This window comes from Pinus tabuliformis, chromosome 7 (assembly GCF_031772625.1).
Source record: "Pinus tabuliformis cultivar Carrire ecotype Pingquan chromosome 7, CPIR1, whole genome shotgun sequence".
Taxonomy (NCBI): domain Eukaryota; kingdom Viridiplantae; phylum Streptophyta; class Pinopsida; order Pinales; family Pinaceae; genus Pinus; species Pinus tabuliformis.
Genome location: NC_142293.1, coordinates 1,767,246,371 through 1,767,390,549, shown reverse-complemented (window position 1 = coordinate 1,767,390,549; position 144,179 = coordinate 1,767,246,371).

Genomic DNA, 144,179 nt, shown 5'->3' with positions numbered 1-144,179 from the left:
CATGCATGACAATTTCACCTAAGAATACATAAAAATCCAAAAAGATGTTTTTTCTCATTTCCTTGTAGAAATAGCTTGAGTAGATTATGTTTACTTCCTAAGTAGTTAATCGCATTCATTTCATGGTTTTGGATCTCTCTTTCTGCAAAAGTAGGATTAGTTGGTTAATTAGGGTTTGTTAGGTTTACTTCACATTTCAGTCTTCTTTCTCTTTCTATAAGTAGAGTAGCCTCTGTAGAGTAAGCTTTCCTTTCTTTCATCACATATAAAGCTTCTTCTGGAATTCATATAAGTTGGCTTGAGCTCCTAGTGATCTTGCGCCAGCTGACCAAGTGACAGCCTTCAGTAAGAACTAATACTTGTGCATATAGCACCGTCACTTCCAAGTTTGTTACGAACTACCGGGTTGATAAAAGTAAAGTAGGAAGCCCAAGAGTTGTAGCATTATTGCTGCAATACTGGTGCTCACCACCTGTAGTGTGCATGTGACTGAAAAAAATAGAAACACTAATTCGTGCAAGCCTCAGACCATAAACTTCGGACCCTGAGCGAGCTTCCTCTCACGAACTTGTGCGAGCCAAACAATAGATGAATAGAGAAGAATATGCTTGATGATGATGATGATCAAATGAGATTAAGGACTCCCATATTTATAGGCTTCCATGAGGGTGCATTTGATGTTGAGGCTGACCTATCCAATTGTATATGTGTATAGGGTCGACCTAATCCAATGTACATGAGTGGGTTCATAAATTCAAAAATCAACTTTTGCTTGTCCAAATGAGGTGATATTTAGGTCGATTTTGGTCCTCTCGAAAGGAGGAATTCAATGTAATCATCATATTTGTAATATGACTTGTCCAAGGTGTAATTTAACCCTAGTTTAATAAATTAACACTCCCTCTCAACTAGGAATAATTTCACCTGCCAATATATCTACGTTGATCATTACATCATCCTTTCATGTTTTCATCATGTCATGACCATCTCTGCTCAACTCTATCTACTGAAACATTCTTGAATCTAAAATAAGAAGAATCAAGGAGCATTAGCTTCCACCCTCTATCTCATGGGGGAGTCACATATCTCAACCCCATATCGAGCAATAGGATATCCAAACACACATGGGAGCACATCTCAACCCTGGAATCACATCAGGAAGCTCATTCACAACCCAGAACCACAAAGGGGAGAAAATCTCAACTCAATCCTATTTCCTATTGATCTTCCTACCAATGACCCTCAAGAGTCATGAGGTAGAACATTTGTATCATAATCCAGCTTGGATGAGATACCCGACTTACCTAGAGGTAAGGATCACACGCTTCCAAGCTGCCTCAACCCATTGGCCAGATGGGGAGGGATAATCCCAACAAGCCCTGCTTGTAGGTATGGTGCCAACTGGGGTATACTCTGCAACGACCAAATGTGGGGGAGATACCAGACTTGTCAAAACGAACAAGTATCACACACATCCCACGGGTGACAGATAGGGGCGATCCCCTATTATCCATAGATCCCTCAACCCCATGAGCCCTCTATCTCAATTCCTCACCCTAGGAGCTCAACAAAGGGGGAAGAGTTGGCTCAGTGTCCTCGATTAGCGCTACCCCTTATCAATAGGGGTCACATCCATCATTCCAAGATTCTCTCTTAAGACTAAGAACTTCCCTTTCAGTAAATATTTGGTGAGAATATCTATAATCTATTCATTTTTCGATATGTGATGGAGTCTAACAGCTCCTCTCTACACCATGTCTCGAATGAAGTGATATCGAATCTCTATGTGCTTGGACTTGTCATGAAATACGAGGTTCTCTGCTAGACAAATCCCACTCTTGTTGTCGCAATATATCATTGTAGTCTCTAGGACCTACTCAAATATGTCTCCAAAGAGCTTCCTCAACCAAACTACTTCATAGCTAGCCATGCTAGCAGCAATATACTCTGCTTCGACAATACTCAATGCTACAGGCTTTTGTTTCATGCTCATCCATGATATCATGGCAGATCCAAAAATAAAAAAACATCTATATGTACTCTTCCTGTCAATAACATTTCTTGTCCAGTCAGCATCGGTGTATGCATGAATTCGAACATCTCTGACAAAATATTTTAAACCAAATGTCATTTTCCCTTGCAAACATATCAATATATGTTTTCCAGCGATTCAATATGTGTGGAGGGGCTCGGTCATGTATTGATTCAACGTGTTCATTGCATAGCATATGTTTGGACAGGTGTTTACTATGGACGTCAGAGCCCCAATCAATTGTCTATACTGGAATGAATTCGCTAAATCAGGTCTCGCAGCTTCTCCACATAACTTATTTAAGTTCATTTCCATCGGTGTAGCCATGGATTTGCATTATGTCATTCCAAATCTTTCCAGCATCTTCACAACATATTTTCCTTGTGAAAGGGAAATATCACCAGGCCTTTTCCATACCTCAAGGCCTAGGAAATAGTGCATGAGTCCAAGGTCCTTCATCTCGAATTCAAATTCTAGATCCCTCTTACACTCAATCATCAAAGGCTCACTATCTGTCAAGAATATATCGTTGACATACAAAACAAAAATTAATGGCATACCTTGGACTACCTTAAAGTAGATATTGGGATCGGCATTGCTTCTTGTGAATCCCAGTTTCATCAAATAACTATCTATGTGGGCGTACCAAGCTCTGGGGGCTTGTTTCAAACCATACAATGCCTTCTTCAACCTATAAACATGAGTACTTCGATCCTACACTTCAAATCCCTTTGGTTTCTCAACATACACTTTTTCTTGTAATATGCCATGAAGGAATGTGGTCTTTACATCCATCTGATGAAGATTTCGTCCTTGACTTGCAGAAAGGGCTAGCATTGAACGAATGGTTGTGTATCGATCCATAGGTGCAAATATATCATTGTAGTCTTCTCCCTCTCTCTGTGAGAATCCTAGAGCCTCAAACCTTACTTTGTATTTCTCAATGCTACCATAAATTCCATGCTTAATCTTGAATACCCACTTTGAAGTCACCACAGATTTCCCCTTTGGTCTCAGTACAACATCCCATACATCATTTTTCATAATTGATTCATATTCCTCGGCCATAGCATCTTTCCAAACCTTTAATTTTACGCCTTCTTTGAATGTGGAAGGTTCAGCTTGAATCATAGTGCTCATGGCTGCAATATATCCCTAGTACCTACATGGTTGCTTCCTTCCTCTATATGATCTTTGAACAGGAACATATTTTTCAGCATCCTGCATGGTTGCTTCCTTCCTCTAAATGATCTTCGAACGGGAACATATCTTTCTACATCCTGTAAAGTGTCGAGGATCCAAAGTGGTCTCTTCTTTATTAGGGGCATCACTTCAAGGAGGATCTAAGGGATCCATAGGCTCCATGGGATCATCAAAAATATCAGTCTCAGACTTGGGTATGGAAGGACCATCTAGAATATCCATGTCATCATTCTTCTTCTCGAGTGGAGGAAGGTCTCTTACTTTTCCAAGAGAAGCATCTTCATCGAATGTTACATCCCTGCTAATTTCAACCTTCCTTTGACCAATAATATATATTTTGTATGCTTTATAATTTTCACAATAACCAACAAACATACCTTTTCTTCCTGTAACTTCCAAATTGTTCCTTTGTCCTTTGGCACATGAAAATATATGGGGAATCCAAAGATATGAAGATGGCTAATGTTGGGCTTGACAATTGTGAACACTTCTTCAGGGGGTCTTGTTTTCTAATGCTTAGTGAGGCACACTATTTTGAACGTTAACAACAACATCAGTTGCTTCTACCCAAAGGAACTTTGGCACCTTTTGATCATGGACCATGGCACGGACAACTTCTAATATAGACATGTTCTTCCTTTCTGCTAATCCATTTTTTTTGGGTGTATATGGTACAATTGTTTCCTTCTTGATTACTTCTTTGTTGAAAAATGTTATGAACTCATTTGACATGTATACCCCACCATTGTCGGACCTGAATACTTTGATTCTCTTTCCTGTTTAATTTTCGAGCAAAGATTTGAATTCCCTAAACATTTCAAAGGCTTCATCCTTGTGCTTCAAATAGTATATCCATGTCTTTCTTAAAAATTCATCAATGAAGGTGATGTAGTAGAGATGACCAACAATAGAATGCACAAGCATCAGACCACATATATCAGAATGATTGATATGGAGGATGTCATTTGTCTTGTTCTCACTAGAGGGAAATGGTCCCCTTGTTTTCTTTCAACTCGCACAACCTAGACATACTCCATCATGATGAGATTGAACATCGGGACTACCTGAGACCAAATTCTTGATCCTAATGTGAATGAATCTCTCATAGATGAACCAACTTAACAAGTCATAACTTTTCCCTTGATGAAGGAAACCCTCGTCCCTTTATCCTCCAATGTGGAAATAGATGAAAATCTTCATTAATCCCGACACATACATAACATCATGCAGCAAAATTGATTCCCCATAATTCAAATGAAATTTGATGGACCCAAAAGATTTCACGAGATGAGTAGAGTTGTCTCCAAGAATAATCTTCAACTTAGTTTCCCTCTCTACTAGATAAGAGAGAACTTCCTTATATCCAGAGAAATCATGAGTGGCCCCACTATAAACTAGCCAACTATCCCAAGAAACTAGAGGAGAAGAACTAGTGAGGAGAAGAATGTATGCATTACTTTCATACCTGGGAAATATTGACTTCTTTTGAGGAGGATGATGTTATTCACGGTCACTTGAGGTATCTCTTCTTCTTCTTTCATATCTTCTATTGCAGTCATTTATTCGATTATCTTTTCTTCTTTTATTATTATATTTGATGTTGTTGCTTCTAGTGTTGTAATGTGGTCCTTTGCTCTTGTCGGGACAATCTATTGCATAATGAACTTTCTTGTGACAATTATAGCATTAAACGTGCATCTATTCCTTCCTTCTATTTGAATGGCAAGGAGGAGGCTTTATTGAACTTGATGGACCTCCTTTTCCTTTCTTCTTCTCTTTTTCATGAGTGATATATGCAGCGGGTTCTCCCTCTTCATGTTTTTGAATTCTACCCCTTGATACCATCCTTGATTCTTCTTGAGTAAGATTTCCAATAATCTCATCAAATGAAGGAAGGACATTGTTGTTGCTTATCGTAGTAATGAATGTTTCCCAAACAGGAGGGAGGCCTCTAAGAATCACAATCACTAATTCCCTGTCAGGCACAGATTCCCCAAATATTTTCAATTGATCTCTAAGACGAGATATCCTCATGATATAGGATTATACAAATTATCCTTTGTTCATCTTGGTGTCTTCGAGTTGATCTTTGAAAGTGATGATGTCATTCAAAATGTTGATTTCATACATTTTGGCTATCTTATCATACATGTCTTTTGACTTCCTCAAATTCCCAACATATGCAAGTGAATGATCTTGTAAACAACCAGCTATAATTTTCTTTGCTTTGGACTCACCTTTCTTGTACCTATTGTTGAGGGAAGTGGAAGCATTTTCTGGAGGTTGGGGCATTCTTCCTTTAATGTATTCCAACACATCATTGTTTTCAGATGTGATATCCAACCTGATTTTCCATGCATCAAAGTTTGATGAGTCGCCCAACTTTTCATGCTCCTTGAAGGTAGAGGAAGACATCTTGACTTTGACTAGATAAGTTCCTTCAACTTTATAAGGAATATGGCTTCAAAAACTTCAATGCTTGTCTCCTTTAGGGCTTGTCCTCACCTTAACTATGATACCATGTTAATTTTTCAAATTGTTCTATGTTGTTTCAATTACATCAACCCAATTCAATTATTCTTTAAGAAATGCATCCAATTATTAACAATGTTTCAAATCATAAATTGTAACTGAAGATAGAGCAATATATGCAATGACAAAGGAGACAATAGCACAACCACAAGAGACACCATATCGGTCAAAGACCAGGGAAAAATCCCACATGGGGGAAAACCCTTTGAAATCTTCTTCTTACTATATTTCCATAAAATGTTTCAGTAGATAGTACAATGAGCCCAATACAGAATCTTTTAGTAGAGATTTACCCAATACAAATCAGAAATAGACTCCCAAAATAATTGTACAGCAAAGAAAAACCTTCTAACCTTCAAACATCCATGGTCAATTGCAATTGATCAAGTGCTCAAAATTAGGCTCAAAAATAAAAGTGTCAGAATCTTGATAAACTTGGCTTCAGATCAAATATCTCGTCATTCTAATTCCAACGGTGCGAATGACACTCAAATCCGAGCTCATATGCAAAAGTTAGAGCAATTCAAAGTTTAGGTTTGACTTGGACACATTGCAAGATAGGATGATGTGGCAAGGTCCTTCAGCGAATGAGGAGGTGCCAAGTGGCAAACTTACATTGGCCCCCACATGTTTCAAATCACAATCGCAGGCAGGTTGGCGTTAAAAATCAGCCCCCAAGCAAGGAAGGGTTGTGATGTGATAAGACAGGTGGGAAGGCATTCAAGAATTGGTTAGAGGCGTGATGCGATGGATCGCAATCGCACATCGGCGAAGGGAGGTGCTATAGAATCAGCCCCCGATAGGTACCAAGTTTCAATGCGATATCGCAATCGCAAATTGCAACACGTTGCAAAGTCCCGCATATACAAGACCCCAGTACTCCGCCGATTACGAAAGGATTTCAAACACGATACATTTATAAGCTCCAGTTAAGAGTTCTGTTGGGTCTGTTGAATCACAATCGCATATCGCTTGCCTGGTTCACTATCCATAAGACCGTAAGACTCCACTGATTGGGACTTGCAATGGACAATCAGTGCCGATGGATTATGGCCCGCTACGCAGCAAAATTCTAACTCGATTAGCGGATTTTTGGAGCGAAATTGTGGGTTCCTATCGAATGTGGAGCAATTTGTGGAGCGAATAATGGGAAAACAAGGGGAAGTCATAAATTCTTCAGTTTTTCACAAAATTGGATGCAAAAAAAGGCTAGATGGCCTTTTTATTACATTTTGGAATCATTGAAGTAGGTTTCAGAAGCATTTGAGCATTGTAAACACATATTTTTACACTTTTGAGAATAATAGAGAGGCCCAAACCATTGGAAGCTGGACCAAGGAGACGTAGCCCAAGAGGGTTGGACTCCTTTATCATGTGCTTTTTGTAATGTGTTTTTTATGATGTTCTGTACATGTTTATGTTGTTGTTCATTTTCTTATTTATGTTAAATTTCTCATAAAATTAACATAAAAACTCTTCATTTCACTTGCAAAATTCATGAATCCTTAAGCACAATGAAAGCATTTTGTTTATAATCTAAGGAAGATCTTAGCACTGCAAACTAATATTTTAAATCAGATCAATTTTGTATCAAAGGCACTAGGTTTGCTTTGTGAAAGAATGATTTAATTGTTTGCAAGTTTATGTCATGCTTACAAGGTTAAAACTCAAAAGATGTGAAGGAAAGGTGGTTGGAAGCCCTAAAGTTGGGTCAAAGGGAAGGAGAGTAAGGTTGCCACAATATCCAACACCAGTTCAACCTCAAGTTGCAATTGAGACTTCGGAGATCATGTCTCATGAAGAAGAACCTACAAACATGACAGAAGATGAGAAGACCTTCAGAAAGGCTTTCTTTGATATGGCAAAGATGGTGAAAGTCCTCTATGAAGAGAGGAATACCAAGTTGCAAGGGAAAAGTTCCAAAACTCCAAAAGGAGAAGCCTCTTCAGGAGGAGGTAATGGGAATGGAGACAAACCTCCACCCTCTCCACCATATTCTACATCTTCTTCTTCACAAGAATCTTCACCCTCTTCCACAAACACTACCCTTACTCATACTCATCATCATTCTTCAAAAGGAACCGGTAAATCACTTTTTTTTTAAACTTGATGTTAAATTCAAGCTACCTATGTATAATGGTGAAGTGAATGTGGAGAAGCTTAATAATTGGATTCGTCAATTGGAGGTCTATTGCGGGATTCAAAACCTTCAAGAGAATGACATAAAGATTCAGTTAGCTTCCTTGAGAATGGAGGGTGCAGCACTAGTATGGTGGGAATCAAAGACCCAAGAGGAGATAAAAAAACACGGTAAGATCTCAATTTCTTGGAATGATTTCAATACTGCAATTAAAATACAATCCTACCCTCTAGCTTATATGCAGAAATCCATCATGAATTGGCAAAACTTTAGACATCTAAAAGGTCAAAATGTGCAAGATTAAACCCAAGAATTCAGAAAAAATTCTTTGATGTTAGGTGTAGATTTGTATTCATAGGACACTTTGCTGAAGTACACAGGGGGTTTACATAGTTATCTTAGGCATACTATATTAATGTTTAATCCCAATAATCTAGATGATGTGTGTGTGTAAGCCACTCATCTTGCAGCAAGGGGGGAAAACACCCCAGAAGAAGGTAGTAAAAATCCATTTAAGAGTAAGGGAAAAGAAAAGGATTTCAAATGGAAGGCAAAGAAAAATGTTTCTATCAAAAAAGAAGGAGAGAAAGTTACATGAAAACGTTGTTCCAGAGAGGGTCCCGATGAATCTCACTATTGGAAGCTTCATCCCGAAATGAGACCAAAAAGAAATAACAACAAGGGAAAACAAAAGACAACTACAACCACTCAACGGGATTTGGGATATGATTCAGGTGATAAAACTAAAATCATAGCCATGGGGTTAAAAGGAAAAGAATCCATTTCTAGCACTAGTTCTTCAGACTTGCAAAATGAAACTCCAAATGAAAAGAGGAGAATAGAATTGTTTCACATAAGGGTGATCTCAAAACATAACAAGATTGATACGATGTTCGATAGCGGCTCTCAAGCCAATATTATCTTTGAAAGCATTGTCAAGAATTTAAATCTGGAAATTGTTCCACATCATAAACCATATCCACTTGGATGGGTATGTGACGATGCACAATTGTAGGTTACCAAAAAGTGTAAACTAAAATTTTCTATCATTGAAAAATTCATAGATGAAGTGGAGCTTGGCATTGTGTCGTTAGATATATGTGGCATCGTTTTTGGCAGCCCGTACCTTTATGACAGAAAAGTTATCTTCCATCGACATGAAAATAAATATCATTTATTCAAAAATGGAGTAGAATATATTGTGAGAGCTCACAGCAAGAAAAAAAATCTTTCGCTTGTTAATGCAGGGAAGATGAAATACTGTTGAATTTGAGCAAGAATTTTATGCTTATCATGATCAAACCCAAAAATGATGTTGATAATCAAGCTTTTAAAGGTTATGGTTCGAAATTGAAAACTGAATTGGTTGACGTAGTTAACCAATATGACAAAATGTTTCAGGAACTAAAGGGATTACCTCCCAAGAGAGTAATCCAACATGAGATACAATTGCAGAAAGATTTACTCTTCCTAACATTGGCATGTACAGGATGTCATTGATGGAAAGTACAGAAATTAAGACACAAATCCAAGAGTGGTTGACTAAAGGGATCATCGGACCATCTTCATCACTTTGTGGTTCGCCTATTGTCTTGATGACAAAGAAGGATGGAACATGGTGCATGTGTGTGGACTTTCGTGCATTAAACAAAATTACGGTAAAGAACCATTACCCACTGCCTCGAATAGATGATTTACTAGATCAATTGAAATATGCAAATTATTTTACTAAGTTGGACTTGACAAGTGGCTACCATCAAATTAGAATAGCTAAAGGAGACATTTGGAAGACAACATTTAAAAAAAAACAGGGTTTGTTTGAATGGTTAGTTATGTCGTTTGGTTTATGTAATGCTCCTACTACATTCATGCATCTAATGAATGATGTGTTGGGGCCATTTCTTGATAAATTTGTCATAGTCTAGTTAGATGACATCTTAATTTTCAGTAAATCTCATGATGAACATGTAATAAAAGTACTTGATCTCTTGAAAAAAAAATAGTTGTATCTTAAGATGTTAAAGTGAGAGTTTGGAAAGACTTATATAGTTTACTTGGGTCATATTGTTGGAGGAGGTGAGTTGAAAATAGATCCCTCCAAGGATGACGTCATTGTAAATTGGAAAAGGCCCAAGATAGTTACAGAGGTAAGAAGTTCCTGGGAGCAGCCCAATATTGGAGGAAATTCATTATTATTTTTTCTCTTATAGTCGCTCCTTTGCATGCATTGACAAGCGTGAAAAATGTTTTACAGTGGGGAGGCAAACATCAAAAGGCCTTTGATGTGTTGAAGGAAAATATCAGTACAGCTCCCGTACCCACACCTCCATACTTGAGACATTCATTTGAGATTCAGACATATGCTAGTGACTACATTATGGGTGCAGTCCTCATGCAGCATGGTAAGCCTATCTATTTTCATTCAGAAACTTTTAATGGTGCAGTGATTAACTATCCTACATTTGACAAGGAATTGTATGCATTGGTGCAAAGTGTGAAAAAATGGAAACACTACCTAATGGGTAAGGAAATAGTCATTCACATTGATTAGCTACCATTGCAATACTTGCAATCTCAATCATATTTGCAACAATCAAGGCACTTCCAATGGATGGGTTTCCTTCAACAATTGCACTTGGTAATCAGGTATAATAAGGGTATCTACAATAACATTTTTTATATGCTTTCTAGGTGATTGTTAGTGCAGCTACTTTACTCAAGCATAATTATGTTTTACATGAAAGTTATATTGAGAACTATGCATTAGATAATGACTTTCAAGATGTTTATGAAAGCTTGATTCAAGGTAACCAAGTAGAGGAATTGGATTATCATTTGCATGATAACTTGTTGTACAATCTTGGCAAGCTTTGTCTTCCACAGGTAGAAAGAGTTAACATCATAAGAGAGGCACATAATTCTCTTATTGTTGGTCATTTTGTGTAAGTAAGACGGTGGCAAATCTACATAGGTATTGTTATTGGCCTTGTATGCTTGAAAGTGTGTCTCGTTTTATTAAGGGATGTTCATTATGTGCAATCAGTAAGCCTAGTAATAGGAAGTTAGGATTGTACACACCACTTCTGGTTCCTTCACAACCATGGGAGAGTGTTCCTATGGATTTTGTAGGAGGTCTTCCATGATCAAAAAGAGGTCATGATTATTTGTATGTAGTTGTGGATAGGTTCATCAAAATGTGTATTTTGATGCCATGTAAAAAGCAAGTTACAGCTGAACAAACTGCTCAATTATTCTTTCATAATGTTTGGGTGCATTTTAGATTGCCCGCATCCATTGTTAATGATCGATATTCTCGCTTTGTGGGGAATTTTTGGTCAAACTTGTGGGGATTCATGGACACAAAATTGAAAAAGAGTACATCCTTTCATCCACAAACAGATGGTCAAACATAGGTAGTCAACAGAACAATGATACATATTCTGCGTGGGTATTGCAGCAAGCATCCTAAGTTGTGGGATGAACAGTTGCACTATATTCAACATGCTTACAACCAAGCCAAGCACTCTTCCACATAAACTTCGCCATTTGAGACACGTTTGGGATACTTGCCTAAATCTCCTTTGGATTTTATTTTTGTCAAATATGTTTCTATTGAAGGTCATAGCGGCATAGACAAAGCAAGAAAGTTCATTGAATAAATACAATTAGTACCCCAAAAGGGTCAAGAACAACTTGAGAAAAGCCAAGGCAAGTACAAAGCAAGGCATGACAAGCATCGTCAAGATCACAAATTCCAAGTTGGTGATGAAGTTTGGCTTCACATTAACAAATAGAGGCTCCAAGGAAAAGGTAAAAAACTAAAACCAATTAGATATGGTTCATTCAGAATTTTGGAAAATATTGGTAACAATGCCTTCAGGTTGGATTTGCCTTCATATAAGCAAACTCATGTTGTTGTTAATGTTGAGAATTTATGGTTTTATGAGCCTCCTTTGATTGAATATCAAGGAGAGAATATTCAAATTCCATCTATTGAATACTTTTCTCCAGAATTCCTTGATATGCTTCAGCAAGACACAATACTTGACAGAAGAACATAGACATCAAAAAGGGGAAGTATCGATTATCTTCAAGTGGGGCTCAAGGGTACAATTCCTTCAAAAGACAAATGGATAGAGGTTTAAAAGGTGAGGGAATTGTACCCTCACCTACTGAACAATTGAAAGTGATCCTTTTGGGGTCCAAAAGGCTTCCAGTGGGGAGGAGTGATCAGGTGCTCAGAATCTTGATAAACTTAGCTTCAGATCAAAGAGCTCATCATTCTAATTCCAAAGGTGTGAACGACACTCAAATTCGAGCTCATATGAAGAAGTTAGAGCAATTCAAAGTTCATGTTTGACTTGGACACATGGCAGGATTAGATGATGTGGCAAGGTCCTTCAACGAATGAGGAGGCACCAATTGGCAAGCCTCCATTGGCCCCCGCATGTCACAAATCACAATGGCAGGGAGATCAGCATTAAAAATTGGCCCCCGAGCAGGGAAGGGTTGCGATGCGATAAGGTAGGCGAGAAGGCATTCAAGAATCAGGCGGAGGTGTGATGCGATAGATTGCAATTGCACATCGGTGACGGGAGGTGTTACAGAATCGGCCCCCGACAAGTACCAAGATTCGATGCAATATCGCAATTGCAAATCGCAAAATGGTGCAAATCCCGCATATACAACACCCTGGTACTTCGTTGATTGCGAAAGGATCCCGCACACGATACATTTATAAGCTTCAGTTAAGAGTTCCGATGGGTCCGTCAAATTGCAATCGTATATCGCCCACTTGGTTCACAGTCCATAAGACCGTAGGACTCTGTCGGTTGTGATTTGTGATGGACAATTGATGCCAATGAATTATCGCTCGCTGCGCGGAAAAATTCTCGCTCTGTTAGCGGATTTTTGGAGCGAAATTGTGGGTTCCTGTCAGATGTGGAGCAATTTGTGGAGGGAATAATGGGAAAACAAGGGGAAGTCATAAAATTTCAGTTTTTCACCAAATTGGATGCAAAAATAGGCTATATGATCATTTTTTAACATTTTGGACTCATTGGAGCAAGTTTCAAAAGAATTTGAGCACTGTAAACACAAATTTTTACACTTTTGAGCACAATAGAGAGGCCCAAGCCATTGGAATCTGGACCAAGGAGACATAGCCTAGGAGGGGTGAACTCCTTTATCATGTGCTCGTTGTAATGTGTTTATGATCATGTTTTTTACATGTTTATGATGTTGTTCAGTTTCTGATTTATGTTAAATTGCTCATAAAATTAACATAAAAACTCTTCATTTCACTTGCAAAAAATCATGAACCCTTAAAAACAATGAAACCATTTTTTTTCTAATCTGAGGAAGATCTTAGCACTGCAAACTAATATTCTAAATCATGTCAGCAGTCAACTGTAAAATCCTAATTTAGAACCCTAGTCGCACTCATCAAGAAATTTTGCAAGCGAATGTGACTTATTGGTCGCTCTCTGAGGCACTATGTGCGAGTGACTTTAACTCCTAATCGCTCCCTAAGGAACTGCATCTGTGCACTTGTAATGCAAAATTGACTAAAAATCCTTGGTCCCTCCCATCAAGATTTTATGCAAGACACTATGAAGCCCTAGTCGCTCCTTGAGCCACTCTGCGCATGTGACTATGGTAGGATCAGCCCAGATCTGATCTCACGGCCTCAGTCGCTCCTTTCAAGTTGTCTTCCAAGTGAATATAATTCCCTAGTCGCTCCCTTCAAGTTGTCTTCCAACTGACTATGATTCCCTAGTCGCTCCCTGAGGCAATTCGTGCATGCGACTATAGTCGGATCAGCCCATATCTGCATCAGAACCTCAGTTGCCCTTTATATCTGATATGCGAGCACCTATGGCTTCCCAGTCACACTAAAAGACATTATGTGCATATGACTACAATTAGATCTGACCTATGGTGATCATGAGACCGAAAAAGAATAGAAAAATTGATTCGTATGAGCCTCAAACTAGAAACTTTGGACCCTGAGTGGGCTTCCTCTGACAAACATGTTCAAGCCAAACAATAAGCGAATAGAGAAGAAGATGCTTGATGATGATGATCAAATGAGCTTGAGGTATCGCATATTTATAGGCTTCAATGAGGGTCTATTTTATGTTGAGGCTGACTTGTCCAATTGTAAATGTGTATATGTTATGAAACCAGCTCACATAAGATAGAAAAGATAGATCAACACCTTAGAATTCAGCCTCTTCGAGGGGGAAACCTCCTTTACATTACACGAATGAACAATTCTTGGATGATACAAATGAAAAAACCTCCTTTCTATATATAGGAGTCTAAGGGGTCACAATATAACCAATCCGACCTAACAATAATAATATAAAGGCACAAAAATAACAATAGTGGGATTCTATGGGGCACAATAATAATAAGGGATACACTGACAATAATAATGGGGGAATCACTAGTATTATAGGGACCTAACACGCCCATCTCCTTTAAAAAAAAATTGTCCTCAATGCTTGAGTAGTACTAAATGCTTCTGTATAAAATTCTCGTCCTCCCATGTGGAATCTTCAACGGGTAAGTTCTTCCACTTGATGAAATACTCTGAAATTGATCAATTTCGTAGCTGTCGAGTTCTTGTTTCTTTGACTGCTTCAGGTTCCAATATGATTTTTCCTTCCTCATCAAGTTCTAGCAATATTGTTTGAACTGGAACCTTGTCACCTATAACCTTCTTTAAGCATGAAACATGGAAAACTGGGTGTACTGGGAAGCTGCAGGAAGCTCCAATTTGTATGCCATAGTACCTATCTTTTGCAACACCTTGTACTGACCATAATACTTTGGTGATAATTTATTGTCCTTCTTAGCTTGCTTGAGGGACATTTGTTTGTATGGTTGTAGCTGTAGGAATACCCAATCACCTACATCAAAACTTATTTCGCTACGATGTTGATCTGCCTGTTGTTTCATTCTATTCTACGCCAAGGTGAGGTTATCCTTTGAGAGTTGGAGAACTTGTTGTTGATGCTCGATGTGATCTTCCACTACTTGAACCTTAGAATTTTCTCTTAAATATGATGTGATGGATGGTTGATGATATCCATAAAGTGCCATAAATGGGGTCATTTTTGTTGCAATATGGAAGGAAGTGTTATACCGCCATTCAGCCAGAGGCAACCATTTGACCCATTGTGTCTGTTTATCATATACAAAGCAACGAAGATATCCTTCCAAACATTTGTTTACTATCTCATTTTTCCCATCAGATTAGGATGATAAGGTGATCTATGAGCTAACTGATGACCTTCTGTCCAAACATTTCCAGTGAAAATGGGATCTCTGTCGCTTACAATAATCTTTGGGTTTCCATGTAGCTTTTGAATTGTTTCCATAAATGCAGTAGAAACTGTACTCGCTTTAAATGGATGACATAATGCACAAAAGTGTGCATACTTGGTACGTTTTTCAACTACCACCATGATAACACTCTTTCCTTTGGACTTGGGTAAACCTATGATAAAATCCATTGAAACCTCCTCCCAACGTTGGCTTGGAATTGATAAAGGTTGTAATAGTCCTGGGGTCTTAATTGTTTCAACTTTATTTTGTTGGAAAACCAAACATTCCGCCACAAACTTTTGAATATCCGATTTAAGGCCATCCCAAAAAAAATCCTTCTTAACCCTGTGGTAGGTTCTTAGAAATCCTTAGTGCCCTCCTAAGGGAGAGGTGTGCAATTCCCTAAGAATATTTTGTTTGAGTTTCGAATTTGTACATAGGTATAAACGATCCTTGTACCATAACGAATCATTTTTCCAGCTAAATTTATTAAATGTACTGGGATCTTGTTGTATCTTTTGAATGAGTGCCCACACTTCTTCTTCATTCTTCCATTCATCCCTTGCTTCGTTTATCCAATATGGTTGGATAATAGAAATGGTGCAAAGAAATGCTTCCACATACTCATCCTTTCTTAAGAGTGCATCTGCCACAACATTTTGCTTCTCTTTTTTGTAGATGATTTCAAAGTCATAGCCCAACATCTTTATGACCCATTTTTGCTGCTCTTCTGAAGATAATCTTTGTTCTAAAAATTATTTAAGACTATCATGATTTGTTTTTACCTTGAAGTGTCTTCCCATTAGGTAGGGTTGCCATTTCTTAAGTGCATGTAGTATTGCCAACATTTCCTTCTCATAAATAGCTTTGTGTAAATACTTTCATTTGATTATACGACTTTAAAAAGAAATGGGTCTTTCTTCTTGCATTAAAATAGCACCAATTCCATTTCCTGAGGCATCACATTCCACAATAAAGCTTTTTGTGAAGTCCAGTGTAGCTAAGACTGGTGCTTGGCACATTGCCTCTTTAAGATGTTCAAAGGCCTGGGTTGCTTTTGGAGTCCATGAGAATGCATCTTTCTTCAATAATGTTGTTAGAGGTGTTGCTATTCTCCCATAATTCTTAAAAAACTTGCAATAATACCCTGTCAACCCGAGAAATCCTCGTAGATGCTTTATGGATGTGGGGATTTTCCATTCCTTAATGGTTTTAATTTTTCTAGGGTCTACCCTAACACCTTCATGAGATACAATATGACCCAGATATTCCACCTCTTGTACTCCAAAGAAACATTTGGAGATTTTTGCATATAATTGTTTCTCCTCCAATAGTTTGAGTACCATGTCAACATGTTGGACAGGATCCTTCCAAGACTTGTTGTAGATTAGTATATCATCAAAAAATACTAACACAAATTTTCTAAGGGTGGGTTTGAAAATGGAATTCATCAAACCTTGAAATGTAGAAGGTGCATTAGTAATGCCAAAAGGCATGACCAAAAATTCATAATGACCCTCATGAGTTCTAAATGCTATTTTTGGAATGTCTTCAGTGTTCATTCTTATTTCATGATATCCTGAACGAAGATCCAACTTGGTGAAGTAAATTGATCCATGCAATTCATCCAATAATTCATAAATGACAAGAATGGGAACTTTATCTTTAATAGTGAGCTTGTTGAGCTCCCTATAATTTGGACACATGCACCATGATCCATCCTTCTTGTGAACCAATACTACTGGAGCAGAGAAATAACTTTGACTAGGTTGAATTATACCAGCCTCTAGCATTTCTGCAACCATACGTTCAATTTCACTCTTTTGGACATAGGGATATATGTAAGGCCTAATGTTTGGAGGAACACTTCCTGGAATCAAATTGATATCATGATCATGATCGCGAATAGGTGGGAGGCCTTTGGGAGTCTTAAATACCTTAGAATGATTGTCAAAGACTTTTTGGCGATCTAGAGAAATGGATGATTTTGATGTGGGAACCTCTAGTGAACATAATTGTGCAATTATGCCTCGTTGTTCTTTCTTTAGAATCTTTTTCATTCTGTTAGAGCTGATTATCTTCCTGATTTCCCTATGATACCCCTTAATTCAACTTCCTTTCCTTCTGCAGAGAATTTCATGAAATTCTCTTGAAAATTAAAAGCTATTGTACCTAAGGATTGTAGCCATTGGACTCCTAGTACAACATCAGCACCACCCATTGGAATGGAAAGAATTGGGTTATTTAATACATATTCTCCCATGGATAGCTTGATATTATGGCACTTTCTTCAGCAATTTATGGTTCCTCCACTTGCAACCATCACTTGACACTTTGGTACTGGATATAGCAAGCAATTCAATTCTTTGTCTATCTTACAATGAATAAAATTATGGGTACTTCCCGAATCAATCAACACTATTACATTTTTCTTCTTGATATGCCCTTCTATCTTGATAGTTTGAGGATTGGTAATTCCAGCCAATGCATTACAAGATATGGTCGGATTCATTTATTCTTTTTCTAGGGTTTTTTCCTAGTGTATATCCTCTTCTTTTGACGTTTCTTGTTCCTTTTCTTCCTCCTCTTCACAATCTATGTAAAATAATTTCTTCTCGGCACACTTATGACCTTTAGTGTATTTTCTATCACAACTATAACAAAGCCCTTTTGCTCTTTCTTCTTCCAATATTTGTGGTGTCAACCTTGTAGGTTGTGGATGGCTAGGGGCAGCAACACTGCCATCTTTATGATTGTGAGTGGTAGGCTTCCTTGTTGCCATAATTTTGCTTTCCATTTTTCTTTTCAACCTGAATGCCTTCTCCAATGAATCTGGTTCCCAAAGGCGAACCTCATGTTGGATGTTATCTTTTAAAGTCCCTATGAACACGTCAATCCTATGCTCCTCTGGAATATCTTTTACCCTTATATTCAATTTTTGGAAGTCCTCATTGTGCTCCATCATTGAACCCTTTTGTTTGAGATTTATCAATTGGCTAAAAAAAGTGTTTCTTTTTGTATCCTCATAATGTGCTATCATTTCATCCCTAAAAATAGCCCAAGTGACAATTTGTTTATGAGAGCAAAGCCATCGATACCATACAAACTGATTTGGTTCGAAATATAAAGTTGCAATGCATACCTTTTGTGTGTTTTGCACATAATGGAGATCGAAAAATTGCTCCATCTATAGTATCCATGTTCCAGAATCCTTGCCATCAAACTTCCTCATATCTGTCTTTGGAATATGGTGGTTCTTCGATCCAACATTAGAGTTTATGAAATCATTATTAACATTTATTTTGTTCTCATCATGAGTTTCCTTTACTACCCTTTCGCCATTAGTAATCATTTCTTGTAGAAACTTTGTCAAATCTGTCTTCAAATCTTCCATGCTTGTTTTCAAATCTGTCTTCAAATCATCCATCTTAGCTTCCACGTCATCCATCTTAGCTTCCACGTCATTCATCTTAGCTTCTACGCCTTTCTTTAAACCATCCATCTTAGCTTCCATGCCTTTCTTTAAACCATCCATCTTAGCTTCTACGTCTTTCTTTAAACCATCCATCTTATTTTCTATTACTTTTTGTGCAAGTGAAATTTGTTGCACTTGGTCTCGTAATTTTAATATATCATGTTACATTTCTTCCTCTTCTTCATGAGTCATGCTAGAGCTTTCAGGTTGCTTACTAGGTGTTTCCATTTTCTTTCTTCGAGGCATCCATTACCTATAATAATGCTTCACTATGCCCTTTGAATTCCTTCAACTAATTTTTCAAACCAAGCTTATGCAAAAATTTAAAAAAAACTACACACATTTTTTCACTTTGTAGGAGCTTGATATTGAATCTGATGTATCTCTGTAATTTTGGATCTCCCAGGTCTAAAATTGCTTTCTGCGGTAACCCTCTGAGTAATATTTCTAACCCTGCAAGTCTGATCAAGATTGGATTCTCCAATGAAGAGTTATGCCAAATCTCCCACGATGACCGGAGTATAGACTTGTTCAGTAGAGCGAACTTGTACGACATGCCACGGATCACTATCTCAACCTTAGGTTCTGAAAATGGTACCCAAAAAACTAAATTCCGTCCTCTTTCTGCAACTTCTTATTAAAATTCAATCTAATGCTCAAAGAGAAAGTTATGATGAATTTCCCAAGGTGACCTGTTTGGAATGTAATTTAGGGGTCTGCAAAAACCCTAACTTCCTCAGATTATATCTCCGAAAATATAGCGAGACAGGATCTTAAATTCAGATTCGAGGTTCAGAACGATTTCTTCTCAAATGGGTATTTTTGTTAGCTTCTGAAACTTCATAGAGAAAGCGTTATAGCGAACATTCCACAATGACCTGTTTTAGATGAAATTATAGAGCTTGCAAAAACCCTAACTTCCTCATATCATATCTCCAAAAATATAGAGAGACAAGATATGAAATTTTGACATGAGGTTTAGCATGATTTCCTCTCAAATGGGTTTTTTTTTTGCTTCTGAAACATCCCAAAAAAAAAGTTATAGTGAAAATTCCACGATGACCTATTTGGAGCAGCGAAATCCTATAATCCAAAGCTCTGATACCAAATGTTATGAAACTAGCTCACAAAAGATAGAAAATATAGATCAACACCTTAGAACTTAGCCTCTTCGAGGGGTAACCTCCTTCACATTACACAAATGAACAATTTTTGGATGATACAAATGACAAAACCTCATTTCTTTATATAGGAGTCTAAGGGGTCACAATATAACTAAGCCGATCGAACAATAATAATATAAAGGCACAAAAATAACAATAGTGGGATTATATGGAGCACAACAATAAAAATAAAGGATACAATGAAAATAATAATGGGGGAATCACTAGTATTATAGGGACCTAACAGTATAGGACCGACCTAATCCAATGTACATGGGTGGGTTCATAAATTCAAAAACCAACTTCTGCTTGTCCAAATGAGGTGATATTCAGGTCGGTTTTGGTCCTCTCAAAAAGAGGAATTCAAAGCAATCATCATATTTTTCATATGATCTATCCAAGGTGGAATTTTACCTTATTTTCATATATTAATAGATACCACTTTTTAGACATAAAGAAAATATGAGAGAAATAATGATAAAATTAATACTTAGTAGCAAAACACATAAACCATGGACATTGTGATTTACCCTAGAAAACCTGAATTAGGGAAAAATTAGTTAACAGATCTATTATTATCATGTGGATTAAATGTGACCATGCCTTGACTTAAAAGAAACTAAGTTGGCCAACATCCTAGCCTATCTAAGTGAGCCCTCCACTCAATTCAGACACATTACAACGGAGAATCCCCAAGTATTTTAAATGTTTCATCACATATAATCCATGGGCTCTAATACCATGGGCCACCAAAACCTTGTGCCTAAAAATACCACTGTGAACCTAATAACTTTGACTCTTTCACTGATTGAAGTTTACCCTTACATTCAATAGAAATAAAATACACCATTAACATTCTTAATCTACCATTCTATATGAATATACAACAATAACAAAGCCACACAGTAGTACACAAATATTTTCCCTAAAAACCCATACATGAAAACTAACTATTAATGCAGGAATATGCTTTCCATATTCTCATATTATGGAAATTTACAAAGTTGTCAAATCATATGACGAAGTCATGAGACATTATGATCTTAGACAATATGCTTAAGTTTCTTTTCTCTAGTAGTATCTCCACCACTTCCCTACTCACATAATAGAATAACATATAACCAAGGAACAAGTGATCTCTTTACCTTCTACTCAATTATTTATAGCTTGAATTAGGGTTAGATTAGAATTTTGAAGCCTTCTTGGAAACTACATGATGCTTCTAGAAGGTTTTAGTGTTAATATATTTAGACAGTTAGGAGTTATTTAAGATCAACTTGTTTTAATGTGTCTTTAGGTAAAGTGTGTTTCTTTATTATTTTTCATAATACACATTGTACTTTTTTCCCATGAGAAGTATATTTATATTTTGTATGAGAAATATACATATTTCAATCCTCGAGGGACTACTCAAACTACAAGGCTTGAAGACATTAAAAGAAGAAGTTATAATGAGTTCAACATGTAACAGATAGGAATTGAACCCAGATGGAGAGGATAACAACATTTCCCCCAATCATCTGAGCTAAACCCAATTGAAAGTACACATTGTAATTATCTAATCTAATGGTCACAATTATGTTCTAGAGATAAAGTGATCCAATGATTCATCTTCTCCTATATACTAATGCATATATTGATATATGGTTTAACACCCAATTGGTCCATGATCTATATTTAAAGAGTATGGAGGGTCATTTATTAATGATTAATTTTGTGAAAATCTTATGTAAATTATTTTTCATTTTCATTAATATATTTCCTCAAGTTGTCATGTTCGTTGGGGTTGTGAATTATTTCCGTCTCTAAGGGTCTCGACCATGTAATACATTGGTGCACTATTATTTGATTTGTTTGCATGGGAGGTTTCCTTAAGGTGTTTGACATGTGAAAATATACCCTGTTTATCAAACATGGTATCAAATCCCCAACGAAGACTTGATCCCATTAATGATTCAGATCTTAAACATTTGTCATTGCATACATCAAAGTACTTCTAGTTTCTATTGTTTATGAATATTTTTGGATTGAAATAACCATTCCAGTGCATTTCAAGTGTTGGTTTCAATTGGAAACCTTTTTCGTGTCATTCAAAAAAGGGTTTTTATTTTTTTGAAGAAAAAAATCGTGATTTTATTCAACCTAAAAATAAGGAACAAAATTACATTTTGTAGATGTTATTAAGCATTTGATCATGTCAACCTTTCGGATGATGAGCAATAAAAAGAAAAGAAAAAATAGTAAAAAAAATACATAAATTTTATTGGGGTTAGGTGTGATAAAAATCACTTAAATTCCCCTTCCACCCTTTCTTTTTTGAACCTTTCTACTATTGAAGATACTGTAACTAGGTTCGGCCTTCATAAATGTAATTTTGATCTTTGTACTTGTAAAAGAAAAGAATTATTATTTTTTTAATTATCAAGAATTGGTTTCTTTCCCATTTGATAGGTCAAGCACATGTTTAAGTGCTTCTAGGAAAGTCAAAGAGTCAATGCAATTATTGAAGACCCATGTGGGCATGTTACACTATGTAAATTTATAGAGTCAAATAAATATGCAAAGGTGATCCTCCAAAGAAAAGACAAGTCTCCTCTTCATGTTGGTTCAAAGAATGAATTTTTGGTGCACTTAAAGTCAAGTCGACCTCACTAGCTCAAGTCATCCCAACTAGGAGGGACAGAATCCTATATATAGGGCAGTTCGACCTCACAGAATGAAGCATCAAGTGATCTCTAAAATCAGCGAAGAAGAAGTGTGAAGAAACAAGAAGAAGGTGTCTCTAATCCAGCGAGAAAGGAAGGAAAGAAGGTCGAGTTTGGAAGGCCTATTTCAGACCTAATTACAATCACACGTGCGAAGGTGAAAGGGCTCATTCTGCTGCCATATCAGATCAGCTATTACAGTCATAAGAAGAAGCTTAGTTGGGCTAGAAAATATCACTAATTAATCCTCCTCATCAAACGAAGAAAGAGACACCTAAAGCGAAGGAAGGGAGCAAGCAAAAGGGTCAATTTCAAGCCTAGATCATCCACACATGCTAGAAATCATATTTCCAATAGGGTTAGGAGGATCAGCCTCTCAACTCAAAAATATACCTCAAAAAAAAGTCCCATCTTCTAGCCTAAGCATCAAGAAAAAGGAATGCTTCCAAGCGAGGAAGAGAAAAGAATAAATACTCTATAGTAGAGGTCTCTAAGGAGACCTAGGGTTTCTACAGTTGTGATATCAGTTGTCGAAAGAAGAACAAAAGATCAAGGTGTAATGGAGAAGGAGGCATCAATTGAAGGAAAAAAGGAAGAGGGATTGTGTCTTGTGTTTATAGGATTTACTCTTCAAGGATCTAGGGTTTGGCATTTGTCAATTGAAGCTTCAATAAGAGAAATTTGCAAAAGGGTTTTCCTCTCTAGGAGGGAGAGGTTTTTCCCTGGCTAAGATCCAATATCTTGTGTTCTTGTCTCTTTTGTTTTGGTAATTGTTTGATGAAGTAAGAGAACGCACATTAATAATAATAAGAGAAGATTGTGGTAATAAGAAAAAGTAAAAAGTACCATACAAATAGTTATCACTGTCAAAGTTATTTCATCTTAACCTAAATGTCCTAGATTCTTCAACATGGTATCAAAGCTATGGTAACACATCAAGGAAGGGCATCTCAAGAACACTTAAAAGATTTAAGCATCAAGATCAAGAAGCAAGGGTTCAATATCCATCAAGAAGGACTACCATCTTGGGAAAAAAAGTTCTTGCTGAAAGAAGAAATCCTTCCATCTAAAAGGCATCTACAAGAAGGCACATCCAAGAAGAGTCCACATCAAAGGCTCATCATCTTCTGAGGAAGGCACTCAGATCAAAGCTCATAATTTAAGATATCCAGGACTACACATTGAGAAGTCTTCATAACCAAGCAAATCTCTCACAAGGCACCTTAAAGGAAGTATCTTGAAGAACTCAGAAATCCAAGGCTTTCCCTAAAGTCAAAGCATCAATCTTCAAGGAAGCAGCAAAACCTCTTCATCATTAACTCTCTCAAGTAAGTATTTTTATGTCCTCTTCTAAACATATCAAAATGTCTTTTTGTAAGGAAAGCAACAAATTGGTTGGGACGGCTAATTTCCTTGCATGGAAAAAGAGGACTAATCTCCTTCTCAAAGAAAATGAATTTATGGACTACATCAAAGGGAATGTCACTGTTCCTACAAAGGATCAAAATCAAGCCTTAGAAAATTATAATAAGCATGAAATAAGGTCTCAAAGGATTCTGATAGAATCCATAAAGGACCCTCTCATTCCTTGTGTTTCCAAACTCGAAACATGTAAATAAATCTATGATAAATTGGTGGAGTTATTCTCAGTCAATATAACTGGAGAAGTGACATCATTGCATAATGAATTATATAATATGAAGATATCCAAGGAAGAAGGAATATCTCCCTACTTCATGAAGGTCTCATATATTAGATACCAACTACAAGAACTAGGAGAAGTTATGTCAAATAGAGAGATGACTAATGCAGTGCTCTATGCATTACCAAAGGAATGGGGAAACTTCACATCCAGTACATATGCCAAGAAGGAAGCTACCCCGTTGAATGAAATTTGGTCTCTATGAAAAATTGAAGAGACTAGACTCAAAGCCAAGGATGATGTGGGATCAACAGAGCAAGAATTTGTTGATATGGCCAAGATAAAAGGGAAATTTGGCAAGTTTGGTCCACAGAGAAAGGGTAAAAGAGAGATGTCAAAAGTCCAATGCTTTGGCTGCCAAGAATCTGGAGACTATAAAATGGATTTTCCTAAGTTCAAGAAGGACAACAATAAAACAAAACGATAAGAAGCCCACATTACCCAAGAAGTAATAGAAGAAGAGAAGAAGTAGAAGAAGGAAACCCCTCGGGATCTCTACTATGACTGAGATCAACTTCTTCACATAAGTCTTCTTTAAAGTTTTGGGTATCATAGGAACATGTAGTGGTAGGATAGAATGCATGATTTATGAGAATTGCATCTTCTAAAATATAGGAGCATTGTGCAGAAATAGCTCAGATAAATATATTCTAGGTAGAAAGGAAGTAGCCATTGAATGACCTCATCTATGCATAAAGGAATGATCTTGATAAGGAAGAATCATCTTAGAAGGCCTCTATCATCAACAAAAAGGAGCATTTGCAGGATGAGGACTATAAGGATCCTCCGATGGAATATTCAATAGAAGGTTCATGATCTTCAGAAAAATTAGATGTCTTGATGAGAATTCCACTTATGGGGATTCAATAAAGGATTATATATAGACAGGAAAGATGTAGCAAAGCAAATGATATTGAGGTAATCTCGATCAAGGAAGTTGTTAAAGGAATTTGAGATGATCAAGGAAAGAACTAAGATGAGGTATGTATGCATCTATGTTTTCAGTTAAGTCATGTCATCACTTGTGTTAATGAGCATGGGAAAGTACTTTGGTAGCATGGTCAAGGATAAGGATAAATCTCTTTCATTAAAAATATGCGTGAAAAACATGGTTCACACTCTAATAGAGGTCAACATGAGAAATTTCCTCATATGAAGTATGAGGTGACTGACAAGAAAACTTGTAAAGAAACACATGAGATAAAGAGACCATGGACACTAGGAATCAACATCTAACAGATTTGTTAAGACATCTCCTGGAAGAAGGCATGAGAATTTTGACAAAGGAAGAAAAAGATCAAAGGACCCTTAACACGTGTAAAGGCCTTGAAGATGTGAACATGCAGGATGTGGATGATTCAAGCGAACAATATGTCATGATGAAGAGCCGTGTCGAAAGGCACTGTTTGACTTAATGTTCTATTTTGATTTTTATTGAGTAATATATGGATAGGGTCATGCAGGGCTACTGGAATAAGAGTTGTAAGTGCAAGTACAACTAGCATTCATGTGGAGGATGGAAGTTCTTGAAAGAAGCATGATGAGAAATAAGTAGCCATATGAAGGAGGTTCCATATATGTATCAAGTAAGCCACTTTCCATGAAGAGAAGAATGACATGACGAACCAAGAAGGAAAGTGATGGATGGCTAATTCCCTACAAGGAAGAAGCTCAATTGAATCTCATGACATCAAGGAAATAAATTGATCAAGCAACTGAAGGACCCACAAAAAGAAGTTGGTGATGAAAAGAAGAGTACCTAGTTGAAAGGGAGCTCTAACAAGTCCCTAATTAAGAGGGAGCTTGGGCAAGTCCCTGGTCAGAGGGAGCTTGGTTACGTTCCTTTATAGGAATGGGAATATCTTCCCTAGTTGACAGGGAGAAATAAACACAACATTCGTATCTTCACTTGGGAAGAAAGAATGGAGGATCGGGTAATCATCTAGTATTTGATGCTCTCTGAGGATGTGTAGGGCATCCATGATAAGAGTAGGCAAGAGGATCGATATTCTCTGAGGGTTGGGAAGCCAAGACAAGAATAGTCCTAGAAGGTCATACTCAGTGAATACCCGAGTGGGTATGTACATTGAGAGACAATGTTGAAGGTGTCTATAGTCATTGGCCTCACCAACATTATGCTCTAATCTAATGAGAGATATAGATGTCAGTCAAGGCCTTGTTGTGGAAACAATGTTGATTACTATGATGCTATAAAAGATGGATTGCTAATCTGATTTCTCTTATGTGAATTCTTCAGATTGAAAATTTCCAAACACATTGTAAAGTGATTTATGAATACCTCCCTTGTTAAGAAGGAGTATGGAAGAAAGTGTAACTAGGTTCAATCTTCATAAATTTAATTTTGATCTTTGTACTTGTAAAAGAAAAGAATTATTATTTTTGTAATTATCAAGAATGGGTTTCTTTCCCATTTGATAAGTCAAGCACATGTTTAAGTGGTTCTAGGAAAGCCAAAGAGTCAATGTAATTGTTGAAGACCCATGTGTCCATGTTACACTATGTAAATCTATGTACTAGAGTCAAAGAAATATGTCAAAGGTGATCCTCCAAAACAAAGACAAGTCTCCTCTTCATGTTAGCTCAAGGAATGAATTTCCGATGCACATAAATTCAAGTCGGCCTCACTAGCTCAAGTCATCCAAATAGGAGGGATAGACTCCTATATATAGGGAAGTTCGGCCTCACAAAATGAAGCATCAAGTGATATCTGAAATCAACAAAGAAGAAGGTTAGAAGAAGTGTAGAGAAGAAAGAAGAAGGTGTGTCTAATCCAGCGAGAAAGGAAGAAAAGAAGGCCAAGTTTGAAAGGCCTATTTCGGACCTAATTACAGTCACATGTGTGAAGGAAAAAGGGCTCATTTTGCTGCCATATTGGATCTGCTATTACAGCCATAAGAAGAATTTGGTTTGGGCTATAAAATATCACTAATCAAGCCTCCTCATCAAGTGAATAAAGGCACACCTAAAGCGAAGGAAGGGAGCAAGCAAAAGGGTCAATTTCACGCCTAGATCAGTGGCACATGCGAGAAATCAGAGTTACATTAGGGTTAGGAGGATTAGCCTCTCAAATCATAAATATATCTTAAATAAAAGTACCATATTCTAGCATAAGCATCAAGCAAAAGGAATGTTGCAAATCTAGGAAGAGAAAAGAAGAAATACTCTATAGTAGAGATCTCTAAGGAGACATGGGGTTTCTGCAGTCATGCTATCAGTTGCCGGAAGAGAAACAAAAGATCAAGGTGCAACGCAAAAAGGAAGCATTAGTTGAAGGACAAAAGGAAGAGGGACTGTGTCTTGTTCTTGGAGGATATACTTGTCAATGATCTAGGGTTTGACATTTGTTAATTGAAGCTTGAATAAGAGAAATTTGCAGAAGGGTTTTCCTCTCTAAGAGAGAGAGGTTTTGCCCTGGCTGAGAGCCAATATCTTGTGTTCTTGTCTCTTTTTTTGGTAACTGTTTGATGAAGTAAGAGAACACAAACTAATAATACTAAGAGAAGATTGTGGTAATAAGAAAAAGTAAAAATTACCTCACAAATAGTTATCATTGTTAGAAGAATATCATCCTAACCTAAATGCCCTAAATTCTTCAACATCGACAAACCCTATTTTTGGGTTAAATTGTTACTATTGCCATGTCATTTATGGCTACATGAGAAATGACTTCTTTATCTAAGTCAAAGTTATCATATAAATGAATTCTCCTTGTACCCAATATGCATATTGAATTGAGTGTTTCCTCTTTCTACTGCTCTATTTCTTTAATCTTTACCAATTCAATACCCTTTTGAATGTGGATCATAGTTCCTGACTGGTCCACACCACCTCCCTTTGCATGATTATCCTATTTTTCTTGTGCTTCCTTATTTGGATAGTACTCCATATTCTCTTCTTCTTCTTCTTCTTCAGAGAGTATAAGGTCAGATACATGTCATCCTTTCGGCTTATGTGCTTGCTCTTTTTATTCTTTGGGTTCTTTTTTGCCTATGGGCAAGTGTTTTACAATTGTCCTGTTTGAAAACACATTTGACATCTAAATGCCATTTTCTAATAATCTAAGACTTGGTTCCACTAAAAAAATTTATGTTTCAAATGGATGTGATCAGTTATACCTTTACTGAGGTCTATATCTACACAAAGTTTGGCGAAAATGAAGATACCTTTTTATATTCTCTCAAGACCCATCTTTTTTAATTTACCCAGAGTATTTCCAATATCTGAAAGGACCCAATGGTGTCAAAGGAAGAGGGATATTTGGTAATCTCACACAAATTGGCATTGTTGTGACCACCATGTTTGTGGCATCCAAATTTGGGAACCATGGGGTAATGAAGAGCCCTACACTGCTCCAAAACAATGGCCCCTCATTTAGGACATTCTCCAATTCTTTTTGTGTATCAAATTGAACAATGAAGCAGCCTTTGGAACATAAGTATATTTCAAATTTGGGTGTCCAGGAATAAAAATCCCGCTGGTGTAAATCTTCAAGTCTCAACCAAAATCCACTAAATTTTTAGATTATGGCCTTGGATTGTAGATCAGAGAAAAGAGAGTTTACCTATGTGTTTTTAAGTTCCATGGTTGGGGTTTTTTCCATTTGTTTAACAATGTAAGGTCCTACCAAGTTTTGAGTCTGGTATGTAGGAGTGGAAGCCTTCCCTTTCACTACACCCTTGAATGAGATTGATCCATTAAAGTTTCTAAAGCATGAAGCTCCACCCGCAAGGGTTTTTGGATCCATTAGCTTCCTTATAAGATCATAAGGCCTCTGGTTTCCTAGTGCTTATAGTTCCACCACAGATCCTTGCAACCATAATGATGGTGGAGTTCCTTGATATACCATAGTTGTGGATCGAGTAAGAATCCATTAGCTGCTTCCCTTCATGTAAGAGGTGTTGTAACAACACAAAGACACCAATTCAGTGCTCTATCTGTTTTTTACATCCACAACACGATCAGTTCCTGAAACCAAAAAGAAACGATAGTGTTCCCAGTTAGGGTTTTGACGAAGATCTAAAAACCCTCCTTCATATATGGTTTTTTGTTTTGAGATCCTTTAATATGAGCGAATACAATTCATGAGAGACTCCATCGATTACATGAAGAAACATATTAGAAAGAAAAAATGGATCTGATAAAAAACCTTCGCTCCAAGGGAGTCGCTTTCTATAACAATTGGCATATCCCATATAACTACGTAAGTAATGGATCCCCATTTTGGTGGATGTATGGATATGAAATACGCCTCTGAAAATATGACCTAGTCGCACAATACCTTGTGGTCAATGCTATCATCCACAGTGTTGATTAGAAAAATCCATTCATTCCCTTTTGAATTATGGATACAACAATGGAGTATCTGATCTCCATAGCAAATTTACCACTTTCCCTTAAAAAGAGCTTGAGATTTGAATTGAACCTAAATCATGTTCCCCCGTCACTCGTCTTCTGCATGGATATGAAAGACTACATCAACACATTGTTTATTGTCTACAAAAATCCAATGATCCTCACCTTCACTCTGACACGGGCCCTTGAGACATTTTGTAGACTCTAAATTGATGATGATGCCCAGGATGGATGTAGTAATAGACAAAACCCTAGCACTACTCACATACTCCATTACTCTCCTGGCCATTTCCCCTGCTCAACTTTTGGATTGTATATCAAGGAACAATCTTCTAAGAGGTTTTCATTTTCATAAGATATGACCTTTTCTTCATATCTAGAAGTATATTGTTTCATTATTGGATTTAAAATATCTTCCATTTTGTTTTAATGTTTTGATCCTATTTTTATTTTTTTTTATTTTTGGTTTGTTCCATTTTTTATATACATGTTAAAAAAAAAAACAAAACAAAAAAAACCAATGTGTTCTCTCTGTCCCACACTTTTTTGATCTTGGCAAATTGAAAACATAGAGAAAATTGGGGAGACTAATAAAGATCTAACATTAAGCTTGTAAAAAAAAATTAAATATTTTAGGGTGGAATTTATTTGTTTTGTATCCAACTATATATGTCATTTTTTTTTACAAGTAAAAGAAAGTGTTTTGGGTTAAGCACTCACTTCAAGGCGGAGAATTTAAAATAAGAAGAAGAGGCAGAAGAAAAATGCCTCTCTTCTCCTTCCTAACATTGGCTAAACATTTTGCATTAACTCACTTTGTTAAAAGCTTATTTTTTAGAGGTCTTGAGCTGAGGACTTTATTCTTATATGTTACTTTTTGAAAAAAATCATGCAACTTTAAGCCATAACATAAATTTATTGTAAAGCACATTTCATTTAAATTATAAATGTGAGTCACTCATAAATTGAAATTCATTTAAATTATAAAAGTGAATTGCTCATAAATTATGTTTGATGTGTTAATTTACTTTTCGTATTCTCCTTTAATTTATAAAGTAATTGCATTGTAAAAGTTGTTCTCACCTATTTTATAAAAGTGGGTCACTTACATTATAAAAATAACTTATTTGTAAAGTGAGTTTAGGGAATGCTAGAGAAACAAGAGAACATTTTTTTCTCATCAACCTCATTATTCATCCATCACCGCGTTGATCAACCTCCACTTTCCATGTAGTACCTTGGTTCCTTTTTACGTCTTTCTTCAAAAGGGCATAACTTTGACAGCCAAACTCTATTTTAAATTATTTTTATTTTAACTAATTATTTTTTCAAGAGATTTTTATCTGAATAGCCAATATTTGCTTTTTGAATTATCTACACATTGTAATATGGTTTATGAAGTAGGGAACTTTACCATGTTATATTGGGAACATAAATTCTCTCACTTAATGCATTAAAGAAAGCCAAATGGGATAATAAAAATGAAAAATCATGTGGATCAATAAGAAAGTCCATCTTTGATGATCTTCAGTTTCACCTTTAAGGAAATGAGACCCTAAATGCAGTGTGGAAAAAGTCAAAAATTGTGTTTGGTAAACATAATGAGATTCAAGCCTACTAGCTTGAAAGTCAATTAATTTCTTTAAATCCCAATGGTTGCTCTTACATTAAATATTTTCCATTTAAGTCCAAAACACTTAGCATTTTGCTTGCATAATGTAAAATAATCAGCGACTAATGCTCAATTTATATAAGTTGTTATTGCTAAGCTTGACACTTTATATTCTATTTTTTTAATCTACCTTTCACTCCACTAGAAAAACTCTTATTAGTCAAAGTGCTTCTTACAAAATGCCCACTTTGGAAGCTTCTTCTAATTCTTTAGTTAAAGAGATAAATAAGCTCTTACATCTTGGATTGGTTAGTATTGCATATATATCTAACAAAACCTTAGTGAGACTTTAGAAGGATAAAGGCAAGAATCCAAAAAAGCAATGTGTTCACAATAACAAACAAAACAAGGGTCTCAAGCCCTTTCAGCGAGCTCCTACTCCCATGGGTAATAAAGGAGATAAATCAAAAGGCAAGAATACTAAGAGACATTGTAATTTTTGTGGGAAATATGGCCATATGGAGTTGATGATAAAGGAGCTAAATCAAAAGGAAAGAAGACTAAAATACAATGTAATTTTTGTGGGAAATATGGCCATATGGAGTTTAAATGTTTCAAAAATGTTGAAGACTTAGAAGTAGCAATGAAGAAATATAACATCAATCTTTATTCTTCTTCTTCTAACTCTTCTTATCGTGGACCTGCACTTTGTGCTTTTGGTTTCCTTTAATGTAACATCTACTTCTTTTTCTAATGAGTGGCTTATTGATTCTAGAGATTCTTATCATATGGCTAAGGATAAAGCCATATTTTTTGCTCTCAATGAATGTAACAACAAACAAATATTAGTTGGTGATGATATATCTCTTAGTGTTGTAGGGTTAGGAATAGTTTAACTAGATAATGGTCATTTTAATGATGCATAATGTGTTCAAAGTCACTCCTGCAACCTTGTATCAATATATCAAATCACTCATTTAGGTGAAAGAAAAACATTAGAAATTTCAATACTTCAAGTTTTAACCAAGGATTTTAAAGATCCTAAGCATGTTCTAGCAACTTAGATTGTTGATGATGTTACTAGCCTATGCAAATTTGACAACTTTGGTCAACATCACTTCCATTAGTTTTTATCACTCACAATGATGACTTGAACAAACTTCCTTATCATTGTCTTGGAAGAGATTCATATAAATCAGTACAAGATTCCAACCTCTAGATTACATACAACCAAAAATCAGCAACACCAATTTATAAGAAAGGGTTATGAAAATAGTGGAAACATTGCCAAACTTCTTTTACATGTTCCATCAAAATCACAATAAGAAAAATTTCATATAGATTTTCATTGCTTAGAATGGGAGAGTCAACTACTATTATGTTGTTTCAACCCTCAATGGAAAATCAGTTATTTTGATCGTTGTTTAAAACATGTCAAAGAATAATTTAATGCTTATATGTATGTGTGTTTGTGCACATGTATTATGAAGGTCGTAATAAAATTGAAGTACTAGTATTACTATATACACATAAATGCGAAATTTATATATAATATAAATAGTATTATAAAGAATTAGTAAAGATCTATATTAACTCCGGATCTATCAAGTATGGAGAGGGATCGAACGTCTCAAGGTGAAAATCTTTTTCCAAGTTTCTAGTTTAAAGAGAAATTTTCATATTGAGAGATTTAATACCTCTCAAAACTTTGTCAATTAGAAATTAAGATGGATATATTTGGTCTTTAGTATATGTCTAGTTACCTTGATTGTCTTTTTTGAATAGAGCTTCTAGAATTTTACTATAAGTGTCTATATAATTTAATTATAAAAAATTAATGGATGGATGGTATGATTTTACCTCTACAAAATATTGAAGAATTGTTTTTAGTAGTAATCAAGGAATATTCAATGAAAAAGTTTAGTAGCATTTATCCCAAAGTTGGTTATGCCCTTTTTGCTTTTAAATTTAATTTTCAAAAATTTATATGTATGTGTATGTGAGAAATGAGTTGTGGTTTTTTAGACATGTAGTATTAATAAGCCGAAATATTGGTACATGGTATAGTAACAAATCCTATTTACAAGTTAAGAATCTCCATATGTAATCTTGTTACATTACTTTTTTTAAATGCATTATCTTTAACTTATATGTTAACTTTTTTATAAGCAATAATAATAATTTAAAATAAATTTATAATTTAGTTAATGTTATGAAACCAGCTCACAAAAAGATATAAAAGAGAGATCCACGCCTTAGAATTCAGCCTCTTCGAGGGGGCAACCTCCTTTACATTACATAAATGAGCAATTCTTGGATGATACAAATGAAAAGACCTTCTTTCTATATACAGGAGCCTAAGGGGTCATAACATAATCAGAGCCGACATAACAATAATAATGTAAGGGCACAATAATAACAATAGTGGGCTTCTATGGGGCACAATAGTAACAATATGAGCACTACATGGGTACATCAATATAATAAGTGGGTTGTACTAATAACAATAAGGGTTTACACTAGTAGTATATGGGCCTAACATGCCCCTCTCCTTCAAAAAGCGTTGTCCTCAACGCTTGAGTAGTTCTTGATGCTTCTGTATAAAATTCTTGTCCTCCCATATGGAATATTCAACGGGTAAGTTCTTCCACTTGATGAGATACTCTGAAATTGATCGATTTCATAGCTGTCGGGTTCTTGTTTCTGTGACTGCTCCAAGTTCCAATATGATTTTTCCTTCCTCTTCAATTTCTGGCAATATTGTTTGAATTGGGATCTTTTGCAACTTTTGAATAAGTGGCCATACTTCTTCGTCCTTCTTCCATTCATCCCTTGCTTCATTTATCCAATCTGGTTGGATAATAGAAATAGCACAAAACAATGCTTCCACATCCTCATCCTTGAAGAGTCTTCCCATTCGGTAAGGTCGCCATTTTTTAAGTGCATGTAGTATTGCCAACATTTCCTTCTCATAAATAGCTTGCTTGAGATGTAGCAATAAAAATACCCAATCACCTACATCAAGACATCCATCACTACGATGTTGATCTACCTGTTGTTTCATTTGATTTTGCACCGAAGTGGCGTTATCCTTTAAAATTTGGAGAACTTGTTGTTAATGCTCGATGTGATCTTTCACTGCTTGAACCTTTTTCTTCTTGATATGTCCATCTATCTCTAGAGTTTGGGGAGTGGTAATTTCTTCCAATCCTTTACAAGATATGGTCGGATTCATTTCTTGATGCTCGATGTGATATTTCACTTCTTGAACATTTTTCTTCTTGATATGTCCTTCTATCTTGATAGTTTGAGGAGTGGTAATTTCGACCAATGAATTACAAGATATGGTTGGATTCATTTCTTCTTTCTCGATGTGATCTTTCACTTCTTGCACCTTTTTCTTCTTGATATGTCCTTCTATCTTGAGAGTTTGAGGAGTGGTAATTCTTGCTAATGCTTTATAAGATATGGTCTGATTCATTTCTTCTTTCTCTGGGGTGGGGCCTGACGTATATCTTCTTCTTTTGATGTTTCTTGATCCTTTTCTTCCTCCTCTTCATATTCTATGTAAAATAATTTCTTCTCAGCACACTTATGACCTTTAGTGCATTTGCTATCACAATTGTAACAAAGCCCTTTTTCTCTTTTTTCTTCCAATTGTTGTGTTGTAACCCTTGTAGGTTGTGGAAGGCTAGGAGAAACAACACTTCCATCTGTATAGTTGTCAGGGGTATGCTTCATGGTTTCCATAATTTTTCTTTCCACTATGTCACAAAGCCCTTTTACTCTTTCCAATTGTTGTGGTGTTGCTCTAAAGAAGGTGTTGCTCTTTGTATTCTCATAATGTGCTATCATTTCCTCCATGAAAATTGACCATGTAACAAGTTGTTTACGAGAACAAAGCCCTTCATACCATAAAAATTGATCTGGTTCTAAATATGAATATGCAATACATACCTTTTGTAACAGTGGTACACCATGTAGATCAAAATATTGCTCCATCTGAAGTATCCAATTTACCAGATCCTTGCCATCAAATTTCCTCATCTTGCTTTTTCTTGATTTTAGGAGCTCGATCTTGAAACGATTGTAACTTTGTACTTTCGGATCTTTAAGTTTTGAAATTGCAACTTGTGGTAGCCCTTTGTGTTCTCTTTCTAATTCCACCAGTCTTATCCAAATTGGATTCTCCAAGGAAGAGTTATGCACAATGTCCCAAGATGACCTGATTATATACTAGTTCAGTAGAGCGAACTTGTACGATGTGCCACGAGTCACTGTTTCGACCTTTGGATCTGAAAAAGATATCCAAGAAGCTATAGTCCGTCCTCTTTCTATACCTTCTTACTAAATTTCAATCTGATTCTCAAAGAGAAATTTATGATGATTTTCCCCAGGTCACCTGTTTGGAATGTAATTCAGTAATCTACAAAAATACCAACTTCCTTAGATCATATCTCCGCAAATATAGCGCGAAAAGCTCTGAAATTCGGACCCAAGGTTCAGCGCAATTGCTTGTCAAATGGGTTTTTTTTTCAACTTCTGAAACGTCGCCGAAAAAAAAGTTAGAGCGAAAATTCCACGATGACTTGTTTGGAGCAGCGAAACACTAGAATCCAAAGCTCTGATACCAAATGTTATGAAACCAGCTCACAAAAAGATATAAAAGAGAGATCCACGCCTTATAATTTAGCCTCTTCGAGGGGGCAACCTCCTTTACATTACATAAATGAGCAATTCTTGGATGATACAAATGAAAAGACCTCCTTTCTATATACAGGAGTCTAAGGGGTCATAACATAATCAGAGCTGACATAACAATAATAATGTAAGGGCACAATAATAACAATAGTGGGCTTCTATGGGGCACAATAGTAAAAATATGGGCACTACATGGGAACATCAATATAATAAGTGGGTTGTACTAATAACAATAAGGGTTTACACTAGTAGTATAGGAGCCTAACAGTTAATTTTTATGATTTTTTTAATTTGGCAATGTGAGATGTATCATGAGATAAGTGTCTCAACGTTGATCACTAATTGATATCTATGGACATTTAGTAATCATTTAATTTATATAGCTAATATATCTATATCTGACATTTTATTTTTCATTTATACATTTTTTATTTAGTATAACTTTATTTTTACTTATTTAATATATGATGATTTGAAAACCTTTTATCATAAATTACATTTTCACCAGCATGGCAATATAAATTAAATGGCTAGCAAACACCTATAATCATTAAACCATAATAAGCATTGAAAATAGGAATGAGTAGAGCCCTGGAAAAATGGGGGTTAAGAACCAAGCTAAGCATTGAGAGTTGGAAGTAATAAAAGGTAGAGAGAATAAGAAAGATGCTTGGATGAAGCTTCAATACAAAGACCTCAAACCATTCTACTTGACTAAAAATTATATCAACAACTAAATAGCTAGCCACAAAAAAACCTCCACATAGCCTGTGAAGAATAAAGGTGGGTAAACCAAGGTGCAGAGAGAAAGTCACTCGTAATGTTGCTTTACCAGGCCCAACAATCAAATTGAGGTAGGTAATTGAGTACACCACAACAACAAAAGTTGAGAACGGAGAAATTTCATCCACATCATCAGTTGGTTGAGACCTTCCAACATTTTTGAACTCTAGACGCCATCCACTCCAAGAAGAAACTATCCTAAAGAGGTCAAAGTCAAATCCATAGAATTAGGTATTATTGTTCACTATAATCGTAACACCATTGATAAGTTCATCCTTAACCGAGAAAAGTACTAAAAGGGTGACTTGAGCATACGTTGTGGGGTAAAAATCTCTCCTTAGAGTCGTGGCCTCAAATCCTCTGGCCACAGATCCATCTGTGCTAGAGGTGTTAATTTTTCTAAGGGCTATATTGTGCTTTTCTTAGATAATTTCATTTCTTCACTAACACATTAAGTTCACCCCATATCATCATTACATTATTAAGATTTACATCATTATTCGTCAGCATATGCAACTATGTAGAAAGAACAACATCATTATCATCAATGCAATAAAACATAAAGGAAACATTAGAAGAAAAGCATGCACACATAGAGATATTAGGATTGGTCTGAGACCAGGGCAAAACCCACTATGGGGAAAACCCTTGCAAATTCTTATTCTTCCCAAATCATCATAAAATGTTTTAGAAATCTAGGGCATTCAAAGTTAACAATTTCTTTGTTTGATAATTTCTTGTGATGCATTTTAACTTCTTTATCTTATAGTCTTTTCTTCGTTAGCTTATTAATGTGTTCTTTCATCAAGACAATTACCATGATGCATAAAAAACAAGTGACACATTATGTAGGCTTCTTCAGCTAGGGCCAAAACCTCTCACCTCTTGAGAGGAAAACACGATCAAAATTATTCTTCCAAACTTTAATTGATAAGTACCAAGACCATGACACAGACCCTTGACTATAGTATCCTCTCAAGAACCTTGTCACCAACCTTGATGCTCTGCCTTTCCCTTCCTTTTCCTTTCCTTTTGATCTTGAACTGCTTCTCCTCGACTCCTTCTAGAGAAACTTGGTCTCTATCTTTTCCACTGCTTCTTCTCAACTTCCCTAGAGAATCTCAGTCTCTATGTCTTATCTAGAGAAACTCGATCTCTAGGTCTTTTCTGGAGAAACATGGTCTCTATTTCGATCACCCAGAAGATGTTAGGTCCCTATAATACTAGTGATTCCCCCATTACTATTGTCAGTGTATCCCTTATTTTTATTGTTGTGCCCCTATTGTCCCGATATTGTTATTATTGTGCCCCACAAAAGCCCACTATTGTTATTTTTGTGTCCTTATATTATTATTGTTAGGTTGGCTTTGGTTATATTGTGACCCCTTAGACTCCTATATATAGAAAGGAGGTTTTGTCATTTGTATCATCCAAGAATTGTTCATTTGTGTAATTTAAAGGAGGTTTCCCCCTCGAAGAGGCTAATTTTTAAGTCGTTGATCTATATTTCTATCTTTTTGTGAGCTGGTTTCATAACGTTTGGTATCAGAGCTTGGATTCTAGGGTTTTGTTGTTCCAAATAGGTCATTGTGGAATTTTCGCTATAACTTTGTTTCTGCAACGTTTCAGAAGCGAAAAAAACACCCATTTGAGACGAAATCTCTTTGAACTACGAGTCTAAATTTCAGATCTTGTCTCGCTATATTTTAGGATATATGATCCAAGGAAGTTAGGGTTTTTCCAGGATCCTGAATTATATCTCAAACAGGTGGTCTGGGGAAAATCATCGTAAATGTTTTTTTGAGCATCAAATTGAAATTTCGTAAGAAATTATAGAAATAGGATGGACTGTAGTTTTATGTGTATCAGTTTTAGATCCTAAGGTCAGAATAGTGACACGTGGCTTTTCGTACACTATAATCAAGTCCTCGTGGGAGATTTGGCATAACTCTTCATTGGAGAATCCAATCTTGATCATACTTGTGGGGTTATAAAGAGTACTCAGAGGGTTACCACAGAAAGCAATTTCAGACCTTGGAGATCCAAAATTGCAGAGATACATAAGATTCAATATCGAGCTCCTACAAAGTGAAAAAAAAAAAGGTGTGTAGTTTTTTAAAATTTTTGCATAAGTTTGGTTTGAAAAATTAGTTTGAAGGAATTCAAAGGGCATAGTGAAGCATTATTATCAGTAATTTATGCCCCGAAGAAAGAAAATGGAAACACCTATTAAGCAACCTAAAAGCTCTAGCATGACTCGTGAAGAAGAGGAAGAAATGCAACATCATATATCAAAATTACGAGACCAAGTGCAACAAATTTCACTCGCACAAAAAATAACAGAAGCTAAGATGGATGGTTTAAAGAAAGACGTAGAAGCTAAGATGTGTGGCATGGAAGCTAATATGGATGGTTTAAAGAAAGGCGTAGAATCTAAGATGAATGACGTGGAAGATAAGATGGATGGCGTGGAAGCTAAGATGGATGCGTGGAAGCTAAGATGGATGATTTAAAGAAAGGCGTGGAAGCTAAGATGGATGGCGTGGAATCTAAGATGTATGATTTAAAGAAAGGCATGGAAGCTAAGATGGATGATTTAAATAAAGGCGTGGAAGCTAATATGGAAGATTTGAAAACAGATTTGACAAAGTTTCTACAAGAAATGCTTACTAATGGTGAAAGGGTAGTAAAGGAAACTAACGATGAGAACAAAATAGATGTTAATCATGATTTCATAGACTCTAACGTTGGATCGAAGAACCACCATGTTCCAAAGTTCGATATGAGGAAGCTTGATGGCAAGGATCCCGTTACATGGATACTATAGATGGAGCAATTTTTCGATCTCCATAATGTCCAAAACACACAAAAGGTACGCATTACAACTTTATATTTGGAACCAAATCATTTTGTATGGTAACAATGGCTTTTCTCTCGTAAATAAATTTTCACTTGGGCTATTTTTATGAATGAAATGATAGCACATTATGAGGATACAAAAAGAAACACTTTTTTTAGCCAATTGATAAATCTTAAACAAAAGGGTTCAATTATGGAGCACATTGAGGACTTCCAAAAATTGAATATAAGGGTAAAAGATATTCCAGAGGAGCATAGGATTGATGTGTTCATAGGGACTTTAAAGGATAACATCCAACATGAGGTTCTCTTTTGGGAACCTAATTCATTGGAGAAGGCGTTTAGGTTGGCAAGAAAAATGGAAAGAAAAATTATGGAAACAAGGAAGCCTACCATGCACAATCATAAAGATGGAAGTGTTGTTGCCCCTAGAAATCCACAACCTACAAGGTTGACACCACAACAATTGGAAGGAAAAAGAGCAAAAGGGCTTTGTTACATTTGTGATAGCAAATACACTAAAGGTCATAAGTGTGTTGAGAAGAAATTATTTTACATAGGTTGTGAAGAGGAGGAAGAAAAGGAACAAGAAACGTCAAAAGAAGAGGATATACACCAAGAACAAACCCTAGAGAAAGAAGAAATGAATCTGACCATATCTTGTAATGCATTGGCTTGAATTACCACTCCTCAAACTATCAAGATAGAAGGGCATATCAAGAAGAAAAAGGTAATAGTGTTGATTGATTCGGGTAGTACCCATAATTTTATTCATTGTAATATAGCCAAGGAATTGAATTATTTCCTATATCCAACACCAGAGTGTCAAGTGATGGTTACAAGTGGAGGAACCATAAATTACTTAGGAAAGTTCCATAATATCAATCTATCCATGGGAGAATATGTATTGAATAGCCCAATTCTTTACATTCCAATGGGTGGTGTTGATGTTGTACTAGGAGTCCAATGGCTACAATCCTTGGGTACAATAGCTTTTAATTTTTAAGAACTTTTCATGAAATTTTCTTCAGAAGGAAATGAAGTTGAATTCAGGGGTATCGCAGGGAAACTAGGAAAGATAACCATCTCTAAAAGAATGACAAAGCTTCTAAACAAAGAACAATGAGGCATAATTGCACAATTATGTTCACTAGAGGTTCCCACATCGAAATCATCTATTTCTCCAGATCTCCAAAAAGCCTTGGACAATCATTCCAAGGTATTTGAGACTCCCAAAGGCCTCCCACCTATTCGTGACCATGATCATGCTATTCATTTGATTCCAGAAATTTTTCCTCCAAACATCAGGCCTTACAGATATCCCTATGCCAAAAAGAGTGAAATTGAACGTATGGTTGCAGAAATGCTAGAGGCTGGTATAATTCAACCTAGTCAAAGTTCTTTCTCTGGCACATGTGTCCAGATTATACGGAGCTCAACAAGCTCACTATTAAAGATAAATTTCCCATTCCTGACATTGATGAATTATTGGATGAATTGCATGGATCAATTTACTTCACCAAGTTGGATCTTCATTCACGATATCATCAAATCAGAATGAAGACTGAAGACATTCCAAAAACAGCATTTAGAACTCATGAGGGTCATTATAAATTTTTGGTCATGCCTTTTGGCCTTACCAATGCACCTTCTACATTTCAAGGTTTGATGAATTCCATTTTCAAACCCTTCCTTAGAAAATTTGTGTTAGTATTTTTTGATGATATACTAATATACAACAAGTCTTGGAAGGATCATGTTCAACATGTTGACAGGGTGCTCAAACTATTGGAGGAGAAATAATTATATGCAAAAATCTCCAAATGTTTCTTTGGAGTACAAGAGGTGGAATATCTGGGTCATATTGTATCTCATGAAGGTGTTAAGGTAGACCCTAGAAAAATTAAAACCATTAAGGAATGGAAAATCCCCGCATCCATAAAGCATCTACGAGGATTTCTCGGGTTGACAAGGTATTATCAAGAGTTTGTTAAGAATTATGCAAGAATAGCAACACCTCTAACAACATTATTGAAGAAAGATGCATTTTCATGGACTCCAGAAGCAACGAAGGCCTTTGAACATCTTAAAGAGGCAATGTGCCAAGCACTAATATTAGCTACACCGGACTTCACAAAAACCTTTATTGTGGAATGTGATACCTCATGAAATGGAATTGGTGTTGTTTTAATGCAAGAAGAAAGACCCATTTCTTTTGAAAGTCGTCCAATCAATGGAAAGTATTTACACAAAGCTATTTATGAGAAGGAAATGTTGGCAATACTACACACACTTAAGAAACGGAGACCATACCTAATGGGAAGACACTTCAGGGTAAAAGCAGATCATGATGTTCTTAAATACTTTTTAGAACAAATATTATCTTTAGAAGAGCGGCAAAAATGGGTCACAAATATGTTGGGTTATGACTTTGAAATCATCTACAAAAAAGGGAAGCAAATGTTGTGGCAAATGCACTCTCAAGAAAGCATGAGGATGTGGAAGAATTTCTTTGCGCCATTTCTATTATCCAACTAGATTGGATAAACAAAGCAAGGGATGAATAGGAGAATGATGAAGAAGTGTGGGCACTCATTCAAAAGATACAACAAGATCCCAGTACATCTGATACCTTTAGCTGGAAAAATGATTCATTATGGTACAAAGATCAGTTATACCTATGTAAGAATTCAAAACTCAAACAAAATATTCTTAAGGAATTGCACACCTCTCCCTTAGGAGGGCACTCGGGATTTCTAAAAACTTACCACGGGGTTAAGAAGGAATTTTTTTGGGATGGCCTTAAATCAGATATTCAAAAGTTTGTGGCGGAATGTTTGGTTTGCAAACAAAATAAAGTTGAAACAATTAAGACCCCAGATCTATTACAACCTTTATCCATTCCAAACCAACGTTGGGATCATGGTGGTAGTTGACAAACTTACCAAGTATGCACACTTTTGTGCATTATCTCATACATTTAAATCAAGTACAGTTTCTACTGCATTTATGGAAACAATTCAAAAGCTACATGGAAACCCAAAGATTATCGTAAGCAACAAAGATTCCATTTTCACAGGGAATTTTTGGATAGAATTATTTTCTTGTCTTGGTACTCAGTTAGCTCATAACTCATCTTATCATCCTCAATCTGATGAAAAAACTAAGATAATAAACAAATGGTTGGAAGGATATCTCTATTGCTTTGTATCTGATAAATAGACATAATGGGTCAAATGGTTGCCTGTGGCTGAATGGTGGTATAACACTTCCTTCCATACTGCAACAAAAATGACCCCATTTATGGCACTTTATGGATATCATCCACCATCCATCACATCATATTCAAGAGAAAATTCTAAGGTTCAAGCAGTGGAAGATCACATCAATCATCAACAACAAGTTCTCCAACTCTTAAAGGATACCCTCACCTTGGCGTAGAATAGAATGAAACAGCAAGCAGATCAACATCGCAGTGAAAATAGTTTTGATGTAGGTGATTGGGCCTTCCTACGACTACAACCATATAAAAATATGTCCCTCAAGAAAGATAAGAAGGATAATAAATTGTCGCTAAAGTATTATGGTTTTTACAAGGTGTTGCAAAAGATAGGTACTATGGCATACAAATTGGAGCTTCCTGCAGCTTCCTGAGTACACCCAGTTTTCCATGTGTCATTCTTAAAGAAGGTTATAGGTGACAAGCCCAGTTCAAACAATATTGCTAGAACTTGATGAGGAAGGAAAAACCATATTAGAACCTGAAGTAGTCAAAGAAACAAGAACTTGATAGCTACGAAATCGATCAATTTCAAAGTATCTCGTGAAGTGGAAGAACTTACCCGTTGAAGATGCCACATGGGAGGATGAGAATTTTATATAGAATCATCTAGATCTACTCAATCATTTAGGACAACACTTTTTTGAAGGAGAGGGGCATGTTAGGTCCCTATAATACTAGTGATTCCCCCATTAATATTGTCATTGTATCCCTTATTGTTATTGTTGTGCCCCTATTGTCTCGATATTGTTATTATTATGCCCCATAGAAGCCCACTATTGTTATTTTTGTTCCCTTATATCATTATTGTTAGGTCGTCTTTGGTTATATTGTGACCCCTTAGACTCCTATATATAGAAAGGAGGTCTTTCCATTTGTATCATCCAGGAATTGTTCATTTGTGTAATGTAAAGGAGGTTGTCCCCTCGAAGAGGCTAATATCTAAGTCGTTGATCTATATTTTCTATCTTTTTGTGCGTTGGTTTCATAATGTAAGAGTCCTTCTCTTGCTTCCCCAAAAGAAGCTTCGTTGCCCTAACTTCACACTGCCCCAAGAGAAACTTCACTGTACTAACTTTGCACTACCCAAAAGAAACTTCACTATACCCAGAAGATAGTCTCCCAGAAAAAACTCTGCACTTCTTTTTTTTGTTCCTTCTTCGCACTCCTTTTAACCCTCTCTTCAGACTTATGTCTAGACCGAATTCATATCAAACTTCTTGTCTGAATTTTTTGTCTCCAAATGAGTCCAAGTAGGGCTATTTATACACTTCTTCACTTGACCTTTAGGTTGACTCGACGACTGGAGTTAGGCTGACTTTATCTAGCACCTTCTTCATTGCTCGTAGACCAACTTGAAGAGGTTAGGTGGCAAGTTCTTTGAGGATATTTTACATAAATAATATTGACCTTTTACCAAGTGTAACATGACTTCATTTACATGACATTGATTCTAATATTTTATGACTATATGACAAATAAATCCTAAAGACTCTCAATGGGAGCCTTGACTCAAAAACAAAATCCCTTGCTCATGAAACCCATGAAGCAAATCATTATAATAATTTTATTTTTCATATTTACATCTCATTACATAAAATCATAATTACATGTCATTATGAAGACCAAACCTAGTTACACTTTTTCAACACTCCCTCTTAACTAGGGAGGTATTCAGACTGGTACTTGGACTTTCTCAATCTGAAGAATCTCTCATAAGAAGAATTCAGATTTGTAACTCATTTGTATAGTATTATATCAACCAGCATTGTTAAATAGAAAGGCCTTGGCTAACATCTCTATCTCTCCACAAGATCATAGCACAATGCTGGCGATACCAATGATTTATAGACACATTCATCATTGTCTCTCTCTGAACATACACCACCTAGGTTCTCTTAGGATATGCTCCATAAGGACTATTCTTTTCTTGGAATCCCCAGTCCCACAAAGAATATCAGTCCTTCACGACTACTTTTTCATAGGATGTGTTAGGTCCCTATAGTTGGTTGCATAATAGGATACCCTATATCATCCCCTAAGAGTATCAAATACCAAATGATTACACAATCCTCCATTCTTTCTTCCCAGGTGAAGATCAGAACAACATGTCTATCTCTCCTTTTCAAATCAGGAGATTTTATTCCATTAAAGGAATGTACTCATTCCTATCACAGAGGAATGCACCTAAGCTTCCTGCTGAGGAATTTATCGGTTTCTTCCAAGTAAGAAACTTTATACCAGGCTCCCTCTTAACTAGGGACCTATCACATCTCTTTATGTGGAGATCCTAAAACAACTAGCTACATGAAAAGCTCCTTTATTTGATGTCATGAATTTCTACTTTGTCAAGGATTCTTCATCTTTGGGAACTTCTATATAGGGCACAGATCATCCATCACTTTTGTTCATGAGTTAGTAATGTCCTTAGCTCATCAGAAAGTGATCCATCATATTTTCCATCTAGCTTTGCTTCATGTTATTCTGCTTTCATGCCATAATTTTCAAAAGGTCATTACATCCTTTTATATGATCTACTTGGAATTCATTCATAGATCTTCCCTTTAACATTCCTACATAATCAAAACAGATGTTAGTTCAAAAATAATCAATGAATAATTCAAATCAAAATTACCTTTGTGATGATCTTTCACCATGACATCTTCCTGTAAGCATCAACATACCGCATGCATATTGACACATCTCCCACTAATATCCATTGTCAATGGTCTCTATGTTTTTCCGACTTCCATCAGAGTCTTTACATCTTTTCGGGAGATTTTCTAGTCAAATCTTCTTGGACTTCGGATGTTGAATGCCTTCTTCCTTCGTTGCATATTATTTTGATCTCTTCCTTTATTTTATCACACATTTTTATTCCCATGAGCATCCAATCAGAGTTCCTTGATTGTAGTCAGCTTCCTCATGATTCATGTGTGAACATATTATGTTGATTTCATCTAGTGTGACTTGAGCTTTGTTGCAATTATTCAGAGAAGGAGATCCTTTTTTCTCCTGATCATATTTCCCTGGATGGAATTAGTGATCCATATTATCTACAACCATATGACATGACTTCCATAATAATCTATGTATGCATACATACCTCATCTTCCTTTTGGTCATCCAGACTTCCTGTAGTAGTTTCATTCAAAAGGACTTTATCCTACAGTACCAATTTCTTGTTGTCATCAAAACATCATCCCTTGAATCCCATGACTTGGAATTCCTGATAAAAACCTTTGCTTCTTTTCTAGATCGGTGAATCCTTTGATGAGAATTCTATCAGATAAACTCGAGGATGTTTCATATCCTCACCCGACAGATGTTTTCTTCATGATGATACCAGTCAATGATGACCTCTGATTCAGTTTATAAGTATCAATTAGGTTTCCTAAGAGCTTCTTATTCTTTGTAATCAGTAGGATTTGTATCGGACATGTTTTTTTCTTCCCATGTCATGAGCTCTTACTTCTAATGCTTCTATCAGGATGCTTCTTTCTAATTTGATGCATCATATCTTACTATTATACCTATTACAAGTGAAGGGTACTTTTTGAAGAAGAATATAATTTACCATCTTTTTGTTTGTACCTTATTATGCTTCTTTGTCTTTGGTTCATTCACTTCATCAGTAGAATAGTCTTCTTCCCTGTTCCTCTTACATTTATGACAGTCTTTCCTGTAGTGCCCAAGATTATGACAACAATATCATCTTTCCTTAACCATGTTCTTATTTTTATTCTTTAGAGTACTAAGCTTCCAAATTTTCCCTTTTGTCTTGACATTAGTTGTTCCCTTTTACCTGATCTTTCGTCACTTTCATTCTTCATCTTGTCTTCCTATGCCTTGCAAAGAGACCATAATCTGATGAATGGGATAGCTTCATCTTCGCTAGTAGCAATGAGGTTACCTTGTTCATCAATTAATTCATTTAGAATAATGGATACTATTTCGTTATCAGATACCATCTCTCCTAGAACCTGAAATTGACCTTTTATTTGAGATGCCTTAGAGAGACATGAAGATATCCCTTCAGCCTTTGACACCTTCAATTTATGAAGACCAGATCTAAGTGATAAGATATTTTCTATCGTGCTTCAAGAGAAAATTTATCCCAGCTTATCATATATTTCTTTAGATGTCTCCATCTTGGCTACATAGGAAATGAGTGGATCTTTGATGGACTTCTTAAGAATATTTTGAGCTTTGAGATCCCTTTCCATGTATTCATACAATGCTTGTTCTTCAGATGGCTCGGAAACCTTTCTATTGACATGATCAATGAATTCATTTACTTCAAGGACAATGTTTATCCTTATTTTCCATGCAAGGAAGTTTGATATCCCAACCAGCTTTTGGTCTTCCTTGAAACATGGAGTCATTTTTACTAGATTGTATTATAATAAGAGGTACTTACTTGTGAAGATCAAATCTTCAACTCGGTGATGAACTTGTTTCTTCTTACTTAAAATACTTTGGTGATGAAGGTCTGCTTTCTATGAGATCTCTGCTTCAATAGAGAGAGCATTGACCTTTTGATTTAATCTTCCTTAGATTTAAAGAGATTCCACTTCCTTTGATGATGTGATGATATTGGAAGTGATTCTAGGGTTTCGGTCTTTCTTCCTGCTTCCTTCTTTTGACCTAGGGTTTCTATGATGTAGATCTCGACCTTCTTACTTTGATGCCTTTCTTTGAAGATTAACTCTCTTGTGTCTAATTGATTTTTGACTACCCCTTCTTGTTTTTAGCACCAAAAATCTGATACCATGTTGAGAAATATAGGGCATTCAAAGTTAACAATTTTTCTATTTGATAATTGCTTGTGATGCACTTTTACTTCTTTATCTAGCTTATTAATGTGTTCTTTCATCAAGACAATTACCACGATGCATAAAATACAAGTGGCACAATATGTAGGCTTCTTTAGCCAGGGCCAAAACCCCTCACCTCTTGAGAGGAAAACCCGATCAAAATTCTTCTTCTAGATCTTCAATGGATAAGTACCAAGACCATGAAACAGACCCTTGACTATGGTATCCTCTCAAGAACCTTGTCTCCAACCTTGATGCTCTGCCTCTTCCTTCCTTTGCCTTTCCTTTTGATCTGGAACTGCTTCTCTTCGGCTCCTTCTAGAGAAACTCGGTCTCTATCTTTTCCACTACTTCTTCTCAACTCCCCTAGAGAATCTTGGTCTCTAGTTATTCTCTAGAGAAACTCCGTCTCTAGGTATTTTCTGGAGAAAATCAGTCTCTACTTTGATCACCCAGAAGATTCCTTGTCTTACTGCCCCAAAATAATATTTGTTGCCCTAACTTCGCACTTCCCATACGAAACTTCATTTTACTAACTTCGAACTGCCTAGAAGAAACTTCACTATACCTAGAAGAAACTCCGCACTTCTTTTCATTTCTCCTTCTTCGCACTCCCTTTTACCCTCTCTTTGCTCTTCTGTCTAGACCAAATTTAGATCTATGTATCTCCAAATGAGGCTAAATAGAGTTATTTATACACTTCTTCACTTGACCATTAGGCTGACTTGACAGCTGGAGTTAGGTCGAATTTATCTAGCAGTTTCTTCATTGCTTGTAGGCCGACTTAAAGAGGTTAGGTAACAAGTTCTTGGAGGATACTTTACATAAACAATATTGACATTTTACAAAGTGTAAGATGACTTCATTTACATGACATTGTCTCTAATATTTTATGACTAGATGACAAATAAATCCTAAAGACTCTCAATGGGAGTCTTGACTCCAAAACAAAATCCCTTGCTCATGAAACCCATGAAGCAAGTAATTATAATAATTTTATAATTATTATTTACATCTCATTACATAAAATCATAATTACATGTCATTATGAAGACCGAACCTAGTTACACTTTTTCAATAGTTGTCAACTTCCATTTCCATCGTGAATGGAATATGGGGGAAGATTTGGCTAAGGTGGTCTAGAAAGGAATGCAAAGCAAGGATTCCATGAGACCAAACAACAAAGGTATCATCAACGAATTATTTCTAACATTTAGGTTTTAAATGAAAGTTGTCCAAGGCACGAGACTTGAAAGCTTCCATGAAAATGTTTGCAACCATTGGGGAGAGGGATGAGCCCATGGCAGTTCCTTCAATTTGTCATAGTGAAAACCTTTATAGGAAAAGAATGTTGAGGAAAGATGGATTTTGATAAGGTTAAGTGTTTCAAAGTCAACAAGGTTAGAAATGATATCAATGGATTCATGGTGGGGGTTTTGGTAAAGAGAAAGACAACATCAAAACTGAAAAGTATATTTTGTTTATCAAGTTGAAGGTGTTTGGTCTTACTAATGAAATCATTGGAGTCTTTAATAAATGATGAGGTTTGACCAACAAAGTTTCGGGGATTTTGAGCAAGGTAATGAGATAGTGTAGGCAGGAGAACTAATGGTACTAACAGTAGGTCTTAAAGGGGTATATTTTTTGTGTATTTTGGGTAAACCATAGATTCATAGGTTTCAGGGGTTAAGGGGGATCATAACCTTTTGAATGGAAGGATCAAGAGAAAATGTTTTGATAGCTTTAATCATAGTATTAGAGATGGAGGAAATAAGGTTTAAAAGAGGCTTATAAGAGGATGAGGAAAGGAGTTCAAGAATTTTTTAATCATAATATGAGGAATTCATGACAATAGTGACATTGTTTTTTGAGGACTAAGCATTCTTCCTTGGAGATTTTGAGCTGGGGAAATTTGAAGCAATGTTGAGGGTGAGAGATAAGAGGTAATGGATTCAACCACACAAATGATTTCTAATGGAAGGTTACAAGGAACAATGGTGAAAAAAAAAACCTTTTTCTGAAATATTCAAGGTTTTTTAGTCAAGATTTTATGAGGATAGATTAATGGTGCAGGCTCCCGGCATAAACCATACTTAGCAAAATGATGCCAGGGTAACACCGCCTGCACATACCCACGGTATGCACTTCCAATGATAATGCATCTATAACTATCCCAGGTGTCTGTCTCTACAATGGAGTCAAACCTTTAGACCCTAAAAGGTCACGTCCCATTTATCAGCAGTTCTTGTATATAGGAACTCAATCACCCTGCGAATACTTCCTCTCGAGATTTTATGTGAACCTTTCAGAACCACAGTCTATATATATATATATATATATATATATATATATATATACCAACACTATCAGCGCAAATCTATCGGCGTAATCTTTATATAAGGGAGTTCCACACAATATACCTTATTCCTCCTTTATATGGTTATGCATAGAACCCGAGGCTAAAACCTCATAGCAATCGGCCATTGCAGTGTTCCACAGTATTTACACATATGGGCCATTGTCCCTCTTCGACTCCGAACTCCGACATTGGGTCGATTAACATATGCTTAGAATAAAAAGGCATGCGCTATATACTATTGGGATTTATAATATATGGGAATACAAAGGAAATTCCCCTCCGAATAGTTATGCTGGATTCCAAAAACTATAGAACCACAACTATGATTATCGTCAGTTCCATAACTTGTCACTCCATACTTCCACTACGCCGATCTCTGATGGTCCCAAGCTCCGATATTCCGAAGCCCTAACACCCGATCATTGATAAGCCCAAAGTCAATCGCCGATATATCGCTATCACGATATTACAACATTCATAAACGCTGACCCTTGCGCCTCCAGTCGCTGATATGTGATTTGCAATCAGATCTTGTCCGTCGATCTGATCTACGGTCTAACAATTGAGTTTAAGTTGCACTATCGCATATCTCTCAACCTCAATGTCATTCCCTTGTCACTCTGATATGTCGATCTGATTAGCCGCCCGGAACCGATAAAGTTATAACCCAACCTTTATAAATTTTCACGTCTAGTTTCCAATTCCGACTTCGTTTTGCGCCAATTTTTAGTGTAACTTGGGTTTTACACTACGGAACTTAATCTGCCGATGCGATATGATCCGGACCATTGATCTTATGAGATCTAACGGTACCTGTGCCTCACTCTTCGTTCCTCTTCTCACTCCTTTACTTAGATCTTTTCCGCGCTTTCTTCAATTCTTCTAGGATTTGGGGTTTATGCAAGTTTCAATCCTTCACTGCTTTTGCTGCACCACTCTAATGCTCCAATTGGAATTGAGGGTCCCTTTCGATTCCTTTTAATCATGATTCTCTTCCTCGGCTTGTTCTTCAGAACTCTGCCTTCCACAGTCCAGCTTCTCTGAACTTACGCCATTCCTCCAGAGCCTCTCTTTGCTTCCTTAATTGGATTCAAAGACCCCTTTTTTGATTCTTCTGAATCATTTTATGCCTTTGTGTACCCTCAAGGTTCTACCTACAATCTCCTACAACAGAGTCTACAATTCAAGTAATTCACTCATGAAAACATTCTTCAATACTTTGACATAGTCAAAAATAAACTCTGAATATATATTAATACAAAAGACAGAGATTACATTGGAGACTCCTCGGTCCCGCTCACGCCCATACACAGGTCGATTCTACTATTGGTGGCCTCTTCTCTGCCCATAGGCTTACATATGTTATATAGAAACTGGGATTGTATTACTATGAAGGATCTGATCCCATCCTTTAACAAATCCTAAAGCTCACTACATGCATGCATATGTGGTAGACTTTATCCACTCTAGATGTTCTTTGTTTTAAAACAGAAAAGTCTTCTTATCAACTTCCCATTTAATGCCTAAAAGCTCTCTCTTACTCCTAGAGAATTGGCTTTGACTTCTACCACTCATGTTCTCATTTATTTATTTTCAGAGCATTTACATATTCTCCCATTTATCTAATTAAATCACTCTTAAAAAACTAAATATTGCATTAACTTGATACTTAGGAAAACATTTCCCTAAAATGCATGACCCCCTATGTCTACTATTTACAATTATTTTTCTTGGGCTGAATGCTCCTGCATCAAACTCCCAAAGTAGAAAATATTCACGATCTCCTGATTATGTTTCTTTTGGTCTTGGTCTTCCTGGATCCCACACTTTGTTCTATAATTGTCCAGATGCCTTGTACCTTTGCTGTCGCTGCACTTCTACTGTCTTTTGCTTCATTTTCTTTTTCCTATCAATCAGGTTCAACTTTTGATTGATCTTGCTAGTTGTTGTTACCATTTTCCTCCATTTCAATTGCTTCATCATCTGCTGCCACATTTCTTCAATTTCTATGTCCAGCATATCTTTGAACTAGTCCATTTTCTGATCCTTACTTCTTCCTCTTTCTTTTTGTTTCAGGTTATTGTTGTTGTCTTCTATGCTGACTCCTGCTTTGCTTGCTCCAACTTTTGGTTTCCTTGCTTTACTGACTGCCTCCCTATCATCCTTACCCTATTTCATGATTAAATCATGATTGTTCAGCCTTTTTTTCCAGCAAAGTAACTTCTATGTTCCATGGATTGGATTCTTCCAATAAGTCTTCTTCTTTCATCTTTACTTGGTTGTTCACTTGTGCCAAATCTCCTCTAGCACTTGCAACAAAACCTGCATTCACAAAACACTTGTTAAAATTAAAAACATAAGGCTGTTGTGCTTTATCTCCCTTTGGCAACAACTCAGTTTGTTTCTCTGCTTCTTTCCTTTTTGTCAACACATCAGTATGTTGATTCGAATTCTCAAAAGAATTCTTCAAACTGTCCATTAGTCTCTTTTCCACACCATCTTTCCGAATGATGTCTTCTTTGTTAGGATATTCCGACACATAGGAAATAGTTAAGTACAACTTGGTCTAGTATAGAGTTAGGTATAGAGTTAGGTAAAGTGTGTTTCTTTACCGTTGTACATTTTGTAACTTACAATCTGACGGTAACGATATGTAGTGATCCGACGGTTCATTCTCTCCTCGGTATTACCGACACTTGATCTGTGGCTTGACACCCGATTGGTCCATGAATTCTATTTAAAGCGATGGAGGGTCATTTGTAGGGTAATCCATGCATGAGAGAAACATATGTAAATTTTCATTCTTTTATTAATAAATTGCCTAAAGTGGTCGCGTTGGCTTAGGCCGTGGACTGTTTCCCTCTTTGAGGGTTTTAACCACGTCAAAATATTGGTGTATTGATCTGCGATCTGGTTGTGAGCGGTGTCTTTTTAGTGTTCCATTTGAGGAACTTACCCTGCAAATTCCTACATGGTATCAGAGCTATTTGAGGGCCGCGTCCGTTGGTGATTCAAATCTGAAGCCGGTAGAACTGCATCCGACTACCGTTTCCTAGATCTGTTGTTTCTCACTGCTTTCGAGCCGAGAGGACTGCTCTGTTGTGTTGGGAGCATCTGTTCCAGTGAGGAACCCCTTTCGTTTCACGCGAAAAGGTTTCTGGTAGCCCTAGCTGCGTCATTTTTAAGATCTGGAGGTATACAGTGTTTATTTGCAGTTTACTGTTATTTTCTCTCTGTTTATTTCGGTTTCGGTTTATTTAGCTTTTTTAATACCGGATCTATACCTTTCATTTCTGCGTATGCTCTTTGCCCTGCGACTTTGTGCGATCTGGACAAATCAGAAACAGAAAGGAAGGATTTTTCTCATGCGTATGCTCTTTTCCCTGTGCCTTAGGGTGATCTCGGAAAATCAGAAACATTGAGGAAAATATTTAGTTTCCGGCCAAAGCTAACTTTGAGGCACAAGGTTAATTTTTTAAAATATTTAGTTTTTCGGCTAAAGCTAACTTCGAGCCATAAGGTTCGTTTTCTTTGCATGTCCATGTTGTGTTTTGTGTTTTGTGTTTTTTGTTTTGTAGGGAAAAAGAGAGCTTTCTCAAAGCAAGCACGCAACCCAAAGCACCCTCTCTCTCTCTCTCTCTCTCTCTCTCTCTCTCTCTCTCTCTCTCTTTTTCTCTCTCTCTCTCTCTCTCTCTCTCTCTCTCTCTCTCTCTCTCATTTTTTTGTATAGATCAATTGGTTCAAAGCTATTTTAAGAGAGTAGAGGTCTTGGGTTCAAGTCTCCATTTTGTGGGGGCGGACTTTTTCATTTCCGCACATTCCCGCACTTCGTCGGCAACTTCAACAACTTTTTTTCAAAAAGCCATAACTTCTTCATCCGGAAGCCGTTTTCAGAGCCGTTTTTTTTAAACCAGACTGATTTTTCGAGATCTATCCATTGGAACACTTATTTTCAGCATCTTTAGCTTCAGTTTCCATTGAACTGGAAAGTCAATACCAAGTTACCCTTGACAGCACCAACTACTTCCAATGGTTGGCTTACATTGAGGATTTACTTAGAAGTAAAGGTCTCTACAGAATAGCCTCAGGCCAAGAAAAGAAACCAAAGGATGAAGATAAGACTGCTAAATGGGAAAATAGGCAAGATCAAGCACGTGGATTGATAGGGATGTCTATTTCTCCAGATCTTAGATTCCATATTGCAGAAATTGATACTCCTGATGAAGCAATGAAACAAATCAATAAATTTTTTGGGATTAAAAATGAAATTAAAGCCCATCAACTTGAAAATGAGTTGCTTACATTGGACCCTAATAATTTTTCTTGCGTTGAAGATTTCTTGTCCAAGTTCAAGACCCTTATATATCTTTTGGAAGGTGTTAAAGTTAAGAAAGAAGATAGTAACCTTATCTATTCCATTCTTACAAATTTGGGACCAGCCTACTCTGTGTTTGTTTCCACCTTCCATTCTACAAGAGAAGCCTTCATTTCTCAAGGAACAGACTACAAGCCCCCTTCCTTTGACTCTTTTTGTGATTCTTTAATAAGAGAACAAGAAAAACTCTTACACCTTGGTCTTCTTAATCTTGGAAACTCTTCCAAGAAAGTGTTAGCCGCCCAGCAGCAACCAAATTCAAAGAATCCTAAGAAGTCATATCCTAAAAAGAATGGTCCTAAACCAAACAAGGGTCCTAAGCAATTTCAGCCCCAAAATGAAAAATCATTTCAACAAAATGATAAGACAAATAAAAACAAAGGGAAGAAGACTGATAGGCATTGGAATTTTTGTAATCGAGATGGCCACTTAGAATCAAAATGCTTTAAGAAGATGGAAGCCTTGGAAGCAGCAATGAAGAAGCATAACATCCATTTGGGGCAATCTTCAACTTCAACTTCATCTTCAGGAATGGCACTTTCTGCATGTGGTTGTCAAGCATCTCAGTCTGGCTATGCATTAAATGTATCTTCTTCTTCTCATTCTCATGAGTGGCTCATTGATTCTGGAGCTTCTTATCACATGGCCAAAAACAAAGCCATGTTTTCTTCTTTAAATGATTGTAACACCAAAAATATATATGTTGGTGATGATAGATCTCTTAGTGTTGTAGGCACTGGAACTGTTCATCTAGACAATGGTCAGTTTAATGATGTATTATGTGTTCCAACCTTATCCTGCAACCTTCTATCTGTATATCAGATAACTCATTCAGGTGAAGGTAAAATCGTTGAATTTTCACCTCATGATGTTGTAATCAAGGACTTAAGAGATCCTAAACAGATTTTGCTTACTGGCATTGTTGATGATTCTACAAGGTTGTATAAGTTTCACAACTTTGGGTCATCAAATCTTCCCTCAGTATTTGTTGCTCATAACGATGAAGTGATCAAACTTTGGCATGAGCGATCTGGTCACTTAAACTATCGCTCCCTTCAGCATCTATGTAAAGAAAATATGGTGACAGGTCTTCCTATGGTATCTTGCAGAGATGGTGTTTGTTCCGGATGTGTACTCGGAAAACATCATTGGGACAGTTTTGAAAAACGTGCCTCTTGGCACGCCTCAGCCCCTTTACAGCTTTTGCATAGTGATTTATGTGATCCACTTCCAGTTGTGTCATTCTCTAGCTGCAAGTATTTCTTAACTTTCATTGATGATTTCTCCAGACGCACTTGGGTATACTTCTTAAAACTCAAGAGTGAAGTATTTAACACTTTTTTGGCCTTCAAGACCTTTGTTGAAAAACAATCTAGACATCAAATTCTTAAGTTAAGATTTGATAATGGCGGAGAATATGTTAAAAACACATTCATCAACTATTGCATTGAGAATGGAATTCAAATGCAACATATTGTTCCATATACTCCACAACAAAATGGTGTAGCTGAAAGGAAGAATCGCACCTTAAAGGAAATGCCTAATTGTATGCTACAATCTAAAGGACTTGGTCTTAGTTTTTGGGCAGAAGCAATTAACTGTGCAAATTACATAATCAATCGCACTCCTACTAAGGCTTTAAAGAATATCACTCCAGAAGAAGCATGGAGCTCAATCAAACCAGATGTAAGTCACTTTCGTGTTTTTGGAAGTGAAGCGTGGGCCCATATTCCAGATGAAAAGCATAAAGCTTTAGAACCTAAGAGTGAAAAATGTACTTTTGTTGGATATTCTGAAGATGTCAAAGGCTATAGACTTATTCCATTTAAGTCCAAAAATGTTATCATTAGGACAGATGTAAAATTTGATGAAAATATATCGGCCTGCGAGCCTAGTCCGGCGGTTGTGCCACCTCTCCCTATCTCTTCTACTTTTGAAAAAATTTCTTCTTCAGATGATGAAAGTGAGGATGACAATCCTCCCCCACCATCTCAGGATCTTCCTTCAGCTCCTCAGCTTCCAAAATGGGTTCGTGCTACTCGAGATGCAGCAGGTGATCTTGCCGGTGATCTATCAGCGACGTACACGTTCTCAGTTCGAGAGAGCCTCTTCTTTACTGGCTCAAGCTCCAGTAAATTATGATCCTGACACCTTTGCAGAAGCTTCAGGCCATCCAGATTGGGAAGCAGCTGTGAATGAAGAATATCATTCATTGTTGGCAAATGATACATGGGATCTTGTTCCTCTACCAAAGGGACGAAAACTTGTTAGATGCAAATGGGTTTACAGAACCAAGTATGGACCAGATGGGAAAGTTGATAAACATAAAGCTCGTCTTGTTGCTAAGGGTTTTTCACAGGTTGAAGGCATTGACTACACTGAAACCTTCTCCCCTGTTGCCAAAATGAACTCTATACGCCTTGTTCTTTCCCTTGCTGCCTCTTTCAAATGGGAAGTCCATAAGATGGATGTTAAATCTGCCTTCTTGCATGGGGACTTGCATGAAGAAATCTATATGGAACAACCCATTGGCTTCATACAAACAGACTCCAGCCTTGTATGTCGACTTAAGAAATCCCTTTATGGTCTCAAGCAAGCTCCTCGGGCTTGGTATGCCAAAATGGATAGCTTTCTTTTAGAATCTGGCTTTTCTAGGTGTCATTCTAACAATACTGTCTACACCAAGAAAGTGGGCAACTCCCTTATCATCCTTGTTCTTTATGTTGATGATATTATCCTTACTGGTAGTGATCCCAACCTTATAAACCATGTGAAGTCTAGCCTTAAAAGGAAATCTGAAATGATAGACTTAGGACACTTACACTATTTTCTCGGTCTTCAAGTCTTGCAATCCAAGGAGGGTATTTCCCTTTCCCAGTCCAAGTATGCTTGTGATATTCTACGTCATTTTCACATGGAAGACTGTAAGCCAGCCCCTTCTCCCTTTCAATCTGGAGTCAAACTTTCAGTCACTTGTACTTCTCCTAAAGTTGATGCTACCTTATACCGTCAACTTGTAGGAAAACTTTTGTATCTAACCCATACCCGTCCTGACCTTTCCTTTGTTGTTGGCCTTGTTGCTCGGTTCATGCAAAACCCCCATGAAAGTCATTGGAAAGCAACTAAAAGAATACTTCGTTATGTTCGAGGTACAATTCAGTTTGGGATTCATTACAGTGCCGAAGCATCTCCTCTATTGGTTGGTTTCACTGATTCCGATTGGGCTGGTGACCCTGATGATCGGAAGTCTACTGTCGGTTATGTCTTCACTCTTGGTTCAGGACCTATTACATGGGCTTGCAAGAAACAAGGTGCCATTTCTCTTTCATCAGCTGAAGTAGAGTATCGTGGTGCCATAGAAGCTAGTAAGGAAGCCTTGTGGCTTCGTCAGATCCTATCAGAGTTTGGCTTTGAGCAGCAGCATCCGACTACGCTTTGGTGTGATAATCAAAGTGCCATTCAGTGATGCAAAGATCCATTCCAACATCAGCGCAGCAAACACATTGAACTGCACATGCACTTCATCAGAAAGCTCATTCACGACCATGTTCTTGAAGTGCAATATTGTTCAACAGATGATCAAGTTGCAGACATCTTCACAAAGGCTCTCACAGAGGCGAAGTTCACTAAACTTCGATTTATGGTTGGAGTTCAGGAAGTTGTCACTAAGGGGGGATAGGCTCTAGTGCCTCCTTCCTTCTCCTATTGTGTCATATTTGTAAATCCTTCAATCCTATCCCAAGTTGTTCTTAAGGGGGGATGTTAGGATATTCCGACACATAGGAAATAGTTAAGTACAACTTGGTCTAGTATAGAGTTAGGCATAGAGTTAGGTAAAGTGTGTTTCTTTACCATTGTACATTTTGTAACTTACAATCCGACGGTCACGATATGTAGTGATCCGACGTTTCATTCTCTCCTCGGTATTACCGACACTTGATCCGTGGCTTGACACCTGATTGGTCCATGAATTCTACTTAAAGCGCATGGAGGGTCATTTGTAGGGTAATCCGTGCATGAGAGAAACATATGTAAATTTTCATTCTTTTATTAATAAATTGCCTGAAGTGGCCGCGTTGGCTCAGGCCGTGGACTGTTTCCCTCTTTGAGGGTTTTAACCACATCAAAATACTGGTGTATTGATCTGCGATCTAGTTGTGAGCGGTGTCCTTTTGGTGTTCTGTCTGAGGAACTTACCCTGTAAATTCCTACATTCTTGCCCTTGTCCACTGTAATGAACTCCTTCTTTTGCAGTGTTAATCTGCTGAACTTCCATATCCATCTTCTTTTCCTTATGATTGTCATTCATGACAATGTTTTTGTCTTTATTTTTCAGCAGTCTCTCTTGAACATCTATTCTCTGTTTTTCCAACTCCCTTCTCTGAAAATCTAATTTTCTATATAACTTAATAACTTCAATTGGAGTAGATTTTGGAAATTTTACACTATTCTCCATACCTTCCTTCATTATGGATAGATCATCAGATGTCCTTTCTCCTTTTGCTAAGTCTTTCCCATAGACTTCTTCTTCCTTAACATCTTCTAGTAGATTTTCTTCTTCTTCATTGACTATCTCAACAGCTCCCACAGCTATTTCAACTATGTATATCATCCTAGTGGATTGATGATCCTTTACTATGTTTCCAGTTAACATAGTCTCCTCTTCTTCAGTACATTTTGCCTTGTTGTCCCCCTGTAACTCTTCTCCCAGAGTTATTTTTGTCTCATCATCTTCAAACCATCTTTGTCCTTCCCCAATGACATTCATTGGATCACTTCTTTGGAACAACATTTCTTCATTCTTTATTGAAATAAGACTGTCATCTTCCGCCTCTAAGATAGTTTTATCATTATGTTGTTACTCTCAGTCTTGATCTGAACAGATTTCATATTCTGTTCCTTCTCTTTGACAAACTCTAAATTTTGTTCATCCTCCTGTGATGTATCTGCAATCATCCACAAACTATCAGTTTTAAAAATATAAGACTCTATGGTCTCGCTTGATGTTTCCACCATCATAGCTCCTAGCTATTCCAAATCATTCATATGATTCAGAAATTCTTCAATCTCCTCAAGACCTTCACTTGGTTGCTTGATATCTTCCTCCAACTGCACATGAGATTTATCTCTCTCATCTTCTTCCAGAACATAATTTAGATTCTGCTTGTCTTCTTCCTTCCTGGTGACAATATCAGCAAATTGTCCTTCATCTGCAAACATACACAAATTGTCAGATTTAAAATCATCAAACCTTTTGGTTTCACTTGAAGTTTCAGTCTTCAAGTCTTCATCTTCACTTTCTCCCAGAAATTCTCCTTGTTCTGGTTCACAAATGGATTCTCCCATTTCTAACTCAACTTCCTTGAGTTTTCCCTTCAACCACTTTACTTTCTTTTGTTGCAGCCTTCTCTGTGTCTCATGCCATTCTACTGGCTTAATCCTCAAGACCCAACCTAGTCTCTGGCTTTCCTCAAGCATTCTCCTTAATACATTGAGTTGTTCTTTTAATTCTGCAACCTCTTTGTCATTTTCTTCTTCACTCATATTCTGTCCATTTGCTTTGGCATCCTCTTTCTTATATCCTCTACTGTGGCTTCTCTCTGAACCTCTACTATGACTATCAGTAGTCATCTTCTTCTCTTGTTTCTTCATGAGCTCCTTTGCAACAAGCCTCTGCAACAGCTACTCCTCCTGGCTACAATATTACTTTACTAAGCTCTCCTCACTCAGTGTTTTGGTAAGCATGGGTCGTCTGTCTGGAACCTCTCCTTGAGCACATCTTTTCTCCTTATAGGCTTCTGCAATCTCTCACCTTCTCTTGAGAACACTTCAGTTGTCCTCTCTGTCCAATATCTTGTTGGATTCTTTAGGTTCACTGCCACTTGTCCTTTAGAGTATCCTCCTTACTCTGTCTTTAAGAATGCACCTGCTCTTCTCATAGCTTTTCTTGTTGTCACTTATGCATTAGTATAAAAACACACATTCTTATTTAAAACAGAACATACCTTCGAGATCTCAGCATGATATTGTTTCACCCATTCTTCTGCACTTTGAATGGATTGTCCTCTGGTTGGTTTCCAAGTCCTCTTTCCTTCAAAACTTTCATTAAGAAATCTTGCTTTCTCCTTCCTTCAAGGAATCTTCTGTTCCTATTATTCCAAACCTCTGTTGGGACTGCTACAGTCTTCCAAGAACTTCAAAGTTCTCCTTTTACAGATTACAAATCTGCTATAATACAAACTTCTGCTCTGATTACAACTTCTACCCTGATAGTAATGCTTCTCTAATACCACTAATGGTGCAGGCTCCCGGCATAAACCATACTTAGAAAACTGATGCCAGGGTAACGCCGCCTGCACATACCCACAATATGCACTTCCAATGATAATGCATCTATAATTGTCCCAGGTGTCTGACTCTACAATGGAGTCAAACCTTCAGTCCCTAAAAAGTCACGGCCCATTTATCAGCATTTCCTGTATATAGGAACTCAATCACCCCGCCAATAATTCCTGTTGGGATTTTATGTGAACCCTTCAGAACCACAGTCTATATATATATATATATATATAGATAGATATTAATACCAACACTATTGGCCAAATCTCTCGGCGTAATCTTTATATAAGGGAGTTCCACACAATATACCTTATTCCTCCTTTATATGGTTCTGCACAGAACCCGAGGCTAAAACCTCATCGCAATCGGCCATCGCAGTGTTCCACGGTCTTTACACATATGTGCCATTACCCCTCTTCGACTCCGATCTCTGATATCGGGTCGATTAACATATGCTTAGCATAAAAAGGCTTGCACTATATAACTATCGGGAATTATAATATATGGGAATACAAAGGAAATTCCCCTCTGAACCATTATGCCAGATTCCAAAAACTATAGAACCGTGACTATGATTGTCGTCGGTTCCATAACTTGTCACTCCATACTTCTGCTACGTCGATCTCTGATGGTCCTGAGCTCCAATATTCTGAAGCCCCGATGCACGATCGTTGATAAGCTCGACACCGATCGTCGATATATCGCTATCACGATATCGCAACATTCATAAATGTTGACCCTTGCGCCTCCAGTCGCCGATATGTGATTTGCGATTAGATCTTGTTCATCGATCTGATCTACAATCCGACGGTTGAGATTAAGTCGCACTATCACATATCTCTCAACCTCAATGTCAGTCCCTTGTCACTCTGATATGCCAATCTGATTAGCCGCCTAAAATCGATAAAGTTATAACCCAACCTTTATAAAGTTTCACGTCCGGTTTCCAATTCCGATTCTGTTTTGCGCCAAATTTTTATGTAACTTGGGTTTTACACTACAAGACTTAATCCGCCAATGTGAGATGATCCAACCGTTGACCTTATGAGATCTGACGGTACCTCTGCCTCACTCTTTGTTCCTCTTCTCGCTCCTTTACTTAGAGCCTTTCCGTGCTTTCTTCAATTCTTCTAGGATTTGGGTTTTTTGCAAGTTTCAATCCTTCACTGCTTCTGCTGCGCCACTCTAATGCTCAAATTGGAATCGAGGGTCCCTTTCGATTCCTCTTAATCATGATTCTCTTCCTTGGCTTGTTCTTCAGAACTCCACCTTCCACAGTCCAGCTTCTCTGAGCTTACGCCATTCCTCTAGATCCTCTCTTTGCTTCCTTAATTGGATTCAAAAACCCCTTTTTTATTCTTCTGAATCATTTTACACCTCTGCGTATCCTTCAGGATTCCGCCTACAATCTCCTGCAATAAAGTCTACAATTCAAGTAATTCATTCATGAAAACATTCCTCAATACTCTGACACAATCAGAAATAAACTCTGAATATATATTAATACAAAAGACAAAGATTACATTCGAGACTCGTCGGTCCTGCTCACACCCATACACAGGCCGATTCTACTATTGGTGGCCTCTTCTCTGCCCGTAGGCTTACATATGTTATATAGAAACTGGGATTGGATTACTATGAAGGATATGATCCCATCCTTTAACAAAATCATAAAGCTTGCTACATGCATGCATATGTGGCAAACTTTATCCACTCTAGCTTTTCTCTATTTTAAAACAGAAAAGTCTTCTTATCAGCTTCCCATTTAATGCCTAAAAGCTCTCTTTTGCTCCTAGAGAATTGGCTTTGAATTCTACCACTCATGTTCTCATTTATTTATTTTGAGAGCATTTACATATTCTCCCATTTATCTAATTAAATCACTCTTAAAACCTAAATATTGCATTAACTTGATACTTAGGAAAACATTTCCCTAAAATGCATGACCCCCTATGTCTACTATTTACAATGATTTTCCTCGGGCTGGATGATCCTACATCAATTAACTACCGGGGGGGAAATCATGACTATTAGGGGGAGTGGACTCAACTACTTTAGAAGGGGGAGAAGAGGAGGGTTAGATGTGGAAGTAGAAACATTGAAAGAAAGAGAGGTGGAGACATTAAAGAAGGAGGGGGGGTGTTAAAAGAATGGGAAGGTGGGGAATTTTGAGAGGTTTAATTGTAATGAGGGATCGAATGAGGAATTAATAATAGTCGGGTTGGTTATAGTAGAGTGAGAGGGATCGACGGAGGGTTTAGCTAAAGAAGAGAGGGATGGATCAACAGACAAGGAAGAATAAGGTTAAACAAGGGAGGGGGAGGTTGATTTAACAAAAGGGGGGGAAGTATAGGGGGTGGGGGGGATCGATCAAGGGAAAGGAGATCATCGAAATTAAGGAAGCTAGGGGATGAAGAGGGTTATGTGAGGGAGAAGGACGAGACAAGTTATAGGGAGGTGACGAAGATGGGATTTGGGGGAGTGGGGGTGGATACTGGTGAGTCCATAATGGGATTCACGAGGATCAAAGGACGTACCAACTGCAGAGTCAACAAATGAAGTGATGAAATTGATGAATCGATGGAAGAGGGGTTAAGGGGAGAATTGGAGGAAGAGGCGATGTGAGGTTCTGTGGACACATATTCTAGATTGCTTGAGGAATGAATTGTTTTAAATATAAATCCTAGTTGGTTGAGTAGTTTTAGATGGGTTGACTAAGCAATGAATTTAACTAAAAAGAAGAGGATAGGCCTAGGTATCCTGTTGGGCATGGAATCCCCCCCAAGGCATTTTTTGGGGCTCAAAGCCCAAGTTTTGACCAAATTTTGTTGTAAAGCTCTGCGAATCACGGGCACGGGGCGCGAAAGTATAATAGAGTCATAGGGTTGTCTGCCCTAGTTTTGTAATGTAATGTCAGCTAAACAGGCCTACCCATGGTCCGCGGACCATGGGATTGTATAAATAGAGCGAGGCTCTAAGTGTAGAATGAAGATAGATAATAGAAGAGGAGCATGAAAAGTCTAAGTGATTGAGTCACAGTGCGAAGTGTGTCTTTGGGTCGTAGAGTAGGAGAAGGCTCTGCAGCTGAGTGTGGAGAGGCCTAGTAGTCTGCAGCTGAGTGCGTGGACCCCTGCAGCTGAGAGTGCAGGATGGAGTCGAATCTGTAACCGTGGAAGGAATTAATAAAGAGAAGTTCTATCATAATTATGTGTATCTATTCTTGGGTCAATACATGTTTAATTTGCAAATGTACTATTTATTTATTGTGCGCACTTGTATGAATGATCTATGTTGTTAAGTATATCTTAAAGCTAAGATAATCACTAACATTGGAATACTAGTAAAGTCTTGGTTAATAACACAAAAGCACAACGACTAGCCCCTAAGTAGGGTTGCGTGTAGGCAGTATACCAGCTTGCGAGGTGTGGAAAAGTGCGGAAAGCAACCTGCACGCAGGGTCAAACCGTGGACCACTTGAACTCATCAGACATCTCCAGGGTGCGAAAACCTAGTTCTAGCACCCTCCCATACTACTTCGGGTGAGACCTCGATCCGTCCTCCGTGGACTGTTGCCGAAAGGGCTAGTAGTACCAGGATTTGTTTGGCTAAATCAACTCCGAACCTGGGTCAGGCCCTAATAAGCCAACAAATGGTTCTATTGCCAGGACCAGGATCTACATAAGAGATGTTTGATGTCGTATCACTGGAATCCAACAAAGAAAGGAATTGAAGAGTGGTTGGACAGAAAGATTCACGAGTTCACGGCGCAGGAAAACAGGAATCCGCGACTATCAAAGGAAGAGTGGTTAAATTGCTACGTGTATTCGGAAATCCATGAAATTTTCTTTGCATCCTTCCCCTCTGAGTTATACGAGTGGATCAGGAAGCTAGCAGACAGTCAAGGAAGGTGTAGGCTCGACAAACCGATTATGTGGACTCCGGACTTGGTGCGCAGACTAGAAGCATCGGAAGATAAGATCGTGTGCGTTGTGGACCATTGGCTCGATCGAATTATAGGAGGGTTTATCACCGAGTTCACGGTAGATACTTCAGTCAGCTATAGCAAGGTGGAACGACGCTTCCTCAAGGGACTGCGAGGTAAGTACAATAAATCTTTGAACACTTGGATTAAAATGTTATTGTGTGAAAAGCGGGTTATGTGAATAAATTGTTGGGGCTACGCGAAGTGGAAGGATCTATAGAAACGAAGGTAGCACAGGGCTAGAAACTAGCCCCTTGATTTCACCTCCGCGTGAAAACGAGGAAGAGCTCGCAAAAGACTCACCAAGAAGAGTGATCAGTCTGATAAAGCAAAGAATTCTGTGTACACCACCACCAGTTTCACCATCTTCACCCCTGCCTTCACCCACCCCACCTCCACCACCACCACAGTTCAATATGGTGAGCGCGATAAAGTTGCCGGTGTTCAAAGGAGTAGGGAACAAAGACCCAGACCAGTTTTGGTTCGTGGTAAAGGTTGTACGGGAAGCGCGGGGAGTCACAGGTGACAATATAAAGAAAGAAACACTGGTCAGTGCTTTGCAGGATCGCGCACTGACGTGGTACATTAAGCATTCCAATGATAATCCAAACGCAGGGATCACGGATATCCAAGCCGTGCTAAACAGGGAATTTAGCAGGCCAAAGTCAGAGACACAGTCAATTATTGGATTTAAGGATATCGTGATGCTTCCAAGCAAGATCCCCTGGGAGCTGGATCAGAGACTAAAGGGTATGATTCATGAAGCTAACATGACCTTGACGGATGGACAACATGGCGCATGGTTTGTAGCGTCACTAACGCCGCATCTAAGGACTACGTTGTCATAGCAAAAGTTATCCACTCAGGCCGAGGCCTCGGAGATTGCAATGAGACTACACGAGACCCCAATATAAGATCCTAACCTGGGAGTTCAATAGATCACGCGTAGTTGAAAAACTTGTGCCTCAAGATGCAGAGTTTGAAACAGGACAGGACAGCTCGCCCAGAAGCGCGCGAGGAGGTATGGTGTATAAAGTGCAAAGGCCAGGGACATGAAAAGGACCATTGTCCAGTATTCGCGAACTACCTGGTGGGAGGAGGGCTAATTCCATTGAGACTAGAGGCACAAGCAGGGCTAAGCACGATTCCTGCATTATGGTGCGTGACTTGTTAGATAGGAGGGAAGCATGCTACAGATAACTGCCATCTATTACAAAAGTATACGCAGAATTCCTAGCAGTTGTTCTGTAATTTCTGCGGGTCAGTGGGCCACGATGAGCGTACCTGTAGAAGTTATGAACTGATGATGGATCGAACTCCTACCTATAGAGTGCATACCGAAACGCGAACCCTCGATCAAAATGCAGGGATGGTGCGCACTGGATTTTAGGGGCGCGGACGAGGTCAAGATGGAATGGGACCAGGAAGAGGTCGCAGACAGCTGATCTGTTACAATTGCGGAGGGCCAGGGCATTATGTCCGTGATTATACAAATCTGACGAGAGCATCGTGATTATATTGTACCCAGTTTGATCATGAGACAGAGGACTGTCCCACGCTGATAGAGAGGTTGCGCGATAAAGGAACACTCCAACCTCCCCTGACTCAGAACCTGCAAATGATGAGGTCTGAGCCACGTGAGGAAGACTCGAATGTAAACATCGTGCTCCGAAGTGGTATTACAACAGGAGATGACAAAGGCAAGCAGCCCGAAGAGAGTGCATGGGTTCACAAGGCTCTGACGAAGGAACTAGAATTTCATTTGGAGCGCGCTAAGGAGACATTCATGGAAGCTAAGAAGAGCTTCGTTGAGGCCTCCATTTTAGGTAGTAAAAACAAACTAGAACCAGAAATGGACCCATCAATGCTTACTACCTTTCTCGAGACATGCATGAAGTTGTTGTGCGATAGAAAAGCTGTGAAGGGACTGCAAGAACTCATCACTAGATGTGCTGGGACCGCGCCAGGAGAACCGCGCATAGTCTAGAAGCTCAGGAAGCACATAACGCGAACAGGAAGGGAAATGAGATTGAACGCACAGATCAGGGAATATGAAATGGATCAAGTGATTCTGGATCCAAGATCAAACGTGAACGTCCTGCCAACGCAGACATGGGAGCGCATGGGCAGGCCTGCATTACAATGGTCACCAATCGAGTTGCGAATGGAAAACCAGCGAAAGATCCTACCTATGAGAAGATTGCAGGGAAGATTGCATGGAATAACAGTGGATATCGAAGGTGCGAGCACGCTTGCATATTTCGAAGCGATAGAGATTGTTGATGACAGTAATCCCTATCCCACGCTACTGGGAATAGACTGAGCCATTGACATGAACGAAGTGATAAATCTAAAGAAGTGCAAAATGATTTTTTAGAAAAATTCACTGCACGTAGTGGTACCTTTAGACCCTGCGGAAGGATCGCGCTACACAAATTCGGTGTGCGACTATGATAGCGATGACAATCTAGAATTTATTTACAAGATAACTGCACAGGAGCAGGACTGGGTGAATCCAATCGCAGATGGCAGGATCTCGTGGGAGCGTGAAAGCTCTTGCACTTTAGATTCAGACGAAGAGATAGAATGATGGCAGAACCGGTTACACAAGGTATCCACGCTCAATTGCAACATGATGGTAAGTTCACTACACTGTGTGGCAACAGAGGTAAGAGATCTGCCTATGTGTGATGGATTGAATGAGGTGGATGATTTCCTAGATAAATTTGAAATAGAAGTACCGAAACAACAGTGTTTCGATGCTCTGAAATGGGCACTGTGCAATACGCCCGCAAGGTGGTGGGGTATGCATCAAAGAAGTTTTGAGGACTGGCGCGAATGCAGAAGGATGATGCGCATGTAGTTTGGAAAGCCTTAGATGTGGATGAAATTCAGGTATGATGGATGAAATAGCCTACACGCCCACCTCTCCAGATGGGTACAGGCGTATGGTGCACAATCTGCACGAACGCACACCATCCTCACGATAAGTAACATGACCGACAAGCAGGAGCGGACAAGACGATGGCACGAATGACGAGGTATGATAAGACCAAGCACGTCAAAGATTATCCGTGTGGAAGCTTTCGACAAAGTATGCGAAGCACTAAACACGGTCCACCATGAGAAGCGAACTAACTAGGCCCTGCACGTACCAGTGGTTCTATGGGCTTATAGGACCATGTGCAAAACCCTGACCGCACGAGCACTTCTGAAGTTGAAGTATGAAGCAGAAGTTGTAATCCCTATAAAGTATGCAAAGCCTAGTCCGCGCAAAGTAGTACCCATAGATACGATGGTCCGCGAAGCCCGGAAAGAAAGGATCACATAACTGCAAGAACTAGAACACATGGGACTTCAGGAAGAAATCCAACAAGGAAACCTCAGACTCCAAAAACTTGAAGAGGAAAGGGTACGGTTAAGGAAGAAAAGCACTTTGATGGACACGGAAGTCAAGAAGATGGAGGACGAAATAAAGAGATATTTTCTCAGCAAAAAGACCAGATTGTTAAGGCAGGGGGCGTGCGATCACGATGACAGGGTTAAGGCTTATTGTCACGAATTGATCAGTCTGATGCCTTGGCTTGGACCGAATATTGTTAAGCATAATGACCAGGGTAGCATGTTGCAAATGGTGAAGTGCACAATGTCGACCGTAACAATAAAAGGTGGGGACTCTCCAGGAACCGTGACGAAGGACAAGATGGAACTCCACACGAGTGGTGTGACCACCTAACTAGCCAAGAGGAGGACAGTCTTGGCACTCCAGGCAGTTGGAAGGGAGCACGAGACTATAAACTATCCTACCTGAGAGCTACGCAATGTTGGAGATGCGCGAAAAAGCGAAGAGTCACAAGGTCCGCGTACGCGCACAGGGGACTGCGCTGCCACGCGGATTGGCCAAAAAGTGACCGTTGAAGTCACTATTCATGATGGGATGATTAATTTAAGGCCAAATGGAGGGGGAGGCAGCCATTTAAGACGTGATTTATGTACAAGGTTTGGGAAAATCTGCTGCCAAGAAAGCATTAATGAACTGGATTGGGGGGAACGGTCAAATTCGAATTCAAAAGGCACTATAAAATGCAAAGGATTGCCCAGCAAACAACACTTGGTCTGTGAATTGAGCGGTTGAACAGAGCCCTGATTGTTTTTAGCCGAGCGTTGATTAAGCCTCTAAATTCGCGAGTGATCGATTTCAGTACGGATACAATGACAACAACTAAGGATGGTCTGGGGATAGAAGAGGTGACCGTCGGCGAGGCCGCACAGGCCCCAACTGTGGAGGATGTTCCAGAAGGCGCCAGGATTGTGGTAGAGATCCCGAAATCACCATGTACACCAAGACCCAAGAAGGATAAACAAGCAATGGCTCTTGTGCGCGTGTCCCCGAGGAACACACTACACAGTAAACTATTGATGGAGGAGAAAGGAAAGTTGTCACGATAGAAACAGATGAGGAAGAAGAAGATTTGCAGGACCTCATCATCACAGAGGAAGAATGCGAAGGCATGGAGGTGGATATTCCACCTACGCACTCTGCGACAAAACTGCCCGCCTACATCCCCCCGCGAAAAGGGAAGGCCAAACTGCCTAAGGACCTAGATGAGACAAAGAGTTCGCTCCAGACCCCGCTCCTCCCAGACGGCATTATGTTTGAAGGCATGCACCTAGGCCGCGTGCCAACCATGAAATTTGAATATTGGGACCTCGCTAACCTTGAAAAGTTCCCTCACCTTGAGACCGGAATTCTCATGAAGCAGAACACCGTGGGGGTGGTGACAACGTTAAAGACACGGAAGTGGTTGCACGGAGTGGAAAAGGCCGGGCTACTAAACCTACTGTGGGTGTCGCATTTCCACCGCGCCCCAATAGCCATTTTCGTCATTAGGCAGTTGCTCTGCCTGGTGCATGATGGGTATCTATGGCTGGAGGATTCCATCCCCATCACGGTAGACCTGATTTATCGCATTTCCTGGCTGCCATACAAAGGAAACGACCCCGCAACCATATCGGAAGGGAAGGGTAGTGATTTGGCCCTCGCATAGGCCATGAAGATGAAGGACAAGCTGGAGAAGAAGAAGAGGGGCTACGCCATCTCTAGCATAAAGGATAAAGCAGTACATGTAGCAACCCAAATCCTGGCAGGCAAAGTTATGTGGAAGTGTCGCGCAGACAAGGTACGTATGCCAGTGATCGCACTAGCTGAGCAATGCGCAGAGGGGGTCCAATTTAACTAGTCTAAATTCCTCTGCACGGAGTTCTTACAGAATTTTCACAAAGCCTAGGAGCAGGGTAAAACCTTCCACTATGCATGGTTGTTGTTTTCCATAATGCTCGTAGCAAGGGAATTGCCAGAGGACAGTCAATTCCCCATCATTGACAGAGAATTACCAGAGGCCGCGAAGAACGCTTTGCTCTAGGCCACGAAGGATATGAAAAGGACATGCGACAGCAAGATCTTCTGGGTGCTCATGGAGATGAACATACGGATGTGGATCAACCAAAAGCCGCAGTTGTTGCCCATGGTGTACAACAGTCTGAAGAGTTTTGCAGAATTTAAGGCAGACATGTATAATATATACATCAGGGCGCGAAAGGATTCGACAAAGTAGTGGACAAAGCTACCCTTTGTAGCCGCTGACGATGCCATTTTTAATGTCTTAGAGGCATTGCCGTCGGAGTGGCATGCCCTAGACATTGTGGAACTTGATAGGTCAGCAGAACAGAAGAAGAAAGATGATGCCAAGTTGCTCGTCGCACAGTTGGCTGAGAAAAGGCAGAAGGAAACAGCAGCAGGGAAGGTGCGGGAAGCGGCACAGAAAGTAGTCGAGCAGGAAAAGGCCGCAGAAACACAAGAAGCAGTCGCAAAGGTGGGCGAGGTCCAAGCACACCTTCGCAGGAGCAAGAAGCAGAGGAAACCGAAACAGAAGAAGGCAGTGCGGACCCACAAACTGCGTCCACACAGTTGAAGTGCCAACACCCAAAAGAGCGAGCAGGACCGAGGAAGAAGGTCAAGACCTCAAAATTGGCCATTGACCTGATCACCCTAACTGAGGGTGATCTGCATGACATCGGTGAGACGGTGCGCGATGTCACAAATGAGGCTCTTCAGGATTTCATGTTGGAGAACCAGACTGTGTTGGGGGCCCTCAGAGCACAGTTGCAGTAATTACAAGTGCGCCCCCCTCAGGTTGGTACCATTTCAACCAACATCGCAGTAGGATCCTTGACAGCAGAGCAGATGTTGCGCGCGTGGACGACGAACACAATAGTGTTGCCAGAAGGGGTGCTAGTAACATCAAATGAGGCCAACAGGTTTTCATTGAGCATGATGAAAGGTTCCAGCATTAATCTGGCTACCCTCCCGCGCGAGACACTATATCTGTTGCAGGATGGGATAACAGTAGAGTTGCGCGCTCCAAGTCCTCAGCGATCAAAAGATAAATATGGAACAGCTCAGCTTGTAGCGCAACGAATTAGTGTCGCAAAATCAATAGCTGGTGCAGGTGATAGGCAATGCTTGTCGAAGTGTCCCAGAGCTAGCCATCCCAGCAAATCTACCAGCGGAAGTACGATCCACAGGTTAGCAGTAGGAGTCCGTGAGGGCAGGGAAGAAATGACAAAGGTTCAGATGGAGTTGAATCTTTAGATCGTCGAGCTGTGGTTAAAGGTGCAACCATCCACTCCTCCAGAAGTCAGAGAATAGCGTGCTAGCACTATCACAGCGGGATTGGAGGAAATTGGAGGTGTAGTACGAGACTATACCGGTATGTTAGAAGAATCACTTGAGATCCTCACCACTCTGCAGGAGGATCCCACCATCCAACACTTAGAGACAGAGGCACACGAACTCCAACAATAGTATGACAGTGTCTGAGGAACTGTGCAGACTGTGGTCCTCACCTAGCGGCTTGCAAGTATGCAGCACATTAAGGCACTGAAAGAGCAGGTGGACGTGGCAAGACATAAGGTGGCAGTTCTAAAAGCGTGCGTCCAGCCTTGGATCGATGAGGCCTTCACTATCATGGTAGACATTGAAGGCAAGCTCGCGCACATAAAGGGGATGCATACATTTCTGCAGAGAAGCACACCACACACAGAGGTCTCGGAACAACGGATGCAACAGATCCAGCGAGCAGTAGCTCAGTGCACTGCGGACTTGAGCACAGTTCGAGAACAGTTGGAGGGACTCCGTGCAAAGATCGCCGCACCGACCGAGTGACTCGAGGGCGAGTCACGATGTTTGTGTTGGGGGCTTATTGGGCATTGAATCCCCCCCAAGGCATGTTTTGGGGCTCAAAGCCCAAGTTTTGACCAAATATTGTTATAAAGCTCCACGAATTGCGGGCGCAGGGCGCGAAAGTATAATAGAGTCATAGGGTTGTCCGCCCTAGTTTTGTAATGTAATGTCAGCTAGATAGACCTACCCATGGTCCGCAGACCATGGGATTGTATAAATAGAGCGAGACTCTAAGTGTAGAAGGAAGATAGATAATAGAAGAGGAGCATGAAAAGTCTAAGTGATTGAGTCACAGTGCGAAGTGTGTCTTTGGGTTATAGAGTAGGAGAAGGCTCTGCAGTTGAGTGCACAGAGGCCTAGAAATCCGCAGCTGAGTGTGGACCCCTGCAGCTGAGTTTGCAGGGAAAAGTCGAGTCTGTAACCGAGGAAGGAATTAATAAAGAGAAGTTTTATCATAATTCTGTGTATCTGTTCTTGGGTCAATACATGTTTAATTTGCAAATGTACTATTTATTTACTGCGCGCACCTGTATGAATGATTTATGTTGTTAAGTATAACTTAAAGCTAAGATAATCACTAACATTGGAATACCAGTAAAGTCTTGGGTAATAACACAGAAGCACAACGATCAGCCCCTAAGTAGGGCTACGCGTAGGCAGTGTACCAGGTTCGGAGGTGTGGAAAAGTGAGCGAAGCAACCTGCACGCAAGGTCAAACCGCAGACCACTTGAACTCATCAGACATATCCAGGGTGAGGAAACATAGTTCTAGCAGCCTCCCATACTACTTCGGGTGAGATCTTAGTCCTCGCTCTGTGGGTTGTTGCTGAAAGGGCCAGTAGTACCAAGATTTGTTTGGATAAATAAACTTTGAACCTGGGTCATGCCCCAATAAGCCAACATGTCATTTAGCGCAGAGAAGGAAATCATCATAGTTTGTATAATAATCAAGCTTTATAGAGATTAAACCAGCTAGAGGACCCTCACAGAAGCTTGCTAAGTGAAATAATTATAGAGAGTAGTGGCTTTCCTGGAAGCTTGAAGAACCCACTGGAAGCTTATGGATTAATGAACCTGGTGGAATAGGAAGAGACTAAGGTGCTTGTGAGGTTTGATGAACCACTAGGAGTTTCCTTGGGGTTGAATATTTGGTGCTTGACTCACGATGAACCACCTAGAGAGGTGATGTCTTTACCCATCAGTAGCTTATCCACTAATGAACCTTCCTTCAATGTGGACACCCTTCTTCTAAAAGTGACTTGAAAACTCTCTATATCGTGATATCCTTGCATGAATGTCATCATATCTGTAAAATCTGGAAAAACTAAGTGAAGGCTAGTGTAGTTGGTGGATGAAGGCAATGTGGCCTTGTGGCATCTTGTTTCAGTTGAAATTCCTCTCATAAGCACTCCACCTCAAGCATTGGAATTTGGCTCAGGGGTGATAGATACAAGTAACAGTGGTTGTAACTTGACTATGGTTGGGTGGAGAGTTCGAGTCCCACTCTCAATTACTAGATATCTTATAAGATAAGTATACTCTTATGTTTTGTGTTTGCGTTTATTATCATGTCTTTATTTATGTAATGTATCTAGATAAAAAAAAATAGCACAAAAACAAAAGAAAAGATATATCAACGACTAGATAATAAGCCACTTCAAGGGGGGAACCTCCATTTACATCACATAAATGAACCATTCTTGGATGATTCAAATGACAAGACCTCCTTGTTATATATAGGAGTCTAAAAGGTCAAAATATAATTAGGTCCTACATAACAATAATAATGTAACGACGCAACAATAACAATATGGGGGCTAAACTAGTATTATAGGGACCTAACATGCCCCTCTCCTTCAAAAAAGTGTTTCCATCAATGCTTGAGTAGTTTTGGATGCTTTTGAATAAAATATTCGTCCTCCCATGTCGAATTTTTAGCAAGTAAGGTCTTCCACTTAGTGAGATACTTTGAAATTGATATATTCCATAGTTGTCGGATTCTTGTTTCCATGATTGCTTTAGGCTCGAATAAGATGTTTCCTTCCTCGTCAAGTTCTAGAAATATAGTTTGAACTAGGAGCTTGTCACCTATAACCTTCTTTAAGCTTGGAACACGAAAAACTAGGTGCACTCGCAAAGATGAAGGCAACTCCAATCCGTATGCCATAGTACTAATCTTTTGAAGCATTGTGTAAGGGCCATAATACTTGGGTGATAATTTATTATCCTTCTTAGATTGATTGAGGGACATTTGTTTGTATGGTTGTAGACGTAAAAATATCCAATCACCGACATCAAAACTTCTTTCACTATGATGTTGATATTCCTGTTGTTTCATTCGATTTTGTGCCAGAGTCATGTTATCCTTTAAGAGTTGGAGAACTTGTTGTTGATGCTCGGTGTGATATTCCACTCCTTGAACCTTAGAATTGTCTCTTAAAGACGATGTTATGAATGGTGGATTATCTCCATAAAGTGACATAAATGGGTTCATTTTTGTTGCGGTATGGAAGGAAGTGTTATACCACCATTTTGCTAGAGGTAAACACTTGATCCATTGTGTTTGTTTATCAAATACAAAGCAATGAAGATAGCCTTCCAAACATTTGTTCACTATCTCAGTTTTCCCATCAAATTGAGGATGATAAGATGATTTATGAGATAATTGAGTACCCGGGCAAGAAAACAAATATCTCCAAAAAATTCCTGTAAAAATGGGATCTCTATCACTTACAATAATCTTTAGCTTCCATGTACCTTTTGAACTGTTTCCACAAATGCAGTAACGATTGTACTAGCTTTGAAAGGATGATATAGTGCACAAAAGTGTGCATACTTGGTAAGTCTATCAACTACCACCATGACGACACTATTTCCTTTAGACTTTGGTAAACTTGTGATAAAATTCATTGAGACCTCCTCCCAATGATGACTTGGAATGGCTAATGGTTGTAAAAGAACCGAGGTCTTAGTTGTCTCAACTTTATTTTGTTGGTAAACCAAACATTCTACCACAAGATTCTAAATATCAAATTTAAGGTCATCCCAAAAAAAAATCCTCCTTAACCCTATGGTATTTTTTGTAAATCCTAAGTGCCCTTCTATAGGAGAGGTATGTAATTCCCAAAGAACATTTTTTTTGAGTTGGGAGTTCTTACATAAATATAAGTGATATTTGTACAACGTAAATCATTTTTCATATACATGTATCAAATGCATTGGGATCTTACTGCAACTTTTGAATGAGTGTCCATACCTCTTCATCATTCTTCCAATCATTCCTTGCTTTATTTATGCAATCAAGTTGGATAATAGAAATGGCACAAAACAATGCCTCCACATCCTATCCTTACTTGAGAGTGCATTTGTAATAACATTTTGCTTCCCTTTTTTATAGATGACTTCAAATTCATAACCCGACATCTTTGTGACCCATTTTTGACGTTCTTCTTAAGATAATATTTGTTCAAAGAAGTATTTAAGACTATCATGATATTTTTTTTACCTTGAAGTGTCTTCTCATAAGGTAAGGGCGTCATTGCTTCAATGCATGTAGTATTGACAACATTTCCTTCTTGTAAATATGTTTATGTAAATACTTTCCCTTGATTGGATTACTTTCAAAATCAATGAGTCTTTCTTCTTGCATTAAAACAACACAAATGCCATTTCTTGAGGCATTGCATTCCATAATAAAGGTTTTTGTGAAATCTTGTGTAGCTAAGACCATAACTCGGCACATTGCCTCTTTAAGATGCTCAAAGGCCTTAATTACTTCTGAAGTCCAAAAAATTGCATCTTTATTCAGTAATGTTGCTAGAGGTGCTACTATTTACCCATAATTATTAACAAACTTGCGATAATACCCTATAAACCCAAGAAATCCTTGAAGATTCTTTAAGGTTGTGCATATTTTCCATTCTTCAATGGCTTTAATTTTGTTAAGGTCTACCTTAACACCCTCGTGAGATACAATATAACCAAAATTTTCCACTTCGTGTAGCTTAAAGAAACATTTGAGGGGTTTTGCATACAATTGTTTCTCCTGCAATAGTTTGAGCATCCTATCAACATGTTGAACACGATCTTTCCAGGACTTGTTTTAGATTATTATATCATCAAAAAATACTAACACCAATTTTCTAAGTAAGGTTTGAAGGTGGAATTCATCAAACCTTGAAATGTGGACGTTGCATTAGTAAGGCCAAAAAGCATGACCAAAAATTCATAATGACCTTCATGAGTTCTAAATTTTGTTTTCAAAATGTCTTCTATCTTCATTCTAATTTGATGATACCTGAACAAAGATCCAGCTTGGTGAATTAAATTGCTTCATATAGTTCATCTAACAATTAATCAATGATAGGAATTAGAAATTTATCTTTAATAGTGAGCTTGTTGAGCTCTCTATAATCTAGACACATAAGCCATGATCCATTCTTCTTGTGCACCAATGTTATTGGTGAAGAGAAAGAACTTTGGCTAGGATGAATTATACTTGCCTCTAGCATTTTTGCTTCCATACATTCAATTTCACACTTCCGGGCATAAGGAAATTTGTAAGGTCGGATGTTTAGAGGAACACTTCTTAAAATCAAGTGAATAGAATGAAGATAATTGTGAATAGGTTGGAGACCTTTGGGAGTCTCATATAATTTGTAATGACTGCCAGGGATTCTTTAGAGATCTAGAGAAATGGATGAATTAGATGTTTGAACATATAATGAACATAATTGTGTAATTACCCCTTGTTGTTCGTTCTTCAAAATATTTGTCATGCCATTATAGCTTATTATCTTCTCAAGTTTCCCTGTGATACCCCTTAATTCAATTTCTTTTCCTTCCAATTTTTTTTTCAAGAAAAGTCCTTGCAAATTAAAATATATCATCCCCAAAGATTATAACCATTGGATGCATAATACAACATCATCACCACCCACTAGAATGGAAAGCATTGGACTATTCAATACATATTCCCCTATGGTTAGATTGATATTACGACACTTCCTTGAGCAATTTACAGTTCCTCCATTTGCAACCTTCACTTGACACTTTGGTGTTGGATACAGAAAGCAATTAAAATCCTTAGCTATCTTACAATGAATAAATTTATGTGTACTACTTGAATCAATCAACACTATTACCTTTTTCTTCTTGATATATCCTTCTATATTGAGAGTTTTATTAGTGGTAATTCATGCTAATTAATTACAAGATATGGTCAGATTCATTTCTTCTTTTTCAACCTTTGTGGTTGGTTCCTTGCGTATATCTTCTTCTTTGGATGTTTCTTGTTCCATTTTTTTCCTCCTCTTCACAATCTATGTAAAATAATTTCTTCTTAGCACACTTATGACATTTTCCTATTTGTTATCACAACAATAAGAAAGCCTTTTTGCTCTTTTTTCCTTCGATTATTATGGTGTCAACCTTGTAGGTTGTGGTAGATTAGGAGTGGAAACACTTCCATCTTTAGAGTTGTGAGTGGTAGACGTCCTTGTTGCCATAATTTTGATTTCAACTATTCTAGCCACCCTAAATGCATTCTCTAATGAATTATTTTCCTAAAGGAAAACCTCATGTTGGATGTTATCCTTTAAAGTCCGTATGAAGACACCAATTAGATGCTCCTATGGAATATTAGTTACCTTGATATTCAATCTTTGGAAGTCCTCATTGTGCTCCGGAATTGAACCCTTTTGTTTGATATTTATCAATTGGATAAAGAAGGTCTTACTCTTTGTATCCTCATAATGTGTTATTAGTTCCTTCATACAAATATTCCAAGTGACAAGTGATTTATGAGAACAAAGACATCGATACCACACATATTGATTGGGTTCAAAATGTAAAGATGCAGTGTATACCTTTTATGTGTGTTGCACATTGTGTAGATCAAGGAAATGCTCCATTTGTAGTATCCATGTTACCATATCCTTGCCATCAAACTTCCTCATATTGTTTTGGGAATATGGTTGGTATTCAACCCAAAGTTGGAGTCTCTGAAATCATGTTTCAGGTTCCTTTTGTTTTCCATCATGAGTTTCATGGCATACCTTGTTGCCATTAGGAAGCCTTTCTTGTAACAACTTTGTCAAAACTTCCTTCAAACCTTCCATGTTTGGTTTTAAACCATGCATGTCCCCTTTTATGTTTGCTTTCAATCCCTTCATCATCACTTCCAATTCATCTTTGGTTGCTCTTTGTGAGAGAGAAATTTGTTTCACTTGGTCCCGCAATTTTAATATATCATGTTGCATTTCCTCCTCTTCATGCGTCATAATAGAGCTTCCTGAGGGCTTAATGGGTGTAGAAATTTTTATTTTTATTTTGGGGGAGGATTTTTGGAACCAATTAATGATATTTATGCTTCCCTATCCTTTTGAATCACTTCAAACTGATTTTTCAAAAAAAATTATTCAAATTTAAAAATACACACCTTTTAAGAGCTTGATCTTGAGTTTGTTGATATGGCTGACATTGAAACTATTGTATCTTGTGATTTCATCTTCCCCAAGTCTGAAATTCCATCTTGAGGTAACTCTCTATGTATTCATCCCAACCCCATAAGTTATACTTCTTCAAGATAAAGTTATGCCAAATCTCCCACGATGATCTGATTATAGAATGCTTCAGTAGAGTGAACTTGTTCAAACTGCCACATGTCACTATTTTAACCTTCAGCATGGAACTTGTACCTAAGAAACTACAGTCCACTCAATTTTAAAATTCAAATCTGATGCTCGAAGAGAAAGTGATGACACATGTTTGAGATTGAATTCTGAAGCATGCAAAAACCTTGACTTCCTTGGACCATATATCCAAACATTTAGTGAACCAAGGTCTGAAATTGTAACCAGATGTTCATCAATATTTTTTCTTCAAGTGATATAAATTTCAATCTAAATCTTTGAAGAAAAAATAAGTTATATCAAAAATTCCACAATGACCTATTTGAAGCAGCAAAACCATAGAATCAAGAGCTTTGATACCAAATGTTTGTATCCAGATCAAAAAAACCATAGAAACATGAGACAAGATGTATCAACTACTAGATAATAAGCCACTTCGAGGGCGAAACCTCCCTTTACATCACATAAATGAATAATTCTTGGATGATTCAAATGACGAGACCTCCTTGGTATATATAGGAGTCTAAAGGGTCAAAATATAATTAGGGCCTATATAACAATAATAATGTAAGGGCACAAAAATAAAACTAATGGGATTCGATGGGGCACAACAATAGCAATATGGGGACTACACTAGTATTATAGGGACCTAACAATTTATTGCATCGCAATAGTGTTCTACAATGCAAAGGAGTGTTGCTTCCTATGTGAATATGGAATATGAATTCCTGCATGGAAATTCTCCTGAACGTTTTCCTTCTGAAAGGTTTTTTTTTGTAATCATTTTGAGTCTGCAGAATGGTATAAATGACATGTGTGCAAAAGGAAAATAACCTCTATTAATTAAATTAGTTGACTATTGAAATGATGAGGTTGGTGGGCCATGGTTTATAAATTTCAAACTCAAGAGAATTAGCATGTGTTAAGGGAAGAGTTCGTTAAAAGCCACAAGATTCAAGCTTTGTGCAAAATAGATCAAGCATGAGTTGAGCCTTAGTTCTTTTAGGGCCTGAGTGTTATGTTGCACTGCCTTTTATATAATAGATCTGCCATGGTGTTATAGACAATTTTGTGCCTTACAGCAACAAGCATGAATTGTCAATAATCCAAGGGATCCAAAGTTCCCTAAACATGATGTTCCTACCCCTAGAGGAACAAGGTCAGCAAACCAACAGCTCTCAGATCAGTTCTCCACCTGAAAACACTCAAAAACAAGCAATCCTGAAATCAAAGCAGGTGCTCCACTAGGCTTCTGCGCTGAAACACAACTGCCCCATGGTGTACCTGCGTTGCAAAGCAGGTAGAACAAATCCCACCTGCGTTGGGCGAGTTTGGACATGTGGCACAGTGAGTCATTGCTTTGGAATCTTCCAAAAATGACACTTGGATCAGCTATTTCGCCTTGTGATGAGTCAGAGGCTTTGTTTCTCCAAGTGGAAGCAAGGTTCACCAAGTGGACTCAAGAACTGAAGATCAACTAAAGATTAACTGAAGAGAGAGAGGACACAAGGCAGCTACACATCAGTTGCAAGCTGACTCATCCTTTCTCAATTCATCTATATATTGAGCTCTCTCCTATGAGCTCAGGAGGCTGGAATTTTGTGCAAAGTAATGATATGCTGTTGGTTTCATTCTTGAGTTATTGGGTGATTGTTTGAGAGAGGTGAAGAAGAGAAATTCTTTCTGCTGGGAGGAGTTGCTGGGTTGGAGCCTGCAATGGTTGTAATCCTCTCAGAACCTTTTCTTCTACATTAATAAAAGCTATTGAGGTTCTTCTATGTGCTCTTGTTTCAATTATATATTGTGATGATTTCATGTTTGGTTTACACTAATCCATGAACCAGTTATGATTGCATGCCTCTTGTAGTTTCCTTCTTTGTTGTTTTGCAGGATCTCCTTGTAGCTGGGCGAGCAGAAGGACAAAGAGCTAGGAGCAAGCGGCCAAAGAGAAGAGTTTGGATTCGACATTAAGCGCAAGGCAACGGTTAGTGCTTTCTCCACTCTCTTTTGCTTTCATAAAGAAGTAAACCTTCAGTAGTTTGTTTTACAGTTGTTGCTAAGGAACTGTCACCCTTAGAGTGGGTTAGGGTCATCCGAGTCGGATACTTTTCCCTACAACAAACTGGCGACTCCGCTGGGGATCGTATCCGTTTGATTGTGTTTGTAGTATCTTTGCTATTCATTTCCTGAACCAAAGAGTACCGAATCGAAAAGCTTTTGACTATATCAAAAGCGAAGTAGAGGGGCAGCTACTCTGGCTCATTTCTGAGCAAGTTCATGATTTGAAGAGCTGATCTACAAAGATCCTTGTAAGCTCTTAGTGATAGCTTTGCACCTTCTAAATCATCCCTTTGAGTGTGCTTGACTGAATGTCTCTGATTTGAGCAAAAACCGTGCATTTTTGAGAAAATTATGACCCGGAAACTGTGAAAACGCAACTCTCGTTTTCCAAAGCAGGTAGTACACAGGCTGCCTGCTTTGCAACGCAGGTCCCGAAGGGGCTACCTGCGCTGAGAGCCGGTTTGGCTGTGCAGAGCCTGCGTTGGCCCAAATTTGCCTAGTGCATTTGGGGTTTCCTCCTTTCTCTTGCCTGTTTTCACTTAGATTTGCTGCTAAGTGTCAGTCTTGTACTTGTTTTGAAACCAATATTACTTGCCATCATTCTGCCTCTGTTATATAACGAAATTGTACTTGTTCTTTGTATTTCTTACTCATTTACAATTTCCCATAACGAAGAGTAAACTAGTCATGCTTTTGGCCTCTTAGATCTGAACCTGTGTTAGGCATTTTGCTGGTCTAAAGAGTTAGCTTGCTTGTTGTCCATAGCTGATTAGTCATTTTACTTTCGTTAGTATGGTTTGATTTCATGTATTTCCAGTGATTAAGCAAGTGAATCTTAAGGTGTCTTTTGATTGTTGGACAAACTTGTTTACTTTCGCTTTAAATCGAAATCAAAGTTATATAACCACTTTCTTTTTGTATCCATCCACATTAAGAAAGGGAAAAGAAAATACATGCATTGTGCATTTTGCATTTGACTGTGTGCTTGACGATTTAGGAAAATTTTTCATTTAGTGTGTGCTCTATGATCTGTGTGAAAAGATTTGCCTTTCTTTTCCCTCAGTAGTTAAGGTTTTCAAAGTTGAAAGATTGAAAAGTTTGCTTCTCATCTTAGATTGCATTCAGGAATTTGTTATATACATCTCGTGGTGATCCTTAAAGGCAAACTGTTAAGCAAGATCAACATTAAAATAAACCCAATTTACATAACAACGCTTTGTAACATAACACAAACATCTAGAGGTCTAGGTAGAGACGTGTTCCGGCGTCGTTAAACATAGTGACTGTCGATCTCTACGAAGGTGGGTGATTCCTCCTGAGAGTCGGTGGCACTAATACGGACTTGTGCTCCCACGTACCGTCGCGTATATATTGGGAGACCCCTATAGGCAATTATCCTTTATCCATAGGAAGCCGTGTCGGCCGCCCTACTGATCGCGATGCAGTGAACACAGCATTCACGAAGATCGACCACCCGTACCGTAAAACGTATTCTGTGGTTTCGCGAAAGGTTTGGCACACCCTCTGCCTAGATCTCCAGAGCAGTTTCTTTTGGCCCTTTTCAAACTCTATAACTGAAAAGGTCCAACCGAGCATTTGTCACTTCGGGCTCGTTAAAACATCGAAGGCGACTAGAGTCATCTTTAGCTTTTTCTCGACTCTTAAAACATGAAAAAGCAAGTTTGTGTCTAAAAGCGTCGTTAATAAAATTTATTTTAAGCGGAACATAATCACCTATTATTCCCACGTTGATCTTCCAGTTGAAAAGTATGGAGCCCACCAACCAAGGAAGCAACCTTGGAGGAAGTCCAAATCCCTTCTCCTCTTGGGGAGATGTTGGTGCGCCTCATATGGCAACATTGTCACTTCCAGGATTGACAATTGGCCTACCTGTATGGCTCTTTTCAACTAATGTAGTCCAGATCGCCACTAATCCTAAGCAGTCGAATCAACAGTCAGACCAATCTAGAGCTACCCACCAGCCTTCCACTTCTTACAATTCTTCCTCTCATCCTTCATCTTCACGAGGTAGAGCCGGCAAAAGTCAGCCTCCCATGGAGAAGAAGGAAAAGAAGAAGAGAGAAAAGAAGCAGAAGGAGCCTATGGCGAAGGCGACTGGGGGCAAGCAAAAGATAGCTGACAAAAACCCACACACTGCACTGACCGGGCCTAAATCGCCATGTGTCATTTGCGAAGGGACCCACTTCCATCGTGATTGTCCTTGTATTCCCCGGATACTAAGGGACTGGTCCCCAAGGTTGCACAATCCGGTAGCATCAACCTCTGGTAGTCATGTTGATTGCAGTCCGTCAACTAGCGAGAGTGAAGGACGAAGAGGGAAACCAAGATCACCTTGTATGTTGTGTGAAGGCGAGCATGCCATCCACCGATGTCCATTCTTAGATGAGGCAAAGAGAGTTTTGGAAGATCGCCCGGTTTCACCGTTACGACTTCCTCCTGGATACCAAAAACTTGCGCCTAATCCCTCGATAGTTGAAAATCCAGTTGACCCGCTCAAGTGGTCAGCTGAAGTGTCGGTCATTGAGAATGAACCTACTGAATCCAGACCAGACGAAAGTCTAAAGTTTGAAACGGCAGTTGACCCGGTTCTTCCTTCAGAGGTATCATCGTCCAATGACTCCGTCATTGAAGACCCATCTTCAAATGACACCCTCACTGAAGAGGATAAGGATGACACCGTCCATATTCTTTTCATCAACACAGACTCTGATGAGCATCAGGGCAATGCGCCCACTCCTTTATCGCAGGAAGGAACATCATCAGAGTCGTATCCGGCCGTATATTCGGTCCCACCACCAAGCAACCTAGTTGTATCCTTTGATTGGAATCAACTAGGCAGACCCCGGTTACCAGCCAGTATCCCATTCAGAATCATAGTCCAAATCTACAGAATGGTGATGGCTGGAACTATTATTGATGAAGGGGCATCTGTGAGTATCCTTTCCTCTGTTGCTTGGAAAGCACTGGGTTGCCCGGCGCTTTTACCTGAGATGAGAAATCTATCAGGTTTTGATAAAGGAACCAGTCACCCGTTAGGGATTCTCCCCAATGTTCCAGTTACATTGAAAGGGAAGACAGTTCGCATGAACATCATGGTCGTCTAGGGACCCTTGGCATATAACTTACTCCTTGGACGAGACTATATATATTGCATGGAGGCAATAGTGTCCTCGCTCTTTAGAGTCATGTGTTTTCCGCACGAAGGAAGAATGGTCAAGCTCGTAGACCAACTTTCATTTCCAGGATCACGCATTGCAAATAGTCAAATACCATCCCTTAACGGTTTATTCACTCAAGGAATGCCACCCCCCCCGATTCTACTTCCCGATGAATGCGAGTAATTCGAGAAGAAAAGAATGGGGACCCAGGGGGCATGCACCCTGGCCTGCCTCGGGCAGAGAAAACCTTAGGTATAAAGTTAATTTCCGCAGAAGGATGGACTAGTCCGTACCCCGTCCGGCAGTGGAAGGGAGGGTTGTTCTAGGATAAAATTCTTTTGTCAAAGTTATGTTGAAGCGGAAAAAATCGCTCCCTTTGTCTAAAGAAGTGGGCTCTACTAAGGAGGGGGTCTATTTGTGACAGCAAGAAGGCACCATCTTTGAATTTCAAGCCTCACCCATTAAAATAGCATGTTTTAAAGGATAAGTAGGGGCAGTCTTCAAAGAAAGAGAGGAAATTGTTGTAACAAGTAGTCACCATCCTTAGCAACCTAATGATAGACATCGCCGAAAAGAGAGTTTAGTTTGTAGAAGCAAACAAAAAACCATTTTTTGGATAATAAGTAAGAGGGCAGTCTCTAGAAATTATACTTTATACTTGGGGGCATGCAAACCTTTTGGAGTGCAAGCACGGGACGACTATTTATTTTTTAAATTTTTAGGTCCTCCCCTTAAACCTGTAGGTCTAACCTGTTAAACTCGTAGGATTAGCCGTTTCCAGCTTGCATAAAAAAGGATGAAGGGCAAAAGTTAAAACTTGCCAAATTGGAGTAATTAGTGAGGTATCGCTCCTTAAATAAGATTACCTCACCTAAAGCATTCCTTGTATTAAGACTGGTATAAATCGAGCAGTTTTAGCAATGTTCATGCTCGTTAAAAAATAAACGCGAGAATCGAGCAGTTTTTGTGCGGAGTTCATGCTCGTTAAAAAATAAACATAAATTGTGAGCAATATTTCCCTAACAGTTCAAGCTCACCCAGAAAAAATGAACCGGTAAAAAACCTCGAGAAATGTAACCTTTGAAAGCCATATTAAAAACCCTTGGTCGTGTTTATATGCCATCACCTCCATCCGTTCATTTGGCCAATCGTTCACCTCCATATGTGTGTTTACCCATTTTGAGGAACAGCTGGGAAGAGTGATTTCACTTAGCCATCCTTGTGACACTGCCGTGATTGGAGAATTCCAACCTGTACCTGGAATCTGTTGCTATCCCTGTTCATCACTCGTTCCTCAAAAGACGAGTCTTCTTTGAGCTCTTTTCACTGACTCGTAAAATATGAAAAGTTTTCCGAGTTTTGGCCTTCCAGCTCGTTAAAGCGACCGGAAATCTATCCCTCCTCTAGATTTTAATCTTTTTGGACCTGAGGGATTATTGCACAAAAAGATCGAGCGCTTGTTTTATTCGGCTCGTTAAAGCAATCGAAAATTCATCCCTTCTGTATTGTTTTATACTTTTTCGGACTTAAGGGATTAGAAGACAAAAAAGGAATTGCGGAGTTAACTTTTCGTACCTTTTCAGACTCTCTAAAAATGAAAAGAACCGAGTCTTCTTTGTCGTTAGACTCGTTAAAATGATTAAATAGCGACAAACTTGTCTTTAGACGAGAACGAGTTTCCCTATCGCTAGGCTCGTTAAAACATAGCGATGGGCTTGCCCGAAGGGCAGGTTATAGAACAAGCATATGTTATCCTCCTCAAGCTTGACAAAAATAAAGAGGTACTGGTCAGCAATGACTGGGGAAAAATTGGGAGAACCTCACAGCATTAATGGTAGCAAGTCGCTCTTGAACATGACACTTTGTCTTCCGTACCGCATCGGGTTGGGTTGTTTCATTCACCGGTCACAGAATCATGGTCCTCACCACACCATCCACAATTGGGGTAATGCTACCAATCCATCACATCAGTGTCGTTATATGTTCAAGAGATGTGGTTCTGTAAAGAGTCAACCGTGTTCCACCCACTGCCATACATTATCCTTCATCCACTTCATGACCGCCATCCTGAATCATACATCACAGTTTGTTTTCACCTCATCACAAATCACTAGCTCCGTTCCGTGTCACTGATGTGGGATTCATTAAGGCCCTCCTTTGACGGATCGCTCCTTGTCGACATCAGCTCATTATCCAAGGAGTTGATCTAGGAACACCCCCCTCAGTACTTTGAAGCTTGCATGCCTCAATGGCAAGTTTCTCACTTCCGGCGACAGGTATACATCAATGACCTTCGACCAGAAGATTTTGCATGGTGGTCGACGCCAAGTCCTTTATTCCCACCATGTAGATTGTACTGCCGTACCTTGAGGGTCATCATCCTTATCAGTGATTCCTCTCGCGCTTGTTAACAGTTTACATCATTGACCGGTAATCAAGCGATGTCTTTCCATGTTCGACTTCAAGAAATTCTCACATGGATCGACTTGTACATCGAGTGAAGATCGGAAGAGATTGAAGACCCCGGATCTAGTTTCATCCATCCGGGCTGCGATATATATTCAGGGCATAAAGACATTTAATATGTACATCATTGCAGCAGACGATCATCCTTTTCAAAGGATGATAAATTCGGCAGAGAATTATCAGTCTACAATCAGAAAAGGATGATAAATTCGGCAGAGAATTATCAGTCTATATCAGACGATCGTCTGTTCTATGTACCAAAATGTATTTATAAAGCTGAGCATGGGAATGCCCGCCTCAGCCAGATCATGAAAAATGTATGAAAAATAATGTATTGTATTGTATCTTATTACAGGACACTTCTCAGCAGATTGAATGAACTTCGGATCCTCTCAATAAAGCATTTCACCCGATAAACGACCTCATACTTTAGGGGGCATCTGTTATAGACAATTTTGTGCCTTACAGCAACAAGCATGAATTGTCAATAATCCAAGGGATCCAAAGTTCCCTAAACATGATGTTCCTACCCCTAGAGGAACAAGGTCAGCAAACCAACAGCTCTCAGATCAGTTCTCCACCTGAAAACACTCAAAAACAAGCAATCCTGAAATCAAAGCAGGTGCTCCACTAGGCTTCTGCGCTGAAACACAACTGCCCCATGGTGTACCTGCGTTGCAAAGCAGGTAGAACAAAGCCCACCTGCGTTGGGCGAGTTTGGACATGTGGCACAGTGAGTCATTGCTTTGGAATCTTCCAAAAATGACACTTGGATCAGCTATTTCGCCTTGTGATGAGTCAGAGGCTTTGTTTCTCCAAGTGGAAGCAAGGTTCACCAAGTGGACTCAAGAACTGAAGATCAACTAAAGATTAACTGAAGAGAGAGAGGACACAAGGCAGCTACACATCAGTTGCAAGCTGACTCATCCTTTCTCAATTCATCTATATATTGAGCTCTCTCCTATGAGCTCAGGAGGCTGGAATTTTGTGCAAAGTAATGATATGTTGTTGGTTTCATTCTTGAGTTATTGGGTGATTGTTTGAGAGAGGTGAAGAAGAGCAATTCTTTCTGCTGGGAGGAGTTGCTGGGTTGGAGCCTGCAATGGTTGTAATCCTCTCAGAACCTTTTCTTCTACATTAATAAAAGCTATTGAGGTTCTTCTATGTGCTCTTGTTTCAATTATATATTGTGATGATTTCATGTTTGGTTTACACTAATCCATGAACCAGTTATGATTACATGCCTCTTGTAGTTTCCTTCTTTGTTGTTTTGCAGGATCTCCTTGTAGCTGGGCGAGCAGAAGGACAAAGAGCTAGGAGCAAGCGGCCAAAGAGAAGAGTTTGGATTCGACATTAAGCGCAAGGCAACGGTTAGTGATTTCTCCACTCTCTTTTGCTTTCATAAAGAAGTAAACCTTCAGTAGTTTGTTTTACAGTTGTTGCTAAGGAACTGTCACCCTTAGAGTGGGTTAGGGTCATCCGAGTCGGATACTTTTCCCTACAACACATGGTAGAGCCTGAGGGATACGAGTCAGCTCCAAACCATCCATATTTTACATATTTCATGGGCTGGAGATTAGGGCCTGAAGGAACCAAGAGGCTTGAACCTCATAAACCAAGTGATCATTCACAGTGACCAAGTATTTAAAAAGGGGAGATCAATATTGTCTGAGGATGACAATTCCTAACCATTGGATGGATCCCAGCACAATCTCCCCAAAAGTCACAGGGGAAAACTAAGAGGGAACTCCAGGGATCAAATATTTAGGATGATGTGTCAATGGGGGCCACTATTAATCCCCGGTGGAGACCACAGTCATAAGTTCTGAGACATGAATGCTTCGTAGAGGTTGACTTCACCCTGGTATTTAGGATTGGTGACGTCAATACGGACCCTAATCCTTGGGGATTATGGGATGGAGCACAAGGTAGAATGGTTGGGGATTTGTGTAGCAGGGTGACGTGGCATGTGGGTCTGCCTAATGATGGTATTAAAGCGTCGAGTGGTGCGATCGTGTATTCTTACAAGTTAATGGGGAAGCCAAGTTCCATAGCGAAATGTGTTATGCCACATAGCCCAGAGGGAATGTACTTGATGGTTTTCAGTGGTGAATAGGGCTGAGACTCGTTGGGCTACTGCATAGCGGGGTGACGTGGCCATCTAGGGCTTGCACTCACATACACCCAATATATATATATATATATATATATATATATATATATATATATATTAACCCTTGGTGGAGACCACAATCATAAGTTTTGAGACATGAACGCCTCGTAGAGGTTGACGTCACCCTGGTATTTAGGATTGGTGACATCAACCCAAACCCTAATCCCTGGGGATTATGGGATGGAGCACAAGTTAGAATGCTTGGGGCTTTGTGTAGCAGGGTAATGTGGCATGTGGGCCTATCTGATGAAGGTATTAAAGCACCAAGTGGTGTGATTTTTTCTGCTTACAAGTTAAGGGGGAAGCCAAGTTCCATAGTGAAATGTGTTATGCCACATAGCCCAAAGTGAATGTACTTGGTAGTTTTCAACAGGGAATAGGGTTGAGACTCATTGGTCTACTATTGGGTGTATGTGAGTGCAGGCCCTATATGGCCACATCACCCCGCTACGCAGTAGCCCAACAAGTTTCAACCCTATTCCTCGTTGAAAACTACCAAGTACATTCCCTTTGGGCTATGTGGCGGAACACATTTCACTATGGAAGTTGGCTTCCCCTTAACTTGTAAGCAGATAGAATCACACCACTCAGCACTTTAATACCATCATCAGAGGAGCCCACATGCCACATCACCTTGCTACGCAAAGCCCTAAGCATTATACACACACACACACACACATTGTCATGGTTTGTTTGTGTAGACCATAGGATCTACAATTTATTCGTGATCCAGTATTAGTGGTTTGGAAATTGCCACATGGTATGATGTGGATTGCAATTAACAGCCACATGGATTCCATGTAGAGATCACATTGGACCTGATGATGTGGCACATTTTAAATGGCTAAGACTTTAATCAGCCATATCTTTTGATTCAAGAGTTAAATTGGAACCAAATTTATATCGTTGAAAGTTGTCGACGAGATAAACACAACGGTGTCATATGTTTCTTTTTTTGAGGAAGTCAAGAAAGGTTGAATTTTTAAGACCTCGTTTCTATAATGTGGTAATGGGAGTCAGGTATTTGTAGTAACTACCTCCTTATATCCTTATTCAAGGCTAGGTATAGTAGCAGGTATGTTACAGTTTGGTATCAAAGCTTTTGGGTTCAACACTTGGACTAGATGGACTCTATTGTAGAAGTAACAAAGTGAAGGTTCGATGATGGACCTTTGAAGATCCAGTGGGGCCTTAAATCCTTGTGATAAGAGTTAGAAACCTGATGGTTATGGATTGATTGTGTGTACGGTTTGGTGTGTCTTAATGTGCATATAGCATGACACTAATGATGTATATGATTTTATTGACACTAATGCACTAATTATGGTTTAATGTTGTAGCTAAATTTACACCAATAGATTTCCAATAGCAAGCCAAGGTGACAGTGTTTATTATGTATCTGAATTTTGTTAGAATCTGACAATTGTGCGTGTGTATGACAACACATAAAAGACACTAAGGCCCAGATAGATCAAGGTTAAAGACCACAAGAATAACAAAGGATGGTATAGTATAGAACTAACGTACCAAGGAATGAATAGAAGAATGGTGCAGTATAGCTCTGACCAATTACACATGGATATGAAGAAGGAAGAACAAATGAAGAGGAAAGATCAATTGAATAGCAAGGATGGGTAGACTCTCTTGATTGGATAGATACGTTGAGGAGCTTGAGAATAAAAATAAGAATTTGAAAGGCTAACAATGAAAGACTTGTCAGAGCACAAGAGTAATAAGCATAAGTCAATGCAGTTATACGACAAAGCCTATTATACTTGCAAAGGCAGAGGCAGCATGAGTTGGGGATCAACCATAAGGACAGGTAGAGTCCTTTGGGACAAGAAGAAACAACCAATGGGGAGAATGAGAGAAGATCTAGAAAGAGGCGTAGGTTGTCAAGTGAGGACACTGTGAAAGGAGGTATTATGCCAAGTACTCCTAAAAAGGATTGAAGCACCCATGAATAACAATATAAAGACACAAAATCTCAAAGGAGGATACCCGTGACCTAGGTCTGAGCTCCTGTTGTGCATTTTTTCTTGTTGCCTCGGCCTCCAGCCACTGCCATGGCCCCTCTAGAGCCTCCTCTAGATGGGGCTCAACCTCCTGCTTCCACTCTTTCAGATCAGCCTAAAGAATCTGCCTCTACTTTCACCTCCCTAATCTCTTCTTTGGGACCTCCTCGCTCAAGGCCTATTATCTCCAAGTTTTTCAAGAAACTCGATGACATTCCTGGAATCGTATTACCTCTAACTCTTCCCCGTCAATTTTCCCTCTCCCTTTATGAGTGTGGCTTGGTTGGGCAATTTACAGTCCTTTGGCCTTCTCCCAAATTAGTGCAAAAGTGGTTCAAGCGGAACTAGTCACATTCAATCAATGGGAAAATCTCCATAAGCTTATGTGGAAGGGGATACTACACATTCCATTTCAAAACCAAAGAAAATAGAGACCTGATATCCAGCAACAGACCATATTTCATGGACACAAGGGGACTTTATCTTAACCGTTGGACGCCAGACTTCAATCCTATGTTAGAAGTCCCAAATGTTGTTCCAGTATGGGTGCACCTCCACCACCTCCCACTCCACTGCTTGGGAGATGAGTTAGCTATAATTATTGGAAACGCAATAGGAAAATACATAGGTAGAAGCAAACCAAAGGAGAATATGCACTCTTGTTCTCGTATTTGTGTGGAAGTCAACCTGGGAAAAGGCCTTCCATAAGTTATAAAATTAGAGTCGATAGTTGGATGCACATACAACAACTAGACTACGAAAAATTCCCTTTAAATGTAAGGTATGTCACAAATATGAACATTATGCTAACGGATGTACAAAAAAATCCAACAAAACCTCCTCTCAGCAAGCTCATCCCCTTTCAGCTCCTCCTAATCCCTCTCATTCTCTTTCAAGCATTCCCCTTCCTCCCCTCTCTGATCCCATTCCCTTCAATCCTCTAGACTTCTCCCTCAATCCTCCTTTGGTCCCTAATGAACCCCTCATCCCCTCCCCCTATCCCCCTTCCTCCCCTCTTGGTCAAACCTCCTTACCCCCTTCACCCTCTCTTCTCCCTCTAACTTTCCTCTTAGCCCTCCTCCCCCATCTTATGAAAGAATTATTAGAATAAATCAATCCTCCTTAGATCTTCGCAAAAGACAAAGAAGAAAGACAAACAGGGAACTAAGAGATGAAGTTGTAGCAAAGGAAATGGCAATGGGAACACAACAACCAATGGATTCTTTCCTCGAAAAGAGTACTGGAAACAAGGAGAAAACTCACCACTCTACTCGAGGGAAAGGTCCCTCAACATCAACCCAAAATAAATAATGATCCTGGTCTCCTGGAATTGCAAAGGATTGGGACACTCCTACAAATTCAACTCAGTCAAAGACATCCTAACATCTGAGAATCCAGATATATTCATGATCCAGGAGACCAAGATAATAAAAAATAAATGAAGAAATTATTTTAAAAACAAGGAAATATGATGGAATAGCTCTCCAAGATGTAGGGGCCTCTAGAGAAATTTTCACTTTATGAAGGAAGGACATATGGGATCTAGGGCACCAACAAAAAGATCTACACTGGATAAAAATTGAATTAGAAATAAAACAAATGAAGAGAAAATTTGCCTCTTCAATATATACACACCAAATCACTACAGAGAGAAAGAGATATGTTGGAATTATCTCAAAAGCATTATACTTCAGGAACACAACAAGAACATTATTTTAGCAAGCGACCTAAATCTAATAATGCATGCAAAAGATAAATCTAGAGGATCCTTCCATTTTGATCCTTCTCATGATATGATGGAAATCATAATTAAATCTCAAAACCTTATAGGCATTCCTCCATACAATGGGAAGTATACATGGAGCAACAAAAGAATAGGACAAAGCAAGACCAGTCCTGGTTCGACCTGTTCCTGTTTGAAACCCAGTTCATTAGGTGGACCAGTCTGGTCACCGGCTTCATTTTTTAAAACATTGGGCTTAGCCCACTGACACCACAGCTAAGTCTCCGTGCTCTTTACAAACTTTCATCGATTGGGGTAGTCATGATAGTGTAGGGATCACTTGTAAGGTATATGTCAATGTATAGGTGAGAAGTGACCCTAAAAACCCTTTACCAAGGATGGAGTGAATAATGGAACTTGCTTGCTCTTCAAGCAAGGGACTTGGTCCACCAAGGTTAAGGGGTGATGATTGGAGGGTTGAGGGAGAAAGGATAGGCTTATAAACGAGGTTCTCAATCCCTATAATACTTAGGAGTGGGACCACATGGGGCCAAGTGGACCTAGCGCAGGTTCGGGGAAGGAATGCAACAACCAATGATGTTCTTGTCCTGGACAAGGTGAGGGGAAAGGACCAAACAAGAATATTTACTTCAAAAGTTTGAATTGATCCTTTTGAGGTCTAGCCATGGGGATGCCTAGGCAAAAGTTGAATTAATTCAGGACAGCATAATAGCCAATTACAGTTCAGTCATATCAAAAATTATCCATACCTCTGCATCTGATCACAAGCATGTTGCAATAAGCTTAGGAACCTTGGGAAATTTGGGACCCCTTCCATTCCATTATTGTCCATCATGGAACAATAATGAAGTAGCAAAGAAAATAATCGCTAAGGCATGGTCGCAGGAAATCATTGGATCCCCAAACTTCGTTTGGGAAACAAAATTAAAAGCAGTGAAAAAATATCTAAAAGCTTGGGCCAAGATCAACCACAAAGAATCAAACAACAAGAAAAAATATCCACAAAAATAAATGGATTCATTACAGGAAAGGAAAGAGTGCACAAAAGAAACAAAAGAAATCCAGATTAAGGAGAAAGAATTGTTTTGGGAACTTTATAGGAATAACATAAAGGAGGAAGAGGAATGGAGACTAAAATCTAGAAGCCTATGGATTCAAGAAGGGGACAAGAATACGACCTTCTTCCACAATTCAACAAGGATGAGAAGAATAACAAACAAGATTGACAATCTAAAGGGTGAGGGAGGACACGAAATAAAAGACAAAGAAGACCTAAAAAAAGAAGCATTCACCCACTTCAAAAATATTTTAACTACTGACACAATCACTCCTGATTTTGAAAACTTCATCAACCACATCCCAAAAAGAATAATTGGTAAATTAAACTCAGATCTTTCAAAAGTGGTTGATGAAATCAAAATCCAAAATGTTGTTTGGCGCCTTGATCCTGACAAGGCTCATGGTCTCGACGGTTTCCCAATTTCTTTCCATAGACATAATTAGGCTATCATTAAAAATGACCTTATTAGAATGATCATAAACTTCCTTAGGAAAAAAAGGTAGGGGGTTATACAAACTCAACTTTCCTAGCCCTCATACCAAAAGAATCAAATCCTTGTTCCTTCAGTCGCTTTCGCCTTATATCCTTGTGCAACACCTCATACAAAATTATTACCAAAATTCTTGCTAAACGCCTAAAGCCTCTGCTACCCATGTAGAAATTTTGAATAATTTAACACATATTCAACAGAGATTATCCTGATCATACAATTTAAGCGGAACATGTATAATACATAATCTCCTCTACATTGATCAAGAATATAGCAGCATCAATAACAATAAAACATCAAGAGCATTCACACATTAACACAGTATGTATCACGGGGAAAGCATCTCGCTAAAAACCCCACACTATCTGTATATTAATGATTGAGTCATGTAACATTACACAGCATAATACTTCTCACAAGTATCTCCACCTCTGTTACACACAATACAGCTTAGATCTGATCTCCAAATCTCTTCCACTGCTTGCCTGCCTCCACTGCTCAATACCTGCTCAAGAACTGATGAGAATGGCTTCCCAAACTCGATTTTCACCTGCAAAATAGTCACTCACTCTTTGTGGACGTGAGCAAAGGCTAAAATGCGGGCCAAATACGTGAGCAAACTCATTGGCATACTCAATCCCTTGATTGTGCAAGATCTGGTGCACAACTATAGTCACAACTGATAGCAGTCTGATTCTCTACCACCTGTCCCTGTTGAACTGAACATGCACTGACATGCAATTGAGTTAACTGATGTATTCTTTAGTTGTATTATGAGTTAATAATTAGTTTAACAACTCATCATTAGTCTATCTGCAGTTAGACTAACTACAACCAGTTTAACTAAGTTAAACTGAACACAACTCCATCAACTGTACCTCCAGTCCACTAAACTCAACTCACTTGAGTTCTAACTGAAGTCATGCATGCAACAACTCAACTGACTCATAAGAAAAACGAATTTCCTTCTGACAGCTGCATGTGCCACTTCCGTAGCTCAAACTGAAGACATGATCCATATGTCTAAAAATAGACATAGTCTAAAAATAGACTTGCGCCAAAAATAGCCTGCGGGCCCACTTAGTGAAGGCGACTCTTTTCACTAAGCTCCATCATCTTGTTGCAATCTCAACACTCTCTCTCGACAAGATATGGATTATCAGCAACCCCTATCCTGCCTCGGTGGTACTCGAATTTGCTCCTAGTGAGAGCCTTCGTCAGAATATCAGCATCCTGATCCTCCGTTGGAATGTACGAAAGTAACATGATCCTCCGCTGCACACAATCTCTGATATGATGGTACCTGATGTGCTTGGACCCGAAAAACCCGACCAAGATCATCCTCATCCACACAGATCTCTGCTTCTTGCTGTACCAAGAAACTATTGTCGATCCGATACTGAAGACCCCTCCTGATGTGCTCTTTCTATCCATTGGGCTCCCTACCCACTCTGCATCCTCCTGCCTGTACCAAGATCCATATCCCGATGTGCCTCTCAAGTGGCTCAATACATGCTTGCCCGCCTTCCAGAAGAGCTTGGTAGGCTTAACCATAGCTTGTGAAAGCTGGTTAACTGCATAGCATATATCAGGTCGTGTATTGACCAAATACATCAGCGACCCCACCAACTGTCGATAAACAGTGGCATCCACTTCTTCTCCCGAAGTGGCATCCTCCTTCCTCCAACCTCCAGGAAGAGGAGTATCAACAGGCTTGCAGCCATGCATGTTTAACTTGTCCAGTATCTCCCGAGCATACTTGCCCTGAGAAACAAACAGTCCACCACTGCGCTGCCATATTTCCAATCCTAGGAAATAGTGAAGAAGGCCCAAATCCTTCATCTCAAACACTGTAGCAAGATCCTTCTTGCATGACAGTATCAACAGCTCATCACCCGTTAGAATCAAATCATCAACATACAGTACAATGATAAGCAACTTACCCTCCACCACAATCTGGTATAGGTTCGGATCTGCCTCGCTCTTGGAGAATCCAAGTCCTGTGAAATAGCTGTCTATCCGTGTGTACCAAGCACGTGGTGCTTGCTTCAACCCATACAGCGCTCTCTTGAGCCTGCACACATGCGACTCGCTGCTGAAGACTTCAAAGCCTTCGGGTTGCTCAATGTACACCTCCTCCTCAATGACTCCGTTGAGGAACGCAGTCTTCACATCCATCTGATGAATGTGCCATCCCATCTGCGCTGAGAGAGCAAGAATCGTCCGTATGGAAGAATACCTTGCGACAGGTGCAAAGGTCTCCTCATAATCGATCCCCTCAATCTGTGAAAAGCCTCGGGCAACAAATCTTGCCTTGTACTTCTCCACACTCCCGTCAGCTGCCTACTTAACTTTGTAGATCCATCTCGAACCCACCACTGATTTCCCTTCCGGTCTAGGAACAATCTCCCATGCACTGTTTCTGACAATAGAATCATACTCTTCCACCATGGCGTCTACCCATGCGGGATCCTCCACAGCTTCCTCGAAAGAGGATGGCTCAGTCACAACACACTTGCTCATAAGAGCCATGTATCCAGTGTACCAATTAGGTGACTATCTCTGCCTGCATTGGGCTGTAGGTGGTCCTACAACTTTCTCTGCATCTTGAGCCAGTCGCTCAGCTTCTGTCAAGCGCTTTCGCCCTCTGATGGTTGGCGCTGCATGAGTGGTCTCTTCCACTCCATGAACCTCGTCCTGTGGCTAATCCACGTCCTGAAGCTCATCCTTAGGAACTAATAGCTCCTCATCTGCATGCAAGTGTAGCTCCGTCTCAAGCGAACACTTCATGGCTTTCTCCTCCTGAAATTTTATATCTCGTCGCACAACAGTTTTACCACTGTCTGGCAAATACACACGATAGTTGTGGGGCGTATCAGTGTACCCCACAAATATCCCAACCTCTGCAGTCAGCTCCAACTTCTTTCTGGCATCCTTCGTCACATGCATGTAAACTTTAGCACCAAAAATCCTCAAATGAGAAAGATCAGGCTTCTTACCAGAATAAGCCTCCTCGGGTGTACTCATGCCAAGTATCCTATGAGGACAACGGTTCTGCACATAAACTGATGTATTGCATGCTTCCACCCACAAGTGAAGGGGTAGGCCCTGATCATGCAACATTGCCCGTGCAGCACCCACAATCGTTCTGTTCTTCCGCTCAGCTACCCCGTTCTGCTGTGGGTTATGGGGAGCTATGAGCTCTCTACGAATCCCTTCTGCCTTGCAGAAATCCTTGAACTCGTCCGAGATGTATTCACCACCATTATCGCTCCTAAGAGCCTTCACCTTCTTCCCCGACTCCTTCTCGACCAGTGCTTTGAATTCACAGAACTTTGAATATGTCTCGCTCTTCTTCTGCATGAAGAAGATCCAGCACTTACGAGAGAAATCATCAACAAAAATCACATAATACCTGTGTTTTGCTGTCGAAGCAACTGAGAAAGGTCCACACACGTCTGTGTGAATTCTCTCAAGGATCATCGTGGCGCGACTATCCTTCTCGTGAAAGGTGGCTTTCACAAACTTCCCCAAAGTACACCCCTTGCACTGATCTGTCTGCACAAGTGTGCCTTTAGGAAGCCCTGTAGTGATCTGCTGCAGTATCTTCAAGGCTCCATGGTGAAGGTGACCCAATCTCCTGTGCCACAACTCGCCATCATCCCGGCTCACCAATCCTTCTGCCTTGCCTGCCATTGCTGCGCATCCATCTACATGCAACTGATAAAGGTTCCTCACTCGAACCCCTATCTTTCGGGTCTCACCAGTTGTCTTGCTGCGTAGGAAGGCCTTTCCCTCGCTGAAAACAACATCATACCCCTTGTCTTCTAACATCGCCACTGAGATGAGATTCTTCTTCAATCCTGGAACATGCATGACTTCCTTCAATACAAAGGGTTTACCAGACTCCCTCTCAAAGGAAATGGTACCGATACCGGTCACACTGTATCTACCATCATCGCCCATCTCGATGTGCACTCCAAGATCTTTGTCCTCCAGATCAGAGAACAAATCTCTATCTCTCGTCATGTGAAAAGACGCACCACTGTCCAAGAACCACACTGATCCCATCACACTTGAAACCAAGCATGCGATCAATGAAAAATCAAGCTCAAACTGAGAAGCTAAAGCCTCTCCCCCTGTAGATCCAACAGCTTGCTTGTTCTTCTTCTTCTGCGGAAAATTTGTGGCATAGTGTCCATGCTGGTGACAGTGAAAACACTTCACCTTGGACATATCCTGCTTCTTGCCTTTCGCACCAGACTTAGAAGTTTTCTTGCTCTTCCCTTTCTTTTCTTTGGCAGCCAAAGCACAATTCTCTTCATCAGCTCCCTTTGACGAAGATCCGTCCCTGGTACTCCGCCTGATCTCCTCCTGCACAAGATCTGACCATAGTCTTTCCCATCCTGGCAACTTCTCCCGACCATTGACAGAGTCCTGATAGGAATGCCAACTCTTCGGAAGACCAAGGAGAGCCAAGCTCACCAAGTCCTCATCATCGACAGTAACCCCCACACTTCCCAGCTCATCTCGACACTGAGTGAAATTCGTGAGATACTTGGAAATACTGTCTCCCTTCTTGCATTTGATGTTTTTTAGTTTATCTTTGAGCGCCAGCTTCCTCTGATCGCTCTTGCTTTGGAATAATTCTGTTAATGATTTCCACATCAAATATGGAGTAGCCTTTCCATGGAGGCTGGACACAATGTGATCCTTCACGCCCTCCAATAGAATTCTTCGACATTTTGCGATCTTCTTTTGCCAAGCATCAGCTTGAGTAGCATCAATAGGCTTTGGGATATCCGTATCTATGAATTCCTTCAGCCCGTTATCATCCAATACTGCCTCCATCCTGTCCTTCCATGCAATATAGTTTGAGCTGCCCTCAAGAGCATACTCCAATCGCAATCCGTTGAAAGACATTGCTGCGTTGTCACCAAGAAAACACTGCTGCAAATTCAAATTCCACCAGCAACCAACTCAACTGCTTCCGATCAACCCTCGCTTGATATCCTATAAAAATCTCTTCTACAAATCAAGCTGCTCCGATACCATGTAGAAACTTTTTCTACAATTATCTAGCTCTGATACCATGTAGAAATTTTGAATAATTTAACACATATTCAACAGAGATTATCCTGATCATACAATTTAAGCGGAACATGTATAATACATAATCTCCTCTACGTTGATCAAGAATATAGCAGCATCAATAACAATAAAACATCAAGAGCATTCACACATTAACACAGTATGTATCACGGGGAAAGCATCTCGCTAAAAACCCCACACTATCTGTATATTAATGATTGAGTCATGTAACATTACACAGCATAATACTTCTCACAAGTATCTCCACCTCTGTTACACACAATACAGCTCAGATCTGATCTCCAAATCTCTTCCACTGCTTGCCTGCCTCCACTGCTCAATACCTGCTCAAGAACTGATGAGAATGGCTTCCCAAACTCGATTTTCACCTGCAAAATAGTCACTCACTCTTTGTGGACGTGAGCAAAGGCTAAAATGCGGGCCAAATACGTGAGCAAACTCATTGGCATACTCAATCCCTTGATTGTGCAAGATCTGGTGCACAACTATAGTCACAACTGATAGCAGTCTGATTCTCTACCACCTGTCCCTGTTGAACTGAACATGCACTGACATGCACTGACATGCAACTGAGTTAACTGATGTATTCTTTAGTTGTATTATGAGTTAATAATTAGTTTAAGAACTCATCATTAGTCTATCTGCAGTTAGACTAACTACAACCAGTTTAACTAAGTTAAACTGAACACAACTCCATCAACTGTACCTCCAGTCCACTAAACTCAACTCACTTGAGTTCTAACTGAAGTCATGCATGCAACAACTCAACTGACTCATAAGAAAAACGAATTTCCTTCTGACAGCTGCATGTGCCACTTCCGTAGCTCAAACTGAAGTGCTCCAAGGGAATAAGATTAAGTTTATAGTCCAAATATTATTGTGAGATAATAATATTTGACTTTTCTATTTTTGACAGCCAGTCTAAAAATAGACTTGATCACTCACACTGTGATCACTCACACTTTCATCAAAAATAGAAGTCCATCTATTTTTCCCAACTTGATCAATCATCCATAAACATAGACATGATCCATATGTCTAAAAATAGACATAGTCTAAAAATAGACTTGCGCCAAAAATAGCCTGCGAGCCCACTTAGTGAAGGCGACTCTTTTCACTAAGCTCCATCATCTTGTTGCAATCTCAACAACTCAACCTTATCTCTGAAAATCAAGGCAGATTTGTGCCAAATAAACAAATCATAGACAATATCATGATTGTCCAAGAAGCGCTCCATTCAATTATAGGGAAAAATGAGCAGGGCATCATCATAAATCTCGACATGGAAAATGCTTTTGATTGAGTTAATTTATCTTACCTTGGAGTTGTTCTAAAAAAATTTGGCTTCTCTAAAGAGTTTATAGAAATCATAAAATCATGTATTGTTGGACCATGGATCACACCCCTCATCAATGGAAGACCAATTGAATTTTTCCAAAGCTCCCAAGGGTTGAGACAAGGCTGCCCTTTGTCCCCCTTCCTCTACATTTTGATGGCAGACTCATTGAGCATATATCTTGAAGATTGCAGAGTTAATCAAACCTTAACTAGTTTGACAATAAGCCCTACCATCAAAAGCATAAACCACTCCTTTTTTGCAGATGACACCCTCCTAATGGGAGGAGCATCTTGCATTGTTGCAAGAAGATTCAAAAAAAATCTTGACAGTTTCATGGAGGTCTCTAGAGGACTTCTCAACAATAAAAAATGTCGGATCTATGGCTGGAATGCACCATCTCGAACTCTCCAAATAATTGCCCAAATTTTGGAAATCCCCTTCAAATTCGATGGAGCCACTTCTTATATCTTGGCCTCCCTGTTTCCAAAGAAAATATGAAATCAGAATTATGGATCAAATTCATTGAGAAAATGAAAAATAAGATCCAAAACTAGGGAATGATTTGGCTAAATCTAGCAGGCAGAGTAACTTTAATTAAATCATTGCTGACAGCTCAACCTATTTACCAATTTGTTGCAATATTAGCTCCAACAAGAATTAGCAAAAAAATAGAACTAATCATCAGGATTTTTTGTGGCAAGGAGGAAAATCATATACAAAAAAGTTCAGTTTAGTTAAATGGGACCAAGTAACCTCTCCCTATGAGAATGGAGGACTTTCAATCAGACTTTCGGGTCTTATGAACCTAGCTCTTTGAGCCAAAATTGCCTGGAGATTCATTACTGGAGATCATTGCTAGTGGAAGCAGGTTTTGGAGTCTAAATATCTAAATCATTCTTGATTCTCCCTCCTTTCAGAAATAACTCCAATCAGGCCTTGTACTCAAGTGTGGAAGCTAATCAAAAAATTCCTCCCTCTCCTCAAGGAAAACACCTCAAGGCTGTCAGGGAATGGTCGAGAGATAAATGTTTGGAATGACAGCCTATTGGGAAACCCTCCTTTAGTTGATCTTCCAGGAATTCAACGGTTAAGAAGATGGATGAATATAAAAGGGATCACCTCTATTGAGTCAATTTCACAATGGCATCAAAATGATAAAACATGGAAAAATTGGAATGCTCCCAACCTTCCCCACAATCTCATAAATCAATGGGATGTATTAACTTCACACCTCAAAGGAGTTGCCCCCATCAACCAAGACACTCAGGACTCATTTATCTGGGATCCTTCTGGAGCTGATTACACAGTGAAGTCAGGATACATGACTCTTCAACAACAGCAAGGGAATTAGGATTGGATCCCTTGGAAATCGGTGTGGGAAGTTGAAAGCTTGCCTAAAATCAAAATATTTATTTGGACCCTTCTCAAAGGGAAAATCCTCACTGCTGATAAATTGAAAAAAAAGGAATCTCCAAACCATCTTGGTGTCCTATGTGCCACAAGGCCGAAGAGAACATTCAACATCTCTTCCTTGAATGCCCATTTGCAAAAGAGTGTTGGACTTTGTTAGCAAGTCCTTTGGAACTAGATCTGAATTTCTCTCATCCGTTCAATGAGTTTTACCTTGCTTGGGGAAAAGATTATCCATATTCTCTCAAAAACAAACTCACTATCAAAAGATACTGGACAAGCATCCCCTCTTTCCTTTGCTGGCAAATCTGGCTTGCAAGGAATCATAATATTTTCAACAATCAAACCTCTGACATAGGTAAAGTTCTTTCCAAATCTTGGGCCTTAATTTCTGAGTTTTTATCAGCCAAAGGCACAAAAACAATTGATTTTAATCAGCTACAATAGGAGGAACGTGTCTGGATTTCCAATGCAAACAACATACCCAATCTTTCATTCACTCCAAACAAGAAAGGCACTTGCACAAAGTGGAAAATCAGACTAAAAAAGGATGATTTCATTCTATGGATGAATTCCCTCAAAAGACCGTGTCTTTTCTTCAATGGGGCATCGAAATCAAATCCTGGGAACTCAAGAGCAGGAGTTGTATTATATGAACAGGGCAGGAAAAATCCCATAACCTTCAAATGGGGATTGGGTATAACAACAAATAACAAGGCCGAGGCCTACAACCTCCTATTGGGTGCAAAAATCTTAAGAAGGAGGAACATTTTGAACCCAATCATCTTTGGAGACTCAGTCATTCTAATTCAAGCTATGAACAAGAATACCAATCCAAAGAATTCTGCATTGAGTCAAATAACTAAAAGGATTAGACACCACCTAATCAACCAAGGACAGGTCACCTTCATGCATATTCTAAGGGAGAATAACAAAGAAGTTGATATTCAAGCCAACAAGGTTGTGGCATGACCTTCTGGAGAAGTTTGTATAGTACATGAATCTTTCCACCTCCCAATACCATAATTCCTCCAACTTCTAGCCAATCCAATTAATGTATTTTCATAATCTAGGTTGGCCTGCCACTATATCTCCTCCCATCTTATAAATTTTGAATCCTAATCTTCCCCAAATCCTCTCTTATGTTTTCCTATGGATTTGTTTGGCCCCTGAGACTGACAACTTCTCCCATTTTTCCCATGACTCCCCTTCCTTCGCTCTCTCCATGCTTTCTCCCTCCACCCATCTCAGTTATTTATTCTCCTGCTCTCTCACTTATTTCCTCACTCTCCTCTAATCTCTCACACTTATTTCTCCCTTATTTCCTTCTCGACACTCCTTTCCCTAGCTCCCCATGGTATCATTCTTCTCCTCTCTCTTTTCTCACTCTCCCCTGCATCGATTAGGTTTGGCTCCCCTTTTTTAATCGTGCCCACTCTATCTCTCCCATTCTATCTCTGCTGCCTCTACCATTCGCATCCTCACTTCTATGGTTTTCTCAATCTCACTCTTACAGTGTCTCATCCCTATGTTACTCCTCCTTCGCTGAGATGCCCCTCCCTCATCAGACCATTGGATCTCTTCGATCATCCCTCTGTTTCATAGGCAACTCACAACAACAAATATCAACACCAGCATCAAAGGCAATCCAAAGCTTCAACGATCATCAACAACATCAAAGGAATTATGGATCCATTGGAGACAACATCTAAAAATGACAAGTGTGTTTATTGCAGAGCAAACAAATTCATGATCGATCAGCTTCGAGAAACTATCCAAGACATCAAGCACTAGGAAAAGAGTGAAAATGCTCTCCTCCTCATCAAACTCGCCAACCAAAATTCTGAAATTGAATCTCTCAAAAATCGTTGCACCCACTTCGAGGAGACCATTAACTATCTGAAAGGAATTCTCCTCAATCAATATAGAGAGAATTCTAGACACCAAAGTAGCATAAATAAGTCAAAGAAAGAACCTTCAGTAAATCAAATCTAGGAGCCTCCAACAATCCTTCTTATGCTTTGTTTATCTCTAATATTTTCCTATGAAATGCAAATGTAATGTTTTATTGTTTCAGTTTGTAAGGATTTATAAGCAGTCGGTTGTAGGTAAATTAGGAACATACACCCTTAGCCTCCATGCTAACTATGTATGTCTCCTCCTTTTCTCCCTTTGCAGCTTGACTGGTGCCAAAATCATTGTAATGGGAGTTCAACTCCATATCTTTTTTTGAATGAAAAACAATAACCAATTGTGTTAAAAAAAAATATGAGGAAACTTACAGAAGACCACGTCATCATTAATATCATCATCATCACGTGAAACTAAGGGAGAAAGAATATGTGCTAGAATGGTTTAAGAAGGATAAGCCTCTTACCTTTGATGGTGAAATGAGGAGATCAAACGATGTTGAGGCCTGATTGTTGGATATGAATAAGTTCTTCTAAATTTATTATTATTTAGAGAATATGAAAGTGAAGCTAACCACTTTTAGCCTAAAAGGCAAGGTTGGCATATGGAGGGAAGACTTGAAAAATGTAAAGGGAATAAGAGAGGAAGAGTTGTCTTGGAAGGAATTTGAGGAATACCTTCGCAATAAGTATCTATCTAAGAGATACTTTGACAACAAGGAAAAGGAGTTCTATGAATTCAGATTGGGTCAAATGATAGATGAAGAGTACACCACCAAATTCTTAGAGTTGCTAAGGTATGTCCACTACCTTAAGGAAGAAAAAGTGAAGATTCAGAGGTATGTTAGTGGACTGCTACAATCCTTCAAGGATATAATTGAGTTTGAGGAGACCAAGACATTAGAGGATGAAATTCAAAAGTTGAAGCATTGTAATGAGTACTTTACACATAGGCTTGTGTATAAATTAGATTGGAAATTCAATGGCAATGCCAAGTTTAAATGGAAAGGGAAAAAGATAACAAACAGAGCATGTACAACCCCTGTTAACCAAGAAAATCAACAGAGGTCTAACGCTCCCAACAGAAACCATTCTAGTCAAGAAGAAGCCAAGAGTTAAGAGAAGGGTCCACACAAGTGTTGGAATTATGGAGGAAATCACTCAAGGAAATATTTTCCACAACACAAGCACACTAACCCGGGATTGTACAACGCACAACAGGCAGAGACAGTCAACGATGTGGCTCAAAATATGCCCATAATTTATGCAACAATGGATAACCATCAAGAAATGATTATACATATGGAAGTGTCGTAAAAATTTCCTATGCTTCGGTTTTGAACCCTACCTTTTATTTATAAGAACTAATCTTTCACTATCGTCAAGTGTTCCTCTTAATTGTTTAGAGTCGTAATCACTTACCTTTTCATTCAGTGCTTGTGTCATGTCTTAACTAAGTGTTATTGACAGCATTTGCACATCTTTTAAAGACAAGCGGATTCCTTTTTCAAACACAATCTCACTTTTTCCCTGATCTAGTGCATGATCCAATCCTCAAAGAGATTTTCTTGGGGTTGATGCGCAAATACACATGCTCCCCATCCTGAAACTCCTTGAATGCCCTACGTTGGTTTGCATAATTCTTTTGTCTATCCTATGTTGCCTTTAGATTCTTCTTTATAACCTGCATTTCATGTTCCATGTTTGCCAACATATTCAGTACAATAAGTACCTTGTTCACTGGATCACTCCAGTTGATGGGAATATTACAACTCCGCCCATACAGTGCCTCGAAAAGGGTAATCCTTGATGACTCCTGATAATCGTTGTTGTATGAAAACTCAACCAATGGAAGATACTCCTCCCATCTTCTTTGTTTTTGTATCGCATACATCCTCATCATATCCTCTAAGATCCTATTGACCCTCTCTATCTTTCCATCTATCTGCGAAGGATAAGTTGTACTAAAGGCCAACTCTGTGCCCAAACTTGTAAATAGCTCCTTCCAAAACTTGGAAGTGAATTTCGCATTCTTGTCCGACACAATATTCTTTGGAACACCATGTAATCTTACCATCTTCATGATAAAAAACATGTGCCAACTCACTAACTAGATATGTAGTCTTCACTAGAATGAAGTGAGCTACCTTGCTCAACCTGTCGACCACGACCATAATAGAATCATGTTGTCTCACTTTCCTTAGAAGACCTGTAATGATATCCATGGAAATGACCTCCAATTTCCATTTAGAAATCAGAATAAGTAGTAATATACCACCTGGATGCTTATATTCCACCTTTAGCTATTGACAATCCAAACATCTAGCCACGAACTCCGCCACTTCCTTCTTCAAACCTGGCCAATAGTAGAATTTTTTTATCGTCGTCAACGTTTTTTTTATATCATCATTGACCTGAGTATGGCTTCACATAAAACTCCCTCAATATAAAGTTCTTGAGCTCACTACAATTTGGCACATAGATCCTGTCCCAAAATCTCACCAAACCATTTTCCATGAGACGATAGTCTGCATCTTGATCACATGTACTTGTACCTGTAATTTGTTGTAACCTATGCATAATATTCATATACATGTCATCCCGCTATCTTACCTACAATATCTTATCCAATAACCTTGTCCAATAAGAGCTCATAATTGATAAATGATTCACCTATACCTTCCTGCAAAGAGCATCTGCAACCCGGTTCTCCTTTCCTATAATGTATCTGATCTCGAAGTCAAACTCACTAAGGGTAGCCAACCATCTAGCTTGCCTGGAATTTATATTCGGCTGATCAAATAAGTATCTCAACCCATTGTGATCGCTCATCAATAAAAATCTCCTGCCCAGAAGATAATGCCTCCACATCTTCAAGGCATGAATAATAACTGCCAACTCAAGATCATGTGTCACGTAGTTCTGCTTGTGCTCGTTCAACCTCCTAGACTCATAGCACACTACTTGTCCCTCCTGTATAAGTACTCCACCAAGTCCTCTTTTACATTCATTTATACATACTACAAACTCTTTATCTAGATCTGCAATCTTAAGGACTGGATCATTGGTCAATAACTTCTTCAGCTGCTCAAAACTAGCTACACATTCTTCTATCTATTCGAACTTCTTACCTTTCCTCTGCAAAGATGTCATAGGATATGTGATGCGTGAGAAGTTCTTGATGAAACTCCTATAGTAACCTATCAATCCCATGAATGATCACACCTCATCCACATTCTTAGGAGATGCCCACTCCATGATTGCCCTTATCTTTTCTGGATCTATTGCTATGCCTTCCTTGGAAACAACATGTCCCAAGTAATGCACCTTTGTCTGAAAGAAGTTGCACTTGCTAAGCTTGGCATACAACTGATGCTCTCTTAGCAATCTCAACACTGCTGCTAAATTCTCGGCATGCTCTTCCTCATTCTTGGAGTATATCAAGATGTCATCAATGAATACAATGACAAACTTGTTCAATTAAGGACCCAACACACTATTCATCACACACGTAAATGTAGCTAGGGAATTAGTCAAACCAAATGGAAATACAACAAACTCATAATGCCCATACCTAGTCATGAACACAGTCTTGTAGATATCCTCTTCCTTGATGCATAAATGATGGTATCCTGATCTCAAGCCGATCTTAGAGAACAATGTTGCTCCCTTCAGCTGATCAAACAAATCATGAATCCTCGGCAATGGGTACCTATTCTTGATCGTTACCTTGTTCAGCTGCCTGTGTTAAAATTATGCAAATGCATTCAAATTCCACTTTGGACAGCTCATATGATGAAGATAATAATTGTAATAGATTCCTCTTTTCAAGAGGACCAAAATCGACCTAAATATCACCTTATGTGGACAAGCAGAAGTTGGCTTTTAAATTTATTTATTTACTCATGTACATTGGATTAGGTCGGCCCTAAGCACATGTACAATTGGATAGGTCAGCCTCAACATCAATTGGACCCTCATGAAAGCCTATATATAGAAGAGACCTTAAGTTCATTTGGACAAAATCATCAAGATCTCTCTTCTCTCTTCTATTGTTTGGTTTGATGAAGGAAAGCTCGTGCAAAGGGCCTAAAACTATAGGGCTGAAGCTCGCACGTGTCTAGGGTTTCTGGGTCTCAGACGCTTGTACACAGTGTCTAAGGGAGCATTTGGGAGGCTAGCACTCTCGTAGTCCATATTTGTCTTAGACACTCACATCCAGTTCTCTTGAGAGAGTCCCGATTAGTCTCAGATGCTCGTACAGGGTGTCTAAGGGAGCGTCTGGGAGGCTATGGTTTCTGAAGTGTAGTTGGACCCCAAACACCCGCATTTAGTTCTCCTAGGAGTGTCCAGATATGTCCCAGATGCACTCATCCAATTCTCCTGAGAGAGTCTAGATATGTCTTGGACACTCACACACAGTATCTCTGCATGTGTCCGGGACCAAAAGATGAGTTATCAATATGCAACAGTGTTCAACAATGTTCAGCATAGTAACATCAGTATCTAGCAGTTGACTACAGTTAATGACAGTGAATCAAGGTCTTTCAGCATAAGCATGTCTGAAGTTATGTCATGGATGTTCTAGTTGTTTTGTTGCATAGATAAAGATATGGATCAGTTTACTCTCTTTTGTTTAATAATTTGATGAGGATCTAAGAAGAAGAAGAATTTCTAAGGGTTTTCCCTGTAGTGGGTTTTGCCCTAGTCTCCAACCAATCCTGGTGTCTCTATGTGTGCATGATTTTCTTCTATTGTTCCTTTATATTCCTTGCATATATAATGATGATATTGTTATTTCTACATAGTTGCATATGCTAATGAATAATAATGTAAATCTGAAAAATGTTATAATGTTATGGGGTGAACTCAATGTGTCAATGAAGAAATGCAATTATCAAAGAAAAGAACAATGTAGCCCTATGAAAAATTAACATGGTTTCAAAGTTTGGCTAAAGAAAATCCATGGAGATCAGCCCGATAACGACACCTTTAATGGAAGCAAGAAGAGGATGGTGGAGACCTAAAAGAATTATAGGGTTTGAAGCAAACCCTAGGCAACTTGATTATTAGGATTAGAGTTTAAGAGAAACCTTGGTTTATGGAAAAGACATGAGATACAACATGGTCAATGTGAGGAGGCTCAAGCACTTGTGAAATATTTGATGAATCCCTAGAGAGGATAATCCCTAGTATGCTTGGTTGGTTGATTAAAGGTAACAGTGTTATGTGGATGGTGATGGCTGGTTCTAGAGGGAGAGGATCACCTCTCATTGAAGATAAGTATTTCTTGACTTATAATTCCTCTTAATTTTGCTTAGACTTATGGATATGTTTATTATGTTTATTGTTTACACTTCATGCATATGTATTTGAGTATATGAATGTTTCTAACCTCCTTGATGAGATGCAATGAGTGGATCCTTACTGAGGATCATTTGAAATGTAGGAAGGATCACTAGAACTGGAAAAGGTAAAGAGGCACTATATGAAAAGGTGACACAAGTTGCCTATGTCTAATGAGCAGGTGCACAGGTATTTGAATACCATAAGGTATGCACGGTATTTCATATATAATATTGATGGCTAGGTAATCCCCAAGGTATGATGAGAATATCCCTTTCTTTATTAGCTCATACATGCATGTGAAAGTGACTTGGATCAATATTTCCTATGATGAAATGATGCACCTGGTGCTGAACAATTTGATCTTCTTGAATTCTATAAATATATCTAATGTTGATACATTGGTATACTTGATGTTTGGCTAACATCTATTTGTTGGATATCTTGACCCTTTAAAGAAGGCTAGCACCTTGACTCTAGTAGATGATACTCTTGATACTTGTCATGCATAATACATGATGGATTTCACATAGAAGGTTAGCTTATTAATTCTTATACATGATACTATTGATAATTATTGTAATGCTTGTGATAAGCATGATAATGGAAAGAGAGCATGACACTCTTGTTGTTTTGGTAATTTTTTATTGAATGACCTAACTTGATCCTATTGATCATGATAAGCATGGTAACCTTGATGCTAGAGGTATAACTATGAGATTGATATTCTAGATCTCTTACTACATGTTGTCATATCTTGATGGCATATGATAAAATCGAATGCCCCAACTTGATGGAGTGACTTGATAGAAAGTGTTATTGATGTTGCATCTATCTGCTGCTTGCTGCTTTGAGTCTAACCTTTGATGAAAGATTAATGTCATGATGTTGATAGCCATGATAGATATATGTTTATGATCTAACAGATTTGTTGTTGCATGACTCTATTAGATGATGACATGAATGAATATGAATGAAGTAGATTCCCAGTCAGAGGGAGAATCTCTTCTCAAGTTTCTTACTTATATTACTATTTACACTATGTATTGTTGAAGTATGATTTATGTGCATCTAAACTGCAGCAAGTCACAGATTTGAAGCCCATACAAAAATTAGGATTTATAAGGCAGCTTAGACAGTATTGGTCAATGGATGCTCGAACAAAGTGGTTAAGGGAGCGTTCGGACAGTCCCAAACATAGGCACAATAACTGGAAGAGAGTGTCGGGGGTTTGGAGCGGCTCTGGGTAAGTTTGACCCCAAATGACAACATACAGTCTTCCTGGGAGCATCAAGGTCAAACACAGACACCCTCACATAGTGGCTTAGAGAGCGTCTAGGAAGCTAAAGACGCTCCCATGCTAACCTGAAGGTAGCGTCGAGGGGTTTGACTACAGTTGACCATCATCTGAAGTTTTCTGAAGCTGGCTAAACCCTGAATAAAGGTGTCTCTAACATATTCTACCACTATAAACTAATTTCTGAAGTCGTTGGCTTAAAATGCTAATCACAGAAAAACGAAGTATTGTGTATGAAATCAGATGTTCACCTGGAAGATGTCAGTACTACGGATGTGTTGCGGATAATAGTAAGATCTAAAAGTAGGAAAAGCTTGAATGTTTTCCATAAAATGAATAAGAATATTAAACTTTTGTTTGCAGGTGACTGGGACATATATACACAGATGTCATTATGTTTGAGGTCTGTGTTACAAGATTTTGGCATGATTTGGCTTATTGATATAGATGAGCAGTGTTTGGAGTTTTGACATGATGCTTGACAATGACTTAGAACTCTGAATTGATATTGAGATATGATTTTGGACTATAGATATCTCTACAATATCATATTTGGTTTTGACCTAATTTCTATTGATTTGTTTTGACAATCATTGATTTTCCATGGTATCAATGTTATGTGGGTATAATGACCTTCAATGACTTATGTGGGTACTCACAAAATGGTTTTATGTTGGCCTCCATTGTTCCTAGCACAATGGTTGAAGTATTGACAGTTATGATTTAGTATGAAGAGGGAACTTGCATGACTTATCATTAGTGTATTCATTTGCATCTAGTGACATAAATAACTCATATTATGATTACGAGAATGACTTAATGAAGTTTTGGATTGATATTGCATGATAGATGACAGACTTATTGGCATGATAGTAAATGAAGTCAAGACTTGATATGACCTCTGACTGTCACCTGGTTGAAATAATTGATACTGTGATATTGATGACTTTGATAATAATTTTGATCTGGCTTCTAAACTTCGATGAGCTGATTTTGTTGATGTGATGGTACAACATTGATTATGTTGGCTTAGTAAGAAATTATGGTTACAGAGAGAATTGAGTGAAACAAGCTCCCCAATCCAGATATGTCCATATTTGAGAGTTATCTGATGAATTGAGGATGATGAGTTCCAAGGTATGGCTTTGATTTTGATTATGGTTTTAGTTTTACATAATGATAGTCTACTCTTAACAGGTGATGAGCCTATGATGAACTAAGTAAGAGGGATATGGCTTCTAAAGCTCGAAATTATGTATCATAGCATGATGAATCGATTTCAAAAATTTGAAAAAGAAAATCCATATTGCAAAGCTATTGTAGAAGTATTGGAAAGTGGAAATGAAACTCCTTGCACATTATGATTTGAAGTTCAAGATGTTGTTAAACTTGACTTGGCAACTGTCAGTTAATTAAAGCATTTATGTTCCATTTTTGACATATATATGATGTCTATAGAACCTGAATAAATTCATGATTGAGCCGTTTCATTCACATAGAGTTGCCAACGAACAACCTTTGACATGTTTGCATGAGATGTTCTATTTTTTAGTCTGAGATATTTCTCCTAAGATATGTGACTGCATGGATGTATTGTTATTGATAGAGATTATTGATAAGCACTTATGAGTGTTTCTTTTTTATGAGATCTACCATGATATTATTGATGGAAGGTCCATAGCTTAACACTCCACCTAGATTGAGTATGGTGATCCTAGCATGACTAGCTGTGAGGCAGGATGTAGAAGCTCCTTAGAGATCCATCTGATCAGGATTTGAATATGACAAGGATATATTGCGATGACAAAGAATCCCATATATATATATATATATATATGTGTGTGTGTGTGTGTGTGTGTGTGTGTGTGTGTGCATATATGTACATATAACTGGGATACTTCCATATATGTATGTATATATGTATGGGATACTTCCATATATTGAGTTAGTGCAGTTGTTCGAGACAAGCTTAGGCTTCTGATTGACACCTCCTTTGGGGGAGGATGATTATGGTATCCTTTTGTATTTTATATGATTATTTATGATCTAACATGATATTTTATTTGATGTCATGTATGAATAGGAAACATTTGCTTTGAGAAAAGTCGATACCAAATTTGAGTATGATGAGAGCAGCACTAATCAAGGACACTAAGCCAACTCTTCCTCCCTGTCTGAGCTCCCAAGGTGAGGAATTGAGATAGAGGGCTCCTGGGGTTGCAGGAACTCTGAACAATTGGGTATGACCCTTATTTCTTACCCATAGGGTTAGATATGTTGCTCCCCTATCTTCATAGGGTCGGAGAATGTCGCTCCCTTGTCTGGTCTTTGCAGAGTATTCCCGAGTTGGCATCATACCCAAAAGATGGGCTTGTCGGGAATATCGCTCCTCGTTTGGCCAATGAGTTGAGAGTGTACTTGTGGTGTACAACCCAAGTCAATTATGATACAAGTGTTCTACCACATGACTATCCAAGGTCATCGATGGGAAAATCAGTATGCAATAAGATGGGTTGAGATAACCCTATGCGGTTTCAGGTTGAAATTGAGCTCCCTGATGTGATCCTAGGGTCGAGATGTGCTCCCTTGTGTGTTTGGATATTCTATTACCCGATATGGAGTTGTAGATGTATAGCTCCCCCATGAGATTATGGGTCGATATGTGCTCCCTGATGTGGTTCCAGGTTGAGACATGCTCCTTTATGATATGCTAATTGATGATGATTGATGATGATATTTCAGGTAGCAACTCATTGGAAAAGATTTTGGGTGGTAGCCTGATGGATAGAGGGTGGTAGCTTAAGCTCCCCTCTGGTAACAAATTATTCTTCTTTTACATTCGAGAATGTTGTTGGGTGTGGAGCCTGATTATCTTTTGTATTCAAAGGTTTCAACTGGATGTATACCCCAGGAAGACTATACACCCCACCATGCGGGGCGGTGTCGGGGGTACTTGTCCCCCCCGCAAGGGTCCGAGGGGGTAAATCCCCCCTGGCTAGGGGGTTCGGGGGACCGCGCAATCCTTAGCGAGGAAATATGACGGAAAAGCTCCAGTGAGACATCAGGTAATGATTTGACTGCAGAGACCAAGGGAAGAAAAATGGAAAGAGGAAAGAGCCCAAGATATTGCAGTAAGTCAAGAAAAGGCAGATCCAAGTCCAGATCGGGGATAATGTGCTGGAAATGTGGGAAGAAAGGACACCTGAAAAAAGACTGCAAGTCTCGGAAGGGAAAAGAAGGAGATGCACAGCAAGAAACTAATCATGAAGCGAATGTAACAGGTGATGTGTTGCAAGATGCTTTGGTTCTTTCATTAGAAAATATTATTGATACCTGGGTGGCAGATTCAGGGGCCTCATTCCATGCCACACCTAATAAGAAACATTTTCATGATTATGTTCAAGGAGATTTTGGACAAGTTCAATTGGGTGATGATAAACCCTGTAAAATTGTTCGAATGGGTACAGTTTTCATAAAACATCAAAATGGAAATCAGTGGCTATTGAAGAAGGTAAGGCATGTTCCAGATCTGAAGAAAAATCTGATTTTAACAGGGTAATTGGGAGTTGAAGGTTGCGTAACTACTTTCACAGATAAAACCTGGAAGGTCACTAAAGGATCCCTGGTAATAGCGAAAGGAGAAAAGGTTGGTACATTGTATTTATGCAATGGTATTTCTAATTTTGTTAATGCTTTAACCTATACAGGAGAAAATACGACATTGTGGCATCATAGGCTCGGGCACATGAGTGAGAAGGGGATGCAGATTCTTCACTCAAGAAATTTGTTTCCAGGTTTGAAGCATGTTGATTTAAAATTCTATGAGAACTGTGTTTATGGAAAACAGAAGAGAGTCAGATTTTTTAGAGTTGGGAAAGAAAAGAAGAGTGAAAAATTAGAGCTTGTGCATACAGATGTATGGGGACCTGCTCAGGTATCATCTCTTGGTGGCTCTCGTTATTATGTTACTTTTATTGATGATGCAACCAGAAAAAACTGGATTTATTGTATTCAAAATAAATCTGATGTATTTGATACTTTCAAGAAATGGAAAGTTTTGGTTGAAAATGAGACAGGGAAAAGGTTGAAGTGTCTCAGATCAGATAATGCAGGTGAATATTGCAGCAAAGAGTTTGATAGGTATTGTTTAGAGAATGAAATTCATAGAGAGAAGACAGTTCCAGGAACACCATAAAAAATGGTGTGTCAGAAAAGATGAATAGGACAATAATGGAGCGTGCAAGGTGCATGAGATTGCGTGCAGGATTGCCTTTACAATTTTAGGCAAATGTTGTAGATACTTTTGTTTAACTAGTAAACAGAGGGCCTTCAAGTTCCTTGGATGGTGGTATTCCAAAGGATGCATGGACAGGTAAAAAGATAAACTACTCAATTTTAAAGACTTTTGGTTGTGAAGCTTTTGTCCACATTAACAAAGAAAATAGAACAAAGCTTGAGGCAAAATCAAAGAAATGTACCTTTATTGGATATGGTGTTAATGATTTTGGTTATCGCTTATATGATTATGAAAATCACAAAATCATTAGGAGTAGAGATGTAATATTCAATGAGAAGGTCTTGTATAAGAATCAGTTGCAAGAAAAGAAACAAGAAAAAGAAAACAGAGAATACACAGTTCTTGATGATATCACAGGAAAAGTGATGGTGCCTAAAAATCATAATGATCAACAGCCAAAACAACAACCACAACAGCAACAAGCACTTCAAACACCTGAAAGTGGTGTTAGAAGATCTACCAGGATAAGTAGACCCTCTGAACGATACTCTCCTTCATTATATTATGTATTGTTGACTGATTCTGGTGAACCAGAATGTTTTGAAGAAGCAGTGCAGGTAGAAACCAGGAAGAAGTGGGAGCAAGCCACGAAAGAAAAGATGGACTCCTTAGAACATAACCAGACTTGGGACTTAGTTAGGTTGCCTGTAGGTAAAACATCTTTGCAGAATAAATGGGTTTACAGGCTGAAGGAAGAAGATGGAGGAAAACAGAGGTACAAAGCTAGACTTATAGTGAAGGGGTTTTCACAGAAGAAAGGTATTGATTTTGATGAAATATTTTCTCCTGTTGTTAAAATGACTTCAATCAGAACTATGTTAATTCTAGTAGCAGTTGAAGATTTGCATCTTGAGCAGTTAGATGTAAAGACGGCCTTTCTCCATGGGGATTTGGAGGAAGAGATATATATGCAGAAGCCACAAGGATATGAGGTAAAAGGGGAGGAGAAACTAGTGTGTAGGTTGAAGAAGAGCTTGTATGGCTTAAAACAGGCTCCAAGGCAGTGGTATCTAAAAATTTGACAGGTTTATGTCCGAACAAGGTTATACTAGATGTCACTATGATCATTGTGTTTATCTCAAAAGGCAAAATGATAGCAGCTATATTATATTGCTATTGTATGTAGATGATCTGCTTATTGCAGGTTCTAACATGCAGGAAATAAATGTGCTCAAAAGGAAATTGGCAAACTCATTTGCGATGAAGGATTTGGGTGCTGCAAAACAAATCCTTGGTATGAGAATAACTAGAGACGGGAAGAATTGCAAATTAACATTGTCTCAAAGTGAGTACATAGAAACAGTGTTGAAAAGGTTTAATATGCAGAATGCAAAACTAGTTAGTATACCTTTGGCTAGCCATTTCAAATTAAGTAAGGATGCATGTTCCAAGACTCAGGAAGAAATGGCTCATATGTATAAATTTCCATATGCATCAACAGTTCGAAGCTTAATGTATGCAATGGTCTGCACAAGGCCTGATATTGCACATGCAGTGGGAGTTGTAAGAAGGTACATGAACAATCCAGGAAAAGAACATTAGATGGCGGTGAAGTGGATTCTCAGGTATTTGAGAGGTACCACAAAACAAGAATCATGATTTGGTGGTTCAAACATTGCTCTACAAGGATATGTTGATGCAGATATGGTAGGTGATAGAGATAACAGGAGGAGCACAACAGGGTATGTGTTTACTATAGGTGGAACAGTTGTCAATTGGGTTTCAAAAATCCAAACTGTTGTTGCACTTTCAACAACAGAAGCAGAGTATGTTATTGTTATAGAAGCTAGTAAAGAAATGATTTGGTTACAAAGGTTTCTGGATGAATTGGGCAAGAAGCGGGAGTTGGGCAGGTTATATAGTGACAGCTAGAGTGCCATACATCTTGCAAAGAACTCTACATTTCATTCCAAGACTAAACATATACAGCTCAAGTACCATTTCATATGGTCAGCATTGGAAGATGGATAGTTGACGCTGGAAAAGATACACACTAGCCAGAATCCTACAGATATGTTAAAAAAAGTTATAACTAGGGAGAAACTGAGAATCTGCTCAGTTTCAATTGGTCTTCAAGTATGATGAAGAAGATGAGAAACAGCCAGGTCCAAAGTGGAGTCATTGTCTAGCAAATGAAGCAGCGCTGGAGTTGCTATAATCAGTCTCCAAGTGGGAGATTGTTGGGTGCGGAGCCTGATTATCTTGTGTATTCAAAGGTTTCAGCCGGATGTATACCCCAGGAAGACTGTACACCCCTCCATGCGGGGCCCGTGGGGGTCCGGGGGCCAGCGGTCCCCCGACGGGGGTTCAAGGGCAGCGGCCCCGAAGCTAAAAATAGATGTAAATTGCCTTGTAAAAGTCTAGTAATTTCTAGTCAATTTGGGTCGTTCATTAGGCGGATGATCTAATGGTAGAAGTTATGTTTAATTTAGGGTTTTTTGCCCTAGAAAGCAACCCCTCACTATATATGAAGGAATTGTATTGTGTCTATGGACATCGGGATTCTGAGTGAGGAAGAGGGTGTTAGAGCGAATCTGTTGTAGGTTGTATCTCTTTAGTTTGTTGGATAATATAAAAGGAAGGACTGGTTGTTTCTCCGTGGACATAGCCCAAACTGGGTGAACCACATATATCTGTGTCTCTCTTGTTTTATGCGTTTTCTGTGTTTATATTTCTGCAATATTTTATGTGTTCCATTGCTCTGTAATATATAATTTTCTAACAAATGTTCAGCATATGAGCAAAAACAATCAAGAGTTAAGCATAAATAAGCAAGGGATAGATCAAGATGTACGTTGATGATTTATGATCATGAGACACTTGAGATGCTCATGGCATGATGACTACGTGGTAGAGATGATCAATGATGATACATGATGACACTTGAAGATACCAGAATGGCATATTGATCGATTGACAGATATTGGTAGGTGGAATTCTCCCTAGTTGAGAGGGAGTGTTAAAATTATGCAATTGCAGTTAAATTCCACTTTGTACACTTCATATGGTGAAGATAATAATTGTAATAGATTCCTCGTTTCGAGAGGACCAAAATCAACCTAAAGATAACCTTATTTGGACAAGCAGAAGTTGGTTTTCGAATTTATTTATTTACTCATGTATATTGGATTAAGTCAGCCCTAAGCACATGTACAATTGGATAGGTCAGTCTCAACATCAAGTGGACCCACATGAAAGCGTAGATATAGAATAGATCTCAATCTCATTTCGACACAATCATCAAGCTCTCTCTTCTCTCTTCTATACTTTGGTTCGCATGGGTTTGACAAAGGAGAGATCGCGCAAAGGGTCTGAAACTATAGGGTCGAAGCTCGCACGTGTCTAGGGTTTCTGAGTCTTGGACACTTGCACAGAGTTTCTAAGGGAGCGTCTGAGAGGCTAGGGCTTCCACAATCCAGATTTATCATAGACACTTGCATCCAGTTCTCCAGAGAGTGTCTTGATTAGTCTCAGACGCTCGAAAAGGGTGTTTAAGGGAGTGTCTGAGAGGCTAGGGTTTCTGCAGTGTATTTAGAACCTGGATGCCCGCATTCAGTTCCCCTGGGAGCGTCGAGATCTGTCCGAGATGCACTCATCCAGTTCTCCTGAGAGCATCCAAATCTATCTTAAATGATCGCACACCGTATCTTTGCATAAGTCTGAGACCAAAAGATGAGTTATCAATATGAAACCATGTTTAACAGTGTTCAACACAGTGGCAGTAGTATCTAACAATTGACTACAACCAGTGATAGTGAATCAGGGTCTTTGAGCATAAGCATGTTTGAGGTTATGTTATGAATGTTCTAGTTGTTTTGTTACATAGATAAATATATGGATCATTGTACTCTCTTTTACTGAATCATTTGATGATGATCTAAGAAGAAGAATAATTTCCAAGGGTTTTCCCTGTAGTGGGTTTTGCCCTGGTCTCTGACCAATCCTAGTGTCTCTATGTGTGCATGCTTTTCTTCTATTGTTCCTTTATATTCCGCTGCATAGATGATGATGATATTGTTCTTTATATGTAGTTGCATATGCTGATGAATAATAATGTAAATCTAAATAATGTTATAATGGTATGGGGTGAACTCAATGTGTTAATGAAGAAATGCAATTACCAAAGCAAAGAACAAAGTAGCCCTATGAAAAATTAACAACTTGTAATTAATGCACAATCTGAGAGTACCATCTTTCTCATTTACGAACAACATTGGTGCACCCCAAGGTGATACACTTGGCCTAATATACCCCTTGTCAAGCATCTCTTTTAACTGCAATTTCAACTCTACTAACTCTGGGGTAGTCATCTTGTAAGGTGCCTTTGATGCTGGAGTTGCCCCTGGCACCAACTCAATAGAGAAATCTACTTCCCTGTGACGAGGTAACTGTGGAATCTCTGTTAGAAACACATCCTTGTACTGTTGCAATACAGGGTACCTCTTGAATATTTCTGCATTATCAACATCTTTACCCTTGTCACTAGATATATGCACTGCAAACATCACACAACCTATTATGCAACTACGCTTAGCCTGCGTAGTGGTAACCATACTCACTAATGTAGGCTTGCTCTTTCCGTTCAAAAATATCTTTTCCTCATTATCATATACACACTCAATGGCATTATCGAAGCAATCCACTTTGGTACTGTGAAGGTAAAACCAATCTATACACAAAATCATGTTATACGATCCCAATGGCAGTACATTCAAATGTGTTGTTGTAGGCAAACCATTTAATTCAAATGCACAATGGCCAACTGTACCAACCAATATTATGTATTCACTTCTTTTCTCAAACCACACTTATCCACCAAGTCAGGATTAATATAACTATAATTAGATCCAGGATCAATCAAAATAGAAACAACTTGATCACATAGCTTACTGTTTATCTCAATGATAGATGCATGTTGTCCACAACTGAATAAATCTAAGGAATGTTATGACCAACATCCTCAACTGTATGTGCCTCCCGCACACTATAGATCTAGGTTCTACCACCCTGATACTGCGGATAATCCCTCTTACGATGATCCTTGCCGCATATCCAACACTACAACGGTGCTCTACCATCGCCTCTAGTCTGTTGCTCTCCATGTCCCTTCTCAATTGTATTAGACTTCTTGTAAGGGACTACATTTTCTTTCTCACCTTCATCTTGAGGAATTCCTTAGCCATTTTCCTTTAACTTTCTCATTTCGTTTCAAATCAATCTTAGGCTCAGCTTTGCGCTTCGACTGCTCATAACAATGTTTCAGCTTTTGGCTGGCCTCTTCCAACGATCTAGGCTCATCAAACTCAATCCGGTCTTTATATGCTACTGGAAGTCCACTGATGAATCTCTGAACCTTGGCTTTCTCCACCTTGAGGTAAGGCACATATCTCAAAAACTCCAAGAACCTGCTAGTATACTCATCGGTTGTCACAGAACCCATCTGCAACACATAAAATTCCTTAGCTTGGTCATCATAGTACCTTTCTGACAAGTATTTCCTCTTGAAGAGCCTCTTGAACTCATTCCAAGTCAAGTCATCTTCTTGAATACCTTTAACATTCTTCACATATTCCGACCAAGTGTTTTCTTTACCTTTGAGACTGAAAGTGGCTATCCTTGCTTTCATGTTCTCTGAATAATCATGCAACATGAAGAACTTCCTCATACCAAGCAACCATGCCTCTGCATCCTATGATTTCTTCATCTCTCCATCAAATGTAGGTGGTTTTTCTTTCTTAAAATCATCTGGAAAATACCCCTTGTCACTCTTCTTGTAAGGATGATAACAATAAAGATCATAATTCCTATCCGAACCAGAACTATAATAGTACATGTGTTTATCACCCCCTCCTATCTTAAGTGTCCAAGGACCCGCCATATTTGATCGTGTCCTATACATCCAACCTATACTTACCATGAGACCTATTGTCATATGCCCAATTAGTCTTGCCTTCCTGCTCATGGGTGATCCGAAGTGGTCCTTATCACTACAATTCTAACAAACTTTGAAGTATCACTGCATTTACCTCTGCTTGTTTCTCCTGTGCCTATATGATTCTATCATTGTCTGCCTTGCAACTCCTTATTTATGCCTTTAAACTTCTTAGTGTGTCTGCCAAGTCAAAAGAGTGCCCAACCCCATGCTTCTCATCTGACCCATAAGGAGAGTCCAAGGAATTGTAGTCTACCATCTTGCTAGTCATATTTGATATCCTTCCTACAAGGTATATCATGTCAGCTAAACCAAATCACAATAAACCAACATACCTTAGCATAATTCAGGGAGAAACCTCATCTACAGGATCAACAAATCAGCGTAATACATGTATAACATAATCATGACATCATATAGAAATATAGCACATAAGCATCTACCCATACATCCATCATTCTAACTAGAGTCCAGTCATCAATGCATGCCCATATCAACTACACAAACCATGACCTCATGCATGACAAAAACCACCACATCATTGTACACTTGACCACATGTGAACACTAACGTTCATAAACAACATGTAACCAATCATACACTCATGATGACACACTTCACAACAACAACATCCTCCTTCACATGGTGACATCACTACAACCATGACCAACACCATGCATAAGAAATAAGCATATATACCACAAGGATGATTAACACACATGCAACCGACATGAATAAATGACCAACACACAACCCATCTAGTATGAGGGTTGAACCATGATCTGATACCATTATGTAACGCCCTCCTCCCACATCTACCTAAGTAATTGTCCAACCGGGGTAAACATGTGACGAGAAGTTACTATGATATGATTCAACCTCCTACGTAACCTTAAGGGAGTGCAACTAATGGAAACACACCATACAGACCTTCCACATCAACAACAGGACTCCCAGGAACCATCCCAACCACTTAGGTAACTAGCCCCTAGGTTTTTTACCATTAAACCCCTGGATGCTCCCTTGATATGGAGAAGCATGCATCCAGAAGGCTCGAGACGCTCCCACAACATGGGTATGCATGTGTCCAGGGACTTTTTTGCCGAGTGTTGTGCCTACATCTCTAGGATTTCAGCCAATTTTTCAGGCCCACGGCCCACATCATTTCCCATAACTCAATAACACTTTCATAACTCATAAATTACATGACCACAAGAATTACAAATCAAAAATGACTCCAGGACTAGGCCTGGCCATCCCCAACCGGGATTGACATTCTATCAAACACTTGGCATCAATGCAATGTATAGGAAATGAATACAAGAAAGAGAATGAATGACTAATAACTCATATGAGACTTGACAAGAAGGATCAATACCCTCTTCCCTTAATTGTTTTGACATCAATTAGGTCTTGCATCCATTATCCCTTCAATTACAAGTAAATACATAATATAACCATGCTTATAACCAACATTAAAACATGAAAATAACAATGAGATAACAACCATTAAAGACACATATTAACAAGTACAAAAGCAAGAGAACTTAGCTTTTATTAAACATAGGCAAAGTTGACCAGGTTCAGGACTTCCACGTACCACCCCACCATAGACATGTCTGAACCAAATCTTTCTTTTATCCAGTTACCCTCATGCCATATTCAATGCATGAATGTGATATCTCGTGGATAAACCAATCCAAAAACAACCAAGGGAATCCAAAGGTTAAACCACCTCCACCCTCACCAAATTGTGATCTCACCAAAACCGGCATCAAGATCACAAAACCAAACCGAGCTTGGAATGCCTCCGGACTCCATCACTATCCTTGAGGAATTCTCCATCTCCTTGTCTCTCAAGCTTTACCACAATCCACACCAGATCACTAGGCCCTAAACCAAGATAGCAGGCTCTCAGGCCTTACCACAATCTACACCAGATCACTAGGCCCTAAACTGAGACTCCACCCTCAGGATTTACCTTGTATCCCGCCAAAATTGGTCAAGGGATTCCTATACCTTTGGGAATTTTCCTAAGACCACCTCTGCCCCAGATTCCAAAACCATCCGACAATTCCAAAGCTCAAAACTGAGAAAACAATCCCATCATATAATAGTAATCCAAAAAAAGGAAGACTAGGTTGAAACCCACTGTCATAACCTGACAAAACCATGTCACCGATAGTAAGAGAACCATATACTAACATGAAAAGACATGCATGTCAAAACCAACTAGGAAATCATACATGAAATATGTTACCTGCAAGTATTGATGTTGAAGTTGCTTGATTCTGCTCTTCCTTTCTTGATCTTTATTTTCCTTCCTTTCCTTTGCTTGCTTTTTCCTTCCTTGCTCCAAATCTAAAATGCTCCAAGAAAACTCGAAGTGACCAAGAGTGTGTGAGAGAGAGAGAATAATGAGAGAGCTCCAAAACTGAATAGACAAAAGGTACCAACTTATCCTCAAAAGCCATTTTATCAATGAGGCCTCTATTTTCTTCATTTTCCATTATTTTCCTTCGTTTTCCTCCTCACATGCAACCTCTGACCTTTCATCTTCATTTTCTCCTATTTTCCTTTATTTTCGTAATTAAATGTGCCAAAATTTCCTTTTTTCCTTTTTAATGCCTTTGCCAATTTCCTTAGCCCACAATGATATATTTTCCCGACATTCAGCTTGGAATAAGTGCCCCTTAATCGTGGTCTTATTTTTGCCTTTTTTTTACTTTTATTACATGAACTTTTAACCAAAGGTTGTTACAGCTATTGAGTTTATGGCTTTATAATACTAAATCCTTCCCAAAAGAATGGGTTTACATGCTATATCATATTGTCTCAGAAGGGAAGATCTACAATTGGTCTGATCTTGTGTCTCAATAGCTAAATATCAACACAAACAAGGAAAAAAATCCACCAAAAGGCAAGAAATGATAGTTCTACATGTCTTCCTACCTATTGGACAAAATATGTGATGCTTTCCCTAGCATGGATTGGAAATGGACACCTAGAGAGCCTCCTATCCATATTTATTACAAATTGTTAGCAGAATGTAGCTACAAAGAAGTCTTTGAAAACCTGGTTTATCACTTCTTCAAGGTCCTATACCATATGATCTTTGAAGAAGAAGCCCCTTGCATGTCTTGTGAGGCAATGAGTTTAGTATCAGAAGTTGCGAATTGGTTTGCCTCACTAGATGGCACATACTTCAAAGTGTTTGGCTGCAAAAAACCATCTCATATCTTGTCGAGGTATGCCACAAAAAAAGTAGTCATGCAATAGGTTGCTTATCATCTTGTGATAGGTCTAACTACAGTACTGCATAGGAAGAAGAAGGCACCTTGGCCTGCTTTTCCATTACAAGTGGTATCTTATGAGATTAAGTACTTTAAGGGTGTATAAGTTAAAGTAACAAAATTGGAAAGCCTCAAGCTCGGTACAATAGATTTTCATCGGTACGATGAAAGTTCCAAGTTCCCATATTGCTCATCTGACTTATAAGGAGAGTCTAAGGATTTGTAGTCAACCATCTTGCTAGTCATCTTTGATATTCTTCCTGCAAGGTATATCATGTCAACTAAACCAAATCACAATAAACCAACATACCTTAGCATAATTCAGGGAGAATACCTTGTCTGTCGGATCAAAAAAATCAGCATATTACATGTATAAGATAATCATAACATCATATAGAAACATAACACATAAGCATGTACCCATATATCCATCATTCTAACTAGAGTATCCAGTCACCAATGCATGCCCATAACAACTACACAAACCATGACCTCATGCATGACAAAAACCACCACATCATTGTACACTTGACCACATGTGAACACTAACGTGCATAAACAACATGTAACCAATCATACACTCATGATGACACACTTTACAATAACAACATACTCCTTCACATGGTAACATCACCACAACCATGACCAACACCATGCATAAGCAACAAGCATATATACCACAAGGATGATTAACACATGCAACCAACAGGAATGCATGACCAACACATAGCCCATCTAGTCTAAGGGTTGAACCATGCTCTGATACCACTATGTAACACCCTCCTCCCACATCTACCTGAGTAATCGTCCAAATGGGGTAAAAATTTTACGAGAAGTTACTATGATATGGTTCGACCTCCTAAGTAACCTTAAGGAAGTGGAACCAATGGAAACACACCATATAGACCTTCCACATCAACAACAGGACTCTCAGGAACCATCCCAACCACTTAGGTAACTGGCCCCTGGGTCCCACTGAGTTTTTTGACCATTAAACCCGTGGATGCTCCCTTGATATGGATAAGCATGCGTCCAGAAGGCTCCAGACGCTCCCACAACATAGGTATGTATGCGTCCAGGGACTCTTTTGCCCAGTGTTGTGCCTATGTCTCTAGGATTTGAGCCAATTTTTTTAGGCCCACAGTCCACGTCACTGCCCATAACTCAATAACACTTTCATAACTCATAAATTACATGACCATAAGAATTACAAATCAAAAAATGACTCCTGGACTAGGCCTGACCATTCCCGACCGGGTGTGACATTCTATAAAACACTTGGCATGAATGCAATGTACAAGAAATGAATACAAGACAAAGCATGAATGACTGATAACTCATATGGGACTTGCAATAAGGATCAATACCCTCTTCCTTTAATTGTTTTGACATCAATTAGGTCTTGCATCCATTATCCCTTCAATTACAAGTAAATACATGAAATAACCATGCTTATAACCAGCATTAAAACATGAAAATAACAATGAGATAACAATCATTAAAGCCACATATTAACAAGTACAAAAGCAAGAGAACTTAGCTTTTATTAAACATAGGCAAAGTCAACCAGGTTTGGGACTTCCACGTACCACCCAACCGTAGACATGTCTGAACCAAATCTTTCGTTCATCCAGTCACCCTCGTGCCATATTCAATGCATGAATGTGAGATCTCGTGGCTAAACCAATACAAAAACAACCAAGGGAATCCAGAGGTTAAACCACCTCCACCCTCACTAAATCATGATCTCACCAAAACCAGCACCGAGATCACAAAACCAAACTGAGCTTGGAATGTCTCCGGACTCCATCACTATCCTTGAGGAATTTTCCATCTCCTTGTCTCTTAGTCTTTACCGCAATCCACACCAGATCACTAGGCCCTAAACCAAGACAGCAGGCTCTCAAGCCTTACCACAATCCACACCAGATCACTAGGCCCTAAACTAAGACTCCACCCTCAGGATTTACCATGTATCCCGATAAAACTGGTCAAGGGATTCCTAGACCTTTGGGAATTTTCCTAAGACCACCTCCGCCTTGAATTCAAAAACCATCCGACAATTCGAAAGCTCAAAACCGAGAAAAAAATCCCATCATATAATGGCAATCCAAAAAAAGGCAAGGCTAGGTTGAAACCCATTGTCATAACCCGACAAAACCATGCCACCGATAGTAAGAGAACCATATACTAACATGAAAAGACATGCCTGTCAAAATCAGCTAGGAAATCATACATGAAATATGTTACGTGCAAGTATTGCTGCTGAAGCTGCTTGATCCTGCTCCTTCTTTCTTGACCTTTATTTTCCTTCCTTTCCTTTGTTTGCTTTTTCCTTACTTGCTCCAAAGCTAAAATGCTCCAAGAAAACTCAAAGTGACCAAGAGTGTGTGAGAGAGATAGAATAGTGAGAGAGCTCCAAAACTGAATAGACAAAAGGTACCAACTTATCCTCAAAAGCCTTTTTATCAATGAGGCCTCTATTTTCTTCATTTTCCATTATTTTCCTTCATTTTCCTCCTCACATGCAACCTCTGACCTTTCACCTTCATTTTCTCCTATTTTCCTTTATTTTCGTAAATAAATGTGCCAAAAATGCCTTTTTTCCTTTTTAATGCCTTTGCCAATTTTCTTAGCCCACTAGGATATCTTTTCCCAGCATTCAGCTTAGACTAAGAGTCCCTTAACCGTGGTCTTATTTTGCCCTTTTTTTACTTTTATTACATGAACTTTTTAACTAGAGGTTGTTATAGCTACTGAGTTTATGGACTCAAGAATACTAAATCCTTCCCAGAAGAATGGGTTTACATGCTATATCATATTGTCTCAGAAGGGAAGATCTATAATCGGTCTGATCTTGTGTCTCAACGGCTAAAGATCAACGCAAACAAGGCAAAAAATCCACCAAAAGGCAAGCAACAATAGTTCTACATGTCTTCCTACCTATTGGATGAAATATGTGACGCTTTCCCTAGCATGGATTGGAAATGGACACCTAGAGAGCCTCCTATCCATATTTATTACAAATTGTTAGCATAATGTAGCTACAAAGAAGTCTTTGAAAAATTGGTTGATCACTTCTTCAAGGTCATATACCATATGATCTTTGAAGAAGAAGCCCCTTGTATGTCTTGTGAGGCAATGAGTTTAGCGTCAGAAGTTACAAATTGGTTTGCCTCACTAGATGGCACATACCTCAGTGTTTGGTTGCCAAAAACCATCTAATCTCTTGTCGAGGTATGCCACAGACAAAGTAGTCATACAAGAGGTTACTTAAGATCTAGTGATATGTCTAACTACAGTACTGTAGAGGAAGAAGAAGGCACCTTGGCCTGCTTTTCCATTGCAAGTGATATCTTATGAGATTAAGAACTTTAAGGGCATATAAGTTAAAGTCACGGAATTGGAAAGCCTCAAGCTCGGTACAATTGATTTTCATCATCTCCAAGTTTTGAACTCAAGTTTCGATTTTGAATATGATTTAATCAATGACATTGTTTCTTCTCGATCCATCTCTCGCACTCCATCGATTATTTCCTATGATCCTCCTTATCTTGATTTGTCACATCAACCTATTATAGCAGTTTTCGTCAATTCTCAAGAAGTTTGAGTCCAAGTTGGAGTCAATGGAGACCAAGAAACTCGCAACATCCTTCATAATGACTATGTTTGGGATTCTGATTATGAACAAGAATCTGTTATTAAATATGATCTTGATCTTTTAATTTCTCCCTCATATTTCACCCATTGTCCTGACATATTCAATGAATCTATCACACCTCTCACATCTATGGTTGATTCAGTTTTTAATGATAGTAATCTTGATGGCATTCACGAGTGAGGGAATGTGGATTTCATATTAAAAGAAGACGATGAAGAATTTATTCTTCAAAATCTATTTCTTTCCTCATCTTGTGAATGTGAAGAAGTTGAGGATGCAATTTCATGTTTTCAATCAACTCCTCTCCATGATTCATTAGATCTTGAGGATCCCTTTCTCTCGAATGAAAAATCAAAATTTGATCACGACTCTCTCAATATATTCATTAAGTCTTCTAACAATTATTTTATGTATTCAACTGTCAATTATTCCAAGCCACCATTTTTTTATGATATACCTTTAAATTCCTTGAAACCGTGTCAAGATGTTGAGACACTTCAGCCTATGTTGATGGTCATGCCAAGATCTCGCGATCTTGATGGGTGTTCTAAGCATGATCAGTTTGAAACTCTTTCACAGGAGAAATATCATGAATTAATTGCAAATTTTGAAAATGAACTTATCTTTCAATCTCGAGATCCTTCACCTGTTTATTATGATTCCATTACTGAATGGTTGGAGGAATCCTACTTGGCAATCCCCTTTGCTAAGAATAAGCTTTTATCCTTCTTCATGTTTTCCAAGGTTGAACGTCATAATGGATGCTTTGTTATAGGATTATGTTACGATATGTATGAACATTATGACACAACAACAATTTTTTTAGTGCATGCATTCTTGTCATACTTCTTTGCTCATGTTTTGTGCCTTTGAGTTTTTTAGCATGTCATGATTTATCTTTCTTGTCACGTGATTTTCTTGATAATATTTCTTGTTGTTTATTCCCTCACCGATATAGGTCAGGAAATCCTTTGTTGGTTGCATTGGAAATTTCACTTCACATAAGCCTGGCCTATCTTTTTTTAGCCTAGGAGTAGGCTTAGTTTTGTTTGGTTTTGTTTTGTCTTTCATCTTACACTTTTGTTTTACTTTCTTCGAAATAAGCCTTGTATGAAAGTTGTGCTTTGGTTTCAAATAAGTTTGAAAATACATTGTACAACTATTAACATTTGGATAGTTGTTTATTCCATTCTTTGCATGGGCCTTGTATATTTTAGTCTATGATGTTTAGACAGAAAATATGTTCTTTCTTGAAGAGAACCTTAGTGGATCTACGATGCTCAATCTACAAATATGATCCTCTTCTTTAAATCAAATTTTAAGTTTGATCGGTTTTAACTTGTCAACTCAGTAGAGTAGAGAAAGGAGAGGAGGAAGCTTAAGTGAACATATTGTATTTCAGAGGTTTATATACATCTTTCTCTGAAGGAATAACCTCTTATGCTCTCAATAAGTCAAGATCCATCTTCCACATCATGAAATAACAAGTGCCTAAACATATCTCTATAAATAAATAAATAAAGGGTGAAAGAAGAGAAAGGCTTCCTGCGCAAAGAGGTAAACAAAGCAACTTCATCGAGGTACTGTCTAGGCTCACTGGTAATGAAGCAATGCTTGTGTTCCCGAAGTGACTTTGTCGAGGTACTGTCGAGGCTTTTTGGCAGTGGAGCAACACCAAAGATGAAAAATAAGACTCTGACATCCTTTTCGCTCGCATATCTATATACTCCTTATCCCTAATCAAAACAACTAAGAGTTGACTTGCTTTTGTTAGTGTGTCGCCGATGAAGATAAGGAAGGGAACTATATCTTTAAGTCGAGTTAAGTAAGGGAACTATGGTGATCGACAAAATGAACCATACTTCTTGAAGAGCTAGACTCGGTATGAAGAGTTAGACCCATACAGAGAAACTAGAGTTCTACTAGTGTGTCGCTAAGTGTTGTAGTTGCTTCAACCCCCTCCAAAATTTTGCATGTGCTTCGGTTTTTTAGCCTACCTTTTGTCTATAAGAACTAATATTTCATTGTCATCAAGTGTTCCTCTTGATTTTAGGTGTCGTAATCACTTACCTTCTCATACAGCTCTTGTATCATGTCTTAAATAAGTCTTTTTGACATCAGTTGCATAGATTTTAAAGACAAGCATATTCCTTTTTCAAACACAAGCTAACTTATGTCCTAATATAGAATTGATTGATGGTCTTGCATATGGGAACTATGCAATCCTCTATAACTACAGACTATGCAATTCCTTGAGGAAGTGAAATGCACAATCCTGTGAGACAGTAAGTCATTGAGCAAGCAAAATGCACAACCCTCCTCTGAGAGTCATAATTGTGCAATCCCTTATCACTGGGAATTGCACAATGCTTTCTTCTAATGGACATCGCAATCTTCTAGAACAAGCCAATTTCATGTACCTAGAGAATAGGGAGTGTGCATTCCTCTTTGACCATGTGGCACAAGTTTCTATTTTAGATCTATGGACAAGTGTCACTTTCTCCTTGATTTTAGGCATGAGCGTTAGAAACCCTAACCCTAATCTCGTGGGGTTAAATCTATATAATAAAGGCTTGCAGAGCTCATTTTCACATTTGATGGTGGAGCTCTATTCATACCCATCAGTTCAAGGAGCTTCAGATTTGGTTTGCAGCACTTTTTTGGGTAAGATTCTAAAGTGTTATTTTATATTGTTTTTTATGTCGCTTTTGTCACTTTTTCGTTTGCAAGTGCTGCTTTTCCCATTTCTTCTTGTAGTTACTAACATTTCATATATTACTACCTTGTACAAGTGTGTTTTTAATCTATTGAATTGTTTTTACAAGTGTCACATACTTTTCAAGTCTTTCCACCTACCAACAGTTACTGTCGTTGGGTTGTTTTATGCATGCATGTTCTTCCCATTGCATGATCTTTTATAGTTGATGCTGGTGATTGATCTAACTCATTCTAAATATGATCTACACTCTTGTCTTCCTCGGACATAGATCTAAAGTTTTCCTCTCTCATGGTATGAACTTCAACATCCTTAAGGCTTGTTGGTTCCTCCTACTACACATTGTGCAATCCCAAGCAACAAGCCCCCTTCTTGACAATTGAAATTGTGCATTGTGCAATCATTGGCTCCCTCTAACTGTGCATTGCTCAATCTTAGCTAGCAGGGGCCTAGCCTGGCCATTGAAACTGCGTACTATACAATCCTTCCCATCTTCTTCCAGTTGATACTACGCATTGCACAGTTCCAACCCTCAAGCTAGTCGTTTGTCAATCAAGACTACATAATCTCCTCTCTCATTGCGCATTGCGCAATTCCAGATTCCAGTCTACCCTCATGCAACCGAGTATTGCACAATCTCTCTCATTAGTCATTGTTTTGCTACTTTAATATTTATTGTTGAATTGATTTGCTAGAGCTAACTTGTTATCACCATGAGTGTATTTCTAGCCACAGGTCTTGTAGGTCTTGAACATATTTTCCTTTCATCGGTAGACAACATCATGCCTCCTAAGAGGTCAACATCAAAGGAGGCAATAGAAAGCAGTGTTGAGGAAGTTGTAGAAAGTGCTTCAACATCAGTTCCCATTCTATTTGACACATAGTTGTACATTGAAAAGGACTCGGATATCACTTGGCTTACTATCAAGGATGCATTCACTGCTACAAAATTTAAAGCAGATATGGAGGATAGATAGGTTTACATCAACATCCAATGACCAGGGTTTCTTGCAGATTCCCAATCTTACAATGTGCAGTTGTCATCAGATGGATTCTGCAAGGCTTGGATACCAAGAGCATGTCTCTAAACAGTGTTAGTGGGTAGTAGCTTGCCTCCTACAAACCATGTGATGTCCACTTGATCTACAACTTGCCTAATTCTGAGAACCACATGGACTCACATTTTTATGTATCAATAGGCTACTTAACACTAAGGAAGTGGTCAAGGTGTGGGTAAAGGAACCGACAAAGTTTCATTAGACACCAAACAATACTTACAAGACCAAATCACTCAAAAATGTGTTTCAGTACTTGAGAGTGTTGTGCTTCTGATTTTATGGACTCAAGAATATTGAATCCTTCCCAGAAGGTTGGATTTACATTCTATATCAGATTATCACAAAAGGGAAGATCTTTAATTGGTCTGATCTTGTGTCTCAACAGCTAAATATCAACATGAACAAGGTGAAAAATACACCAAAAGCAAAGAAACAACAATTCTAAATGTTTGCCTACCTGCTGGTTGGAATATGTGATCGCAATGATTTCCTTGGAATGGATTGGAAATGGACACCTAGAGAGCCTCCTATCCATATTTAGCAAATTATTGGCAAAATGTAGCTACAAATGAGTCTTTAAAAATTTGGTTGATCAATTATTCAAGGGCTTATACCAGATGATCTTTGAAGAAGAATCCCCTTTCATGTCTCATGAGGTGATGAGTTTAGTGCCAAAAGTTGTAGATTGCTTTGCCTCGCCAAATGGCACATACCTCAAAGTGTTTGGCTGCTAATAACCATCTCATCTCTTGTTGAGGTATGCCAGGAGAGAATTAGTCATGCAAAAGTTTCGTTATCATCTTGTCACAAGTCTAACTATAATACTGTAGAGGAAGAAGAAGGCACCTTGGCCTGCTTTTCCCTTGCATGTGGGATCTTATCAGATTACGAACTTGAAGGATGCGGAAGTTAAAGTCACAGAATTGTAAAGCCTCAGGCTCGGTACAATAGATTTTCATCAGTACGATCCCAAAGGAGTTTGCAAGAAACATTGTGCCAAGTTGCACTTTGTTTGGCCATATGGGACCTATGTCAGGCTAGAGGATAGAATATAAAGAATTTCTATAATGCCTCAAACCCACAGGCACTAGGAAACCAAGTAGACCCTTCCAAAGCACTTCACGGACAAAGTGTTACCCAGGAAGTAAAGCAGTCAGAAGAATGCACCCTAGTGAATATTAAGTATAGGAGGAAGTTTTCCCATAACCCAAAAAAGGAGAAAAATCATTGTTCAAAGTAGATCCAACTATTCTAAAAGCGACTACGGCAAAAGAATGGAAGAGGAAGCAACGAGAAATAGAAAGGAAACAGGAGGAAGAGCAGAATCAGAAGGAAGAGCAGGAAAGGAAGGAATAGGAGGAAAAGAAAGCACAATAAGAACTAAAGAGAAAGGAAGAAAAAGAAGCTATACTGAAGTAGACAAAAGAAGAAAAGAAAAAACAACTTGAAGAAGACGAGAGCAGACAAAAGCAAGATCTTGATCTTGTTTAAGAGATTGAGGAGCATATATTAGCCCAAGACATGGAGATATAACAAGGGGAGAAAAACCAATATGTTGACCTTATGCCTAGTACATAATAGATCGTTAGTCAGCCTCCACCACCCCTTACATATGGGAAAACCCCATGTGATGAAGAAGAAATATCTCCTCTAGATGATGACCTAATCATGGATATTTCTAGCCTGACCTTTAATGAGCTCCAAAACATAATTTTACAGGAAAGGAAGAAATATTTCCCCAATGATGGCACAACTTGGTCTCATTCACACATAAAGGATGATTTTCACTGACACCAGAAGGAATCCCCAGACCATTGTTGCGGCTAACTTAGTCTTTGCAGGATATTCAAAAGAAAATACAAATTTCCTAATTGTAGAGAACAAACAAATGGCAAAAGATCTAGAAGTTGCAAAGCAACAAATAGAACAACTCCAAGCGGAGAATCAAAGGTTGTCTTTCACACATGCTGACTTGAGAGAGCTTCAAGCAACTTTATATGGCGAGATCCAAGCATTATGAGACACTATGAGACATCTTTATGAGGAGTTGGTGACCTTGCATAAAGGAGTAGTTCCTTTACATGATATGGAAATGAAGTTGTGAGAAAGTGTTAAAGCCTTGAAATTCATTAATGCAGCCATTACCATGATCCATGAATAGGGAACTAAGTATAAGAGTGCACCAGTAGAATTGGACAAGAAGACAAGGCAAGAAGCAGAGTTGGAAAAGGTTGAGGTCAAAATGCTCATACAAAGAAACAAACAACTTAACACCTTTGTGGCCAACATATTTCCTACTTATGAACATTTATACAATAATTTAGATTCCTTGGTTCAAGCACGCAAGATCCCTTGAGTAGGGCCTTTTGCAGAGATAAAGGGAAGAAACATTTCAAGGCAAGAGATCGAGGAATACTTGAACCAATTGAAGCATATCACTGCCAAAGAAGACTTGGAGGTTAATAGACACAACATGCAGAAGCATATAGGTGGTCCTGCTAAGGTCAATATGAAGTTGTTCTTATTGCGGAATGAATTAAAAATGGTTCCAAAACCGTCTACCCAAATGTTATGGAAGCTATAGTTTGTTATCAATGTAACCTTCTTACAAAGTTTGAGGAGACAATTGCACAATACAAAGCTTGGCATCAAAATGTAACTACAGAATTAGAAGTTGAATTTGTTGAGCTAGATTTTCCTCAAACTCAATGTTATTGTGTCTAGTTTGTCTTATTAGGCTCTACCCATTTTTGTCTTATATGGGTTTTGTCTTATTGTATTTGAAAATAAATATGTAAGTGGAAGTCCAAGAGTTAAATGTGGAATATGAAAAGTCATTAGTTAGAATAAAGACAAAAGAAGTCCAAGAGTCATGAGGGAAGCTCAAAGGTCACAAAGGGAGATGAAGGGTCATCTCATTTGTTATAAATAAACCCTCATAACTCAAGAAAAGGGCTTGGAACCAGAGATTTGGAGCCTTGGCTTCTCTAGTCTAGCATAGGAGGAATATCATTCTTTGGAGAAGCAAGTGTTGGCTTCATGTTCCACTATTGGGGCTAGTGTCTTATCAATGTAATTGTATGCTTGGAACTTTCACTTTATAATAAGAAGCTCTTAGATTCAGCACACCTTCATGCATATGTCGTGAATGTAGTAAGACTATTCTTTATATATTTGCGATGTATGTTGTTTCATTTATGCTAATGCTAATGAACTAATTCGTTTTCTTTAGTATATATCTTGTTGAATGCGTGTTGTTTATGTTATCACGATCGTTATTATCTTGTGAACTATTTTGCAGGATAACTAGCATTTCTTTTGTATTGCTTGTGTGTCTCTTCTAAGATAGTATTATTACTTTCTTCTAAGAGGATCATTCTTTCCATTTAATGTGATGGAACCTTTCATGCTCTACATTTAATATTTCACAAGGTTCATACACTTGTTATCACCAAAGCCATGTATATATCATCATATGGGTTCATTGCAGCCAAGGCATATCTTTAAGACCACTTATTTGGCAACCGCTCGTATTTCGATCGGGGCTCCTACTCCAAATGGTGTGGGGTCTAATTGGGACTTCACATTGGGGAGACCCCCTACAGTTGTTGTTGTCTTCCAACACCGTCAACAGGAAGGTATTCTCTATGACCAAAACATTTTAGTTTTGATTGACTCTGGTTCGAATTTTAGTTACACCAGCCCCACTGTTGTTGAGAAATGCACATTAAAGAACGAAACACATAATGATTCTTAGCTAGTTAAACTGGCCATAGGGATGAAAAGAAGAATTGAGCACTGGGTGAGGGTTTACCTTCTCGAATTGAATGGGATGCCAACTGTTGCGAACATAAATGTGGTGCCATTGGATCATATAGCATGTTGTTGGGTATGGATTGTTTGTATTGGCATTGAACCAAGGTAGATTGTTTTGAGAAGACTATTGAATTCCTAGATGAAGCTGGAGAGCACAAATTATTGTGAGGAAAACTGAAACCTACCTCTCTAAGACTAATTTCAGCCATGCAAGTCAAGAGAAGTCGTAGGAAGGGATGTTTTTTATTTTTGTGAAAATATCTAGTAGCGCTGAAGCTAGTTGCAATGATGTTTTCAGTAAGAACCCTATTTAAAAACAATTTTTAGATGTCTTCCCTAAAGAAATCTGTAGTTTACCTCCTCACCGAGAAGTAGACTTTTCCATTGAATTAATGCTAGGAGTAACCCCAGCATCAAAGACATCGTATAGAATGAGCAATCCAAAATTAGTTGAGTTGAAGCTAAAATTCAAGGAGATGATGTATAAGGGCTACATAAGGCCAAGAGTGTCTCCATGGGGAGCACCAATTTTATTCATGAAGAAGGAAGACACACTCAGGTTGTGCATTTATTATAGGCAATTGAATAAGGTGACAATAAAAAACAAGTATCAATTACCACAGTTCGATGATTTATTTGATCAGTTGAGAGGAGCAACAATATTCTCCAAAATCAATTTGAGGTTAGGATATCATTAAGTGCACATCAAGGAGGAGGATATCCATATGACAACTTTTCAAATTAGGTATGGGCATTATGATTTTGTAGTAGTGCCCCTTAGGCTCACTAATGACGCTGCAACTTTCATGCGCTTGATGAATAGTGTGTTACACCCCTACCCAGACAAATTTGTAGTGGTTTTTGTTGATGACATTTTGGTCTATTCAAAGACTAAGGAGGAGCATGAAGAGCATCTCACTGCAATGCTACAATTGCTAAGAGAGCATAAGCTTTATGCAAAGCTTAATAAATGTGTTTTCTTTCAATCGCATATTCATTATTTGGAGCACATTATCTCAAAAGAAGGAGTTGTCGTTAGTCCAAAGAAGGTTAAAGCCATCATGGAATGGCCAACACCCAAGAATGTGGTTGAATTTAGGTCCTTCATGGACTTAGTGGGTTATTATAGGAGGTTCATTAGGAACTTCTCTGAGATTGGCCACCTAATTACCGCATTTCAAAGAAAAGGGAAGAGGTTATAATGGACATCTGATTGTGCTGAAAGATTTTAGTAGTTGAAGCAGTTGTTAACCAATGCACCTGTGCTAAAAATAGTTGATTCTGAGAAGGATTTCATTGTATGCACAAATGCCTGCAAAGAAGGACTTGGTGGAGTCTTGATGCAAGAAGGCCAAGTGGTCTTTTATGAATATTGAAAATTAAAACATGAGAAAAACTGCGTAACTCATGACTTAGAATTGGATGCCATCATCCATGTGTTGAAGATGTGGAGGCACTACCTCCTTTTTAGAAAATTTACTCTAATGACTAATCATGGAGGGTTGAAATATTTGTTTGAACAACCTAAGTTAAATGCAAGACAAGCTAGATGGTTGGCCATGCTCAATGAATTTGACTTTGAAATCAAATATATAAAAAGGCAAGGAGAAAAAAGTGGCTAATGTACTAAGCAGGAGGGTGCAATTAAACCATTTAGCAACCATGAATTCCTACATAACTGATCTTGAAGAAATCATTAAAAATTCTAGGCAGCAAGATGAAAAGTATCAACAGTTGAATGAGAAAGTGCAACAAGCATGTGAAGGTGAAAAGGATAAAGAATACAACCTTACTAGTGATGGGACAATTAGATCAAAAAATTGAATCTATGTGCTAAATGATAACGACTTGAAGAAACTCATATTAAAAGAGTTTCAATCAAATCCATATTTTGGTCATTCGGGTTATCAAAATACACTAATAGCCATCAAGAAATTATATTTTTGGCCTGATTTGAAAAGAGACGTGGAAAATTTCATCTCCAAGTGCATTAAGTGGTAGCAAGTAAAGGCTGAGTGAAAGCACCCAACTGGTTTATTGTGGCCTATTCTAATTCCAAAATGGAAGTGGGAAGTAATTTCTATGGATTTTATTATAGGGCCACTAAATACTTCTAAGCAACATGATACAATCATGGTAGTGGTCAACAAGTTGAGCAATGTGGCTTACTTCATATTTATTAAGTCTACAAATTGCGTTAGTGAGGTGGCTCAAAATTGTATTAAGGAGATTATGAGATTATATGGAGTTCCCAAGAATATTATCTCGAATAGAGAGTCTAAGTTCACTTCAAAGTTTTGGAGAGAACTATTTGTAGGATTGGGAACTAAGTTGACATTTAGCACAACCCATCATCCTCAAACAGATGGGAAAACAGAAATAACTAACAAAGTTCTTGAGGACATGTTGCACATGTATGTAATGCACCATCCAAGGAAGTGGGAAGAATATCTTCCGATAGTTGAATTTGCATATAACAATGGGTATCAAGAACACTAAAAATGAGCCCATTTGAAGCACTTTATGAGAGGAGTTGTAATACTCCTATCAACTGGAATGATCCTATAAATAGGGTCCTTATTGGGCTTGATATATTGAAGGACATGGAACAAGAAATGCAAGTTACTAAACGAAAATTAAAAGTGGCCCAAGGCAGGCAGAAAAACTATGAAGACTACATAGAATGCACGAGTTACAAGTTGGGGAACATGCTTTCCTATGAGTTAGACCTAAGAAAATCTCCTTGAAATTTGGGTCACGTGCCAAGTTGGCATGATGGTTTTATGGGCCATTTGAAGTGCTCGAAAGAATGGCGATAATGACCTACAGTTGGCCTTACCTCCATGAACAAGAGTTCATGATGCCTTTCATGTTTCATTACTTAAAATATATGTACAAGATGCTAATCATGTAATCTATTGGTTTGTGTTACATGCAGGACCAAAGCGGGAGTTCCAACAAAAACCTCTATCCATCCTGGTTCAAGGGCATCTCACTCACCAAAATTGAGCAATAAAGAAAGTCAAAGTGCAGTGGAGGTACTTTAGGCCTAGGGAACCCACGTGGAAAATAACTGACCAGATGCAAGCAACATATCCTTTCTTATTTTCTAAGTAAATTGAATGTAAATACATTGTAAACGTTCTATAGATTTGTGTATATAAAGCTCCACATCATTAATGCTTGGTCTAAAGCATGTTTTGTTGTATATGGTTACTGAACACTGAGGATGGTGTTCCCCCCAAGGGGGAGGGGAATGTGACATCCCCTCGTTAATATTTCTCTCATTGGAAATAATTGTAATTATTTAAAAGGCTAAAAGAAGGGACAAAGGTTCCAGATTGCTTGAGGAATGGGTTGTTTTAAATAACAATCATGGTTGGCTGAGTGGATTTAAATGGGCCGACTGAACAATAAATTTAACTAAAAAGAAGAGGATAGACCCAGGTGTCCTTTAGCTCTAACAACAAGCAATAAGAGGAAAAAATATTGAAGGCAACATGGGTTGTGCTAGGTTAGGCAGTTGATTGGCGTGGAGTTGGAAAAAGATAGACAATTAGTTTATTTAGGGCATATTTTTCTACACAATCACGCATAGGAGGGGATGCATCTATGCAATAGAGAGAAAAATAAACACACTCTCTCATTCTTGTGCACAGAGACTTTGGAAGGAAACATGTAGAGAATAGTGCTACAAAAAATTCCTCCAAGGGGCGGAGGTGAGAGTGCAAAGAAGCAAACGATCAGAGTTCCCAATAATCAAGCTCTGGAGAGATTAAACCAGCTAAATAACCTTCACAGAGGCTTGATGGGTGAAAAAGTTATAGAGTGTAGTAGCTTTCCTAGAAGGCTAAGGAACCCATTAGAAGCTTTTGGATTGATGAACCTACTGGACTGGGAAGAGGTGTTCGGGTGCTTGTGAGGCATGATGAACCACAAGAAATTTCCTTGGGGCTGGAGCTCTGGTGCTTGACTCATTGATGAAACACCTAGGGAGGTGATCTCTTTACCGATAAGTAGCTTATCCATTGATAAACCTCCCTTTTATGTGGACTCTCTTCTCCTGAAAGTGAGATGAAAACTATCTATATTGTAAAATCCGGGCATGAATGTCATCATGTCTATACAATCTAGAAAATCTAAGTGAAGGCTAATGTAGCTAGTGGATGAAGGCAGTGTGGCCTTGTGGCATCCTATTTCAGTCGAAATTCCTCACATAAGCACTCCAACTCAAGCACTGGAATTTGGCTTGGGGGTGATAGCTACAAGTAACAATGATTGTAGCTTGTCTATGGCTGGGTGGAGAGTTAGAGCCCCACTCTCAATTGCCATACCTATTATAGATAAGTAAACTCTTATGTCTTGTGTTTGTATTTATTATCATGTCTTTATTTACTACATCACAATATTGTTCTATTAACGCAGACGAGTGTTATTTCCTGTATGAAAAAGGATTGTGAATTCCTGCGTGGAAATGCTCCTAAATGTTTTCCTTCTGAAATGATTTATTTCTGTAATTATTTTGAGTCTTTGGAATTGTCTAAATGACCTATGTGCGAAGAGGTAGATAACCTTTGCTAATTAAATTAGTTGACTATATGAAATGATGAGGTCGGTGGGCCTTGGTTTATAAATTTTAAACTCAAGATCATTAGCATATATGTGTGTGTGTGTGTGTTTCACAGGTCGAGCTATTGCAAGCTCAGATGGGATAGTGATGGTTATCTATAATATATCAAGTGCTAAGGGAAGAGTTCCTTAAAACAACCAGATTCAAGCTCTGTGCAAAATAGATCAAGCAAGAGTCGAGCCTTAGTGCTTTTAGTGCCTAGGCGCTACGCTGCACTAGCTTATGTATAATAGAACTTCCATGGTTGAGCCTGAGGGCTGGGAGTACCATCTATATTTTACATATGTCCCCAAAATTCCCAGGCGGAGCATTAAGAGGGCACTCCCAGGACCAAATCCCCGAGATGATGTGGTAGTGGGGGTCATTGTCAACCATTGGCGGAGACCACAATTATAAGTTATGAGATATGAAGGTTTCATAGAGGTTGATGTCATCCCGACGTTTAGGACCAATGATGTCACCCCAGACCCAATCCCCAGGGATTATGGGACAAAGTATAAAGTAGAATTCCCATGGCTTTGTGCATGGCATGTGGGCCTATCTCAAATTGGTGTCAAATCATCGAGTCGTGCGATGGTGTCTACTTATAGGTTAAGGGGGAAACCAAGTTCCATAGTGAGATGTACTATGCCACGTGGCCTAGATGGAATTTACTTGGTAGCTTTCAATGGGGAACATGGTTGAGACTCGTCGGGGTACAACATACCAGGGTGACATGGCCATGGAGAGCTCACACCTACATACACCCAATGTGTGTGTGTGTGTGTGTTAGTTCATGATCCGGTATGAGTGGTTCGACAACTGCCACATGGTATGATGTGGCTTGTAATTGACAACCATGTGGGGATCACATGGGTTCCACATGGCAGACTCGAAGATGTGACATAGTTTAATTGGCCAAGACTTGAATCAGGCATATCTTTCGATCTGAGAGCCGTGTTGAAACCAAATTTATATTGTTGGAAAGGTCTCGACGAGACGAACACAACAATGTCATTTGTTTCTTGTGTTGAGAAAGTTGAGAATAGTAAAAAAATTTAGGCCCCATTTCCATTACGTGATGATGAGAGTTGGGTCTTCTAAGTAACTACCTCCTTATACCCTTAGTCGGGGCTAGGGATAGTGTTCTATAACCAGATAAAAAAAGAGATAGATTAATGACTTCAAAATTATCCTCTTCGAGGGGGAAACCTCCTTTACATTACATAAATGAACAATTCTTGGATGATACAAATGACAAGACCTCCTTTCCATATATAGGAGTCTAAGGGGTCACAATATAATCAGAGCCTACATAACAATAATAATGTAAGGGCACAACAATAACAATAGTGAGATTCTATATATTTTGGGTTAACAATGTAGTGGCGACTGGTCGTGAGCTCAACCCGCGCGCGCTGCTCTGAACCGCGGAGCCGAGAGAAGGTTTTCCGCCGCCAAACGCAGCCATGAGCAGCCCTGGGGGTGGGGAGTCCGCTCCCACCCCTCCATTATCCTCCGCAGATGCATTCAGAAGACTGTTAACGCAGAAAGGGAAGAAGCACAACACATTGAGGTGCCAAAATTCATAAAAAAGCTCGATGAAATACCAGAGATAGCACTTCCAGAGGAACATCCGATTAAAATTGCTCTTGCGCTGTCTGACAGAGGCCTGGTAGGGCAGTTTATGGGCCGATGGTCGTCCACTAAAACCACGGACGATTGGATTCAGCGAAACTGGAGACCGCAGTTGGAAAACAATGTGATTTGTTATGCTGTAGGACGAGGCTATTTCATCTTTGAATTTACCACCAAAGAAGACCGCGACCTGGTATTCAGAAACGGGCCGTATTTTATGGGAAATCAGGGGCTGTATCTCAACAAATGGAGTCCTGATTTTGACCCATCTGTCGATGTCCCCAAGGAGGCGCCGATCTGGGTTCGTTTACCCAATCTCCCTCTTCACTGTTGGAGCTATCAATCTCTGCAGAAGATTGGTAATGGGTTGGGTCGATTCATTGACAAAGCTAATCACAAGGGCCAATATACATGTGCTAGAATCTGCGTGGAAGTCGATTTGGAAGCCGGGCTACCAGAAGCGATCAAACTCAAAGTTGGAGAATGGCAGCACTACCAGAAGTTGGACTACGAGCAGCTGCCTTTCAAATGTTGAATCTGTCATGAGCATGGACACTTCCAGAGAAACTGCCCAAAAGCTCCAACAGGGAACACAGTTGAAGAAGAAGGATGGAAAGAAATCAGAAAGGGAAAGGCTGTTCCAAAGCCTCCGGGACAGAACATCTCCGCTCCTACGGGGAAGCCTCACTTCAACCCAAAAACCGTTGCTGCTTCTAAAGATGGATCCTCCTCTGGAGAAAAGGTGGATGATAAGGAGACCCAAGAGGAAACTGAAAATAAGGAGAAACAAGGGAATGTAAATGAAGTAGAACCATCAGTCCCCCCACCCGAGGAGTGTCAGAGGGGAAATGAAGGCAATGAAGAACACATTAGTCTAGCCTCAGACTCTGAGGGAGAATCAAAAGAGAGAGATTCTGAAACTGACAACTCGTTAGTCACTCCAATCAAGACGACTAGAGGGCGGAAATCCAAGAAGAAACAGAGAGAGGAAGAAACTTACAAAGATGTCCTTCAAGGCTCCCAAAAAACTCTCAAATCAATGATGAATACCAGATCTGGGCGCAAGAGTAACAAGGCTCCAATAGGAGCCTCATCTCCCCAAAAAAGTAAATAATGAAATACGTCTCCTGGAATTGCAGAGGTTTAGGTAGCAGGTCGAAAGAGGAAGCCCTGAAAGATATAGTGAGAATATACTCACCTGAAATCCTCCTCATCCAGGAGACAAAGCTGGAGGATCTTTCTCTCCTCCATTCTAGTAAAGTTTTTTGGAAAAAAGGCCATGGAAGAGCGGTTAGTGCAAGAGGCGCCTCTGGTGGAATAGCCACCTTCTGGAACATCGCCATTTATGACTTTATTCAAGAAAAAAGCAGCCCTCACTGGCTCTTCACTCAGCTACTCCACAAGGATTCAGGTCAGCAAGTAAGTATGTTTAATGTTTATGCTCCTGTTTTGCCAAGCGAGAAAAAAATCTGCTGGAATTCGCTTCATTCATTTCTTTTAGAGCACAATCCCGAGAATATCATCATTGCAGGTGACCTGAATGTCACCCTTGCTCTTGATGAGAAAAAGGGAGGTTCCATTGTCAGGGATCCTGCCAGAGAATGGGTTGAAGACATAATGTTGGGCTGGGACCTGGAGGATATTAAACCTTCTTCAGGTAAATTCACTTGGTCCAATAAAAGAATAGCCCCCAATCACATTGCTGCCCGGTTGGATAGATTCCTTGTCCACTCTTCTTTCCTAACCTGCGGTCTTATAGCATCCTCTAAAATTCTCCCAAATCTCACCTCTGATCATAAGCCCATTCTCCTCGAGCTTTCCCTAGATTGCAATCTTGGCCCCATCCCATTTCGGTTCAGCCCTCTGTGGATCCAGCAAGAAGGCTTTCAAGAGGTGGTCTCCGACTCTTGGAATAGGCCCGTCCATGGTTCTCCATTCTTTGTCTGGGAAGAGAAAATCAGGGTTCTAAAAAGAAATCTTAAAGATTGGGCTAAAAGACTGCAATCCCCCATAGCCAAAAGAAAAGAAAACCTAAATAGGCTTGCTGCTTATCAGCTAGAAATGGAGCATATTCCTGTTTCTCAAATTCTGCTACTAAAAGAAGTCGAGCTCCAAAAAGAGGTTCATAGATCTAGCAGGGAGGAGGAAGAATTTTGGTGACAGAAGTCTAGGAACCTTTGGCTGAAATCCGGAGATAAGAATACCAGCTTCTTTCATAAGCAAGCGGAAGCCCGAAAGAACTTCAAATCAGTCTCAGAGATTCATTACCAAAATACTGTGATTAAGGATTTCGAAGGCATCAAGAGAGCTGCATATTCCTTCTACCAAGATCTTTATTCGGCTCCTGAAGAACCAGCTATTGATCCCCATTCCTATCCGCTCGATTTAATCCCCAAATGTGTCAAGGATTCAGACAACGCCATGCTGACAGCTCCGATTAGTATGGAAGAGCTAGAGGAGGTGCTGAACAACATGGAGCCTCATAAAGCCCCAGGCCCAGATGGGTTTTCTGTCAGGTTCCTTTTGACTTGCTGGTCAACAATTAAAAAAGATCTATTGAGGATGGTCAGAAAATCCCAGAATTGTGTAAAGATAGGCGGTGGCATCAACTCAGCCTTTCTCGCCTTGATCCCAAAAGAGAAAGGCGCCACTGATTTCAGTAGATTTAGGCCAATATCCTTGTGCAATTCCAGTTATAAGTTGGTATCCAAAATAATAGCCAACAGGCTGAAAAACATTTTGCCAGACATCATCCCTAAAAATCAAGGCGGATTCATAAAAGGAAGAAAGATATTGGATAACATTGTGCTGGTCCAAGAAGCAGTTCACTCTAGTTGCCAAAGAAAGGAGAAAGGTATGGTGATTAAGCTCGACTTGGCTAACGCATTCGATAGGGTGAGACATGAATTTCTGTT